General features: G+C 38.4%; 1 protein-coding gene across 3 annotated transcripts; it reads left to right on the top strand.

Annotated features, from left to right (window-relative positions):
• The first annotated feature begins 16,487 nt into the window (after nt 1-16,487).
• Nucleotides 16,488-110,191, top strand: UGT8 (UDP glycosyltransferase 8). 3 transcript variants are annotated; one of them, XM_060299006.1, is made up of 8 exons: nt 16,488-16,715; nt 32,491-32,653; nt 47,896-47,924; nt 49,120-49,943; nt 98,154-98,296; nt 99,976-100,052; nt 102,594-102,813; nt 107,555-110,191. In XM_060299006.1, the coding sequence occupies exons 4-8, from the start codon at nt 49,122-49,124 to the stop codon at nt 107,916-107,918; spliced, it is 1,626 nt and encodes a 541-aa protein (XP_060154989.1). In that variant the 5' UTR covers nt 16,488-16,715; nt 32,491-32,653; nt 47,896-47,924; nt 49,120-49,121; the 3' UTR covers nt 107,919-110,191. The 3 variants fall into 3 exon arrangements, with proteins under 3 accessions (XP_060154989.1, XP_030719845.1, XP_030719847.1); XM_030863985.2 differs by lacking the exon at nt 32,491-32,653; XM_030863987.2 differs by lacking the exons at nt 32,491-32,653; nt 47,896-47,924.
• Nucleotides 110,192-118,585: the final 8,394 nt, after the last annotated feature.

Raw genomic sequence — 118,585 nt, 5'->3', positions numbered from 1 at the left:
CGCTCGCCACAACTAGAGAAAGCCCGCACGCAGCAACGAAGACCCAACGCAGCCAAAAATAAATAAATAAATAAAATAAATTTATTAAAAAAAAAAAAGATTTCATCGACTCAAGCCACAGTGCTACCCTGATGTCTGAGTTGTAGGATATCGTTGAGGTATTTTAATAAGTAACCTTCTGCCCTCTTGGGTACAGTTTAAGACATACCCTCTGGTCTGCTGTACTCAGTGGGACATACATTGTGTTTCAGTTTAAGTTTTTGGAAGGTGGGTGGAATCTTTTCTTCTTGGGCGCAAGTTGTTCCACTTTGACGTCTAAAGGGCTTCGTGGAAATGAATGTTAAGTTTAAATCAGGAAAAGCAATTTTAACACCACACCCTAAAAAAAAAAATCATCTTTCAGGGAGGTAATGTTTCATCACGTTAGTCAAAAAGCAAATCTTATTAAGATAATAACTTGTCATCTGTGTGTTTAGTCCTTATTTCACAATATAAGGGTAAAAATGCTACAGTGTGTGTGTGTGTGTGTGTGTGTGTGTGTGTGCATTTAATGCAGTTGTCAGTGAAAACTAAAAGTAGGCATTTTGACCCAGGAAATGTCAGAATCATCAATCCCAAATTATTGTCATTCAAGATGCTCATCTGAAGTTCTACAAACCTGCCTGATGATTAGGGAACTTTGGGGAACTTTGTGAAGCAGATCATTCCTGGCTTTGTCTCCTAGGGCAGTCTTTCCCAACTTCTCATGCTCTGCAGAAGCACCTGGGGAACATTTAAAGCTCCAGATATCCAGGCCACGTGATAAAATCTCTAGGGCTTGGCCTGGGTGTGAGTATTTTTTTGTACTTATTTCTGAAATATAATTGACATATAACATTATATTAGTTTCAGGTGTACAATGTAATGGTTCGGTATTTGTATATACTGTGACTTGATAACCACAGTAGGTCTAGTTAACAACCATCACCATGCATGGTTAACAAATGATGTTTTTCTTGTGAGGAGAACTTGTAAGATCTACGCTCTCAGCAGCTTTCAAACATACAATAGAGTACTAGTAACCATAGACACCATGCTCTATGTTACATTCCCATGACTTATTTTATAACTGGAAGTTTGTACCTTTTGACCTGCTTCACCTATTTCGCCTCACCCCCTACCCTCGCCTCTGACCTCAGGCAACCACCAATCTGTTCTTTATAGCTATGAGCTCTTTTGTGTTTGTTTGTCGTTTAGATTCCACATATAAGTGAGATCATATGGCATTTGCCTTTTTCTGTCTGACTTATTTCAAGGGCATGAGTATTTTTTAAAGCTCCCCAGTGATTTCGATGTGCAGCCAAGGTTGGAGTGATTAGAGAATGATCCCAGAAATCAAGGGTCAAAGTCCTGACCAAGAATCAGTATTTTTAGCAATAGCTTACAGGTAATTCTTATGAACACAAAGTTTGGAAGTTATTAAATTTGATATACAAGGATATATTTCAAGTTATTTAAAGAAATAACTATCCACATTTGACTAACTTTAAAATATATAGTTCGTAATATATATAATATAAAGTTTCTCTTATTTGGGATAAGAGATGTTTTCAGAACCCATGTGGGGTTTAATTGACATTATGTTCCGGATCCTGACCCCATATCACACCTGTCTTCTGGTTCACTCTCACTCTGGTGCACCTAATTAATATTCTAAGCAATGATTCTGTTACATCAGAGCTTCCCAACTGGCAGTTGTTCTTGAAAATGCAGTGAGCCACACCCTAGACCTTTTGAGTGGGAATCTCTGAAGGTGGTGTTCAAAAATGTGCATTTCTAACCATTCAGAAATTTGTATTTCTAAGCCTCCTGGGTGGTACCTGGGTACAGCAAAAGTTACAGACTACGAGAGCCAGAGAAGACAATGAATGGTGCGAGCACAGGAGGCAGATGCTAATATCCTGCTCTCACTTCCTCCAGGCAGGGCACCTTTCATAGAGGCAAACTAAGCCACTCTGTGGTAACACTAAAGGAAGCTTTTGAAAGTGTTTGGCTTGTGGACCATGAGCACTGTACATATGAAAGGTAAATATGACTCACAAGTCAATGAAATCGCACCTTGTTACTCCACAAACATACTTAACTCTGTGTAGACATTTAAGTGGGAACATGGCCTAAAATTAGGGAAAGTAGGGTTATCAATACACACTCACTTTGTAGCTCCTTGTTCTTGCGAGGTTTCTGTGTAGCACAGACTTGAGATAATAAATTCATTTTCTAGAAAAAAAATCTTAAAATTTTGATTATCATCATCCGGTTGTATATTGTGGTATTTTCTTATGTTCACCAAAGATGCCCCCCCCAAAAAAAACCCCTCAGGAATAAGTGACCTAAAGTTAAATACTTTTTATAAAATACCCACTTGTTTAACATGTCTACCCCCCTAGAATGTGGGGCAGTGCAGGAACTGTATATTCTGTCTTGTGTGCCATTGTGTAACTAGCCCTTGGCGCTCTACCTAGCGTATACGTGATTAAAAGATTTGATTATTTGAAGAGCAAATGAAGGCTATATATATCACTTGTTGAAAATTCTCCAAATAAGACAAGTTTGTAAAAAATTTTCACTTAAACTTATAACTAGAATGGTGTGGAAAACAATAACAGCAGCAGCAGTGACAATCTAGTAACTTTAAACTTGGACATACAAAGTAAACTCACAGATTTCCTTATGGTATATATTCTGGATAGGAAGTACAGACATTCTAATTATCTATTTTAGATGGGAAAAGTGATGATTCTTAACTCCCTCAGCAAACATCTCAAAGCCCAAATTAGGAGTTGGACTAGTTGCTATTTTTATCTTTATATTAGCTATGTAAGTAATATTAGTTTTTTGTTTTTGTTTTTTGTGGTACGTGGGCCTCTCACTGTTGTGGCCTCTTCTGTTGCGGAGCACAGGCTCCAGACGCGCAGGCTCAGCGGCCATGGCTCATGGGCCCAGCCGCTTCGCAGCATGTGGGATCTTCCCGGACCGGGGCACAAACCCGTGTCCCCTGCAACTGATGCAAGAAGCATAGTGATAAGTGTTGCATGGTAGATAAGAGGAGACTGGTAGGTTGCCCTAATTTAGTTCCGGACCTCATCACTTAATAGCTATGTGATCTTTGGTTACTTATACTTGATAAAATTAATTTGCCCTAGATATAAAATAGGAAGAGTGTTAACATCTTGGAGTTGTTGTGAGAAGTGAATTCAATAATGAGGTAAACTGCTTATCATACAGGCACAGATGAGTGTGTGGCAAATGTGAGCTATTATAAATTTTATTTGCATTATATAGCAAGATAGTACCTTGATATATTTTGAGTAAAAACTGCTGACTTACATAACAGATCAGTGGTTTTCAACTTATGAGTCTTCAGGACCTGGGAAGGCTTGGATTTATAGTAACATTCCTGGAAATTAATATGTATATTTCAAGCAGTAAGATTCTGAAAGTATAACTACAGTCATTCATTAATTCGTAATCTTCCCATTATGTTCTGTGTCCCTGTCATTGTAGCATTTACAGTTTAGCAGAGGATAGAGACAACGGAACAATTACAATAAAGTAGTATAAAGGCCAGGATAGGGAAAGTATAGGGGTATAACAGAGATGGGCAACCAGCCTCGACAAGGGCTCATAGGACATTTTCCAAGGAAGAGAAGCTTGAGACCCGAGTAGCCTAGCCAGGCAAAGTTTGCAGAGAACACAGGCACTCCACATACTTTATAAAATTAAAAATAAAGAATTTATAAGCAAAAGGTTTTGCACCACTAGTGACAATGGAAAAGCTAGCATTCAAGGAACATATTAAGATCTTCAGATTGTACAGTGAGAATGTTTAATCCTATTTCTTGAAAGGTTTAAGACAATGTCATATAATATCTTCAATCCTTCTAGAGAATTCAGTGGAGTGCTGAGTAGATAAAGCTCAATAGATATTTGTTGGAAAGTACAGGTCTATAGTTTTGTACTGTTATGGCTCAGGGTCTGTCTGGTGAGATTGGTATCCATCATACACTGGGGTTATCAGCTGAGTGCCCTGACATTTTAGAACAGAGATTACAAAGTGGGGAAGGAAGTGAATTGTGTTCTATTAATCCATTTAATAATAATCCAGTTTATATACCATATATACATAATTTCAGAATTTTATATATATATATATGTATATATATATATATGAATAGCTCTGAACTCTTAACACACAACAGTAGTGGGGTGATGTTTCCAAGGCTGTTGCATCACATTTTTTTCCCTCTTTGTCCCTGGTTTTGATTGTACATCCATGTGTTATAGAGATCAAAGAATTATTGCTGCGAACATCTTGGTGGAGTTATTGTTTCAGTGTGAAATGACTCTAGATGTTCCTGACGTCTTTTTATCGTTGAAATAACAACTTGACTATACAAGATAATTTTTTGTATTCAGTTTTCATATATGACGTTATTTGTTGTACAATACCATTGGCCAGAAAACCTAGATGTCTCAATTCAGTTGCAGATCTGCCTTTAATGATCTCTTATTCTCTGAGCTAATAAGTCATACCTTGCGTTAGACCATTATTTCTTTGTAAAATACATGTGATATTTATCACCAGCCTACCTCCAAGAATTCTACAAATGATTAGTGAGACAATAATTTCAAAGCTGTCTGGTGTTCTCTGGGGAAAATACATTGCATGAAATTAGCATTAAATAGAAGAGTGCATCGATATACAAATGAGAAATAATGATAATCCTTTACCTTTTATGTACTCTTAAACCTTATTAAGAAGTCAACTGACTATTTTTATAATGTTGTTTATCAAGAGGGAAAAAATGGTGAAATAGAAATGTGTCTACATATGTGTGTATATATGTTTTGAGCAGAAACTAGCTTGGGGGAGAATAATTGGAAAACACAGAGATTCTTGACGCCTTAATTTCTGTAAAGACAGTACACACATGCAAAGTGGGACTAATCATAGGATACACAGAATAACCATAAATTGTTCGGTAATCAAATGAGGAAAAAGACTCAGAAAGGGAAAGTTATTTTTCCAAAGTCACACAAATAGAGAGATGGCCAAGAGAGGATACTTTGCTCCCCTTCCACATTAAATCAGTAAATAATAAGCACGTGCCAAGCATCCTTTTCGGGAAATTTAGGAGTGAGGTACAGTTCCTCAGGAATATACAGTTTAGTATGGTTTCCAGCTCTTCATACATTTATATTGCATTAAGAGAAGCAATTTGAAGAAAGGCATGAATGAACTGGGGGTCCTTGTGATAAAAATACATCATTTTGAGACATCCAGAGTGATGTGTTTTATATATTTATATACATATTATATATATTATGTATATAATATATAATATTCCTATATAAATTGGAAAGTTAACTCTTTTGGGAGAACAAAGTAGGGAAATGCAACAGGTTAAAGGTGAACAAAATCTGTTGTGAAGAATTTTTGCACTAAGAATAAATATTCATCAAATTAATACAAGCACAGTACACCAAGATACCATGTCAGTTACACTTTCAAAACACCTGACCATCTTTCACTATTCTATATTTGTCTGCTTTTACAATGTACTAAGTTAAAGATAGGAGTAGCTCTGCATCTAGAGGGCACACTCACCTATACTAATATATCCCTTTCTTTGTGGACTAAATTTCCCTTTTCACAGGTGTAGTTAAAATTAAGCCCAGTCATTTTGTTAGATAAACTAGTTACTGCTACTTCCGGGTAATTTCCATAAAGTACTGGTAAGACATAATTCGATACCTAAAGTTCTAAATGACTTAGTGGTCTAATTGCTTATCTTAGTGCTTAAGACATCTACAGGGGAGAGCAAAGCCTTTAAACCATTAGGGCTGTGTCAACTACTTTACTCACTTATTTTGTAATGTTTTAATGGTTGCGATCTCTATTACAGGCCAAATCCACGGTCAGATTTGCAATCCTGATCTATGTAATCTGTATTGCTTCTAAAACCCTAGGGACTTATTCTATATTACGAAGCTTCTCTCACAGGAATGTGTTTTTAAATATGAAAGTAGTAGGCAGAATGAAAAATATAGGTTCTATTATGATACAGTTAAGTAAGCTATTCTTCTATAAGCTCACTTTCTAAATACTCTGTGTCAATAGTAAGACTACGTTTACTACCAGATAATAATCACAAAATCATAATTTAAAAAACTACCATTTCCAAGCAAGTGTTCTTCAACCTATTATTTATTTAAATTGACTGAAACTCAAGTATCCAATAGCATTTATCAACTGCCTATTATGTTCTAAGCAGTAGGACAAATGTATTTAATAATTGCGAATCTCGCTTCAAAGATATATTTTCCAAAAAAATTATATTGACTCATAGGTTTGAGGCTAATATTATTAAAAATTGATTTGATTTGAAAGTGGCTATACATATACAAACTGATTTTAAAAATACTTTCAAATGTAACTACCTAAAAACACAGTTGTCCTTCAGCTATGCTTTGGGATGCCCTTCAACTCTGTTTCTATTTCTCAAAGTAGATTTGAAAGTTCCCATTTGGAACTGTTTTTAGAGCAGGTTAACAAGCCACAGTAAACATGTAAGTGTCAAACAGTAATCAGTATCGAGACTGCAAAGAACAAAAGAGCTTTATGTGGGGTCTTAAGTATTGCAACGTGAGAAACACAGATTTGGCTAAAATTGAAAGAGGGTTCAGGAGAAGAGAAAAAGTCAGGGTCTTATACAGACAAAAGCCACACGATTAAGGTTGTCTGGCAAGAATTGTGATCGACTCTGACCACGAGTCAGGAAATATTTCTCCTTAAGGCATCATGAGGAATTTTAGGATAAGGATCTGAAAGTATCTCGAGTTTCTGGCAGATGTTCTGGATGCCTTCATTAGGAAAATAAGTGGTCAAAAGTCAGATTCTGAGATGTGCGTAAGTCACCCTTTCTCAGTGGCCTCCCGACTCCATTTTAAGAGAACTCTCCTAGCAATACCAACTTCATTTTGATTTTCCCTTTACATAAGAAGTTTCTTAGTAGTCATGTTATTTTTTATTTTTTACCGAAATATGACTTTACCATCTTGACTTGACCCAGTTCACCAGGTTTGCTTGGCTCAGAATAGCATTTATTTCCAACAAGCAAATTCATTCACAAAAGACAAAGATTTCTCATCATTGAAAATGCTCCTGAGAATTGTGCCACAGGCCCTGATGGCAACTTTTCAAGATTAGTTCTAGCTTTCCTTGACTAATGGCTACTGTAGACAGTTTCCCAAGGTAAGGGCTTGGTAGGAAATGATTTATTTGGATGTCTAAGTTCTGGTATTTTTGTTTAAACAACCTGTTTCATTAATTTATGTTACTTGATTAGGCATTGTGAGCTAATGATTTTCTCTGCTATTTATGGTTATTTACAGATCTTATAAACTAACACAGCTCTTATTGCCACTTCACTCCAGCTTTGAAGGATCATTTGAAACTCAATAATGAAGCATTAAAGGATTTTCAGGTATTTTTATTAATTAATGAAAACCAAGGCTAACAAATATCTCGTACCTATGTCTTAATGATCTTGTGTGATATTACAGACACTAATGGTTTCCTTTGCAAGAGTTAGTTAATGGTCTTATGCCTTTATTAACAGAATCCCTCTCTTCTATGAAACGACCAGAAAGTGGGTGTGAAGAAAGGTGGAATACTTTAAGGAAATACTTAAGGGGAGGAGACTAAAAGAGAAAAGAGGACGCAAGAAAGAATTTCTTATTGTTTTAAGAATGCATGCTTCTCATTAACTTTATGTACACTGCATGAATGCTAGCATGGTGCAGGAAAAAATATTTCCGGAACAAACTTTAATACTATTAATGGGAGCTGATTCTGCAGTCCATTCCATTTTTCATTACCATTTTAATGGTTTTAAAAATAAGCACTTGTTTCATTTGAATAATTCTGAAGGCTCTGGGGCAAAGGACCTGTCCCTACTTGTTACCCTGGGGAGAGTAGGCCTGGTGCATAGTGACAAGGGAATGTGGGAGCCTGATAACAGAAGTGGGCATAATTTGTCCTTAATCAGCTGCTCAGGAATGAAAACTGACCAGACTCTAGCCAGGACCTCCAAACTGGGTCAAGGCTATGCTTTAAAAATTTTAAATATAATTTTAATTATATTACAGTAGTAGATGCTTAATACATATTTATTGAATGAGTTGTTTAAAGTTGAATATTATTTACGGTGCATTTTTGAAATTGAACATTTTTTCATGTTTTATATGTTCTAGGACATAAATACAGCTTTATACATATGATTAGATTGAACATCGGCACAACTCTGTACAATACACTTACAGGTTATTGGATATTCTCCTATGTCCACTCTTTCTGATGGACTTTAAAATAATTTTCTTGAGTGCCAACAGTCCTAAAAAAAAATAAGCATTTGTTGTAATTAGCTACAATTATTATATGGCTATTTTTCAGTTATAACTACAGAATCCAAATCCGGGTTAATTCTAAGATATTTCAAAGAAACCTGTAATCATAATTTACACCAATCATAATTTTAACACTTCTATTATCTCTAAAAATTATTAGAACTACACAAATGCTTACAATCAAATTGCCTCAGTTTTCTCACCTATAATATAAAAGAGTAAAACAATTGATTAATTCTGAAATCTGGCTGATCAAAATAAAATTGGGAGCTTTTATTTTTAATGATTTTTAAAATTTTTGAATAATTTTAGACTTACAAAAAACTTGCTAAAATAGTACATCGAGGTTTCGTACACCGCACATCCATTTTTCCATAGTATTAACATCTCATATTAATATGGTACATTTGTTACAAATAATGAACCAATACTAATACATGATTATTAACTAAAGTCCATGCTTTATTCAGATTTTCTTATTTTTTATCTAATGTCCTTTTTCTGTTTCAGGACCCCATCCAGCATACATTACATTTAGTCATTATGTCTCCATAGGCTCCTGTCTGCTGTAGTAGTTTCTTAGACTTTATTTTTCCAAGACCTTTACGCTTTTGAGAAATACCAAGTACTTTGTAGAAGGTCCCTCTATTGGAGGTTACCTGATGCTTTTTTCATGATTAGACTAGGGTTATAAGCTTTGAAGAAGAATACTGGAGATTTTTAAAAATATACATTTCTGTATTTCTAATTTTGTGGATCTAGGATGGGGCCTGAGAATTTAAAATTTTTCAAAGTCTCCTCAGGGTTCAATCATTACTTCTGGTGGGTGCTATTTGCTCTGTCTAGTAACAACCAGACAGTTAAGGATTAAGATCTGAGAATCTAATCTTTCTTCAGTTCTGAAAAATTCTCAGCTATCAAAATTTCTTTTGATATTTCATCCTTTTCTTCTGAAACTCCAGTTACATGTATAATTGAGGTAATGCATTCTCTAGGTCTCTTAATGTTGGTGCGCACGTATATGTGTATGTTTTCCTCTCCTCCATCCTGAATGAATTTCTCAGAACAATCTTCAGAGCTACTAATTTCTCTTCACAGATGTATAGAATTTATTCCTTACAATGAATTTTTAAGATTTCTATTTCCTTTTGCATGTCCAAACTTTTCTTGAGATGTTTTTGCCTTATAAATTCAGAATGAATTTTTAATTTTGGTTTTTAATAGATGCTATTTCTTTACTAAGTGTATTTTAAAGTCATTGTCAAATGATTCCATAAATTAATATAATTTACAAAGAATTCATTCTTGGAGCAAAGCAGTTTTTGTTTGCCTTTTTTTAACCTTAGAGTTCTTCGTTTGTCTTTGGATTTTAGTATAAATTTTATCCTGACTGGAGAGGGACAACTTTTTTCTCCTGGTCTGGCCTTTCTCATCTAATAGTTTTCAGGTGCCTGTGATTGCCTTCACCTGGCACTCCTGAGCCACCAATTCAGAACCAAGTTTTATAACGGCATTTTAAGTCTCCTGCTCTGGGGAGATATTGAAGACACCAAAGGTCCGTGCAACTAGAGTCGGCTAGCAACTTGATTTGATTCCTAGTTTTCGGTCCTCACCCCCCCTGTAACCACTGTTTTCTATGTAGCTAGGTTTCTAGCCTTTTTATTCAGACTCCATTCACATTTGTGGGAGTTCTGGTCCAGCCCTTAGTTCCTCTTCCTGTATGGAGTACTGAATTAGTTATCTATTGCTATATCACACATTACCACAAACCCAGCAGACTGAAACAAGACACATTTATCATCTCACAGTCATGGGTCAGGAATATGAGCATCGGTTACCTGGGTCTTATAACCAGGGATTCTCAAGGCTACATGCCAGGTGTTGGCCAGGTTGCCTTTTGACTGGGGAAGAATATACTTTGAAGCTCATTCAGTTGTTTGCAGAATTCATTCCCCTGCAGCTGTATGACTCAGGACCCCAACTTCTTGCTGGCTGTTGCTTGGAAGCCACTCTTAGGGCCTAGAAGCTGCTCTCAGTTCTTTGCCACGAGGACTTACCCCACATGGCCGCTTATTTCCTCAAGCCTGCAAGGAGAGTTTCTCTTCTCAAGAAGGACCCTCTTCTTTTAAGGGCTTTCACCTGATACCCTTAAAGTCCTACCCACACAGAATAATTTACCTTTTGATTAATCCTACATTACCTGATTTGGGGCCTTAACTACATAAAGGCCATATTCTAGTGGCCAGAAGCAAGTCAAGGTCCCCCACACACACAAAGGGAGGGAATTACAGAGAGCATGATGTCAGGAGGTGAGAATCATGGGGTTACCCTGGGGTCTGTCTGCTACAAGCACCTTTAGTCCCCAAACCACCATCGATGCATCAGTATCTAGTCCCAGAAGACACAACTCTTGGCCCCAGCTTGGCCTCCTGCTTTGCATTTCTGTTCTATTACTAGTTCAGGAAGATGTTTACCTTGTTTCTCACTTCCTCTATGTCTATCTAATTGGTGTGTTTTAGCCTTTTATATTTTATCAGGCATAAATTTGTGTTTGAAACAGAAAGGTTTTGTAAAAGCATGAACATATGAAGCCATCTTACTCCATCAAAAAATTTCTACCTTATCAGGATTAGGACAAGTTTCTGAAACCCTGGGTATGTTTTAATGGTAAAGAAGTATTTATCCAAATGGTTTGGGGAAGATGGATTGGTAGAGAGGATTATTTTTGGTGTGAAAGGATAGGGAATTGGTCAATATAACTGAGGCACTTAAAAATTAGCCACCACATTTTAAAAAACAATTGTAAAAGTAGTCTACATCTGCTTTACAGCAAGAACCTCAACTTCTAATTATACCCTGGAAAGACCCACTCAATCTTGATGTCCTCACACAACAGAAATAGTGCTGTCACTGACTAGGTTTTTTCCTACCTGGCTTGCCCTTTGTATGGGATATTCCATCAGACAGTTCTTTATGACACAAAAGTAAGGGAGCCAGTGAATGAAAAACAAGGCAAGAAAAGAGATACTCAAAACAGGATTCCAACCATAAAATCAAATACACACAGGTAACATAATGATGTGAACACTAGGGTCAAAGTCCTTAGTGTTTATTGTTTTTCACTGATACAGAAACCTACTTTCTTTGCACACCTTGGGAGGGTCAGGCTTAGGCCTGACACTTATGAACAGAAATATACTTAATAGTTTCATCTGGGAGTTAAAGCCTGACCTGAGAAAGTGACTATTTAAGCACCATGATTTTAAGATAACCATATGAAATGAGTCACAAAATATTGCTAATACCAATCTGCCAGGGCAAGTCCTTTATTTCTTTTCTGAAAATAATACAATTAGTTCTTTATGTTAAAAGGCAGAGTGTATAATTCTAAAAAAAAATGTGGATTCTGGGGGTCTTCTTTAACTTTCCGAATAAATGCAAGTTGACTAGGCAGATAAATTAACATTTACTTAGGGAAGCACACAGACCATGATACCAGGGGGATGTAATCTAGGTCATAAAGTTTTGATATTTTAGAATTATGTTCAGTGGATCTTAGAGCCACTGTACAAGGGCGATTAATTAAAAAAATGGATGAAGATTAGTATCTATGAAAGTATAAAGCAGATATGGTAAACATGACCTCATTCACCTAGTGCTGGAATATTAGAATTAGTTGGTATTGCCTTGAGTTTGCAGGGTATTAAGGGCAAATAAATTATGATGCTATAATTGTAATATATTATGAAGCTCTTTATTCCCAGGAAGCACCACAGGCTGAACACAGAAAGGCTGTACTATGTAACACCCACGAAATGGGTGGGAAAGGAAGCTGTTGCGGACCCAGGCTTAGCTATGTATGATGTCATGTAGTACCACTTGTTCTCTTTTAAAATCTTGGCTGTTATCACTGACAGAGACTCAACATAGGGCTACATAAGAATCCAGGATAGCAAACTTTCCAGTTCTAAAAGGCCAAAGGCCTTAAGACAGATATTCTATCTCCATAGTTTCCCACAACTAACTCTGAGCAGGGTTCATCATGAAGTTTTAGAAATTATTTTAAAAGATTTAACTTACTGGGTACTAGATTCGAGAGTAAAGTTTTATTGATGACATTTTCTAATCATGAAAAGAAATATTGCTTTAGAAGGACATATAGAATAAGCTAGTGATGTCTAAGCTAGTGATGTTTATAATCATGTAACCAAAATTATTAAAAGTACAAGTGTTTTTTTTTTTTTTGGCTTGCCCTTTATATCAGGTATTCCTTTAGACAATTCAAAAAATGTATCTTTTGATGAGAATCGAGTAGTTATCCATCACTTCCACAATTCTAGAAATCCCTCTTTGTTTCTCCAATCCTTCTGTTACAATTTGATCCATAGATCAACATTTTCTAAAGAAATCTATAATGCATAATAAAACAGAATTAAGATGAAAAATGAAAAAAACTGCATATATTAAAACTTATAAAAATGAAAATATTTGCACGTATTAAAAAAACGGGATATGGCACTAAGTAGAGTGTATAGTTGAAACTGAAAGCAAGAAGCTGATGTCTGCAAGAAAATAAGAGATGATGGAAAAGGAAAAAGAGCCAAAAGGAGAAGGTGAAGAGGAAGTGAAGGTGAAGGTGAAGATAATCTGCCTGTTTTTATCTTATGGACTTTGTGTATGATTTTCATTCTGTTTGCCCTCAGGTTTGGTGTTCTTACAGTAAGTCAGAGTCTATAGGAAACAGGAATTAAACAAAATAATTGCAACAATTTTAAACTGGATACACAGAAAATTAAGCCCCTCTCATCACTGTGACTTGCCTATTTAGCAGCTGTTCTGGGGGGTAAAAGAGGAGACACAGCAAGGCAGACTGGGTTTATGTGCTTTTTGAATTCCAAGGGTTCCCCAAATAGTCAGGGTGGATTTATGTACTTCAACATTTTCTCTGACCAAGACTTGAACTCCACTAGTCTGGGTGGACTAGTGGATCTAGTCTGAATAGACTAGTGGCTCAGGGTGTGATCTTTGACTCAGAATTCAATTCAGTTCCCAGTTTTGCCACTTTCCAGTTTGACTCCCCAAACTTCTGCTACTCTGTCTTCAACAGGAAAAAATAATAGTACCTACCTACCTCCAGGATGTTTAGGAAGATTAAATGAGATCACTCATTAACTTAGCATTGTGCCTGGAATTACACTTTGAAAACTCAAGTAGGAGCTGTAATAATCATTATTATTATTATGGAGAGCAGCATCAAATTAGGCCTAAAGACTTTTTGTGAGCATTTAGACTCTCTATGCTCCTCAGAGGTCCAAAGTAGATAATCACATTTCTTGGGAACTAAGCAGAGCTCAAAGGCCTAGTTTGTGAAGCCAGTGATGTTTCCAGTCATAAGGTACCGCACTGCAATATATTCAGATATTTGGGACTATTAGCAAAAGGGTATTGGAATGTACAGCCACCCATATTTCTCCCCATGATTAAACTTAAATTCATTCCGCTGTATTCTATACTATATGGTCTATATTACAAGGCAAATGATATAAAACTGTACCATTTATAACTGATTAAAGTCCCAGAGTCCATGGTTAATAATCACCAGGCTGAGCTAGTATTTCTCATAAGTCATTGTTATCTCCCGATAAAATCATATGGGCCCAAACTGACTAAAGAACCAAAAGCATTTTTTTTAATTAAACATTTTTAAATTAATTTTTTTAAATTAAAAATTTAAAAATTATCAGTATACTGATACACTTGGTCTACCGAAATAATGAGGGAATTTTAATATCACATTTCACATTGGCTAGGAACTTCCTTACTACAGATATGCTGTTCAATTCAACATTCTATAAACTAAAGCTGATAGGCAGAATTTTGTGTGAATCTGGATGGGAGCTTGGAAGATGGATTAAATATGAAAAATACACACTCTACCTTCAAGAGAAGGAGGAAATGCTTTCATTATTTACTTTATCCAGCCATTCAGTCAATAATATGAAGTGCTAAGTGCTGGTAGATTTTTTAAAAAAGAGAGAGACACTCACCAATTTTCTTTATACTTTCAAGCTCCCAAAATGCAATTCAACTATTTATACAATAACTGACTTAACTTGTTTTAAATTATGGGGTGTCCTCTGTGTGCAGAGCTGTGAGAACTCGATAATCATTATATAAAGAAAGTGGGAGACAACAGAGAAACCAAAGAAACAACAGACATGGACATATCCACACATAATAGAGCAATGCATTTTCTTCCCAAAAGTCTGCCAAAATCTTATACAATGGTCAGTTTACATGGCTTTATAAGCAAAGAAATGTGACACAGATTTTTAAAAATTTTTCACACAATAAAATTTTCACTTAATTTCTAGTAATCTTTTTTGACCATGAATTTACAAATGCATTATGCAACAAACAGCTTGCAATTGCTTGAACAAGTGCTTGAAGCTTGACACTTGAGAGAACAGAGCTTTCAAAGTAAATGCTTAAATTCTCTTATGTCAGATTGTTACCTATGTTCACATTTTAGGTTTTTCTAATGAAATTAAAAAATAGAGGACAGTAATCTCCTTGGATTAGGTACAAAGGCTGAAAAAATATCCCCTGTGCTTTTCACAATATTTCAAATTTCTGATCTGCAAAGACAGTAAGCACATTCTTTTCTGAAATCCACATCTGGAAGTCTATCGGTGAACATTCTTTAGTATATGGACTTCGGACCCTGCACTTATTAAACACAGAGTCATAAGTAAAATGAGAATAACAGTGTATGTTAGATTTTTCCCCCATTTAACATTAAGTAATACTATACACAATAAAACATAATTTCCGTTTCCTTTTCTAGGAGTACAAAGTCCCAATCTACTTTTGAAATTCGGTTTGGAGCAAGAAAAGGATGGTCTGACGGCATTTTTCCCAATTCCAATGATTAAACGTATAACGTTCACGTGCAGTGGCAGCATCTTAGCTTCTGGAGCTTACACCCGACATGATTTTTGCTTTTCTTAAAGTTATGTCGTATATATATTTATCGAATACATTACCAATCATGCTCAAAGGAAAAGCCAACAACACTATTCGATTTTCCTGGTTTCCAGGAAGCTCGCACCCTAGGGTCGGACTCTTCAAGGCGCTTGGGCTCTCGGGTCCGAGGCGCCACGGGAAGGGCCGCTCCAGCAGGCCTGGGTACGCAAAGGTGCTTCCTGGCTGGGACGCCAACTTGGCAAGGATCTGCTGTTGGCAAACACAGATTAGTCAGGATAAAGTCGCCACAGACTCAACCAAGCAAAGTATAAATGGCCCTTTCAGCACAAGCCTGCGAGGAGGGATGTTACCGAGCGCAGCAACCCAATTTCTTTTCTCCGGGATCCCCAAACTCGTGTTTTCGAACGCTTTCCGATTCACGAGGCAGGTGGCTTGATCACCTAAGTGCCCCTCACCCCCTTTCCTTCGCGTATTTCCTCCACCTCCTAGCCCAAGTTTGACTTTTTAATGGATTCGGGAGGACTGAGGCAGACTAGGAGGCTGGGAAGGGAGAGAAAGCGCACTACCACCACACCACGCGGATTCGCGCGGTGCTGGTGCGATGAAAAAAGGCGGGCACGGGAACCAGACGGGAGGTTTAAGAGAGGGCACAGGGCACGCCTCGCTGGGGGAACAGGGGGCGGGGTCACGTGCCAGTTCCAGGGTTCCGAGCTCGAGCACCGGAGGGCTCGCAAGCGTCCCAGCCTGTCCGCCGACCGCCGCTCCGCCCGCGAGCATCCCAGTCCCAGGACTCTTAAGCCCTCGCTCAGCCCGCGAGCGCGTGGCACGAAGGCGCGTCCGCATCCATGCCCCAGCCGAAGGAGCAGGAGGTGCTCGCAGCCCCAGGCGTCTGATGCGAGGCTGAGCACGTGGCTGCCCGCGTCGTGCCCCGCTGAGCCAGGCGCGACAGGAGAGGGGCGCGCTCCAGCTCTGCTAGCCGCGCGCTAGGCGAGGCGGGGCGGGGCGGGGCGGGGCCGGGGGGGCGCGGCCGCCCGCGGAGAGCCGCGGAAGAGCAGGCGCGCCGCGGCCGTGAGGGAGGACACGGTTCAAGCTTTGCAGTCAACTGTGAGTCCCGAGAGCCAGTCCTAAGCTAACACACTAACTCTGCAGCCTTCCTCACGACCCCAAGCCACTGAAGGCGGCGACACCTGATCCAGCACACAAACGGGTCCCTTCTGTCCCCGGATACAATTTCGCGGCGGAGACGCACTCAAACTCACGCGCAGCTGCCAAGAGCGGAGGTAAGCGGACGGACCACGCCGCTCCAGCGGGCGGAAGCGGGGCGGGGCGGCAAGAGGAGAGGGGCGTTGTTTGCTCCCTGAGGTGAGTGCCGGGCGGATGGCTGCGACCCAGGGGTGGGGGGTAGGGATCCGAAAGTGCAGATGGGGTTGGACTGAGGGGGTGGGTAGGGTGGGTAGGGTGTGGGGCGGAGGTGTGTAAAGGAGATCTTTCCTTGCTGCCTCGCTCGCGCCCGTGCTCCTTTCCCGGCCGTATGGCGCCCGTTTGAGGGTCCTCTCGCGTTTCGTGCGTGCAGGCTGAGAGAGGGGATCACCCGGCGTGGATCTGGCCAAGGACCTTGCACTTGACCCCGGAGCTATGGGCACCGCGGAGCCCCCGCCGCCAGCCAGGGATGGGGGCCCGGGAGGTGCTTGGGAAACTCTGCAACTCTCCTCTACTTCGTCCTCTCCCTGAGGGGGAACTAGACCTGGGTGCATTGGGGGTAGCGCGTGTCTTGGGGCTACACACACAGACGCACAGAAACAGGGACCTTTCAGTGCCCGCAAGCCTGTGCGACCCCCGGAAATGGACAGTGGTCGCAGGGTCTCCGCGCGGATGCGGGAGCCATATGGCGTGCCCTTGCTTTAGAGAAGCGTGTGCGGGTTAGGAGGCGAGAGAAGGACGCGCTGCAGGAAGTAGGGCGCCTTCCACGGGCTAGAGGAGCGGCGAGGGGGCCTGGGATGCGTGGTTTGGAGTTGTACGAGGCAAACCGCATCGGAGTGCGACAGGGCAAAAGGACAGTCACGCGTGGCGAGGGGGTTACTCAATCGGTATGTGTAAATTCGCTGGTTTAATGGAGGGTTTATGAAGTTGAGTACGGGGAACGTGCCGCTCTGCAGCACTTCCGTAGGGAAAGTACCACCTCTGTACCTGTACCTCTGGTTCCCATCGCCGAAAAGCAACCCCAAGGGGGTGGGGTGGGGGGTGGTGAGGAGGGGAGAAAGTGAAAGAACTTCTGAAAGTACTGGAACTCGGAATACTAGATTGTGTTAACTAGTCATTATCACGGGGGAGAGGGCGTATCGCAAGGGGGAGGAGTGGGTAGCATTCGAGTCACCTGCATTATGAACCAGTGTTAGCAATAGAGGCAGCCTTTTATTTCAAGTGGGTTCCACCCATAAACGATAGGAAAAACACTACTCTAAAAACCTTCGATTTCCCTTGGGCTGTCATCTCGTACAATGAGTTTTTTAAGATTAATGACATGAAGGTGTGGTTGTTTGGCTAGATGCCAAGTGTGCTGTTGTTTCTATTTATGATAATTTCATGTTCAAAGAAAAAATAAGTCTGCACTCAGAATTGGTGTAATTGGTGTGCTTTATTTCCACTTACTCCCAGAAAAAAATGCCACTTGAAGGAAGGCTAGGAAGTGCTTTTTAATTGGTATGTTAATAGTGTTAGGAGTAATCACATTTTATTCCCTGGAGAGTTTTAAATTAATGGAAGAGTCATGCACATCAATATTGTATAGTGAGGGAATCCGAACTTTGCATTAATTGAATTAGATCATAAACCAGACTATTTTTTCTGTCTCAGAGAGAAACAGTGGACTAGCTTTCTCTTATGGAAACTATCTCCAGGCAGTTTGAGATAATTGCTTTTGGACTGTTTCTGTTCGGCAACTATTCTAGATAATTCTAGAGGGAAACACTCAAGTGCTATTTGATTTGCCTGTCACCCACAAGGTAAGGTTGACATCTTGTGTGATTTAGAGCTATAGCAGTGTTTAAAAACTACAATGAAGCATACTTCCGTGACATTTAGTAATAGCTTGATAGTATATTAGTAGCTCGGGCATAACTGAGTAAAAACTGTACTTGTGACTTTCTCGTGATAATACTACTGTAGAGATTCAAACTCTTTTTAAGTCTAAAAGTTCCAGAGCTTTATGCTTGTTGTACTAATGCCTGGTGTGCATATTAGAATAAGTAAACCAATGGAGTAAAAAATATTTGTAAAAAAATTTATTTTTTGTAAAATCTTTTTGTGTGTAAAGAGTTTGAAAGTTCACATTTGATTTGAATTACTTAAAACATTTCATGGTACCTTATGAATAACTATCAGCTTAATTACCATGTAAATATTGATGGCAAAGGAAGAAAATAACCACACTCTCAATTGTCAGACTCCTTTTCGAAGTTATTTATGTGCTTGTTTATAAGATAATATTGACTTGATGCTGTTTAATTCACATTAGATTTCCAAAGTACACCAGGAGAGTAAGAACTTTTGATTGTTTTTGCAATATGTCGTAATATCTCATTTATTTGACATTATCTGGGCTATTACTTATTTACATAAGCACATTTTCAAAATAGCTGACCCCTCACACCGTTAATTACTGACACTTTAAAAAGTTAGCTATTCAAACAAGTAATTTCTAAATATTACACTCTTACTTGCTCCCCAGGATGTAAGTTATTTTTTTTTTGTTGGACTGTCTTTATGAACATGAATTCATAAAGAATTGAATAGTGCTATTCCTTGAGGTGTATAGAGCTGTTTTTGTTTATAGTAAATGGCCTCAGCCTGCCTGGTTGAAATACTAGATTGGGGACAGAAGTACTATTCTTTTTTTTTTATGGTTTTTCTGGGTCCTCTTTCTGTTATCAGCTATCACTTTCTGCTGCTGTCAGGCTGTGAGCGGGCCCTGCTGCTCTATTATCTGTTGTCTTTTTTTTTTTTCTTTTTTTTTCCTGAAATGATGTGGGCTATTGCTCGAGTATAAAGCCTGCGTAATTTGTGACAGGTACTTGCTGTTCTCATCCTTTGTTTCTGGGCTAGATAGTGAGCTCAATGGCTGAGGTTCCTAGAAGGGTAACTTCTATATAAATGGTTTTAACGTGTTTTTTTAATAGAAAATTTTGTATATGAGATCTTTAGAAGGGTGTCTTGATTTCAGACATTCAGTCTTCTGGAAGATCTTTGCTTTTCCAAGAAATTGAAGCAGGCTTTAAAAAAAGTTTCCTTTTCTATGGTAGGCCCAGATTGTCTTTGTTTAGGAATATGTGTCCGATGATACTTTACATCCTGCTTTCGGCCATTGAAATTGACTAGCTGTATGTAATGTTGGCACTATTTCTCTACTCTGGAAGCTAGGAATAAGAAGTGTGATTTGATAAGCCTGGTGCCCATACTTGAAGCTAGGTGAATCATTTCAGTATTACTTTGCATACCCACACATGGGGTTACATAATCAGATGAGTTTGAATAAAGTTGTTTAATTTAGTGTTGAAAGCGGTGATAATTATATCTTCCTAATCTAAAGCATTTCACAAACATCCTTCTTTTTTTCAACACATACTTATGAAAAGCATACTATGCATTGGGCACTATGGTCCTGTACACTGGGGATATGCAGACACATAAGACCATGGGAGAACTCTGGGTTTAAGAGGATTAGATAGATAGAAAACAAGTTGGCTTCAATAAGTACAAAATAATGTTATATGTTCTTGAGTGCTTTGATAGAGAAATGCAGAGTGCCCTGAACAGGCATTTGGAAGTGGCCAGTTCTACATGGGAACAGAGACTAAAGAGGCTTCATAGAGAAGGTGACAACAGAGGAGTCAGTGTAGACAAGGGCAAGATCATGGAGGACTGTTTGCCATCCTACGGTGTGTGGACCATTTTCTCTTCAAGGTTGTTTTAAACAAAGGAGTGGTGAAAACACAGCTCTCACAGCAGTCTAGAAGGATGGATCTGAGGTGTGAGACAGGAATAACAGGTTAGAAGGTATTGGGGTGATCTTGCTAAGAGAAGTTGAGGAACTTACATCAAAGTTGTGGCAGTGAGATGAAGAAGAGACTTTGGTCACGCAGATGTTAAGGTGGTAGAAGCTCTCAGATTAGGTGACTGGTTAGATGGTGGGTGGTATGGGAGGATGGGATAGGGACTTTAAAGGAGAAGCCGATCTGAGGACCAAGGATGATAGAGTTCAGCTTTGGACATGTAGAATATGAAGTGCTTATAGAAAATCCAGCTGGAGATGAGTGTCTGATGGATCATTGCACAGAACTTCTGAGCAGAGAGGTCTGGGCTAGATAGGTAGGTAGATAAGTGGATAGATTAACGGATGGGTGGATAGACTGACTGCTTTAACCATTTTCAACATATAGGTGGTTGCAAAAAAAAAAAAAACGGAAGTCAGTAGATCTTCTAGGGCAGGTTCAGAGAGTAAGATGAAAAAAGAGGCCTGGGGAGATTCTAAAATCAAATTGTTGGCTATAGATATAGGGAGCAGTAAAGAAGAAAAAGGTACAGAGTGAAAGTCGGGAGGAAAATTAGGGGAGAGTAACTTTTAGTAGCTGAAGGAGGAAAGAATTTCAAGAAATGAGGGTCTAAGTACTAAAATGAGGGGTATCAGACAGTCCTGGTTCTGCCCCTGACTAGCTATGTGACCTTAAACTCAGAATTTAGTTCCCTTTCCTCATTTACATAATGAAGATCAAAGTGTGACCTCCCAGGGCCACTGTGAGGATCAAATGAGATAACGTCTATCAAGCTCAGTGACTGGAAGTTATCTGGTTTGTGTTCAGTAAGTGCTAGCTGTTTTTATGGAAAACAGGACTTGGATTTGGTGATAGGGAGGTCTGTAGAGACTGCTGCTTTCAGCAGTACTCGCTCTCAGGGTTTAGGGAGGGTGATTAAAAGATATGTTTCAGATGGAAACTTGATCATATTTATAGCCTTTGAGGAGGAAGCCAGTACAATAGGGGCACTTGAAAATTTTGAAGGGAAAAGAGAGCCATTGGAACATGTTCCTTGACTGGGGGGCAGGGTTGGCTCAAGAGCTCTGGGAGATGTTAGCTTCCTCAGGACAAGCCATGCTTCCACCAGCCTGGAGGGTCCACAGCATCTTTGTTGCTTTTTAAAAGCATCTGGTAATCAAATCATAGACATTTTTAACGTCTTCTTTAAGGTTTCTTGGTATTTAAGTGAGTTTAAGTGAGTTCTAGTTTCTCAGATAATATAATAAGGACAAAGATTATTCATTTTAAAAGACTCTGAAAACAAAAACAAGATAGGTGATATTAAAACTGAACACAGTGTAATTTAATGTTTAATTCAGAAGGCATTTCCATGTCTAAGGCATGGAAGGCATTTCCATAGGGTCTTAAAAATCAACACCATGGAAATCAGGTATTAACCTGTGTAATAGGGGAAGGACTGATTTGTAAATTTCTTAAAAAATTGAGCTGACCATAGTAATATTTAAAAATATCTACTTTTGGGGCTTCCCTGGGGCGCAGTGATTAAGAATCCGCCTGCCAATGCAGGGGACACGGGTTCGAGCCCTGGTCCAGGAAGATCCCACATGCCACGGAGCAACTAAGCCCGTGCACCACAACTACTGAGCCTGCGCTCTAGAGCCCGCGAGCCACAGCTACTGAGCCCACGTGCTGCAACTACTGAAGCCCGTGCGCCTAGGGCCTGTGCTCCGCAACAAGAGAAGCCACCGCAATGAGAAGCCTGCGCACCACAATGAAGAGTAGCCCCCGCAACTAGAGAAAAGCCCACGCGCAGCAACGAAGACCCAAGGCACACAAAAATAAAAATAAAGTAAAATAAAATAAAATCTACTTTTTTCCTTAGGATTTTCTCTAGTTGGATGAAGTAATGCTTTATATTAGAGATAAACATCTAAAATTAGATTTCTATTTTAATATGTATATATTTTTTACCCTGTAATTAATGGGTATTTTGAAAAAAATTTACATATGTGAATTGGTTTGGGAACCACTCAACAATTGAACATGGTGCATGATGTTTACTAGTTGGTTTTTCGTGATTAACTGGTTATAAATATTCCATTTTAGTTCAAATTAGTAAGTCTGTTTCAATACATGCTTATTAATATTCACTACTTATCATTTGTTTTTATATATATATGTATATATATTATATATATATATATACACATACATATATATATATATAATTTTTTTTTTTTTTTGGCTGTGCAGTGTGGCATGCGGGATCTTCGTTCCCTGACCAGGGATCAAACCCGTGCCCCCTGCAGTGGAAGTGTGGAGTCTTAACCACTGGACTGCCAGGGAAGTCCCTCATTTGTTTATATAACGTGTAGCATAGTACATAGTTTTTAGGACATCCAATAAATGTTTTCTGAGTAAAATGAAATTAGATGTTCAGTATTTTTAAGGTGAACTGAAGTCCATTATGTGTGTGGTTTTTAACCTTTGATGACGTTCTTTCCCTGAAATTCTCTAGCTACATTTTTTGTTATCAGGACCTCTCTGTTTTGGAGTTGAGTTTCCGTCTGTTGTGCTAACTCCCTCACAGTGTATGGTCCCACTCTTGCAAAACGTAGTGGGCTGTGCCGGTGATTTTCAATTTAGGACTTCTGACAGTTCCATGTTACATATTCACCAACTCAGTTTTGGACTCTATACTGTCCTGCTCAGGACTCCCTTACAGAGATGACAAGTGCCACATTGAAATTAACTTAGACGTGAGGTCAGCATTTAGGAGTGCAGAGCCCCAACAAAGACAGAACCTTTGGGTTTGTGAATGGCACGGTATGTAGGACAGCCTAGGTCAGTTCCTACTCTGGTTGGAAATTTATGTAAGTATTAAAACATTTGGATTAGATAGAAAGAATGTGTAGTTAGGAACATTTCAGAGATACTGTGTATTTTGCTAATAGCTTTGTGCTATTTGTCTGAATTATTAATAATGGAAACAGTCACTATATTGGAGGTGTAATTTCCCTTGACTTGATTTAGAGAACAGAAATGAACCTTTTGGGATTCTAGTCCACTAAATAAATTTACATTGTAACTGATTTGGTAAATATTTGCTTGATTTGGGAATATTATGAATACAAACATGTGTACAATTATTTTGCACTTTTCAATTCTATTTCGAAGAAATTTGATACTTGACACATTTTCAAGAGTTATACTATTTTAGCTATTACATTGGCTATAACTTGCTTTAACAATAACCATGGGGCTGATTTTCCTTCAAGTGGGATGTTTTAGTGTAAACAAAATGTTCCCATGGATTTAAAAACTTTTTAAAAAGTAGAATCAAGTGTACGAATATGCTGTATATTTTTATAATATGTTCCTGAAAAGTAGTATAAAATTTGGTTTTTATAAATTGAATATTTATAGAATTTAAAATTTTCAAAACACTTGAAAGTAAGGCAAAATTTTAACTCTTAAAATATAGGTGACGGGTATACAGATGTTTTCTATATTAATCTTTATACTTTTCCATAGGTTTGAAATAGTCGACAGTCCAAAATATATGAACAGTGATTTTAAAGCATATCCTATTTTAAAGGTACCCAGAGACTTTGCTTATTTAAAGCAATCTCAAAGTACACCTCTCTATAAAAGGAATCCCATTTTGGTTAATCTGTTTTGCAAATTCAAACTTTCCTAATGGACTTACACAACAACAACAACAAAACTTAGGGACACCTCTGTACCACATTGTAAATATACTCACATACACCATCTTAAGCTTGTAACATACAGGCTTAATCTGATTCTAGACCTCATCCTCACCTTAATATCCCTTATTCAGAAGAGAAGGCATTGACAGGAAGAATTTTTTTTTTTTTTTTAACTAGCAATGGAATAAGCCATCCACTGGTGTTGCCTTCCTGCTTTGAGAGAGCTGCCCTGAGACTGGGCGGATGACACAGGCCCTGCAGTCCCTTGGCTGTGGCTTCTCCTTCTGAGGAAGGCCATGTGCTTTACATAGACTTTGCATGTGTGCTGCTGTACCTGTGGTTCATCTGTACTCGTCAGCCAATCAGGAGAGTGGGGCTTAGAGGAAAACTAGTCAAACAGGTTTGCCTGTCTACTTGGGGGGGGGGAGGGAGCAGTGAAATTTGTGGATAAGGTCAAGGGTGAAACTATTTTAAGGAATATTAATGCTAATCACTGACTCTGTTTTTTCCTGGTTTTGAAAATACTTCAGGGGCATTTGTGAGAATATATCTTAATGGAGCTAAAGCGAGAGTAAGGAAAACTGGAAGGAGAAATAAATAAGAAACAGGGAATTAGAGCAAGATGGAGAGTGGACAAGGAAAGACAGTAGTGGAGGGGAAGGAAAAAAAAAGAGGAAAAGGACAAGTGTCTCGGTGGCATATGTGGGCTTTGTGTGAACCTGGAGCATCATAGCAGGAAACCATAGTATTGATCTGAGCATGAGTTTAATTAAAACCAATAGCTGTGATCCTCAATATCCCAAAGAAGGAACAGCCTACTGGCTTAGGGCTGAGGTTTACTAGGAACGTTGGTGGGAAAATGTAGTTACCATCTCAGACACTACCTTTATGTGGGAAATTCTCAGTTCCTTTGAACAACAGTCAGATGTTACATTCATACAGCTTTTTTGCACTTTGCAAATTGCTGACTCATACATTCTGTCATTTTATCCTCATTCTGCCCCTGAGCGTCGTCCGGTAGGTAGTCACATCTTACAAACCATGACCTGGGGGTGCAGAGCTCTGAAATCACCAGGACAGTCTGCAGGGGATTTGATGTTGGAACCCAGGCTCCTGGCTACTCATTTTCCCATGGGAATCCTGGCTTTCAGGGCTCTCTCTCGTCCGGCTGCCTTCTGATCACCCTTGTTTACTTCCTCCTGTGCCCAGCACGTTCCATTTATTGGGTTCATTTCTCTCTTTAAGCATTTGCTTTAGGATACCCCACACCTGAACTGTTCTTTTTTTTCGTCTGTGCTTTCAAATTCTCATCCTTCGTGGTTTCTACACTCAGTCCCACCTCAGACTGTTGCTTCCCAGTTTCTTTTGCTTTTGACTTTCCTGTCTACATTTGTCCATGATATTTGAACACTTAGTTACATTCATTCTCCCTCTAAGAAGAGTATGCACAGTTAGAGTGTGGACTTTCACTCTTAGTTTCCCCATAAGACCTTGGACAAACATACTAATCAGAGGTAACATATTTAAACGTAATTGAATGATACCTTCAGTGACTCATAAAGCAGGCAAGGAGGTAAATTCTCTAAAATGCTGTATGTATATTGATGCTTTTTTCCTTTTGTTTATTTTCAAAACCACATATTCAAACTTGAAATGTTCCCTTCCTTTTTTTTTTCAAGTATGGAGTATTAACTCTTTTTTAAAAATTACTTCACTTTTATTTTGCATCTTTATTGGAGTATAATTGGTTTACAATGGTGTGTTAGTTTCTGCTTTATAACAAAGTAAATCAGTTATACATATACACATGTTCCCATATCTCTTCCCTCTTGCGTCTCCCTCCCTTCCACCCTCCCTATCCCACCCCTCTAGGTGGTCACAAAGCACCAAGCTGATCGAGCTGTGCTATGCAGCTGCTTCCCTCTAGCTATCTATTTTACGTTTGGTAGCGTATATATGTCCATGCCACTCTCTCACTTTGTCACAGCTTATACCCTTCCCCCTCCCCATATCCTCAAGTCCATTCTCTAGTAGGTCTGTGTCTTTATTCCTGTCTTACCCCTAGGTTCTTCATGATATTTTTTTTTTCTTAAATTCCATATATATGTGTTAGCATACGGTATTGTCTTTCTCTTTCTGACTTACTTCACTCTGTATGACAGACTCTAGGTCCATCCACCTCATTACAAATGGCTCAATTTCGTTTCGTTTTATGGCTGAGTAATATTCCATTGTATATATGTGCCACATCTTCTTTATCCATTCATCGGATGATGGACACTTAGGTTGTTTCCATCTCCTGGCTATTGTAAATAGAGCTGCGATGAACATTTTGGTACATGACTCTTTTTGAATTATGGTTTTCTCAGGGTATATGCCCAGGAGTGGGATTGCTGGGTCATATGGTAGTTCTATTTGTAGTTTTTTAAGGAACCTCCATACTGTTCTCCATAGTGGCTGTACCAATTCACATTCCCACGACCAGTGCAAGAGTGTTCCATTTTCTCCACACCCTCTCCAGCATTTATTGTTTCTAGATTTTTTTGATGATGGCCATTCTGACTGGTGTGAGATGATATCTCATTGTAGTTTTGATTTGCATTTCGCTAATGATTAATGATATTGAGCATTCTTTCATGTGTTTGTTGGCAATCTGTATATCTTCTTTGGAGAAATGTCTATTTATGTCTTCTGCCCATTTTTGGATTGGGTTGTTTATTTTTTTGTTATTGAGCTGCATGAGCTGCTTGTAAATTTTGGAGATTAATCCTTTGTCAGTTGCTTCACTTGCAAATATTTTCTCCCATTCTGAGGGTTGTCTTTTGGTTTTGATTATGGTTTCCTTTGCTGTGCAAAAGGTTTGAAGTTTCATTAGGTCCCATTTGTTTATTTTTGTTTTTATTTCCATTTCTCTAGGAGGTGGGTCAAAAAGAATCTTGCTGTGATTTGTGTCATAGAGTGTTCTGCCTATGTTTTCCTCTAAGAGTTTGATAGTTTCTGGCCTTACATTTAGGTCTTTAATCCATTTTGAGCTTATTTTTGTGTATGGTGTTAGGGAGTGATCTAATCTCATACTTTTACATGTACCTGTCCAGTTTTCCCAGCACCACTTATTTAAGAGGCTCTCCTTTCTTCACTGCACATTCCTGCCTCCTTTATCAAAGATAAAGTGATCATATATGTGTGGGTTTATCTCTGGAATTTCTGTCCTGTTCCATTGATCTATTTTTCTGTTTTTGTGCCAGTACCATAATGTCTTGATTACTGTAACCTTGTAGTATAGTCTGAAGTCAGGGAGCCTGATTCCTCCAGCTCCGTTTTTCGTTCTCAAGATTGCTTTGGCTCTTTGAGGTCTTTTGTGTTTCCATAGAAATTGTGAAAGGTTTTGTTCTAGTTCTGTGAAAAATGCCAGTGGTAGTTTGACAAGGATTGCATTGAATCTGTAGATTGTTTTGGGTAGTAGAGTCATTTTCACAATGTTGATTCTTCCAATCCAAGAACATGGTATATCTCTCCATCTATTTGTATCATCTTAATTTCTTTCATCAGTGTCTTATAATTTTCTGCACACAGGTCTTTTGTCTCCTTAGGTAGGTTTATTCCTAGATATTTTATTCTTTTTGTTGCAGTGGTAAATGGGAGTGTTTTCTTGATTTCACTTTCAGATTTTTCATCATTAGTGTGTAGGAATGCCAGAGATTTCTGTGCATTAATTTTCTATCCTGCTACTTTACCAAATTCATTGATTAGCTCTAGTAGTTTTCTGGTGGCATCTTTAGGACTCTCTATGTATAGTATCATGTCATCTGCAAACAGTGACAGCTTTACTTTTTCTTTTCCGATTTGGATTCCTTTTATTTCTTTTTCTTCTCTGATTGCTGTGGCTAAAACTTCCAAAACTATGTTGAATAAGAGTGGTGAGAGTGGGCAACCTTGTCTTGTTCCTGATCTTAGTGGAAATGCTTTCAGTTTTTCACCATTGAGGACGGTATTGGCTGTGGGTTTGTCATATATGGCCTTTATTATGTTGAGGAAAGTTCCCTCTATGCCTACGTTCTGCAGGGTTTTTACCATAAATGGGTGTTGAATTTTGTCGAAAGCTTTCTCTGCATCTATTGAGATGACCATATGGTTTTTCTCCTTCAATTTGTTAATATGGTGTATCTCATTGATTGATTTGTTTATATTGAAGAATCCTTGCATTCCTGGAATAAACCCCACTTGATCATGGTGTATGATCCTTTTAATGTGCTGTTGGATTCTGTTTGCTAGTATTTTGTTGAGGATTTTTGCATCTATTTTCATCAGTGATGTTGGCCTCTATTTTTCTTTCTTTGTGACATCCTTGTCTGGTTTTGGTATCAGGGTGATGGTGGCCTCGTAGAAGGAATTCGGGAGTGTTCCTCCCTCTGCTATATTTTGGAAGAGTTTGAGAAGGATAGGTGTTAGCTCTTCTCTAAATGTTTGATAGAATTTGCCTGTGAAGCCATCTGGTCCTGGGCTTTTGCTTGTTGGAAGATTTTTAATCACAGTTTCAATTTCAGTGCTTGTGACTGGTCTGTTCATATTTTCTATTTCTTCCTGATTCAGTCTTAGCAGGTTGTGCATTTCTAAGAATTTGTCCATTTCTTCCAGGTTGTCCATTTTATTGGCATAGACTTGCTTGTAGTAAGCTCTCATGATCTTTTGTATTTCTGCAGTGTCAGTTGTTACTTCTCCTTTTTCATTTCTAATTCTATTGATTTGAGTCTTCTCCCTTTTTTTCTTGATGAGTCTGGCTAATGGTTTATCAATTTTGTTTATCTTCTCAAAGAACCAACTTTTAGTTTTATTGATCTTTGCTATCGTTTCCTTCATTTCTTTTTCATTTATTTCTGATCTGATCTTTATGATTTCTTTCCTTCTGCTAACTTTAGGGTTTTTTTGTTCTTCTTTCTCTAATTGCTTTAGGTGCAAGGTTAGGTTGTTTATTCGAGATGTTTCCTGTTTCTTAAGGTAGGATTGTATTGCTATAAACTTCGCTCTTAGAAGTGCTTTTGCTGCATCCCATAGGATTTGGGTCGTCATGTCTCCATTGTCATTTGTTTCTAGGTATTTTTTGATTTCCTCTTTGATTTCTTCAGTGATCACTTCATTATTAAGCAGTGTATTGTTTCACCTCCATGTGTTTGTATTTTTTACAGATCTTTTCCTGTAATTGATATCTAGTCTCATAACGTTGTGGTCAGAAAAGATACTTGATACAATTTCAATTTTCTTAAATTTACCAGGGCTTGATTTGTGACCCAAGATATGATCTATCCTGGAGAATGTTCCATGAGCACTTGAGAAAAATTCATATTCTGTTGTTTTTGGATGGAATGTCCTATGAATATCAATTAAGTCCATCTTGTTTAATGTATAATGTAAAGCTTGTATTTTCTTATTTATTTTCATTTTGGATGATCTGTCCATTGGTGAAAGTGGGGTGTTAAAGTCCCCTACTATGAATGTGTTACTGTCGATTTCCCCTTTTATGGCTGTTAGTATTTGCCTTATGTATTGAGGTGCTCCTATGTTGGATGCATAAATATTTACAATTGTTATATCTTTTTCTTGGATCGATCCCTTGATCATTATGTAGTGTCCTTCTTTGTCTCTTGTAATAGTCTTTATTTGAAAGTCTATTTTGTCTGATATGAGAATTGCTACTCCAGCTTTCTTTTGATTTCCATTTGCATGGAATATCTTTTTCCATCCCCTCACTTTCAGTCTGTATGTGTCTCTAGGTCTGAAGTGGGTCTCTTGTAGACAGCATATATGTGGGTCTTGTGTTTGTATCCATTCAGCCAGTCTGTGTCTTTTGGTGGGAGCATTTAGTCCATTTACATTTAAGGTAATTATCGATATGTATGTTCCTGTTCCCATTTTCTTAATTGTTTTGGGGTTGTTGTTATAGGTCTTTTCCTTCTCTTGTGTTTCTTGCCTCGAGAAGATCCTCAAGCATTTGTTGTAAAGCTGGTTTGGTGGTGCTGAACTCTCTCAGCTTTTGCTTGTCTGTAAAGGTTTTAATTTCTCCATCAAATCTGAATGAGATCCTTGCTGGGTAGAGTAATCTTGGTTGTAGATTTTTCTCCTTCATCACTTTAAATATGTCCTGCCAGTCCCTTCTGGCTTGCAGACTTTCTGCTGAAAGATCAGCTGTTAACCTTATGAGGATTTCCTTGTGTGTTATTTGTTGTTTTTTCCCTTGCTGCTTTAAATATGTTTTCTTTGTATTTAATTTTTGACAGTTTGATTAATATTTGTCTTGGCATGTTTTTCCTTGGATATATCCTGTATGGGACTCTCTGTGCTTCCTGGACTTGGTTAACTATTTCCTTTCCCATATTAGGGAAGTTTTCAACTATAATCTCTTCAAATATTTTCTCAGTCCCTTTCTTTTTCTCTTCTTCTTCTGGAACCCCTATAATTTAAATGTTGGTGCGTTTAATGTTGTCCTAGAGGTCTCTGAGACTGTCCTCAGTTTTTTTTCATTCTTTTTTCTTTAGAAAAAGAATGCAGTTGTTATTTCCACTATTTTATCTCCCAGGTCACTTATCCATTCCTTTGCCTCAGTTATTCTGCTATTGATCCCTTTTAGAGTATTTTTAATTTCATTTATTGTGTTGTTCGTCATTGCTTGTTTCATCTTTAGTTCTTCTAGGTCCTTGCTAAATGTTTCCTGCATTTCCTCTATTCTATTTCCAAGATTTTGGATCATCTTTACTATCATTATTCTGAATTCTTTTTCAGGTAGACTGCCTATTTCCTCTTCATTTGTTAGGTCTGGTGGGTTTTTATCTTGCTCCTGCATCTGCTGTGTGTTTTTCTGTCTTCTCATTTTGCTTATCTTTCTGTGTTTGGGGTCTCCTTTTTGCAGGCTGCACGTTCGTAGTTCCCATTGTTTTTGGTGTCTGTCCCCAGTGGCTAAGGTTGGTTCAGTGGGTTGTGTATGCTTCCTGGTGGAGGGGACTGGTGCCTGTGTTCTTGTGGATGAGGCTGGATCTTGTCTTTCTGGTGGGCAGGTCCACGTCTGGTGGTGTGTTTTGGGGTGTCTGTGGACTTATTATGATTTTCAGGAGCCTCTCTTTTAATGGGTGGGGTTGTGTTCCTGTCTTGCTAGTTGTTTGGCATAGGGTGTCCAGCACTGTAGCTTGCTGGTCGTTGAGTGACGCTGGGTGTTGGTGTTGAGATGGAGATCTCTGCAAGATTTTCACCGTTTGATACTATGTGGAGCTGGGAGGTCTCTTGTGGACCAGTGTCCTAAAGTTGTGTCTCCCACCTCAGAGGCAGAGCAGTGAGTCCTGGCTGCAGCAACAAGAGCGTTTCATCCACACGGCTCAGAATAAAAGGGAGGAAAAAGTAGAAAGAAAGAGAGAGAGAGAGAGGGAGGGAGGAAAGAATGAGGAAGGAAGGAAAAGAAAGAAAGGAAGAAAGAGGATGAAATAAAATAAAGTATGGTAAAATAAAATAAAGTTATTAAAATAAAAAAAATTTATTAAGAAAAAAAAATTTTTTTAAGTTAAAAAAAAACACATCAGACGGATAGAACCCTAGTACAAATGGTGAAAGCAAAGCTATACAGACAAAATTTCACACAGAAGCATACACATACATACTCACAAAAAGAGGAAAAGGAAAAAATAATAAATCTTGCTTTGAACCTCCTCAGTTTGGGATGATTCGTTGTCTTTTCAGGTATTCCACAGATGCAGGGTACATCAAGTTGATTGTGGAGATTTAATCTGCTGCTCCTGAGGCTGCTGGGAGAGATTTCCCTTTCTCTTCTTTGTTCGCCCAGCTCCCGGGTTTCGGCTTTGGATTTGGCCCCGCCTCTGCGTGTAGGCCGCTGGGGGGCGTCTGTTCTTTGCTCGGACAGGACAGGGTTAAAGGAGCCGCTGATTCAGGGACTCTGGCTCACTCAGGCCAGGGGGAGGGAGGAGCACGGATGCGGGGCGAGACTTCGGCGGCAGAGGCCGGCGTGACGTTGCACCAGCCTGAGGCACACCGTGCATTCTCCCGGGGAAGTTGTCCCTGGATCCCGGAACCCTGGCAGTGGCGGGCTGCACAGGCTCCCCGGAAGGGAGGTGTGGATAGTGACCTGTGCTCGCACACAGGCTTCCTGGTGGTGGCAGCAGCAGCCTTAGCGTCTCATTCCCGTCGCTGCGGTCCGCGCTGTTAGCCGCGGCTCGCGCCTGTCTGTGGAGCTCCTTTAAGCAGCGCTCTGAATCCCCTCTCCTCGCGCACCTGGAAACAAAGAGGGAAGAAAAAGTCTCTTGTCTCTTCGGCAGGTCCAGACTTTTTCCCGGACTCCCTCCCGGCCAGCCGTGGCGCACTAAGCCCTGCAGGCTGTGTTCGCGCCGCCAGTCCTCTCCCTGCGCTCCACTGGAAGCCCGAGCCTCAGCTCCCAGCCCCGCCCGCCCCGGCGGGTGAGCGGACAAGCCTCTCGGACTGGTGAGTGCTGGTCGGCCCTGATCCTCTGTGCGGGAATCCCTCCGCTTTGCCCTCCGCACCCCTGTTGCTGCGCTCTCCTCCGTGGCTCCGAAGCTTCCGCCCTCCGCCACCCGCAGTCTCCGCCCGCGAAGGGGCTCCTAGTGTGTGGAAACTTTTCCTCCTTCACGGCTCCCTCCCACTGGTGCAGGTCCCGTCCCTATTCTTTTGTCTCTGTTTATTCTTTTTTCTTTTGCCCTACCCAGGTACGTGGGGAGTTTCTTGCCTTTTGGGAGGTCTGAGGTCTTCTGCCAGCGTTCAGTAGGTGTTCTGTAGGAGTGGTTCCACGTGTAGATGTATTTCTGGTGTATCTGTGGGGAGGAAGGTGATCTGCGCGTCTGACTCTTCCGCCATCTTACCCCTCTCACCCTTCCTTTGTTTTTAAATGAAATGTTCTGTATAAACTGCTGTATCATTTAGTTAAAACAGAAGAAAAAAGTTGGTCTGTAGAAAGGTTATATATAGTTCTTTGAACTCATCATTATAAAATTAATAATTGTTTAGTAGATTTTTCTTTTAAAATTTACCTGGGGCTTCTAATGGATGGAAGTGTATTCACAGCTAATTCTAAGAAAGGCTAATAAGAGGAAATAATGACAGAGATAATTGTTATTTAGTTTCGGGTTTTTTTTTTTTTTTTTTTTTTTTGTGGTACGTGGGCCTCTCACTGTTGTGGCCTTTCCTGTTGCGGAGCACAGGCTCCGGACGCACAGGCTCAGCGGCCATGGCTTACGGGCCTAGCCGCTCCACGGCATGTGGGATCCTCCCGGACCGGGGCACGAACCCATGTCCTCTGCATCGGCAGGCGGACTCTCAACCACTGCGCCACCAGGGAAGCCCTATTTAGTTTTTAATTTGGATTTATATTTGAATATAAATATGGCTGATGTCAAGGAATAGTAGTTGGAAAAGAGAATGATTACACATATTAGGAAGCTGTGACTTCAGAAGCATTTAAATGCTCCCTTCTCCCCCCACCCCCCAGTTAAGACGTTTTATAGCGATTAGCCAGAAGCACAGGCTGAGTTCTTTTCCCTCTTACCAAAGTTCTCTGGTTCAGAATGTCTCCTCTTCCATCTCTTCTGGGCAGGGCAGTAGGAGTAGGAATAGGAATAAGAATAGATTTCAAGAAATCTCTTCAAAGAAAGGAAATCAATGGGTTAGGAAAGAATATTATTAATAAGAAGTGATGCCTGACTCTTATTTGCCAGTTTTAAATAATTCTTGAGAGCACTGAGAGGTGATTGTTATTTTGACTAGCATATGCTTTAGAGTATACTTTTTGTTCACATTTCTAAACAATGCTAAATATGCAGAAACAAGGGCCTCTGGCTGTCCTGCTCCCTCTTTTTGCTCTCTTACTGTTTCATTTGTCTGCCTTTCTGGAGATAATGTCCTTGCCTTTGGTGGGGAGTTCAGAAGAGAAATCCCAGTGAATGGCTTGCAAATTGTCAGTAGGAATGTGGGTAGAGGTGTGTTTGGGGGGCTGGGGGAGGGTGGTAGAGTCTGCCCATCAGTAGAGTAGGATCTAGTCATTTTATTCAGATCGTCCTGTATAGTAGTTGTCCAGCCTCTATACGAGCCCAACTGCTTTATGCTTTCTCATCATTATTTTTACCAGTAAAAGTAATTTAGCTTATCATTTTGATACTACATAAATGCAGTACTACTCTTATTCCTACTCTGCTCACAAGGCATGGAAGGGGAGACACTTTGAACCAGACATGTTGAATTCCTGGAGGTTTGTCTAGTGAGCATCTGTAACATATAAGGATTAATCCAGGGACTTCCCTGGTGGCACAGCGGTTAAGAATCCGCCTGCCAATGCAGGGGACGTGGGTTGGATCCCTGATCCGGGAAGATCCCACATGCCACGGAGTATCTAAGCCCGTGCACTATAACTACTGAGCCTGCTCTCTAGAGCCCGTGAGCCACAACTACTGAGACTGTGCTCTAGAGCCCGCAGGCCACAACTACTGAGCCCATGTGCCACAACTACTGAAGCCCGCGAGCCTAGAGCACATGCTCCGCAATGAGAGAAGCCACTGCAATGAGAAGCCCGCACACCGCAACAAAGAGTAGCCCCCACTCGCCACAACTAGAGAAAGCCTGTGTGCAGCAACAAAGACCCAACACAGCCAAAAAAAAAAAAATGAAAGAATTAATCCAACCATTCGTTCACAGGCAGCCTATTATATGATAGAAGTCTTCTGCCATAGAGCCAAAATACACGGTGACTTTTCAAATTTAGTATAAAATTGAAAGGTTTTTATGTATAAAAGTGTAAGAAGGTCATTAGTAAGCCTTTTCAAAGACTGCTGATTTGCTTTGTGGATCCCAGAATTCAAGAAAAAGCCTGTTATCTGGCATGTGGCGGTGGCAACTTTGGAGAGTCTTTATGTGGTATAGATAAGAGATACTGGATTAGGACCCAGGAAACCTGAGTGCTAGTTCCGACTCTGCCAATGAGTAACTATGAACTAGCCAAATGATGCTTGGCAACCACCCGCTGGAGACCTTGTCCCTTTCTCTACAAATGAGAGGGCTTGGACTCAGTTATCTTTAGCTTTTAAATTGGGACTGATTTATTGCATAAAATATGAAAATACATATTTTAACATATAGTTGGCATCATTTCATGACAAGCATATTAATATTATGTTTGCAAGACTGTTAACAATGGCAGTGATATACAAAATACTTCCTTAGACTTGCCTCATTGTGTTGACTATCAAGTCTAATCCTAGATGCTTAGAAGCCACAAAACTACATTTTTACTTGTTTGTAAGGGAGTATCAGAGAAATGCATTCTCAGCCTACCAAAATCTTCCTCTTCTGGAGAACAATATAAGGTTGCTGTTTTATCTGATCCTCCATAACGACCTTCTCTTTGTGATTTGACTAGCATTTTATGAGACAGCAGTGGGGAAGTTTGCTATTTGTTCACTCTACAGGACTTGCAAGGAACTGAATAGGGAAATATCCAGAATTATTTTAAGTTTGTTTTTTGGTTATATTTGGCCAGACATTTTGGGTCCCAAAACATGTTTAAGTTATCACATGGGGATGTATTTTGTGACTCTTATAATGTTAATGTAGATAATGTTAAAAATTCGCTTAAACTAGTGATATTAAACAAAGGATATTATTAATAATAAGAGAAACAATCCCATGATCTTTTGTGATCCTAGTACATTTTCGAAGCCTTAAGATTCTCTAAGAAATGGTGTATTGAAAAGCTGTTTCCCACACATGTGATTTTGTCCCATTGTGGGAGAAGATAATTTGATCTGCATTTCCTCCACATTCATTGTGGTATTCTGCTAATTAAATCCCAATGAAAGAGTTATAAAAAGTCCTAATGAAACATTTTAAAACATTAATCAAACATCAGTTTTTTTTTAAGAAAGCATATACCTATGAGAACCTAAAGCCTCATACAATCTCAGTTGTACGATTTATGAAAATTTTCTCATTTGTTTAAGGATGAGATCAGAATCAAAACAAAGAATTTCCTTATTGTTTGCTGAATGTTGATCACATGATGCAGAAGCATGGAGATAACTGGTACCAAGCTGGTCTTAAGGAGGTGCAGAAAAAGAAATCCACACTGTATCTGTGGATATGGGTATCTATAAAATTGTGGTTTTTAAAATTGCAAACTTTTTTCTCTATCAGTGATTCTCAAAATGGTCCCTGGACCAGCAGCATCAACATCCCTTGGGAATTTGTTAGATGTGCAGATTCTTGGACCCCTCCCAGATCTACAGAATCAGAAACTGAGGACAGGCCTAAAAGTCTGTTATAACAAACTCTTCAGGTGATTCTGATGCATACTAAAGTTTGAGAACCACTGATCTATGATACTAAATATAACGAGTTCCAGTTTTCTCATGTGATGAAAAAATTTCTAATCATTTTAGGGACAAAAGAAAAATCTAGTATAAATTTCAAAATGTTTTCCTGGTTAACAGTTTTCCTGGTTAGTTTTTATAACCTAAATTCATGATACTGTATATTATTTACTAATTGGTTGTTTAGGGGTATTCAAGTATTCTTAGTTTTGCCAACACACACACACACACACACACAAGCTCCTCAATTTATTAAAAGACAACACAGTGGGTTGGATTAGTTTACTTTTGTGTATTTTGCTATGACTTTGTGAAAGTGTAGCTCACTGGTTCTCAATATCATAATCCCTTGGGGAGCATCAAAAAGAAAACAAAAATCTCTAAGACCTAGGTAGGCCTCACCTCCAGAAATTCTGATTTTTAATTGATCTAGGTTGGGAGCGGCAGGTTTTCAGGCGTCTCTAGTTTTCACGGGCTCCCCAGATGATTATAATGAGCAGTCAGAGTTGAGAGCCACTGGAGTGGAGCTGTTTGTTGGAAGATTGGCTCACCTACCAGATATCAGTTCCTTAAAAAAATTGCATATTAAGTCCATTAAGTCCTTTCGTTATTTTAAGCAAATTGTCTTTTGTTTATGTGTGATTGAAAAACAATTTGTTTTCCAGTAGGTTATTGGTATTGTTGACTGGTTGACCTCATTATTGATCATGTTTTATTACTCTTCGTTCTACCTCTCGGCTTGACTCTAAATCTTTGCTTACTCACAGTGCGGTGTGCACACCTACAGCGTCTCGTGTCACCAGAGAGCTCGTCAGAAAGAAATCATTTGGGGCCCCATACCAGACATACTGAATCAGAATTGCATTTTAAAAGCATCCCTATGAAATGTGTCTTCACAGTAAAGATTCTCTAGAACATAAAGTTTAAAATCAGGGTGAATTTCATTTTTCTTCATTTTTTTCCCTCAGCATCCATTGATCTGGTCTTAACTACTTTTGTGAGCCAAATCATATCAGTCTCATTAAACTTATTCTTAATCCCATTTTTCAGTAAGCTTTAGAATTGTAAGCGATGTTCCAGACCATCTAATTTAATATCTTCACCTGGCAGGTGAAGCGAATTAGGTGCAGAGAAATTAAATAACTTGGCCTAAATTACAAAGGCTGTGGATTTGGGCGTCCATAGATGCATGCCATATATATATTTATTTTTTTCCTTTAATTATAGGGACTTCATGATAGGGTCACTTAAAATGATTTTATTATCATAATATAAACAACTTGAGATGTGAGCTACCTGAAAAGACAGTCTTAGGTTACCTAAATATGACACAGATCCAAAACACCAAAATTTTAAATACACGTTGACATTGATTTAAATTATCCAAAGGGACATTGCTAATACTTTACTAATACACTAATATTTCAAATTCTCTTATAATTTGTATAATTTAGTGATAATGGTAAAGTAGAATATGTGATATTAAACTGAATGAAAATTGAAAGGTACCACATGTCTTTATAAATTACTAAAACTGTATTCACACGCTCCTGAGAGATTGCAGGCACTTTGTCACAGGACATTTAAAAATACTTGGGGAGTGTTTGTTTATTTTGGGTTCCTCGGGATCTGTGGTTGGGCATTGTCATTTTCTGAAGCCCCAGGACAGTTGAGCTTTATCAGGTCTTTAAATTTCAGATCCACACGTCCACTGCATCACTTGTATTTCTCTTATTGCACATAAGGATTAAGTATGAGATCCCTGTCTCTCAATCTGGTGGTTGAATTGCATCAAGATCTCCAGCTGCTTCTTACAATTGCAGGTTTGGGGATTTGTCCCCAGACTTCATAATAGCCTGTGTGTTGAAAAGACCCTGGAATCTGCATTTTTAGTTAGCACCGTGGGTGTTTCTTTTGGATGTGAACATTTCAGAATCGTTTCATTAGGCGATTAAATTTGTGTTTAATATAGTTAAATTTAATCGCCATCATTGAGCATTAATTGGATACATATAATTTACTGAGTACTGAGTGCAATGTCGGTTGGTATCCATATGATCCTATTTTTCTTTTCTCTCTTATTTTCTTGTTTTTTATCTTACCTTCCCACCTGATGATTTCAGAGAAGGATCCCAAGTGGGCCTGGGCCAGCTATCACTGTTAAGGGAATAGCATCGAGTTTCTCATTACAGCTTCACTGCCTGTACTATAGATGTCTGGGAAGAGGTAATTGCAGATACTGGCAGTGTAGACAAGTGGTAAGTACAGCTAACCTGGAGTGTTACAACAGCAACAGCAACAGTAAATGACAACAAAAACATTCCCTACAACTTCTCCTTCAAAAGGAGGCTTTTCCTGTACCCCTTGGCACTCATCAGAGGACCAAGTGCGGAAATGAATTTTTTGAACTTTATTGCTAATGGTTTATTTCCTTCAGTAGTTTGCATTTCTCTTAAGCTGTGCACTTCCAAACAAATAAACATCTTGAAATTTTCTGAATGAATCAAAACCATTAATTTAATAAAGTGGCAAATTTTGAAAATCTGTTTTCTCTTTTTATTAACTGCCAATAGCCAACCGAATGTAGGGTTTTTACCCAGATTGCCCTCTTGATTAATTAAAGGTGCCAGACCACAGCTTTTTTTTTTTGGTGGGAATCATTAGCCGACAGCAGGTGGCCTTAATTTCCTGAATTATCTCTCCTCATCACCCACCCCAAGTCAAGGTGTTCCCACTTCACAGTGTGATTTTAGGGGACTCCTTGCTTTCATAGTTTAATTGCAAATAGATGGTCATAATTAACTTCAGAACACAAGATATTGTTTACTTATGAAAGATGAATGTTTAAACCTGGGCCGTTTAACAACTCCGTAGCAATAAAGCTGAGTTTTCCCCCAGTTTGACCACAGTTACAATATGTTTTTTCAGCTTTGTTTTCTTCCTCTCTTTGCATGGTGGGATGAAAGTGGATTAAAAATGGATATGAAGCTCTGCAATATACTAGATAATTTCTTATCTCAGTCTTACTCTCAATCATATTCTCATCTATAAATGGGAACAACTATTTTTGTCTTTATCTCAGTATAAAATGAGATAATACTCATAAAGTCTGTGACGCAGGGAAGGTACATTGTACAGCTCTTTTTACAAGCTGCTGTTTATTGGTAGTTTTATGTTAGGATATAGATTTCAAGCTATGGGGTGACCAGCTCCTTCTGGTTTGCCCAAGACGTTCCCAGTTTTAGTGCTGAAACTCTGCATCCTGGAAATGCTGTCAGTTCTAGGATGGTTGATCACCCTAGTGCTGGAAACTGTCAAAATAACAATGACTCTAAGAAGGTAGTTGAGTTGTCTCGCAGATGATGGTTACAATGGGCAGAAGCAGGCAGAGCTGATACTCTGATTCCACAGTGTCAGGTGTCTTTGTTGTTACACCTTTCCTGGTTTGTACTTCTGTCTCGTGGTCCAGGATGTTAATCATTATTACGTCCTCATTCCAGCCAGCAGGAAGGTGAAAAGGGAAATCTCTAGGTGTATAAATTAGAATTGCACATATCACTATGCTTCCATCCCATGCCCATTTACTAGAACTTACTCATTGTGGCTAAAACTAGCCCCTAGAGAGGTTGGCAAATGTCCTTAGTCTTTTTGGCTATGAGCCAAGCTAAAGTAGAGGATTCCATTACTAGAAAAGAGAAGGAAAATATATGCCACAGCTGTCTCTTACATGCCCATACATGGCATCCAACGAATTCCAGTTTCCTTTCATATTCTATTGTTATTTAATAAGTGGTAATTTTCTTGGCCATTCACAACATTGCTGTGAATGTGTAGGAAGTTAACAAATAAGATGAAAAAAGACCCGTAGACTTAAGGAAAAGCTGTAATGAATCTGTGCTTTAACTTGATAACTTTCTCCAACTGCATTATCCATTACCCCAGAAATTTTCTCCATGATTGAGATGTGTAACTAACTCCAATGCCTCAAGCCAACCAAAGCTTTTGATTTAGAATTTTATTCAGAAGTAAAGCAATAGATATAATTATAAATTCATTCATTTAAAATTAAAGGACAAAAATGAGGCCATTAGTGGAGGTGCCTGGGGTCCAGCTACGTATCCTGGTTCAGAATCACAATCGCAGTCATTCATTCAGTAAATCTTTATTGAGCACTATGTGGTTAGGCAATGGGAATAAAACAGTCATCAACTTTTACTACAGTTTCTACCCTTTCGGAGCTTAAATTGTGCTGAGAAAAATAGATTTTTAAAATAAAATTTACATTTATTTAAAAATACTAGTAATGGTGCCCAATTAGTTTTTACTTTGCTGGATTTATTTTTATTTTACTAGATGGCATTTTCCAAGGCTTTACTTGTAGAAGGTGCTTTGAAGAGAGATGAAATTACTCAACAATATTTCATATAGTACCAAGGTCAACCTGTGGTGGCAGTTGTGACTGATACATTTTCTCTTATTGCAGTCCACATAATACTAAATGCCAAGGAAACTTAAAAGCACAAAGAAATTCCGTTGTTCAGCTTGCTAGACTACATAATCCGCTTTGAGGGCCAAGTCACTCACTTCATTTTTCTAAATAGCCCAATTCACCACGTACAGACATGATCTTAAATTTCCCATTAGCTCTTGTTTTTCCTTTAATGTGAAAACACTTTGATTACTTCTTGTTTAAAATGATAGACTGTGAATCGCTGAGCTGCTGGGATGGTAGGCTGTCAAAACCTAAGTTCTTTCCTTTGGTTTATGTGCTTGTCATTTTTTCTTCCTATATAGTTCATCCTCATGTATGCTCAATTCAGAGTTATTAACGATCCAACTTCAAATAGAAAAAAACAGAGAAATGATTCTTTCAAATGGTGGCCAAAGGTGATGCCCCCACTTTTTTTAAAAAAATAAGTAGATGGAAATAGTAAGGTTGCCAGAGGTCTAGTATGGTGTTAGGCTCTGGTGTTTGCGAAAATGGGAGCAATATGGATTCATGAAGTCTATTTCTCATCTTTAAAAATCTCAGTGGTATGTTGGGGTGTTCCTGTGTTAAATGTTAGCGTATGTGAACCATTGTTGCTTAGGAGCAGGAACAATATATAGCTAATCTGATTTGTTTCTGGTGCTCTTAAGGGTTTACAACAATTCTGGGGGGCCTTGGAGGGATAACTTTTGCAAATGAGTGTTTTGCACATGCAACGTTTAGGTACACCCCGATATCCGTGTTGTTTTGCCCCAATTAATTCACTCTTCAATGTTGAATGGCTTCCATATGATGAGGGGTGGGCACACTTACTAAACTTGGCATGGTTTCTTGTCTTGAATGCAGGCCTAGGAATAATTTTTATGTAAAGAAGAAAGGGCGGACTGATGTGCAAAATGAAATTTGTTTAGAGTCTTTGCATTGTGGATTTTCTTCAGTTTTCTGGCAGGGAGGTACCGTCAAGGAGCAGTAGCATCTCAGAAGCCAAGAGAGAATTTGGAGCAGGTAGAGGATCAGTAGTATTTAGGGTGGGAGAGAAGTCCAATCAGATAAGTGCCGGGAAAAAAAGGGCATTTGTGTGAAAGTTAGGAGATATTTAGTGCCCTCGGCAATGAGTGTGCAGGCCGAGTTGCGGAGCAGCCAATGGCAGGCTGTAATCATTTGGAGCGTAAGTAGGGCCCAGCAAGCAGAGACTGATGTTTTCCGACACTCGACTCCAAAGGGAGAGTGAGTGTAAGGCATGCTCAAGGGGCGTGTAAGTTGAAGGAATGTGTCATAAATATTATATATTTTTGGTAGAAAACTTCAGAGATCTGGAAATATATAAATAGGAAACTAAAACAATATCACTCAATCTGACAATCGAAATTTACTATTGATAACTGTTTGATATTTACTTTGTTGTCATTATAATCATTTTATGTATGCATATATCGAGTATATGTATGTAAAATTTTGTTTTCTTGCTTCCTTATTATGTTATAGGCATTTTCTCACAGTAAAACTGTTTTACAAATCATGGTTTTTGATGGTTCTATGGTTTTCCATTGTAAGATATACCATACTTTGATCAATCCTTTACTGCTGGATTCTTAGGAGTTTCTGCCTGTTTGCTGTCGGAAGTGAATGCAGGGAATGTCTTCGTACATACATGTTGGTAATTCTGATTCGGGATAGCTTCATAAATGTAAAATAATGTGCCAGTTGTTTTTCAGAACACTCGTGCCGATTTACATTTTCACCAACTGCGTAAGACTGCTATAGCCTTGGCAAGGACTGAGCCTTATCACTAAAAATCACATCCTTGCTGATTTCATGAAAGAAGAAATCTCGTTTGTTCATTTGTTCAGTCATTCAGCAAGTTTTAAGCTCCTTGGACTAACTGGGAGGTTGAGTTCGGACTGCGTGTGGAGGGGTGACGTGCCCAGTGCCACCTGTAGGGTGCACGGGTGAGGAGCCATCTGCCACCTCCCATACGCCAACATTAGGAGGGTTTTAGCCCGAGTTATCAGCTCTCACTGCTCGTTAGGCAGGTTATCCACTTTTTCTAGAGAACGGATCTTCATTTTTACTTCTGGGGGTAAATGCAGCAGCCCCTGCTTTGCCTCTTTGGGAGTGAAGGGGAGATATGATGGATGGGAAGCGCGTTCAGTCCCTCTTGAGAGAGCGCCTCCCCTTCATTTCTTGCTCTTCCCCCCCTGCGCTTGCTCTTCCAGTGTCCTCTCAAGCTCTCAGCCATTCTGGAAGCAGTTTTCATCCTTGCTGCAGGCTTTCCCTCTGTGTGTTCTGGGCCATGACTTCCTGCATTCTTTTCTCTCAACAAGCTATTTGTCAAATTTTTGACACAAACGGTGTCACAACTCCATTCCGCTGATGACTGTAGTTTTGCCCATACCTCACCTGCTCATGTCAATTCTCAGAGGTATTAGGTATTTATTCCCTTTTATATTCTTTACTTAACTCCAAAGGAGCTTTGGGAGGAAAGGAGTAGAAACACTTGGGTTCGGTCAGCCGTCCTGGACTGGAAACCTTTGCACTAGATGTTTTAAACATTCTAAAAATATTGAATGATTATGTAATAGAATCGAATAATAGTGATTTTTTTCCTTTGCTTTATGCTCAGAATTATCTTTCACTTTCCAGAGATCATTTAAAGCTCAACACTCTTAACGGCTTTATTAGAAAAAAAAAATTTGACATTATTCTGTCTGATTTACTTTGGGGAAACTCTAAGGTAAAAAATGTAGTGATTTTGTTTTGCAAATATAAAGCCAGTTTTTCACATTTCATATTGAGTGAGTTGTTCTTTCTTCGTTTACTTGTACTTCCTTCATCTCATATTATGTTCATATCAGGAAATTCTTACAGGCTGCCTACTGTGATCCATTGATTTGACTCAGGATTCTTGGGCTACTTCCGTAGTGTTTTTATTTTGTTTTTTTAATTGAAGTATAGTTGATATACAATGTGTTAATTTCTGCTGTACAGCAAAGTGATTTAGTTCTCTCTTTCTCTCTTTCTATATATATATATATGCACATCCTTTTTCATATTCTTTTCCATTATGATTTATCTCAGAATATTGAATATAGTTCTCTGTGCTATACAGTAGGACCTTCTTGTTTATGCATTCCATATATAATAGCTCGCATCTGCTAACTCCACCCTCCCACTCCATCCTTCCCCCACTCCCCCTCCTCCTTGGTAGCTGCAAGTCTGTTCTCTATGTCTGTGAATTTGTTTCTGTTTTGTAAATAGGTTCATTTGTGTCGTATTTTAGATTCCACATATAAGTGATATCATATGGTATTTGTCTTTCTCTTTTTGATTTACTTCACTTAGTGTCATGATCTCTAGTTGCATCTGTGTTTCTGCAAATGGCATTATTTCATTCTTTTTTATGGCTGACTAGTATTCCATTGTATATATGCGCCACACATATACATAGAGTGTTTTAATTACAAAATGTATTTTAATGTTTACCTTTCTGTCCCAAGTCATTACTGTTTCTTTTTCAAAAGTGTATTCTCTCTTCTTGCCTATTCTAACCAAGAAACATGGCTATAGTTTGGACAAATTCTTAACAAAACAAAGCCATCCAGTGGAATTTTGAGAGGAATTTATTCAGTCCATTTATAATATGGGAAGGATTAGCTTTTTTAGAATATCGTATTCCATTATAGTATTTCTATACACTTAGTATTATTTCCATGTATATCTTCAGGGAAGGACTTGCCATACTTAGTATAGCCAAAATACATATATCCTTTTAAATTAATTTTAAAGGTATTTTATATACTTTATTGTTACTGTGAATGAGATCTTTTTTCATCACATATTATTTAAAAAAATACTTATCATTATTTTTATTAAGAAAAGAGTAACACGTGTCCAACGTAGAAAAAGTTAAATTACAATCCCTTACAATTCATACTATCCAGAAAAAAACCACTGCCCTTTGGTGTTTAGCATTCCTATGTATATATACATATATATCTTTTACAGAGTGCTACATGCTATAAGCATGTTTAGTAACCTAATCTTGAATATCTTTCCATGCCATTAAATGTTCTTTCACAGGGTTGTTTCGGGGCTGCATTGTATGCATGAACGACAATTTATTTAACCAGTCTCCAGTTGTTGGGAATCTAACATATCTCGAAATGTTTGCAATTAGTAACAGTCTTCTCCTGCCCTAAATAATGGCTTCATGAAAATGCTTATAGAAGTTAAATGTCTATTATGTATATTGCAGGCTGTTTTTCTAGGATATCATGTTTCATTTAATTTTGTTTATAGTGCATTTAATACATCCACATCCTTTTTTTTATCATCTAGTTTATTTTCTTTTCATTATTTTATTTCAGGTTGCTTTAAAATTTTTTCTTAAACTAGTAAACTTTACTTTTTAGAGCAGTTCTAAGTTCACAGCAAAATTGAGCAGAAAATACATAGAGTTTCCATATCCTCCCTCCCCCTGCACATGCACACCTCCCTCCGCTATCAACATCTTGCACCACAGGTACATTTGTTTTGATCAGTGAATGTTGCCACATCGTTATCTCCCGAAGTCCATACTTTACAGGGTTCATTCTTGGTGTTGTGTAGTCTGTGGGTTTGGGTAAATGTATAATGACATGTATCCACCATTGTAACATCTCACAGAACAGTTTCACTACTCTAAAAATCCTCTGTGCCTCCACGTGTTCATCCCTCCCTTCCTTGCAGCCCTTGGCAACCACCAATCTCTTTAGAGATTGCCTAAATCTCCACAGAGATTTGCCTTTGCCAGAAGCTTATGTAATTGGAATCATACAGTATGTAGGCTTTTCAGATTGGCTTCTTTCATTTAATAAATATACATTTTAATTTCCTCCCTGCCTTTCCATGGCTTGGTAGCTTATTTCTTTTTAGTGTTGAGTAATATTCCATTATATAGGTGAACCACAGTTTATTTATTCACTTAACCTAAGGTGGTGTACTTGGTTACTCCCAAGTTCTGGCAATTGTAAATAAAGCTGTTATAAACGTTCCTGTGTAGGTTTTTGTGCAGACATCTGTTTTCATCTCCTTTGTGTAAATACCAAGGAGCACAATTGCTGGATCGTATGGTAAGAGTATGTTTAGTTTTGTAAGAAACCGCCAATTTGTCTTCCAAAGACTGTTTTGCATCCCCACCAGCAATGTATGAAAGTTCCTGTTGTTCCACATCCTCTCCAGTATTTGGTGTTGTCAGTGGATTTTGACCATTTTAATAGATGTGTAGTGGTTTCCCATTATGTTTTAATTTGCATTTTCCTAATGACATATGATATGGAACATCTTCTCTTACGTTTATTTGCCATATGTATTTTCTTTGGTGAGGTGTCTATTGAGGACTTTGGCCCCTTTTTAAGTCAGGTTGCTTGTTTTCTTATTGTTGAGTTTTAAGAGTTCCTTCCTTACGTATCTTGGATAACAGTCCTTTTATCAAATATGTCTTTTGCAAATATTTCTCCCAGTCTATTGCTTATCTTCTCATTCTCTTGACCTTATCTTTCTCAGAGGAGAAATTTTAATATTAATGAAGTCCAGCTTATCAATAGACACATTCTGATACTTCTGGACTAGCAAGTATCTCACCGTTTGTTGGTAGTTGCGTTAGTCATTCTGTTATCCATGAAAGAGATAGTTCTGAGGTTAAAGTGCTGTTGTAATCCTTCATAATGAACTTTGTATTTGAACAGCGAATAACACGCTTGTGCAAATGATGCTTTTTTGTTGGTGATGTCTTTTTTCATGAAGACATATGCAGGCGTAGTAGACATTATTTTTAGAAGATATTTTATCACATGAATATTGGTATTTCTGAATAGTTACTTTTAGAATTTTTATGTACAGAATCTATGTCCTTTTTCTAACCTTATTTTGGTACAGTAGCCACTAGTAGTAATTTAAAGTCAGTTCCTCAGTCACACTAATCATATTTTAGCTGCTCCCTAGAGGCTACCATATTGGACAGTAAGGAGATAGAACATTTTCATCATCACAGATCATTCTATTAGATAGTGCTGTTCTAGAATGTAAGCAATTGTGCATTAAATCGTCATTTTGTGCAATTTCTTTTTACTTTGCAGTAGGTACTAAAATAAAATAAAAAAGGGAAAAAAATAAGAAACATGGTAAAAGGATTTGTTTCCCTACTATTATTTTTTTGTTTTGTTTCTTAGTGATTTATGATAAAGTAATAGTTTTAACTGCAGCTGAAGGAACTGAGTCTGCTCAGCTAAATGCAAAACACAGTCAGCAGAGCAGTTGCCTACCATTGGTCCATCATCCTGTGTGTCTTCTTGGACATGCATGTAGTAACAGGCACTATTAATCACAGCAGTGGACAGTTCTGCTGTAATAGCTGTTTCTACATAAATCTCACTCCTAAAATTAATAACATGTCTACTTAAAATTCCTAATTTTTCCTCCTTGGCATGGGAAGGAGGCTACACCAGAGAGACACATTGGAGAGACAACACAGGAGAATAAAGACCTGGAAAGTTTTCTCCAAGATTGGTTGCTTAATTTTCTTCCTTCAGTGACCTTGTAATTATAGAATAAACTTACTTTATTGCTACATAAACAGTGTTTTCTCCAAATTTATTTTTTAAAGCCCTCACGTTAATTCAGGCAACATTTAGCATAGACTTTTATATGTTTATAAAGCATATTACTTCTGTTTACTCTTAATGATGTAGTATCATTTAGAAATGGTTTGAAAATTTCCTTGTAATGAGAGAGGGCAAAAGCACCTGGAAATATTTATAGTTTAATCTTGGTATTGGAAGAATCTATCATTGCCTGCTATTGATTTCTTCTTTTTTTTTTTTTAGGTTGCTTGCAGTGTTTGAATGTTGAGAAGGTATAGTTGTTTAAACTGCATTTATGTGGTGGGAATTTGTACAAGTAGGATGATTAATATATGATAATGAGTAAAAATAGATATTGATTTGGTGATTGCATATAAATGTATTTTGAGTTGTTCCTTGAAGTAAAAGTGTCCAATTCTCATGGGTGACTATTGTTCATATCTTTCCCTATTTGGAGGCTAATTTAGAGTCTAAGAAAAAAATATTTTGGATAGGTAGGGGGAGTTTGCATACTCTATGGCCCCCATAGGTATTATTTCTAAAAAATGATAGAGGATGAATCTAACTATTGTATATACTCCATTAACACAAAAGCATAGAAGAAGCATTAGCCATCAAGGATACAGCCATCATCTGACTTGCCTTTTGCACCTGAGTTACAGGTACAACACAGGAAGTGTAGTCAAGGACATAGTCACTCATCAGTCACTTCTTTCACAAACATTTACTGAGAAGCAGTTAACTTTCTTGAACTTTTCTATTAAAAGTTTCTCTTCTAGATAATGTCCTGAAATGAATCAGCAAATTGATATAAATTACATAAACAGAGTCTGCCAGAATGCTTAAGGGTATTTAGATAAAGGAGAAAGTCACATTCAAGGTCATTTTTTTCCTGTGGAAAAGTGTATTTTCTATAGAATTACTACTTGAAATAATTATTTTCTAAAACATAATCTTTTTTTGATATGCTTTAGTCATAACTAGGAAGGTTACTGCTGTGATAAAAAGCTTTAAAAAGAGACATACATGCTGATATACCTGGAAATAATAAGTCTTGGCTCTAATTCCTGGGATTAACATTGATGTTCAATTAAAAGATAAACAGATGTTTCATAGATACCTCATAGCTATTATTCAAAGAAGAGAGATCTTTTGTCATTCAATCTTATAGGTTTCGTTTCAAATTTAAAAAAAAATTAGTTCTCCATTATTGATGCAATTGTGTGTTCCAAAACTGATACATTTTAAATATATTTCAGTCTATGCCAGTTTTGCTGTCAATTCTATACTTTGAAAAATACCTTTCAAAAATAAAGAGGCAACTAGAACAAACATTGGGATAATTTTTAAAAGTGATCCTTAGGCAAAGTACTGGATCATCAAATACTTTGAAAAAGTGTCTTTGTGGTTGTTTTGAATGATAAGGGTTGCATTCTGGTTTCAGTAGTTTTCTGGTTGTCATTTCAGCTATGAAGTCTTACACTCCGTATTTCATGCTCCTGTGGAGTGCTGTTGGGATAGCGAAGGCCGCCAAAATCATCATCGTGCCGCCAATTATGTTCGAAAGCCATATGTACATTTTCAAGACACTAGCCTCTGCCTTGCACGAGAGTGGGCACCACACAGTGTTCCTCCTCTCTGAAGGTAGAGACATCACGCCATCTAATCATTACAGCCTCCAGCGCTACCCAGGGATCTTTAACAGTACCACCTCGGATGCTTTCCTGCAGTCCAAAATGAGGAATATTTTCTCTGGGAGATTGACAGCAATCGAACTGTTTGACATACTGGATCACTATACCAAGAACTGTGATATGATGGTTGGCAACCGTGCCCTGATTCAGGGTCTAAAAAAGGAAAAGTTTGACCTGCTGCTGGTGGACCCTAATGACATGTGTGGATTTGTGATAGCTCATCTTTTAGGGGTTAAATATGCTGTATTTTCAACTGGCCTTTGGTATCCTGCCGAAGTGGGCGCTCCTGCCCCATTAGCTTACGTCCCGGAGTTTAACTCACTCCTCACAGACCACATGAACCTGCTGCAAAGGATGAAAAACACCGGCGTTTACCTCATTTCCAGATTAGGGGTCAGCTTTCTGGTTCTTCCCAAATATGAGAGGATAATGCAGAAGTACAACCTGCTGCCGGAGAAGTCCATGTATGACTTGGTCCATGGGTCCAGCCTGTGGATGCTGTGTACAGATGTAGCACTGGAGTTTCCGAGACCCACTCTGCCTAATGTTGTTTATGTAGGAGGGATCCTCACCAAACCAGCCAGCCCACTACCAGAAGTAAGGTTTGCTGAGCTCCTTGGGAATCTTTTCTAAATATAAATGTCAGTTTGTCAGCTTTGAGTCTTGAAGAGATAGAGCTGGGCATTGTCGGGTAACAAATGCTATTCTAAAAAGTGGTTAAGACACAGAGCCTACCAAGGTCCCTTTATCTGTGGGTGCCTCACTCCCCTGGAACGCATTCCTACGTCAGAGGAGCATTTCGGTAATCCCGAGAGGCCACTCTGCCATATGGTCAGTAGACTGGAAAGTAGATTTTTGATTAAGTTATCACTGTAGTATAACAGAGAATGTAGTTAGATAGTTCGTTTTAATGAGTGTGAGTGATTTTGCTTTTAATTAAACACAGAGATCCTTCTATCTCCCCCAGAAAGCACAAACACAGTTGTCTGCATCTAGGTTAGGTCCCGTGAACTCAAATAAGTAGGATGACGTGAATAGTGGTTCTTCTTTCAGCAGTCCTGACCACTAGAAAGTTTATGTCCAACATTGAAAATGAGGTAGTAACTTCCATTCGCCTAGGAAGCTAACTAATTTTAAGTTAGTAAGCAAATGTAACTGTTTAAAGAAATCATGCCCCATTGTGATTTCATTTCAAAGATGGAATTAATTATGTCTTAACAAAACCCTTCTACTCTGAGTCAAACCTGAACTCTTTTTGCTGGCTGAGCTGTCAGCACATACCCTTGTGTTCTGTTCTCCATCCTAGTTTGTTTTTTTATTAGGTATCTCAAACTGGCAGGAGCCATATTGCATATCAGTTGTTGTAGGGGATTTTCTAACCTCAGGTTGACGCTGGATTTAATCGCAACATCTAATGGCATTTACCAGAAGTGTAGGGCCTGTTCTATGATTTTTGCTATTGCAACCATTTCTACTCTTAAAATTCTTAAAGTAGCCACTCACGACAACTGTTAAATTGTTCATCCCTAACTCTGGTCACTACATTTAAGAAAAAATCTGCCAGGGCCTTGATGAAGAGTAAATCTAGTTTTTCTCCTATAGTTATCAGGTAAGCACAATCACTAGGCAGAATTTTCTTGTGGGGACATAAGGTGATTGGAATATACAGCCTGTAGACTTCTTTAACACCTCCATTAGAAGCATATTTAATAAATAATACTTTGATATATTTCATGTAACATGGAGAAATAGAACTTGCCAGATCTTTGGCCCATAAGCCCTAGATGCCGCTGGTAGAGGCTGTGAGAGTGAGCTCAGGCCTTCTCTCTGACACCAGCTGTGAAGGATAGGGGTAGTCTCAGCATGTCTCAGCCATTTGTGAATTTACTTAAGCCCACTTCGAATCCCACATAGTCTCTGCCAGAGTCACTGTGTGATGTTTTATCCCTTTCCTAAAGGTAACTAAAATCAAACTTCAGAAGCAGCTTCCAAGAGACCTGGAAGCAAGTCTGTCTCTGCTTTAACTGAGTCGTTCGTAATGTCAGGCACATCAGCCGTACTCCCTCAAATCTTCATCTTTTCCCAAACAGGGTACTGCCCTTCTGCTTGCTCCTTTGGGTTTTTGTTCGAATGCTATCTCCCTTCTTCAGGTTGAAGAAGGAACCAATGATAAGGAATCTTCTGATTGCCTTTTTGTTTCTTCCATCCCTGTACCTTTTTCTTGAGTTGTAGCGGCTTGAACTATATAAGTACAGAGTACTATTGTATGCTTAGTCGAGTAGCATGGGTCCTTACGCCTGTCAGTTTCACTGTGGTAGTCCCCCCTTATCTGCAGCTTCAGTCATCCTCGGTCACCCACGGTCTGAAAATATTAAAATTCCATAAATAAGCAGTTCATAAGTTTTAAATTGCACATAATTTTGAGTAGCTTGATGAAATGTCACATAGCCTAGCTCTGTCCTGCCCAGAATACCCAGCCATCCACATGGTCTGCTCCTGACATCCAGCCGTTGCCATCGTAATGGCTCCATGATCCAGCATCGCTTGGAGCAGATGATCCTCCTTCTGATGTATCATCAGAAGGTCAACAGTAGCCTAACTCTGTGTCACGGTGCCTGCGTCATTCACCTCACTTCATCTGATCACGTAGGCATTTTATCATGCCTGCGTCATTCACCTCACTTCATCTGATCACATAGGCATTTTATCATCTCGTGTCATCACAAGAAGGGTGAGTAGAGCACAATAAGATATTGAGAGAGAGAGAAACCACATTCACATAATTTCTATTACAGTATATTATGATCTATTTTATATTAGTTATTGTTGTTAATCTCCTACTGTGCCTAATTTATAGGTTAAACTTCATCATAGGTATGGATGTATAGGAAAGAAAAGGTATGTATAGGGTTCAGTACTATTCAAGATTTCAAGCACTCACTGGAGGTTTGGAACATATACTCTGTGGATAAAGGGGGGGCTACTCTACCTTGTTTTACTTTAAAGGCATCTTTTATGTGGTTTTTGGAGCCTCATATAAGGTTATTACCCAAAATGTTTTCTGATTTGCCATGATTTCTAGTTTGACGCTGGCTTGACCTACTTTCTGTTCTTTTTTCCTCTTTGGGCTTTTTGTAATGATTCTTTTGAAAACGTGCTCTTTATTTACAATTATTGCTTTAGCTGTGACAGTTAGGTGTCACAGTCAGATACATACACATCTGGCATGTGCATGTGTTACGTATGTGGACCAGATAAGTATATTATTATCATGGAAAATCTGTTAGGTTGTAAGTGTGAAGGGCCTTTTTCACTTCAGTGTGCCATTTACAAAGTTCTTCAATAGGGAGGATTTTGAAGAATGATGTGTCTTATCCTTTCATATAGTCCTCACACTAGTGAGGCTTTATATGTGTAGGAACACGTGTGTTCCTATTGCGATTTCTCTAGTAGATTTGTCTGATACAGTAAACTGTACCTCAGGTTTCTGAAAGTTAATGAGTTTCTCAAATGCCGGTATTACTTACAGGTCATGGTTGTGACACTAAAATAATAGAGCCCAGCAAGTGGCCTCCTAGAACACATGATTCACTAATAACAGCTTAATTGTTAACTGCCTTGGTATCTTACACTGGCAATGGATTAAATTTTCCAGATGTCTGGAAATGATTTGACAGTGGGATTTCATTTCACAACCTGGGATGAAAAGATAGAGAAAATGTCTAAAAGACATTTTCCAGGAGCTTTCATAATGTTTGAGCCCAAAGAAACTCTAGAGAGCATCTAGTTCAGCTCTATTTTTCCTCCTCAAAATACAAAAATTCGTTTGTCACACAGGAGATGAAAAGAATTTGAGTGTCTCGTCCAGGCCAGAGTTTGTGGCACAGCCAAATGAATTGTTTTGCTATTAAACAAAGCCAAGTGGATTGTTTTGCTATTAGTTAGATATTTTGTCAAGCTGCCTGCATCTCTTGTCACTCATTTTACTCATTTACACATTTAGAGTGTATACAAAACTATGCAGAGACAATTTTGCTGATCTTTATTTGCTATCTCAGAGATTGTGAGGACTTAATATGAGAGTCACATTACACCATTTGGACTCTTCCTTGTGCTTTACAGATGTAATGATAGAAATCAGGCAGAACCCAAATGCTTTTGATTACAAAATGTTGCATTGGTGTAGAGTGAAGAAATTGTCTGCCTTGATAATAGAATCATTTCTAAACGCATGCGCCTAACTTATCATACTATTTACTACCGGGCTGCCTACAGTAGGAGGCCTTAAAATGTCCTTAAGGGGAAGAGGTTTAGGTTGGATTATATCCATATAGTGGCTTATCTCTATCTTTACAGGGTGGTAGAGAACATGGAAACAAATTAAAAAAATAAAAAGCTTTACTTAGGTCAGGAAGGAGGTCTGTAAATAGATCCCTATTTGATTAGGTCCTTCAAGTATTAAATGTAAATGAAATAATAACATCTTATAGAGGGTGACTGTAGCTTTTAGTGGTTTGATTAGGGGGTAATAACAATAATACTACCAAAGAATAGTACATTTACTTAGGGAGTCTTTTGATGATTAAAATTCACGTTTCAGGTGATAATTTTTAGATGATTTCCCATTGGTGGGAAGTGGTCTAGCCCTGTCAAGCAGTTGACCTCAGCCACTTTTCAGCTTCTATAGCCCTGAACCGTAATTGCACCTAATGGATTGTACCTTAATTATTGGTTTTTCACACGGCTTTCTCCCTAGCTAGGGTGTGGATGCCATAAAGGGTGGACACCAAGGTGGGTAACCTCTGTACCCTGAGTGCCTGGAAAATGGTAGCCACTCAATGAATGTTTAAATGAATTGCATCAAAGAGAAATAGTTGCCAAAAAATAGGTGATTGAACTAGTACAACAGTGTTGTTAATATTATAACCATTATTTGTTTATTCCAAGTTATGTGCAGATGCCATTGCAGCCATTAAGTAACCAAACTTTCCAGGTTAAGTTATTTTAATAAATTAGAATAGCCACTTAATGATACTGATATTGAGAAAAGGAGATCATCATACATTACCCAACTGGTGAGCTAAATGGTCTCTACTGTGTTCCAAACATACATGTGAACAGGGCTAGTAATGCAAGTCAGGCCAGCTGTTGCTGTGTCAAAGATGATTTGGGGTGGTATGGCACTCATTTGGTGGACCTCAGAGGTGCTTTATGGCCAGGCTAGGAGTATGAAAGGCATTTTCATTTCACCATTTGTAGAGACATTCTTAATTTAGGGAAACACAGTCCTGGGGAAAGATACAGATAAGAGATAAACAGATAAGAAAGAGCAAGAGGCCAAGGACAGTGTCATGAGATACTCACTGTTTGTCATTTTGTAGTTTGCCTGAACTCCCTCACAGAGAAAGGTTTGGGGGCAAAAAAGGGACATTGTGCAATGGATTCATTAGATTAACCCACTTGTGAGAAGATCAGGTCATGAGAAGAAGAATAAAACCAAGAAGCGAGACAGTGGCTTTTTTATTTAGTTTTCATTGAGTCACCTAGAAGCCATTACTTATTATTACATATGGAAATGGAAAGCTGGCTCCCCAAGAGTGAATGGATGTCTAAGCTGAGTTATGGGACCAGAGTCCTTGGGGCTAACAGTTTGATCCAGGGTTGCACGGCAGATGTGGAAAATTAAGGCCATTTTAATAGTATGTTGCATATAAGTTATCTCTTGAAATATAAAGCTAGAGATAAAATTATAACCATTGTATCATATTGATTAAAATGTCCCCTTTTAAATAAGTATCATTTAATCAAAATATATATCTTTTATAGTAAGTTCCTTATGTTGGATACCATCACTCACAAATAATTTTTTAGGATGTCTTCATCCATGCAGTACTACTGTGCTATATTGGTAGCTGTGCAGGAATCGGAAAATTGAGAACTCTAATATTTGGAAGAGATGAATGATTTAATTCCAATTACTGATTCTTTAGCTTAAATATTCACCACAACATGATAATTGGGCATAAATAATAGATTCCCTGTGGGAACTCAGTAATGTAAATGTTGTTGCAGATATTTCTTGCAAAGGTTTTGTAGGTTGATTGTATATTTTTGTCTTTATTGTAGTAAGAAACCAGATTACCTGGCTAAGTGAATCTATCCAAGAAGTAAATCAGGCACTGTTGCAAACATCAATAAGTTACTGTTTAGTTCACTGATAGTGGTAATTTTCTAAGAAGCACTGTAGTTTTAAATAGCTTATCAGTTGCTTCTGTAAGCATCATAGGCTTAAAAGGATTTCCTGATACATTAGGAGACCCGAATATAATTGAAATTGCAGAGTCTGACATGATTTTTAAACACCTTCCTCCCTCTGCTGTTAAGTGTTTAAGCTTTAAGATGCCCTGCAGAATTGTTTGTTTAGATATTAATTCAAACGCTGGCGATGTCAAAGGAAATATTTTTTAACTGATCATTTTCTACAAATGATAGTTCTCATAATTAAATTGCTTTGGCACCAGTTTTTAGAATGATATTCTTCACAAATAATCTCATTCCAAGCCAAACAGTTAAATTGCTACTGTCAATGAGTTTGTCAGATCTATTCCTGAGTGCAGATTTTGACAGAGAGGATGGAGTGAGCACGAGCTTCTGAAGAAGCAGTGGCACTGGAGACAAGCTACCTATTTCATAGTTTGTTTACGGAATTTTTTATACCAACTTTCCAGGGGCTGCGGCAAAGTAGCAAAGTGGAAAAACATGGGCCTTTTCAGCCAAATGGTCCTGGCTTTTAGTCCTGGCCTTCATAAGACTCTTTCGGACAAGGGAGGGAGTCAGCCTCGTTAAAATGAGGACAGCAGTGCTTACCTCCGAGGGTTTCCATAAATGAGCGCAATGGCAATAACTAGTGGTGGTAGTTGTTGCTCTTATTATTGTTGTGATAACTCGTTATTTAAGATGCGCTGTAGTTACTGAATCACTATCACTTGCTGTCGTCCACCTGGCAGATAGAAGAATGGTTTCAGAGGCGTAGGGAGTACGTGGAGGAAGTGTCTATGGTGTCACGTCTACTCATTTTAGGGGTTGGCACTTGGTACTTCTACTTCCATCTTGGGGATGTTTATTTCCCTTTCTTTCATTGTCTTTCTCACTGAAGTAGAATGAAAATGACAAGTGAGATAGGTGCCCCTTAGACCGTCTGAGTGTCTTAAGAAATGAGCAGAAGCTGACAGGTATGTGTTGTAAGGGCAGGAGAATTAAGGAAGTAGCCCTCTGGTACTTTCGAATGCTGGCTTCTTCAGGTTCAGTGATCCTATCTGTGGTTTTTCAGTCCTTTAAGTGGAGGAGCAGGGATTCTGCTCCTGTTCTGCCGCCTCCAGGCTTGTTCCTTCTCCTTCTGGGCTTCCCATTCCTGAGGGACCTTGGGGGAAGCTCCAGACAAATAAATACCTGCCTTCTAGACAGAGATTCTACCCAGATTCTCCTCCACACTCAGGCCCTGCTGAATTAGCTTATTAGATGAGGTAACCCATAACCCTCAAAAAAAAAAAAAAAAGTTTGAGATTTTCTTCTAAGATCTAGAGTGCAGACTGCAGTCAGCCTGGGTGTTTATCCTTACTTCTTCCTGTATCTCTATAGCCTGCCCAAGTTGTAGCTTTTGTATACTGTAATTCCTTCTCACTCCGCAGTATTGTTTAGATCAGAATCTCATCACGTTCGTTCTTGTTAAAACATGGATTGTAGGGCCAGTTAGGAGATCTGGGATGGGTGTACTAATCTGTAACGAGTTCCTAGGTGATGTTGATGCTGCTGGTTTAAGGACTAACCACATTTACATTCAGACAATAAGTGTGAACTGTACATTTTAATTACATTATGTAATATATTTTGTATGAGAATCATTTTTTTCCTGATCATTATAGATTTTTTCTCTTCTAGAAAATTATTTTCAGTATAAATTGTACCACCAGAAATGTATATACATATCTAGATTCCCCTTGCTTTAGGAAGCAGATCTACATAGAACATCCATGTGCAGCCATGTTAATAATAGGTAAGGTCTTCAGTACTAAAGTCCTTTAACTTTTCTCCCTATTTTCCTTTATCTCTATCACTGTTTTCTTTTTAACATCTTTATTGCAGTATAATTGCTTTACATTGTTGTCTGAGTTGCTGCTGTATAACAAAGTGAATCAGCTATACATATACATATATCCCCATATCCCCTCCCTCTTGTGTCTCCCTCCCACCCTCCCTATCCCACCCCTCCAGGTGGTCACAGAGCACCGAGCTGATCTCCCTGTGCTGTGAGGCTGCTTCCCACTAGCTATCTGTTTTACATTTGGTAGTGTATATGTGTCCATGGCACTCTCTCACTTCGTCCCAGTTTACCCTTCCCCCTCCCTGTGTCAAGTACATTCTCTACGTCTGCGTCTTTATTCCTGTCCTGCGCTAGGTTCTTCAGAACCTTTTTTTTTTTTTTACATTGCATATATATGTGTTAGCATATGGTATTTGTTTTCCTCATTCTGACTTACTTCACTCTGTATGACAGACTCTAGGTCCATCCACCTCCCTACAAATAACTCAATTTCATTCCTTTTTATGGCTGAGTAATATTCCATTGTATATATGTGCCACATCATCTTTATCCATTCATCTGTCGATGGACACTTAGGTTGCTTCCATATCCGGGCTATTGTAAATAGTGCTGCAGTGAACATTGTTGTACATGACTCTTTGAATTATGGTTTTCTCAGGGTATATTCCCAGTAGTGTGATTGCTGGGTCGTATGGTAGTTCTATTTGTAGGTCTTTTTTTTTTTTTCCGGTACGCGGACCTCTCACTGTTGTGGCCTCTCCCGTTGTGGAGCACAGGCTCTAGACGCGCAGGCTCAGTGGCCATGGCTCACGGGCCCAGCCGCTCCGTGGCATGTGGGATCTTCCTGGACCGGGGCATGAACCCATGTCCCCTGCATCGGCGGGCGGACTCTTAACCACTGCGCCACCAGGGAAGCCCTATTTTTAGTTTTTTGAGGAACCTCCATACTGTTCTCCATAGTGGCTGTATCAATTTACATTCCCACCAACAGTGCAAGAGGGTTCCCTTTTCTCCACACCCTCTCCAGCATTTATTGTTTGTAGATTTTTTGATGATGGCATTCTGACTGGTGAGAGGTGATACCTCATTGTAGTTTTGATTTGCATTTCTCTAATGATTAATGATGTTGAGCATTCTTTCATGTGTTTGTTGGCAATCTATATATCTTCTTTGGAGAAATGTCTATTTAGGTCTTCTGCCCATTTTTTGATTGGGTTGTTTGTTTTTTTGTTATTGAGCTGCATGAGCTCCTTGTAAATTTTGGAGATTAATCCTCTGTCAGTTGCGTCGTTTGCAAGTATGTTCTCCCATTCTGAGGGCTGTCTTTTCATCTTGTTTATGGTTTCCTTTGCTGTGCAACAGCTTTGAAGTTTCATTAGGTCCCATTTGTTTATTTTTTTTTATTTCTATTTCTCTAGAGGGTGGGTCAAAAAGCATCTTCCTGTGATTTATGTCATAGAGCATTCTGCCTATGTTTTCCTCTAAGAGTTTGATAGTGTCTGGCCTTACATTTAGGTCTTTAATCCATTTTGAGTTTATTTTTGTGTATGGTGTTAGGGAGTGTTCTAATTTCATTCTTTTCCATGTAGCTGTCCGGTTTTCCCAGCACCACTTATTGAAGAGGCTGTCTTTTCTCCATTGTATATTCTTTCCTCCTTAATCAAAGAGAAGTTGACAAATGTGTGTGGGTTTATCTCTGGGCTTTCTATCCTGTTCCATTGATCATGATTTCTTATTTTGTGCCAGTACCATACTGTCTTGATTACTGTAGCTTTGTAGTATAGTCTGAAGTCAGGGAGCCTGATTCCTCCAGCTCCGTTTTTCTTTCTCAAGGTTGCTTTGGCTATTTGGGGTCTTTTGTGTTTCCATACAAATTGTGAAATTTTTTGTTCTAGTTTTGTGAAAAATGCCAGTGGTAGTTTGATAGGGATTGCATTGAATGTGTCGATTGTTTTGGGTAGTAGAGTCATTTTCACAATAATGATTCTTCCATTCCAAGGACATGGTATATCTCTCCATCTGTTTGTATCATCTTTAATTTCTTCATCAGTGTCTTATACTTTTCTGCATACAGGTCTTTTGCCTCCTTAGGTAGGTTTATTCCTATGTATTTTATTCTTTTTGTTGTAATGGTAAATAGGAGTGTTTCCTTAATTTCTCTTTCAGATTTTTCATCATTAGTGTATAGGAATGCAAGAGGTTTCTGTGCATTAATTTTGTATCCTACTACTTTACCAAATTCATTGATTAGCTCTAGTAGTTTTCTGGTAGCATCTTCAGGATTCTCTATGTATAGTATCGTGTCATCTGCAAACAGTGACAGCTTTACTTCTTCTTTTCTGATTTGGATTCCTTTTATTTCTTTTTCTTCTCTGATGTGGCTAAAACTTCCAAAACTATGTTGAATAATAGTCATGAGAGTGGATAACCTTGTCTTGTTCTTGATCTTAGAGGAAATGGTTTTAGTTTTTCACCATTGAGAATAATGTTGGCTGTGGGTTTGTCATATATGGCCTTTATTATGTTGAGGTAAGTTCCCTCTATGCCTGATTTCTGGAGAGTATTTATCATAAATGGGTGTTGAATTTTGTCAAAAGCTTTTTCTGCATGTATTGAGATGATCATATGGTTTTTCTCCTCAATTTGTTAATATGGTTTATCACATTGATTGATTTGCATATTCAAGAATCTTTGTATTCCTGGGATAAACCCCACTTGATCATGGTGTATTATCCTTTTAATGTGCTGTTGGATTCTGTTTGCTAGTATTTTGTTGAGGATTTTCGCATGTATGTTCATCAGTGATAATGGCCTGTAGTTTTCTTTCTTTTGGCATCTTTGTCTGGATTTGGAATCAGGATGATGGTGGCCTCATAGAATGAGTTTGGGAGTGTTCCACCCTCTAGTCTATTTTGGAAGAGTTTGAGAAGGATAGGTGTTAACTCTTCTCTTAATGTTTGATAGAATTCGTCTGTGAAGCCATCTGGTCCAGGGCTTTTGTTTGCTGGAAGATTGTTAATCACAGTCTCAATTTCAGTGCTTGTGATTGGTCTGTTTATACTTTCTGTTTCTTCTTGGTTCAGTCTTGGAAGGTTGTGCTTTTTCTAAGAATTTGTCCATTTCTTCGTGGTTGTCCATTTAATTAGCATATAGTTGCTTTTAGTATTCTCTCATGATTTCTGCAGTGTCAGTTGTTACTTCTCCTTTTTCATTTCTAATTCTATTGATTTGAGTCTTCTCCCTTTTTTTCGTGATGAGTCGGGCTAATGGTTTATCAATTTTGTTTATCTTCTCAAAGAACCAGCTTTTAATTTTATAGATCTTTGCTATCATTTCCTTCATTTCTTTTTCATTTATTTCTAATCTGATCTTTATGATTTCTTTCCTTCTGCTAACTTTTGGGGGTTTTTGTTCTTTCTCTAATTGCTTTAGGTGTGAGGTTAGGCTGTTTATTTGAGATGTTTCTTGTTTCTTGAGGTAGGATGGTATTGCTATATAAACTTCCCTCTTAGAACTGCTTTTGCTGCATCCCATACGTTTTGGATCATCGTATTTTCGTTGTCATATGTCTCTAGGTATTTTTTGATTTCCTCTTTGATTTCTTCAGTGATCTCTTGGTTATTTAGTAGTGTATGGTTTAGCCTCCATGTGTTTGTGTTTTTTACATTTTTTCCCCTGTAGTTTATTTCTAATCTCATAGCTTTGTGGTTGCAAAAGATGCTTATTGCAATTTCAGTTTTATTAAATTTACCAAGGCTTGATTCGTGACCCAAAATATGATCTATCCTGGACAGTGTTCCATGAGCACTTGAGAAGAAAGTGTATTCTGTACTTTTTGGATGGCATGTCCTATAAATATCAATTAAGTCCATCTTATTTAATGTATCATTTAAAGCTTGTGTTTCCTTATTTATTTTCATTTTGGATGATCTGTCCATTGGTGAAAGTGGGGTGTTAAAGTCCCCTACTATGATTGTGTTACTGTCGATTTCCTCTTTTATGGCTATTAGCATTTGCCTTATGTATTGAGGTGCTCCTATGTTGGGTGCATAAATATTTACAATTGTTATATCTTCTTCTTGGATTGATCCCTTGATCATTATGTAGTGTCCTTCTTTGTGTCTTGTAACAGTCTGTATTTTAAAGTTTATTTTGTCTGATATGAGAACTGCTACTCCAGCTTTCTCTTGATTTCCATTTGCATGGACTGTCTTTTTCTATCCCCTCACTTTCAGTCTGTATGTGTCCTTAGGTCTGAAGTTGGTCTCTTGTAGACAGCATATATACAGGTCTTATTTTTGTATCCATTCAGCCAGTCTGTGTCTTTTGGTTGGAGCATTTAACCCATTTACATTTAAGGTAATTATCAATATGTATGTTTCCTTTACCATTTGCTTAATTGTTCTGGGTTTGTTTTTGTAGGTCTTTTCCTTCTCTTATGTTTCCTGCCTAGAGAAGTTCCTTTAGCATTTGTTGTGAAGCTGGTTTGCTGGTGCTGAATTTTCTTAGCTTTTGCTTGTCTGTAAAGGTTTTAATTTCTCTGTTGAATCTGAATGAGATCCTTGCTGGGTAAAGTAACCTTGGTTGTAGGTTTTTCCCTTTAATCACTTAAAATATGTCTTGCCACTCCCTTCTGGCTTGCAGAGTTCCTGCTGAAAAATCAGCTGTTAACCTTATGGGGATTCCCTTGTGTGTTATTTGTTGCTTTCCCCTTGCTGCTTTTAATATTTTTTTCTTTGTATTTAATTTTTGATTGGTTAATCCATGTCTTGGCATGTTTCTCCTTGGATTTATCCTATATGGGACTCACTGCGGTTCCTGGACTTGATTGACTATTTCCTTTCCCGTATTAGGGAAGTTTTCAACTATAATCTCTTCAAATATTTTCTCAGTCCCTGTCTTTTTCTCTTATCTGGGCCCTATAATTCGAATGTTGGTGCATTTAATTTTGTCCCAATGTCCTCTGAGACTGTCCTCAATTCTTTTCTTTCTTTTTTCTTTATTCTGCTCTGTGGTAATTATTTCCACTATTTTATCTTCCAGGTCACTTATCTGTTCTTTTGCCTCAGTTATTCTGCTATTGATTCCTTCTGTAGGACTGTGTCCGGTGGTATGTTTTTGGGTGTCTCTGAACTTATTAGCCAGCCTCTCTGCTAATGGGTGAGGTTGTGTTCCTAACTTCCTAGTTGTTTGGCACAGGTTGTCCAGCACTGGAGCTTGCTGGTCGCTGAGGGGAGCTGGGTCTTAGTGTTGAGATGGAGATCTCTGGGAGAGCTCTCGCCGATTGATAATACATGGAGTGGGGAGGTCTCTCATGGTCCAGTGTCCTCACCTTGGCTCTCCCACCTCAGAGGCTCATGCCTGACACCCGGCTGGAGCACCAAGACCCTGTCAGCCACATGACCAGGTACGTGGGGAGTTTCTTTCCTTTTAGGAAGTCTGAGGTCCTCTGTCAGCGTTCAGTAGGTGTTCTGTAGGAGTTGTTCCACGTGTAGATGTATTTCTGATGTATTTGTGGAGAGGAAGGTGATCGCCACATCTTACTCCTCCACCGTCTTGAAAGTCGATCCTCTAGAGACTGTAACATTTGTTATTATGGTTTTTATTTTTTAATCTTCCAATCTTTTTGCTCATGAAGGGAAGACCCACACAGGACCTTAAGTATGCTGAAGAAATGGCAAGATTTAGGTATTGCCAAATTTGGGGGACTATCCTTCTGGAGAAGATGAAACTATCACTTTTTTTTTTTACAACGTTCTAAAAATATTTTATCTCAGGTTAATATACAGCACTGGATCAAAACAGGCTATGATTTTAAAGTAATATTACAGAAATGCCTGTTTCTAAAATCCTAAGAAGTTATATGCTGAAATTGTTTTTGTTCTTATGTACAATCTTATATCCAAAATCTAGTAGCAAGCAGAATGTCATTTACTTTATGTAGCATTTTGTAAATGCTCACTACCCATTAACATTTCTTTGTATTTATAATATATCAATATTATAAATATAACAAAATGAGAAAGGGTTTGTTTTTTAGTGTCCAATCTTTACATTAGCTTGCTTACTCAGAAAATACAGTTGACCCTTGAACAAGACAGGGGTTAGGGACGTTGACCCTCCTTCCTCTCAAAAATCCACGTGTAGGGCCTCCCTGGTGGCGCAGTGGTTAAGAGTCCGCCTGCCGATGCAGGGGACACGGGTTCGTGCCCCAGTCCGGGAGGATCCCACATGCCGTGGAGTGGCTAGGCCTGTGAGCCATGGCCGCTGAGCCTGCACGTCCGGAGCCTGTGCTCCGCAACAGGAGAGGCCACAACAGTGAGAGGCCCGTGTACCGCAAAAACAGAAAACAAAGAAAAAATCCACGTGTAATTTACAGTTGGCTCTGTATACACAGTTCCTCTTTATTTGTAGTTCCTCATTCACGGATTCAAGCAACCACGGATCATGTAGTACTGTAGTATGTACTATTGAAAAAAATCCATGTGTTTGTGGATCCATGTAGTTCAGACCCATGTTGTTCAAGGGTCACGTGTATTTTTACACTGCGACAACCACTTTTATGTTTTTAGTTTGAAGGCATCTCTCTTGCAAGTTAACAAACCCTGAGCATGCACATAAGGCCCTGCCTGATAAACCCAGTATTGTCCTGGAGCTGTGAGTTGCTTTGTAAAGGGTATTTTTGTAGCAAGAAAACAGGACAGATAGCCAGAGGGAAATAGGCATTGAAGTAGTGGGATGGAATTTTTCAGGTACTTCTTAATCCAGAATGTATTCTAATTCCATCTGAAATCATGGAGTATAGAAAATTCCTCCTCACACAGTGTAGAGGGTGGCAGGACACTCACAATGCCTGTACTCAGTAATAGGAATTGGCACCAAAATGAAAATGATAAAAGTATGCAGACCAGAACCCTGAGTATTTGTGGTGGAAGGCCTGTTCCTTAAACCCTGATCACAAAGCAACTGTGGGATACACATACCTCCACCATTTTCTTTTGGCTTTATATCAAGGTATATTTTTGTAAAGCAACATTTATTGCTGTTTTAGGAATCACTTTTAGTAGGAGATTTAAGAATTCTGATTCTATCAGTATAAATGTAGTCAGTTAATTAGTCTCTTAACAGAGCATTCATTCTAGAAAGTACTGTGAGAGGGAGGCATGTCTTCTTTTTTCCTAAAAAAGTTTGTCTACTTCTGAGAAGAGTGCCTGTTAAAGTTAATACTTAGATTATTTCACATGGGTGGCTTTTTGTCAGGGTGGCCTTTGGGAAAATTGGTGCTCAGATGCAAGAAGGGAAAACTTAATGCCATGTTCAGGATATTATTTATTTTCCCTCGATTTGCTTCTCTTCTTTTCCCCTAGATATATGATAATAGTAAAAATAAACCTGTCAAAGTAAGCTGACCTCATTTTATACATCTTTGAATATAGCAACTACTTAATAATTGTCTGTTGCTTTGAATTGTTTTATGCTCAGTTAGATCTAGAGAAAAGTCCTTTTGATAGGAACTGAAAAGATTTCATCTGCATAGATCTTTAAGAAAGTCACTAGGCTCTGAAAAACTGAAGACCTTTCAGAAAGAGTAATGGAAGAAACTCTTTGACAGCAGTGCTATCGGCTCAGTCATCTTTTATATCCCACCCACTTTCATACCTAGTACTGCAGCACTTTGCGAAGTATAGGCCCTCGTACATACATTTTGAATTAATATAATTTCGAGTTGTAAAAGCTGATGCGTTTGCCCAATTTATTTTGCAAAAGTGGGATAAAATTGTTTTTATATTGTAAATTGCCAGAGTTTTTGTTGGTGAAAAGCAGCTCAAATGTCTTGATAAATATTATTAAAACCTTGAGGCTAATAACTAAGTTCCCTGCCTACCCTTGTCAGTCCAGTGTGAGGAACAGCTAAACCAGCTTGATGTTTTCTTTTTCACTGCAAAGTCCTTTGAGAACTTTTCCGTGTGTGTGGCAAGGAAAAGGTTTTGCAAAACACAAAGGGATGGCCACTCATAAAAAGGATAGATAGCTATTTAGTTATATATTCAGTGCATGTTTATTGAGTTCCTAGTATGTGCCTGGCACCGGGCTAGTAATGTTAAGTGCAAGTTAGTTTCTTTGTGCTGCTTATAGTCTAATGGGAGAAATGACTAGTAGAGATGTAGACAGATTAATAAGATGTGTAATTTCGATGCTGAAGTGCTGGGAAGGAAACCAACAGGGTGCAATGATAGAGAACAAGGAGACAGGGTAGGGCCTTAGGAGAAGGTGGAGCCAAGGGGAGGAAAGCTTTCCAGACAAAGGACATACCCATCCTCAGGGTGGAAGGCACTTGCACTTTGAAGACCCCAGAAAAATCAGTGAGGGTGAAGGCGTGAGGCTAGGGCAGGTGGCTCAGCTGGGTTTGGAGAGGTGAGCAAAGATCCTGCCACTAAAAGGGGTTTGGATTTCACTAGATGAGTTTAAATGTGATTGGATTTGTGTTTAGAAAGACTCCCTCTGGTTGCTTTGTGGAGAAAGTATTATAAGAGGGGAAGAGAGAAGACAGGAGGACCAAATGAGTGCATGTTGCTTTTTTTAGCTCAGGAAAGAGGTGGGTTGATGGATGCGGAGGTGGTGAGCAGAGGGATGATTCCAAGTATACTGGGAGGTAGAATTAACTGGGATCAAATTTGGGGAGTGGGGATACTTCAAAAACAGGCAGGTTTCCTGCTTAAATAACCAGTAGGTGTCATTTCCTGGATGGGAAAGAGTGGGGGATGAACAGATTTTTGAGGGAAAATGGATTGTTCAGGTCGGGACATACTGAATTTGAGAAACCTGTGGATGTCTGAGTGCAGATGTTCAGTTGACCTTTGAACATGTGAGCATGTAGTTGATAGGAAAGGCCAGGGCTGTGTATTCAAAGGTGGGGGTGATCTTCCAGAAGACAGTACTAAAGTGGTGGGAATAAATGAAATCACTTACAGAGAAGTGTAGAGAAAGAGGAGGACTTAGGTTTGAGCCCCTGATACTCTATCATGTAGCAGCTGGGTAAACACAGAGGAGCTTCCAAGAACTCTGAGAAGTCAAGTGGTGTTTTAGAATCCAAGGAGTGGGTGTTTCAGGAAGGGACAGTCCATCAGTTATCATTGCCACCAAATCAGATGTTTCCATGTGTTAGTTGGGGACATATACATGTGGTTGTATGTCACCAGACAACTTTAATTGTTGCTAAGTAGATAATAGCAACAAAGGACTTTAAAGTCATGCTCACCTTTAAGAATCAGCCTTGCATCTGCTGCATCAGTCCGTTGGTAAAGTTGAAAGAGCACCCACTGGGAACCGGACAAATATATACAGTTGACCCTTGAACAACAGGGGTTTGAACTGCGTGGGTCCACTTATGAGCCGATACAGAGGAACCATAGATACAGAGGGCCGACTGTAAATTACACTGGGCTTATTGACTGCGGGGAGGGTTGGCACCCCTATCCCCCAAGTTGTTCAGGGGTCAGCTGCGTATTCAGAGTCTCTGGCTAGGTCCTGGAGAGATGGATTTCTCTTTGTGGGCTCCTGTTTCTTTATCACTAAGCCGTGGGTGGGTGAGTGGATGGGGATTAAACTGGTTTTTAAAGGTTTTTCCACTTCAGTGATGGTGTGAAATCGAACATATTGAGCACCATACATACATTAAAATCCAGACTTATATTCTTAAATTAAAACATTTTTACTTTTGGTGCAATTAATGTTGACAGAATCAAAGTCCAGCAGACCTCTCTGTAGGTGTGTTTTAAGTCCTAGTTCATAGAAGTGGAGGCTTGCAGAGAGTGGACAAGGGATAGGTATGAAAGAGGATTGATTTTGCAATTTACATATGGTGAAGCTTTTGTTGTCTGGTAAATCATAAAGAATAATTAGAAATAGTATTAAGAGAAATAATTTTTGCTTTTTAAAAAGCTGATTAACATTCAGTTCATCGTTTGGTTTTATTTTGCACAATACACAAAATGCATCTTTTTCAGGGAATATAATTGAATTACCACTTTTATTGAAGGATATTTTCCTGAAGTGTAATCTTAAAGAGAATTTTAAAACACATCAAGTCATACACATAACGTGGTTTCTTCTCACCTGAAAGATTATATCTTTTAGTTTTTAATGAAAATTTGTGAATGGATTTTGTAAAATATTCTTCTCAAAGGCAAAAATTGAAATGATAGGAAAATGCTTAAAGCCTTTGCAAATTTGATTTCATTTTGGTAAAGTTCATACTTAGTTGAACATTATGTAGAGCAGTAAAAAAAGGAAGGAATTTGCCCACTACGTTGCCAAAGCTTAGATGCGTGAAAACTTGTGTTAGTTATACGTAGAAAATATACATAGAAATACGTATAAGATTGAGAACTATCATACATCTGAGGCACGAAACAGAAACCTGTTTTCTGTTAACAAAGCCTTACCAGATAAGGTATTTTTTTTCTCTTTACAACTTATTTCAATTGAGTTTTAAGTAACTTGCTTCATAAATAAAACTTCAAACGAGGTTTATTTACTGGATCTTTACAGATTTAAAGGGTAGAAATTTATGCTGACACGTAATTTGGATCACTTTTCTATTACGAAGATAGAAAAGTCGCCATTGTTTTAAACTATTTAGAAGTGTTAGGTGTTATAAGGACTAAAGTTAGGTAAAGATAAAAAGTGGAGTTATTTATCTACTAGTTTATTGTGTACAACTTATTTTCAGTTGAATGTAGAAAAATTCATTTTATTCAAAAAAGTATATAGGTTTCCTATAATAATGTTTGAATATAGGTTATCCCTCTAGACTTGCTTAGTAATTGTCTTTTTAAAACTATGATGATTTAATGGCAATCATATGTAATATGTTATTTATGTGAGTTAAACGAAACCAGCTACTTAGATTAGGCTAATTTTGTTCCTAGTCCAAATAATTTTTCAACAGAGATGAAAAATACGACATAGCTGTTAGCTTTATGCACACATTGTACATAATCTGTGCTTATATTGATAACTTTACTTCTTTCAGCTGAATAGGGCCTCTAAAGTTTTATATCCAGTATTTGAGTACTTTTGTTTTTCTCTTTAAAAAGTCAGTATTAGGCACTACTGGTTACTACCAGCTGAAGCCTCACACAGCTGTGTATTTAGCATTTAATCATGCTAAGAATTGCTAATTAGAACATCAAACTGGACAAAGCATACCCAGTGGAGTCGAGACAATGCCATTTTTGTTTGAGAAACATAAATAAATAATCTTTACGCAGTAGTGGTTTCATTAATAAGCTTTTGTGCCGAGTATGGAAAGTAGGCAATCTTTAGCAAAATGTTTTAACCCGCTGGGAATACTTTATCAATATCATCCTTTCACAGAAATCTATAATCCCTCTAAAATGTGGCCAGCCTTAGTCAGAACTGTCAAGTTTACATGTGGCTTATCGACTTCTCTTTCTATTCTTCACTTTCCTTATTCTGTTCCCTTTCAGTAACACCCCCCAACCTGACAGCCACCCACCACTAAACACACACAGACTTTCTACTGCTCTCCTCTCCTCTGCTGTGTTTTACCTCTGATTTGAACCCCGCTGTAGCCCCTTCAGTCAGCCTTACTGTGGCTCAGGCTGCCCAGTGCTCCCAAATCAATCCCCTTCTCCTTTTCTTTTTGTTAAAAAAAACACCTTGTTTCCAAACCTGAGATGCAGTTAGCTAGCTGTAGTGTAGATGAGAACTAAGAAGTTTATTCAGTGCTGTGTTAATGGCTGATAGCAATGTTAACGTATTACCTTTCTAGGAGTAGTGAATATTTTATACTGAAATCGGAGGTCTCGTGTCAGTAAGACATCAAGTCAGATGAATCAATACCAGCAGCATAACTAGTCTGGTTAGGAAAAGGGAAAGATAATGGCTCCAGAGAATGAGGGGCACTTGCTGGGTGTCCCTAATATCAGTTCTTTTTACCCACTCACGTTATACGCTTAAAAGTTCTAACTTACTCTGGGAACGCAGCCATTTTAGCTCTTTACAGCACCGGATCTCACAGTTCTCGTGAGTTTAAGTGGTAATAGGAGGGTTACGGGGCCTGATGTGGTGCTAATACAATGGGTGCTTAACACTCTTGTAGATTTCACAGATTAAATAAGCCAGACAAATACTATGTTGAGAAGCAAAGATGTGCAGAAAATATTTAAATGCATTGAAAATGTTTAAATGGCACGGATTTTGTTGAAAATATTTCCTGTTAGAAGGATGCATTCGGGGAAGTACTGGAGTTATGATTGTCTGAAATTCAACAAATACATACTTCTTAGTTTTTTCTGTTGTTGTTTGTTTTTAGCCTTTGTAGACTAGCTCTGCTCCACTAATTCGTATTATTAAACCTATGTCCTTGTAAGTGGCAGAAGAGTTCTGGAATTCGAGAGACTGAAGTGTCCCATGACTGCCACTTGCTAGCTTTGTCACCTGAGCTTTCCACGTCCAGTTATTTGTAAAAGGAGGGGGATAATAACATTTTTGTCTATGTCAGAAATGTTCATTGAAGAATGAAATGGTATTTGTATCTATAAATTGCAGAGCATTATATAAAAGTAGAGGATTATTGAGCCATTTCATGGGAACTATACATTATGGATTTTAAAAGATATATATTAAGATGAGCTGCATTTTTAGGAGAACATTTAGTGGAGAACCAAAGGTCTGAGTTTTAGTGCCATGTCCCCCACTAACTTCAATAACAAACAGGCTTTTTCTGGCAGTTTTGCTTATCTGGATGAAAACGAAGAGCTAAAATCTAAATCGAAAAGACATTTGGGAAGCCAAAATGTCCGGGAACTAAAATTCATACACTCGACTCACAGTAGATACCCTTAGACCTTCTTCCCCCAGAGTTAATTCACTCTAATTACATACCTGTAAAACAGCTGGGTTATTTTATTTCTAAGACTATGGAAGATTAAAAAAGCAAATAAATTTTTCATGTTGGCATGCTGAAAATAGTGAAAAATAACAATTGAATAATCTGGCAGAAAAAGGAGACCCCTTCCGAAACAACTAGAAGAAGAATAGAAGTAACTGAAAGAACATAGCCCTCTTGGGCCATTTAGTGTTACAGACGCTAAGGACATCGCTCTGTTACAGTGACACAAAAACAAAATTAAGTTCATATGTTATATATTCCCTGCATAATCAAAGAATGAAGTGTGCATAGCACCATTATTAGTCCATCCATCAATAATAGGCGCTAGCTATCATGTAAACTAAAGTACCCAGAAAGATGCAAATTCACAACAGGCTTCAGATAGATTGTATTTGTACTTAGGTTAAGGGATCCAGAACTACTTCATCAAGATAGGCCCAATTTATTCATTTGCAAAACGAAGAGCTTGGGCTAAACTAACCTTTAGAATTACAAGCTAAATATGTAACCTCATCTATCTCTTCTACCAGAATAATATTGTATACTTTAAAACTCAGCCACATTTCTTGAAATCAATTCTTACATAAACTATATATATATATATATATATATGATAAAGACGGAATAGCATGCAGTACTTGCTTTTCACTTAAAAACACAAAAAAAGCCTTTCATCTTTAAGATCAGACTATAAAATAACACTTAGAAATTTTTAAGTTATTTATTCATTTATTTAACAACTATACATGAAGCACTTTCTTAAATCCATAGACTGTGTTAGCTCCTGGGAATAAAAGAAAACTTAAGTGTGGTGGAAGAGACAGATATTAAACTTCTAATCACATTAAGTGATATTTGGAAATGCTATGAAGGAAAACATAGGTACCTAAAGAATGTGGCATTAGAACCTAGGAATAACAAATAGTGTCCATTAGGAGCTTTTAGCTGGGAGTCCCAAGTCCACTGCAGTTTTTCTATCCCTGGGTTCTGGATCTGTGCTATGAAATGCTTACAGGATAAGACCACCGCCTTATAATAAGACCCTCTGGGGAATGCAGAACTAAAGCTCCTTCAAAGGAGTAATAAGGAAAACGTCAGGCTGGGCAGATTTGGGGGCATTCATTTCTCCTTCCCTCCCTCCCTCCTTCCTTCTGTCCCTCTTTTCCTTCTCTGCCATTCTTTCCATAATAATTTATTGAAGGTCACCATGTGTGAGGCACATTTTAAAACTCATCTCCTTTGACAGGAGCAAGGTCCTCCTTCTGCCACCACCGTGGCTGACATTTTAGGTCGCTCTGACGTTTGATTCATGCTGAATGTTCTCTATTTATTGGAAAGTTACTCCTTCCCACTAGCTGCTTGTTTGTCATTTTTCAATTTCATTAAGTTTAACAGGTTGACGGTCACCAGCCATGCTTAGGTCCAGCATCATTTTTAGACATCTCTTACTGCAGAAGGTCTTCCTGAGCTTCCATCCCAAGCTCACTGAGGATCTCTAAGGCTCATAGACTTTCCTACTCTGATGGGGATCTCACCTGAGGACATTATTAATCCTTATAAAAGAAAATGCCCAGTCCTTCATACCTATATCCTTGTTTATTCACTCACTCACTTATTGAGCAGTATTTGTTGAGCCCCTTCCTTGTGCAGGATACTCCATTAGATGCTGAGGATTCAGAGTAAAACATCATAGTCTCTACGCCTCCAGAGGGTCTTACATGTATGTAGTCTGTTAGTTTTATAGCCCATTGGGATTTCCATGCTGGTTCCACTTGTGAAAGAAAACCCCGAGTGGAAGTGAAGGACAGCAATCTCTAGCTCTCTGTCACCTTCTTTATAGACTCCATTCACTTATATCATTCGTTCATCAGTTCTGTTAGCAAATATTTATTGAGGGTTAGACGTTATTCTGAATGCCATGGCCAAGTAGTATATGAACCATGCCCTCCATTAAAGGAACTGGAAGAGGCTGCCATCCCCAGACCTGACCTTATAGACATTCTGATGTCCCAGCTCTCTTGCTGAACAAGGATTTTCATATCCCCATTATGCCTAGGCACACAGTTAAGGCAAAGAGTAGGATTGGGTTTATGCACTCAGAAAGTGATGCCAGGAAAGGCAGCCTCCTGTTAATATGGAATGAAGAATCTCTGCCCTGTAATCTTTACCATCTGTTTGCTTTGCCTTTTTTTCTTTTATTGTCCCTTGACTTTTCCCATGAGATCCAAGTACCATTCCATTTGGAAACCATCTTTGTTGGAACTGATGTAAGGAGGCCTCCTGCTACTAGAATGGACTCAGGCTTTCAGGCCAGGCACTATGTTTTAATCATGGTTTCCCTGTTATTAGTTTTAGGTTATTGGACAAGTTATTTAATTTCTCTGAACCTCAACTTTTTTAATCCATGAAATAAGAAAAATAATTCCATTGTAAAGATAAACATGATAAGTTGTAAGTGCCTGGCACATGTAGACTTATTTTTCCTTGGCTGCCTAGCGTTGTCTCCCAGAAATAGAGCTGATAAGAGGAAAAGGGGATCACAGGTAAGCACTGAACTGGAACGGAGATGACAGATGCTTTATTGGATTCATTGTTGACTTTACTTTCGTGTGGCACTTACTCCACTTTGGTTTTCACTGTTTTGATCTCATAGATTGATCATTTTCATGTATAGAGATATTAGAAAAGTTTTTAAGAATTTTCCTTAGAAGAGAAACATTCCTCAGGTTCCTACATCTATAATATTCTTCAGGATGAATACATTTATAGCTGTTGACTCCAGTAGCTGCTCACTGCCATCTAAAATAAATAAGAAAGTGTTTAAAAAAATAGTGTTAAAGTAAATATATATATATATATATATAATGTTCTAGAACCATATATTGCTGGATTATATTTAATTTGAAGATGTAGCCTAGAAAATACCACCAAAAAGACGGGATAGTCTCACCTTAAAAGTGAAGCCCTAATTTTTCTGGCACTTTAATCATTACTGTTAATCTTAGAGTAATTTCTGTCGAGAAATTCTGGTAAACTTTTGATTGTCACTGTGTTCAAACATGACAGGCAAAATCTAAATTTAAAAGCTAAATTAATAGCCTTTAGGAGGGCTAAGGATGAAGTTTGAACTAAAAATTTGCAGTGAATCTTTGTCAACTAATAATCAGTTGCTAAAAAAGGGATCACAAAAGCCCTACTGTTGGTGGCATTGTTACCTTCATAAGTAATAATGTTACTTTAAAATACAGCATCATTTTTAGTTTATTCCTTCCTTTTCTTCCAGCCGTGTAAGAAATCTGTCCCTCTTTGCTCAACCTCATTTTGTTTCCATTACTAGAAACAAAGCAGTACTTGACTTTGGATTATATTAAATTTTGGTCTGGTGACAGTTCTCAATGAGCCAGTCATAGATTCCAATTCATATGAGTGATGAGAAAGCTATGTCTTACGTAAAATATTTGGTCTAGAAATTTTTCATAATGTTAGTTAAAAAGAAGAAAAGAATATTTGATGTCTCTAAACCTCAGTGGATGTTAGCTACAGCTTTATTCATATACATTTATATGACTGGTGTTACGAGATTAAGACCCCGAGTGTTTTGACAATATTTACTGATTCATAAAATGAGAGATTAACCATTGAAGTAAATTGATAGCAAAATGAGAGAGGAGGGTGGAGAAAAAAATTATTAAATTTTTCAGACTTAATTTTTAAGAGCAGTTTTAGGTTCACAGCAAAATTGAGATTTCCCATATACCCTTGCTTCCCCATTTTCAACACCCGCCTCCAGAGTAGTACGTTTATAACAATTGATGAACCTTGTGTCGCATCATTACATCATAACCCCACAAAGTTCATAGTCTACATTAGGGTTTACTCTTGGTGTTGCACATTCTGTGGGTTTTGACAGACGTATAACGACATGCATTCATCATTATAGTGTCACACAGAATAGTTTCACTGCCCTAAAGTGCTATGAACTCCACCTATTCATCCCCCCCGCCACCAACTCCTAGCCACCACTGATTTTTTTTTTACTGTCTCTATAATTTTGCCTTTTCCAGAATGGCATATAGTTGGAATCATGTAGTATGTAGCCTTTTCAGATTGGCTTCTTTCACTTGAGAATATGCATTTAAGGTTCCTTTATGTCTTTTCATGGCTTGACAGCTCGTTTCTTTTTAGTACTGAGTAATGTTCCATTGTCTGGATGGACCACAGTTTGTTTATCCACTTACCTACTGAAGGACAACTTGGCTGCTTCCAAGTTTGGGAATTATGATTAAGCTATAAGTACTTATATGCAGGTTTTTGTATGGTTATAAGTTTTCGACTCTTTTGGGTAAATACCAAGAGTAATTGCTGGATCAGATAGTAAGAATATTTTTAGTTTTGTAAGAAACTGCCGGACTGTCTTCCCAAGTGGCTGTATTATATTTGCATTCTCACCAGCGATGAATGAGAGTTCCTGTTGTTCCACATCCTCGTCAGTACTTGGTATTGTCAAGTATCTGGATTTTGGCCATTCTGATAGGTGTGTGGTGGTATCTCATTGTTTTAATTTGTGTTTCCTTGACAATATAGAATGTGGAGCATCTTTTCATATGCTTCTTTGCCATCTATATATCTCCTTTAGTGAGGTGTCTGTTCAGGTCTTTGTCCCATTTTAAAATCAGGTTCATTTTATTATTGAGTTTTAAGAGTTCTTTGTATATTTTGGATAACAGTCCTTTATCAGATGTGTCTTTTGCATTTTCTCTTAGTTTGCAGCTTATCTTCTCATTCTCTTGAAATTATTTTTTATAGAGCAGTAAGATATTAATTTTAATCAAGTCCAGCTTATCAGTTCTTTCTTTCATGGATCATACCTTTGTCATTTTATCTAAGCAGTCATTGATATACCCAAGGTCATCTAGGTTTTCTCCTATGTAATCTTCTAGGGGTTTTATATTTTGTCTTTTACATTTACATTTGTGATCCATTTTGAATTAATTTTTGTGAATGGTGTGAGGTCTGTGTCTAGATTCGTTTTTTTTGTATGTGGATATCCAGCTGCTCCAGCACCATTTGTTGAAGAGACTGTCTTTGCTGCATTGTATGCCTTTGCTCCTTTGTCAAAGAGCAGTTTGTGTGTCTATTTCTGGGTTGTCTGTTCTGTCACATTGACCTATTGGTCTATTCTTTTGATAATGCCATAGTGTCTTGATTACTATAGCTGTAAAGTAAGTCTTGAAGTTGGGAAGCATCAGGTTTCCAATTTTGTTTCTCTTCTTAATATTATGTTGGCTATTCTGGGTCTTTTACCTCTTTATATAAACTTTAGAATCAGTTGATATCCACAAGATAACTTGCTGGAATTTTGATGGAATTGCATTGAATCTATAGATTAAGTTGGGAAGAGCTAACATCTTGGCAATATTGAGTCTTCCTGTCTGTGAACATGCAATATCTCCTATTTATTTAGTTCTTTGATTTCATTCATCAGAGTTGTATACTTTTTCTCACATAGACTTCATACATATTTTGTTAAATTTATACCAAAACATTTCATTTTTGGAGATGCTAATTTAAATAATATTGTTTAATTTCAAATTCCGTTTGTTCATTGCTGGTATGTATATGGGAAAGTGATTGACTTTTGTATATTAACCTTGTATCCTGAAACCTTGATATAGTCACTTATTAGTTCCAGGAGATTCTTTTGGCCTTTCTCATCATGTCATCTGTGAACAAAGACAGTTTTATTTCTTCCTTCCCAATCGATATAATTTTTATTTCCTTTTCTTATCTTAATGTATTGCATCCCCATACAGTGTCAAAAAGGAGTGGTGAGAGGGAACATCCTTCCTTTGTTCCTGATCTTAGTTGGAACGCTTCTAGTTTATTTCATTTAAGTATGGTGTTAGCTCTACAGTTTTTTGTAGATGTTCTTTATCCAGTTGAGAAGGTACTTCTCTATTTCTAATTTACTAGCAGTTCTTATCATGAATGGGTGTTAGATTTTGTCAAATGCTTTTACTGTATATATTGTTATGATCATGTGATTTTTTGCTGTTTTAGCCTGTTGATGTGATAGATTAATTTATTTTTGAATGTTAAACCAGCCTGGCATGGCTGGGATTTTATTAGATTTTTAGAACCTAAACTAGATGCAATTAAACTTGAAGAAATTACAGGGTCTAGATTTCTCCATTGCCTGAATTAGTCTTCTCATCTTCATTTGCAATTTGACAGAAAAAGGAAAAATTGACAGTCATTATTTTTCCATCCATCTGTGCATATTACAATATGATGGATAGTTTAAAAAGTTAATTTGAAATGTTACAAGATGAAATTTAATAGTTTTTAAGCATGTGGAAATTTCTTTTAAAGGGAAAGAGATAAACATCAATAAGAGGAGGAAATGGGCTCATTATGTTTTATAAGGGAGTATACATGGGAGTTAGTGCTACCATCAAGCTGAGTAACAGCCTCCTCTTGTTAAAATTGGTAACTTGACCCCCAGGTATTTAACAGAATTGTGAGGTCAGATGCACTAATGGCTGGCAGAAAGCTCACGAGCTTTTCCAACTTACATTAACCTTGGTGGAACTTTTTTTTTTTTGCAGTACGCGGGCCTCTCACTGTCGTGGCCTCTCCCGTTGCGGAGCACAGGCTCCAGATGTGCAGGCTCAGCGGCCATGGCTCACGGGCCCAGCCGCTCCAAGGCATGTGGGATCTTCCCGGACCGGGGCACGAACCCGTGTCCCCTGCATCGGCAGGAGGACTCTCAACCACTGGGCCACCAGGGAAGCCCTTGGTGGAACTTTTTTAAGCCATTTATATCTTTGAGATACTGGCACTTGGAGCCTGCAGGTTTTTCATCTGTATTAAGGGGAAACTAGCTACCTTATAGTGGTATTTTGCAGTTTAAATAGGATAGTAGAGTAAGTAAAGCACATTGTTTCATGCCATGCCCAGCATATACTAGGCATGCAGTAATCAATAGCAATTAGCTTAAAGCAAGAAAAACATACTGTTATAATATTTTAGTTCAAATTTTATTGATGTATACTTTTCAGTATGAGATTCTTTAGCTAAACCTGTTCTTTTTACCAACTTATTGGGCTATGAATATTTTGCTTCCTGAATTCACTTCTCCATTTTCACTTGAATGAGCAGCTGTAATGAATCACCCAGTATGGACAGCTGAATAAACTAGCACTCAACAATTCAGTAAATAAAACATCATTTTATTTTTTTTCTCTTTTCTCTCTCATCTGCTTTAGTTTGTAAGCAACAGGATTTAAGTTTGCTGTTTGACTTTCTGTTGGTATAAGAGAAAAATGTATTTATTTAAAAAATGTTGTTTTAAAGTCCCGTAAAAAGATAACTTATAGAAAACTTAATAGGGTGGAATTGTCTAAAGACACTATTTTCCTCTTGCATTTAGAGAAATTCCTTTTCTTTAAAATTTTTTTTTAATTAATTATTTTTGGCTGCGTTGGGTTGTTGTTGCTGCGCACGGGCTTTCTCTAGTTGCGGCAAGCGGGGGCTATTCTTCGTTGTGGTGCATGGGTTTCTCATTGTGGTGGCTTCTCTTGTTGCGGAGCACAGGCTCTAAGCGCGTGGGCTTCAGTAGTTGTGGCGCATGGGCTTCAGTGGTTGTGGCACGGCGGGCTTTAGAGCGCAGGCTCCGTAGTTGTGGTGCACGGGCTTAGTTGCTTCATGGCATGTGGGATCTTCCCGGACCAGGGATCAAACCCGTGTCCCCTGCATTGGCAGGCGGATTCTTAACCTCTGCGCCACCAGGGAAGTCCAAGAAATTCTTTTTAATGCAGAATATGGTGTTGTCTTTTGTGTATATTACCGGTGGCCCTCTGAGATAAGATGTGATCTCTGATATGTATCACACTTTAATCAGAACAAAATTAGAAAGAGCTGACCCTTTAAAAGGTTGTTTTTCTCCAAAATGGGAAATCATTTTTGGGGGGGCCTAAAAGAAAAACAAAGAAGCTTGCTTTTTGTTCTTGTTATTTTAATGGTGTTTTAGTTTGTAAAATTGTGGCTTAAGGTCCAAGGTAAAAGCTGTGAAATGGCGGGGCCCAGTACTTAAGATGCACAGTCACATTCTCTCTGACTTTTTTGTTTAAACATTAAGTTATAAAACCAATTCTGGATGCAAGATGATGGCAGTGGCATTGAAAGCAGCTTCTAGGCCATTAGGCACTTACGTTCAGAAGGATGGAAAGAAATACTATAACCGTTAAGTTTAAATTTTAATAGTTACACAGTATTGGTGAATGATAAAGCACCTAAATAAGGTGGATGACACCTAACTACAGTTGAGACAATTAGTTGGGAAAATCCTTGGGGGCAAAAAAAGTCCTGAACCATAAAATAACAGGTAGAAGTAGTTATGTATTTTGTGGTATTCCATTTGGTACTGATAAAAAGGCCCTTGTGGGGCTTAGAATAAACGTTATCACGTATTCCCGAGTGAGGTTAGTATTACTTGACTTTTAAATAGCTTCTTCCTGCCATTACTGTAGAGTAAGGTACTATTTCACAGATAAATCATTCAAATTTATTTCCTTCTGACAGTGCTGAGCTCGGTATTTGGCATATACATAGTAGGTCCTCAGTGGATCTCTGTTGGATGCATGAACGCACTTGTAACTTTTATGTTAGTTGCTTAGGTGGAAACAAAGACTTTAAGTATAGTACATATGGAGTTATAGAAAGGGAATCACTTTGGCTAACTTAGGCATTCTTTTTCTTTGTTTTTTTTTTCTTTTTTTTGGTTTTCAACCAGATGTTGTATTAGAAATATACACCAAACTAAATCTTGCACAATAGCCAACCAACCACATGCATTCCTTTTTAATATTCTATTGAAAGCCATGACACATCAAAAGTGAAATAACATATTTCTTAAACTACTTCAATGCATCTTTCTTCCTGATTTCAGCAAATACTGGTGGTTCTTCCTTGGATATGTTTTCTGTCCCTTTCTGTTCCATTTTATTTTTCCATTCCCATTTTCTGCAAATTGTAATGACCTCATGTGTGACAATTACAAAGGCTGCTCACCTTTTTCCCAGACTCACCCTTCAGTCACAGTGTCCTTCTTCCCTGAACCTAATCTACCCTAAAAACAATGACTAATTAATCTTCAAACAGTACAGCACTGGTATTTCTCTCTTGATAAATTCTGTGTGGTTCCCATACATAAATGATTAAGTTCAAAAACCTGATACTTGCAGTCAGGACTACCTGCTTACCTTTCTAATTTTATTTCTCACAATTCACTCACAACTGATCTGGTCCCCATTTTTAACATCACTTCATTTGAAAGACTTCCTGAACCCTTAGATACTTTTATCAGAATTCCATAGTCTATGTTAGCACATCATATTGAATTTGCAAGGATTTATTTACTCATCTTTCCCTCACTGGACTACGAGTGTCCTGAGGTAGACGTCTTGTTTCATCATTTTGGTGTCCTTGGAGTTGGAATATTATAGGCCTTTCATAAACATGCACCAAAAGAACGAGTTAATGCAACTTATAATTTGTGGTCTATGCATTTTTAAATCTTTCCCTGCCTAAGATGTCCTGTCCTTGCTTTATGCCTATTAAAATCCCCTATCTCCTTCTTTCCTTTGTTCAGTTAAAGCTTACTGAGTGTTAAGTATCTGCAAGATACTCTACTGGGTACTGAGTATGCAGTGGTGAACATGCCTCTCTGCCTGGTCCCTCTATAGCTGAAAGCAGTGTGCTTGCCTCTTCCATTAACAATTTGATGTGCCCCTTTACTGGGGCTCATCACATCGCTAGTTATTTATTTGGGTCTTAATATTGCTAACGTGCTCTTAGCTCATTAAAGTCACGTCAGCTTCTACTATAATTAACTATTCATAAAACACCTACTACATACAAGGCTCAGAGATACAGACTTCCTAACCATCATCAGGAACTGAAAGTAAATAAGGATGCTTTGTGGAAGGAATTCAGACTGTATTTATAGAAGAAAAAATTTAATGAGCAATTAACAAGTCTAAGAATTGGTCAGAATTGTTAGGAAAGCCGTTGTAGAATTCCTTGAATGGGAATAAGCATCAAGAATTTCACTACCAAGGGTCGTTGAAAATAATACTGGTGGATGTCCTTTGGTGTGGGCTCACCATGAAGAGGCATGACGTTGAGTGATTTACAGGCACCGTTTCATTTCATCCTCCTGCTTATTACAGGACAAATCTGTGGAAGACCGGTGAACACAAGCAGATATCCCAGCTCATGTATAGCATAGTATTCTTGCTTATTATTATAGTTATGTCAATTCAGTGTCATTTGTTTGCCAACTGGGGAAGTTTTCTACCATAAAGAATCTAAACTGTAATGAATATAGCTTTTCTTCCAAAGTCCTTTGCCTATTCAGTACCTGGGCATATAGAACAGAACACTTCTTGGTTTGATTCCCTTTATTTATCTTCATTATGTAAGATGGAATGTCACTCCAGCATATTGAGCTCACTCTCAGCAGATCAGTACGTGGTGACGCTTATGTGCTTTACTAACATTCGGAAGCATATGAAGAGTATGCACTTCTTACCTGTGGTGCGGAAGGAGGATTGTGTCATGAACATGTATGCTCAGTAGCATCACTTATATGTGTCTTCAGACACACAGATGACCTATTTTGTATTCTTTATATTTTTTCAGTCAAATCAAATCCAGGGTACTATTTAGGCTGTATGTCACGGTTTTGGAGAAAGACCTTTTAAAAAAATCCTTCCATTATGACACAAGAATGAGATTTGACATAGGTGGACTTTTAGTCCAATTTTGTCATGTATCATAATTAAATAAAAATACATTTATGAAGAAGAAGCAGTTGGCACATTTTTAAAAACTCCATTGGCTGTGCTTCAGGTGGATTAATACATATGCACTAAAGCAAAAAAAAAAAAGAGAAAATAAGAAACACAGTGTTTACCAGTAACAAAATAAGTTAAGTTTTTTTTCCCATGAATATCACTGTTTTTCACTGCCTTCCAGTGCACTGCAAAGGGGAAGGTAAAATGTAGGCTTGGAGGATATAATGCAACATAGTATCTTTTCATTGATGAAGTAAAAAAAATTCTTTGTGGATTACTTGGATTAATATCTTCAATTTACATAACATTATTCTTCTGAGGAATTTAAAATAGTCTGAACTGTCTCATAGACTATATGGCCATACCACCATTTCATAACAGAGGGCACTAGAACTTAGGACTGGAACTCAGTTCTAGCTCCACTTCTGATTTCCTGGTTTCAGTTTATGTCTTTCTTCAGTTTCTTCAATTGTAAAATAAATTAGTAGGACTGTCATGAGTTTTAGCTCTTCAGACTTTGTGATGCTGGCGTGAGGTTGGATTTTCAGGTGCAACTCCTAGTCACCAGGGTATTAGAGATTGATGATATAGTATGGGTAGAGTATTCTAGCTTTAAATCAACCCAAATGATCCAGAAATTAGCATTCTTATTAATAATTTGCAATGCGGTACTTCTTAAACCTACACCACAGAGTAATGAATTTGTTCACCTGGGTGATACCGGGAAAACCATATGCAGTCAGCCATAAACATGGACATTTATTTGAAGTCTCCTATTTTGCATTCTTCTTCATAATTGCATTACTTAGGAATTATGTTTAACACAAAAAACAGAAAACAAATAAATAGTCGTGCACAATGGAAGTGTATTTTTGTGTGACAAAAAGGAATTTCTGGGCTTCCCTGGTGGCGCAGTGGTTGAGAGTCCGCCTGCCGATGCAGGGGACACGGGTTCGTGCCCCGGTCCGGGAAGATCCCACATGCCTTGGAGCGGCTGGGCCCGTGAGCCATGGCTGCTGAGCCTGCACGTCCGGAGCCTGTGCTCCGCAACGGGAGAGGCCACAACAGTGAGAGGCCCGCGTACCGCAAAAAAAAAAAAAAAAAAAAAAGGAATTTCTAAGGTTGGCAGTCCAGGGTGGTATGGCAACTTTGAGACGTCAGCAGGGAACCAGCTCTCTGTTCTGCCATCCTGGAGTGCAGCTCTGGTCCTCATAGCCAAGATGGCTGCTGTGTTCCAGCCATTGTCAGGCCCAATTTCTTCCTCTTAACATCTCATTGTCCAGAACATTGGCTGCTCACCTTTTCATGCTCAGCTTCAGCTAAGGCTGGAAAATGTCCTCTTTGCCTGGGCTGCAATGAGCCTAGCTAAAAGCTGGGAGTTGTTACTAAGGAAGTAGAGAAAATAGATATTGCTAGGCAACTAGCACTCTCTCCTACAATCTTATACCTTCGTTTTAATTATTTTAAAAAAAGGACTTTAACATTATTTGTAGATTAAAATTAACATTCCAGGATGTATTTATTTTATGGCTGTGTGGTGTGGGCATTCCCTCCTACACCTGGGTGTTTCCTCACTTTGAGAAGTACAGATTTATATGTGATTGTTTAAATTCAGTAAACACTGACTAAAATGGTATGTGAACTGTTAATTAAAAGCAGCAGTGTTTTGGACCAGTGGATTTTGAGTTTTGTGTTGTTGTTGTTGTTTTTACCACACTGGATTGGTATGCAGAGATTTTTCCCAAGCTGAGCTGGAGATTCTGCATTTGCCCTGAGGACCTGTTGTGCGTAGGGATCACTGGTTCCTCTTTTCCCAGGTGCTAAATTCTTTACTGTGATTCCAGCTGTGTGGTCACATTCGTTGCCTTTTGAGTTGCATTATTTCAAAATGACTGGCAATTGACCAGCCTTGGAACCCTTTTTCATATCACTTTATTTGCATGTTCTCCTCTTGGAGCAGATTACAGTATTACAAATAGCACTTGTAGGGTAATTTTCCCACATTCACATTTCTCTTATGTATGAGCTATTTTTTTAAGGATTGTATGCTTAGAAGCCATCTGTGTACAGCTACTACTTACAAATATATTAAAGCTAATTTGTCCGTTTTTACTTTAAATTAATATATGTACATTCTTACTTTTTTTGCAATACTTAGTCTAATATTGTGACTATGATTTCTAATTCCATGAAAATAATTTCTTTCTTGGTGTTGTTTTTGACTTTTGGTTGTTGGTTTTTCATCTACTTTGAGGATTATTCAGTTTGTCAGAATCAACTGTCAGGTAACAGGAATCCAAGATGAACTCACAAAATTGGGGTGGGGGGGCGGTTTGTTTGTTTTTTTAACCTTTGAGCCCTCTGGCACATGTTCTTTAACTGACCATGTTCATTTCTTGCTTTTCCATAGAAAGGCTTTTTCTCCTGTAGATGTGCAAACTCACCTCTCTTCAAAAACTCTTTACTTGATCGATCCTTGAAACATCTGATCTCTGTTCTTCACAGTATTTCTTCTGTACTTTTGTTCTCAGTTTGCCTAGTCTCAGGCATATTTTTAGAACTAGGTGAGATAGTTGAGATTTTTGCCCGCAAACTTCCTTGTAGCTGTTAATTTAGAGGGAAAATTGGTTTCCCCATTTTTCCAATTTTCATTCTAGTGGATGATCATCATAGAAATTTTCCTTTGGAGCCACATAGTGAAATAAATCACGTATATCAGGAAAATATGTGAACAATTGGACTTAAGATTTGGCAAGTCTTTGTTCTTTCCATTTTTCCTCAATTGAGAATACTTGAAGACTCCTCTTCTAAGAGGAGTATTACTTAAGCCCTTTTCTTTAGCCATGTTTCTCTTTTATAAGATAAAATTCTCACATCTTTTAATTTTATGTGAAATTTAAGACAATTTCAAGACTAAAAACAAATACTGGCTGGTTTTCCATACATACATCACTTCTGCTCTCTTGCTGTAATGCTCTGTTAGGGGCTTCCTTCATGTCTCCTCTTTCACAAACATATTTCAGATTCATAAACTCTTTAAGTTGCTTACATTTAAAGATATGCAGAGAGATGCTTTATTTTTAACAGATGCAGCAAGTCCATCCGTCACTAATGCCCAGGAATAGGAGTAGAGAAGGTGAATTTGTTGTCCCAAAGTTCCCATTGGTACAATGTTATCCATCACAGCTAGGTTCTTACGGCATCTCCTACATGACCTTTAAGTTAATTATTTATCCATAATATCTTTGAAGTATTGAAGTCAACATCAGTTATCCTGAGTTACCACGTATAACAATAACATTTTGTGAAAATGCACATAGATTTCAGAAAAAGATTTACAAATGAACCTTAAGAATAAACCTGTTTATAGGTTGATGGATGTTTGCATGGGTTGGATTTAGTAAAACAGTAATGAAAACTTAATGTAACCCATCGGATAGATATATATCCAATGAATATTTATTGAGTGTAGATGAGCCATGGGCCATACACTCCTTTAGGTGCTTTGGTATTCAAGGAAGTTATAGTCTGCTAAAGGAGATGATATATGTATGCAAATAATTTTATAACAAGTTCAGATGTGGACAGTACCTAATGGAGATGTAAAGTACTATCAAGAGAAATATAGAATAAATTCTTAAACGTGGCAAGAGCAAAGACTGATGTAGAAGGTGGTGTTTGTTCTGACCTTGAGGGGCCTGTTGAATTTGGGTAGCTAGGAGTACCATGATGCAGGGGAAGCAGAGAACCCAGTTACCAGTGAGAGCAGGATGGGATAGGCTAAGAGAATGTGGAATGATCTGGTGTGGTTCAGGGTCAGAAGTGAGAAACAGACTGACCTTGCATTGTCAATGACAATTTTAAGATTTTTCTCATGGATAAAGTTAAGAGAAATTGAGCACTCAAGCACCGAGTGGAGAGTACTTGAATAAGACTTTTAAAATACACTGGTTCAGGTTGGGCAGTAAACTTTTGAGAGGGCCCAGGCATTAGGACAAAAAGCAGATAGGTGAGAAAGGAAATTTGGGGTTTCTTGTTCAAAGATAGACTTCTACTGCAAGCTTCTCTAGGAGCACAGTGGTTAATTGTGTTGATGGAAGGAAGTCATGATAATGGTGAAATAGAAGAACAGATCAATCCAAGTTGTAGTTCCACAGAATTGACCTGAGAGTATGAAGATGCTGAGGGAGTGCTCCTGGCAGAGCATGCCTGGAGAGAGACCGGGAGGCATAACAACCCACACAGTCTTCTGATGATTATCCTCCATTGGTATAGCCTTTGCTGGGCCCAGCTAGGATTTTCATCTGATTCTGAGCTTCCCTTTCTCTATCCAAGCAGAGAGTGAGATTTGTTTCGTAATACGTAGGGTAGTGCATGGAAGGTTACACAGTCTAGCTGGCACTGTTACCCTGGCTCTGCATGTTTCTGCCCCAGGGAGAGATGCTTTCCCTGAGATGACTCACCTACTCATCCCAGGATCAATGAGCCATTGCCCAGACTTTTCTGGGTCATTGGCTTTTTTTTTTCTTTTTTTTTTTTGCCGTACGTGGGCCTCTCACTGTTGTGGCCTCTCCCGTTGCGGAGCACAGGCTCCGGACGTGCAGGCTCAGTGGCCATGGCTCACGGGCCCAGCCGCCCCGCGGCATGTGGGATCTTCCCAGACCGGGGCACGAATCCGTGTCCCCTGCATCATTAGACGGACTCTCAACCACTGCGCCACCAGGGAAGCCCTGGGTCATTGGCTTTGTTGCATAGGAGGAGTCGTACTTCCTGAAGAGTTGTAGAAATAGATTATCTAAAGGCGGAGTGAGATGGAGGGGAAGAGGTGGGTCAGTTCCTAGTTTTCTAGTCTGTATAGCCTCTTACCCCAAGCTGACAGCCAGAGGAAACCAAAGACTTCTGCCTTCTTCACAGCCATGTGCACCACTCATGTTCAACATGGAAAGACACAAGACTTAATAGAAATATCCATTAGGTCCTAGGATTCAGTCTCATTGCATATTTTGGTATTTGTCTAGCTTTTTATGTATGTATTTAGGCATTTGGGAGAAGCTGACTCAGGTGCATTCTGATGCTGTCATTGACCTGCAAGGATCTAATTGAATGATTTACCCCGGAAGTGATACGAACTAGACTAGTTTTTGCCAGTTTTTGCATTTACTATTTTTTTAATAGGTTTAGAATCTAGAAAGAGCAATATCTGTATTATAATATCAGAAAAAGGGAGATTTTCTTTGATTTATGAAGGGATTCTTTAGTTGCCAAGGAAATTTTTTTTGACATTTTATTTAATTGAACTATCAATGTGTTTCCAATTGGTTTTGGAACTGTTAGCATACAAATTTGCATTGCTTGTTGCCACACTCTTCCATTGGAAATTCAACTCTGAAATCAAGAATGAATTTACAGGGCTTCCCTGGTGGCGCAGTGGTTGAGAGTCCACCTGCCGATGCAGGGGACATGGGTTCGTGCCCCGGTCCGGGAAGATCCCACATGCCTTGGAGCAGCTGGGCCCGTGAGCCATGGCTGCTGAGCCTGCGCCTCCGGAGCCTGTGCTCCACAACGGGAGAGGCCACAATGGTGAGAGGCCCGCATACTGCAGAAACAAAACAAACAAACAAAGAATGAATTTACAGAAATTTAATGTAAATGCGTATTTTGAAATTATTTATTCCTAGAGTCTCCCATTTCCCCAGCATAGAGGGAAGAAATGGGGCAAAGGCAGTATTTATGCGATGCTGATAGTGACACTTGTGCATCTGACCTGGACTGTGACATTCTGGGCAGGGAACCATGTCTTGCTCTTTTGTATTCCTGGCCCCTGTTACCTGGAGCAAAGAAAGTGACCAGTACAGTTTAACTGTTGCTGAATTATTGATGACATGAATATGACTGCAGATTAATTAAGGGCACTGTACTCAGTCCCTGTTGCTAATATCAGTACACATCAAAAAGGGAATGTGGCTATAAGAATTATTTTGGAAAAATACCAGGTAAATATTACATTTTTCTCTATTGAAGTATTGACGAGGGCCACAGGTCCATGGCTCAGAATTAGGTTATTTTGTATTATTGGGCCTCACCTTTATTCATCATCTTATTTTCTTAGAAGAAATAATTTAGATAGGTTGAAAGTCACAGACTAGGTATTCAGTGACTGTCAGTTACCTCCTATTCTCCCAGTCTTTTCTGAGAAAAAAAATGCTATGCTAGGGACTTCATGTGGATCTCTTAGCCCTGTTTTTAGAGTCCAGCTGTGACTCTTGAGAAACTAACCAAATGAAGATCTATTGAGATATTCCAGTTACTAGAGCTGTAAGGACAACTTCAGTGGCATTTAAACAACCATTTCTCTGGCCCACAGAGTCTGTAGCTGAGGAATTCAGGGAGGACTCAGTGGGAAGGGCTTTCTCGTGTTCCCCATTTATCTGCAGCCTTAGCTGGACAACTTGAGAACTAGAAGCTGGAATCATCTGTAGGTTCATTCAGTCACATGTTTGGCTGTTGATATTGGCTGGTGGCTGAGACTTTGGTTTTGGCTGTTAGTTAGAACACCTACTTGTGGCCTCTCCATGTGTGGTTTGGATTTGCACATAGTATGGTGATTGGGCATCAACAGTGCATGTTCCAAGAGAGAGAAGCAGTTGGCATCTGTAGCCTTTTTTATGACCTCGCCTTGAATGTCACGTAACGTTACTTCTACTATATCAATTGATCAGGAAAGTCACAGGCCTTCCCAGGTTCAAGGGGTGTGGACACAGCCCCATTGTGGGAGGGAGCAGCAAGGTTCTGAAAGCATGTGCAAGACTGGAACTAATGCTTGAATTATTGCTGGGAAAATACAGTCTGCCACACAATATACTTCCCACGTTTTTGCTGTAATTTTCACATATGATTAATAATTTGCATCTTTCGAGGTTGTTTTTACCTAATAGCCTACTTACCGATTCCCTGTATCTAGTTGTTTGTTTGTTTTTTTAATAACTTGCTGTTAAATGTGTTGATCACATGCTGAAATTGATGGATGGAAGTTTAAATCAAAAAATAAAAATTAATAGATTATCTAGAATTTTTGATTTGTATTTCCCAGTGAGGCAGTTATAGGTTTGTTAATACTTTGGAGAGCAAATAGTTAGGATTTATAATCAAATTAGATTGTAAAAGGAATAAAATGACTTCATCCTTCTTTTGCACAAGTAAATAATGAATACTCACCTTCTAGGTAATTTTTTCCAGTTTCTTCTTGCTGTGTGCTCTTTCGCTCTTCTCTTGCCTTTAATTTTAATCAAAGGCATCTTAATTCAGACATATAGCAAAGACGTACTTATCAGTGAACTACCATGTCCATTTTTTATGTTACTAAGCTATATTTTGTGATAGGACAGGGAGTTATACAGATATCTTATACAGGAATTTCTCAGTGGAAAATAGTTCTAAGAAAAATAAAAATTGGTATGGACTCCCTTTCTCAAACTTGCTTATTGTGTTTTATATCACCTTCTTTTAGGCCAGGTGCTAGTTTTGCTAGTCAGGAAGTCATTGTCTTTTCTGCCTGAATAGCACTGAATTCAGCGAGTTAGACTCCAGAGAAAAGCTCAGCTTCTCTCAGCTTGAAGGGTGTCTGGAGAGCCCAGCAGGGGACTCCACGGAATTAAAGCCATCAGATTAAGTAGGACTCTTTCTGGAATCAGAGTAACTGATGGTCATTTCGTGGTTTTGATTTGCTTTGGGGTCCTCCCTGAAGGAACTGGATTGAGTATGGAGCCCACTCAACCCTTTGTGGGGTTCCCTGGGCTACAGCTGCAGGCGGGTGCCATGGGTCCTCTGCACTCCTACTTACTGAACTAGGGGACCATGTTCTAACTAGTGCTCTGAGCAGAAATGTAACTAATTTATTCTGTTAGGTATTCTAGACCCAGAATCTCTTTTTCTCACTTCTCCTTAAAGAGTCCACTGTGTCGCCGGTTGTCCATAACACTCATGTGTTTCCTCTTGATGTATTTGAGAGCTCTAAAAAACTGTATCTGCAGCCCAATTTTCCCTCCCAAGTTTTCTGGTTCCCACTGCTTTCTAAGTAGTTCCACTTGGATATTACACAGAAATCTCAATTCATTACGTTCAAATATAAACTCTTCTTCTTCCCCCCTCCTCAGACCTGCTTCTCCTTATAGGGTTCTTCTCTTGGTTAATTACAGAATTATTCCAAGCCAGAAACCTGAAAATCATGGTAGCCCCATCCTCTCCCAACCCCTCACTGTCTTTGGTTCTAACAAACACCCACCTGCACCCACTCCTTCCTCTTCTCAGCCTTAGAGCCTCACCTTATCTCCCCTGGTCTCCTCCTGCACCCGTCTCACTCTACTACAGCCATTTCCCTTGTCCGCCTTCACACTAGACATGAATTTTGCCTCCTTCATCGTGTCTTTCTGGCATAATATTGTGATTATCACAAAGAAACTTTCATTTTGCTTTTCCTGGAAGGAAAGAAGGCAGACAGGTGGACTGGCTGGCAAACCTACCTTTATTTTCTCCAGGCAGGCCATGTAGTTAAACTCTAATTTTAAAATGCCCAACGTTCTCTTCGTTAGTTCAAATTCTAGGGAAGAGACGGTGTTACTTATCTAAGAAACTGGATGAAAAAATAAAACAATGCATTTATTGTTTATTTTTTAAGGATGTAGATTACTACTGCCTTTCTTGATTTATGAAAAGAAATAAGTAGTGAGCACCTACGATTTCTCACAACCCAGGAAGAGAGAAAATCCTGTGCCTAAACTCACACACCACAAGGTATGTGATGTGTGTCCTCTGAGAGAGCACATCTCACAGAGAGTTAGTATCCTTTGTGAGAACTTTGATAAATAACTATGAGGTGAAGAGGATATGCCAGGCACCGAGGGGCAGGCTATATTTGAAGAAGGAAGACTAGATGAGGGGTGGAAACCTGATGGGAGGTAGGGGTAGAAAGTTAGGTTGTGGATACATTGTTAAGAATGTAAACTCTCTGGGGACAGGAATTTTTGGTGATAAATTTCTTCTTTGGTATGTCTCAAGTGCTTAGAAGAATGCCAGGTATGGTACACGGCAGGTAGTCAATAGTATTTGCTGAATTAATGAATGGACTCCTCACTTGCCGAGGCACTATTTGATAAAGAAGTATTTGTTAGCCATGGTCTTTTTTTTTTTTTTTGCGGTACGCGGGCCTCTCACTGTTGTGGCCTCTCCCGTTGCGGGGCACAGGCTCCGGACGCGCAGGCTCAGCGGCCACAGCTCACGGGCCCAGCCGCTCTGCGGCATGTGGGATCTTCCCAGACCGGGGCACAAACCCGTGTCCCCTGCATCGGCAGGCGGACTCTCAACCACTGCGCCACCAGGGAAGCCCCATGGTCTTTTTTTTTCCTGCAGGAATGTGAACTTTTAGAGTTGACAGCAGATTGTTTTGGAATGTTCCAGGATCACAGATCTGTATACTACACTCACATGTGCCAAGACAACATACGCCTACTGTTTCTGCATCTTTATCCCTCCCTTTCATACCCCTGTCCTCCTTGTCTGTTACAAATCCTCATGCTCAGATCTCTCTCATCCTCCCCAAACCTCTGGATTCTTAATTTCCTTTTGTAACATAAGAAAGATTTAGCTGTCACTTTTTGCATTGATTTTTTTTTCCTGGTGAGATTTTCATCTTTTTACACCCAGTGGTTACTTTCCATAGTGCCTGGGTACCTTGCCATGATCATATCCTTGGGACATCCTGACTGTGTGCAGTTTCTTGAAGGTCTTAAGAACCTTGAAAATTTAACTGTCTTCAAAGTCAAATCAGGGTTTCAAATTTTGCTTACTTCTTTTAATTGTAACTGTAATGGCAACAATTAAAAGCCTTATGAGAAAGAAAAAAGATACTGCAGAATCTCAGTGGAAATGAATACACCCTTCTAGGTACTTATTACATCTTCCTGAAAATGTTCACTGTGTTAATGAAGGCATCTTCTGAGATTTTTTTTTTTAATAGAACCATCACCTTGTCATTGATCACTCTCTTGCTTCTTCAGGTTAGTTGTGGCTTAACTCCTTTGGATAATCTTAGAAATTACTTGACTGTTCTGAAAAACTGACAACTATATTTGATACTGCATATAAAACATTTTTTGTACTTTTTCTCATTTATGTATTTGTTTTAACTGGCTTTATTCTGAAGGATCAAAAACATGGCGAAGAGAGTATGTATAATTCAGAGAAAATGTCTTGGTGCAGAATAACTTTATTTTTTTCCTTTTCTCAGTGTGGCTATCATTTTAGTCCATCATCTGTGTGTTGCTTCTCAGACTTCCTGCCCTGGGAAAATAACACCATAATTTTTATGTTTCAAAGCACTTTTATATATTTGATCCCATTTAATCTTCACAGTGCCCCTGTGAAGTATTATCAGCATCTTTTAAGAAGAGAAAGCTGGGCCTCAGAGAGAATAGGCACTTGATGGAGATAGCACAGCAATCTGTGGAATTGGGGTTTAAACCACATTCTTTGCCAATTAACTCAGTAAAAACAATTAGTTGGTCCGTTTTCGTTCTGAATGGTAACTTTTATATTTTCAATGGTATTTTTAATTATTGTTTGTTTACTAAGTCTTGGTTAACTATCTTAGCAGTAAAGATCACGTTTGATGTCCCGCGGTGTTTTTAAAACATTTTATATCAAAAATGTTCATTATTATCTTATCTACTAGATTTTGCAGAATGAATATTTCAGTTCTGTGCAGCCCACCTGACCAAATTGGAGCATTCTTTGTATCAGGCCCTTTAAAATGGGAAAAGAGGCCTATTGATATTGGTGTTGGGAACAAGAACAGAGGTCCCAACACCCACCCCCCTTCTCCCATCACCATCTCTGTGTAGGATTCTCTCACAGTCCAGGCATTCTTTGCCTCAGAATGGATGGGGCTGACAAAGGATGCAGTGTTATTGGTGTCTCCACTGCACTGGCCCCCTCTCAAGGCTCTATTTTGTGGGGAGAAAGGAGTAGGTTTGGGTCACAGGCTGCCGTCAGGACAGATCTGGTGCTAACCTCCGCAGCGCAGTCTGTCCCCAGGCTCTGAGCTGTTAAAGATTTCCTTAGGGGTCTGTCCACATCCTGATGTCCTCAGAATTAAGCCTAGACAGGATAGAGGGGGGCCTGTACCATCCACCTTTTCATTAGATATTCTTTCATTGATTCTGAAGTGATGATCTTTTAAAAGTCTACGTTTACATTTCTGGAATTGGGATGTGTTTTACATTTGTACAATTAAGAGGAAGTTTTGGTTTTGGATAGGAGGCTTAAGTGTATACAAAAGGAGAAAGGAGTCGCCCAATGATTGTCTTCTCTGAAAGTCTCAGAATCTGCTCTCTCCTCCTTAGAATATTTTTTCACTATCCTCCATGTCTCGACATTCACCATGTCAAAATATTACCTGAAGTTATTGGAAGTTTTAAACTCTGGGGGCGTTTGCTGCCCCAGTCTAGCTCTGGTACATCTCTTGGGTCCTGTTCCACCCCCATCTGCTGTCTCACAGGGCCAGGTTACATTACCCACTCATCCTGAACCGCGCTCCAGGGAGGGAAGTGGGGAGGGGGAAGATGGTATACTTTTCATTGCCTTATTCTTCCAACAACCAAGTCAAGGCATTTGGTGTATAATTACTGTAGGGAAAGGAATCTGGCCATACCAGGAAACGCATCATGTGGACCAGGTCACAATTGTTAAAAAAAAAAAAAAAAAAAATATGTTAATATATAGTATTTGCTTATGATAAATATGTTATCCATATTTCCTTATTATGCTACTTTTTTCCACAAAGGGCATAAGACGCCTTCCCTATTTAACTCTACAAGAAGATAAAATGATTATTCTTATTGCAAGGTTGTCTTTTCAAAAGCTATGTATATAAAATTATAGCAAAGTGTAGGTAAGTATCTAAATTGGTTACTTTAATTGCATAGAAATGGAAGTAGTCATGGTAATAAAGTGAGAGAAGCACCTATGACTGTTGCTGCTTTCCTGCTCAGTACTTGTTCTATTCCTGTGACGATTTTGCTTTTACTTACATTGTGGAAATGACAGAGTTTTTCCCCTGGAGAATGAGCAGGAAAAACCGTAGAGACAGGCTCTGGGTTTGGGCCTGTGATGATGGCTGAGAGCCTGGGAAACTCAGCAGAGCCCGGACATCCATGCTCTGTTCCTGCCCTGCCATCTAGTGGAGCAGCGAGCATGCAGTGCTGGCCAATTAAGTATAAAGGACTGAATGCAATTACTAAACTCGTGCGGTACATGATGTGAGGTGTGTGTTCTGTACATATATGCACAAATATCCATAACATACATAAGAAAAAGTGGTACTGCTAACAAATGGCAGTTGATGTGTTTTAAAAAACAAAGTCCTTAAATGAAAAGTATTGAGAAATCTATCACTGCAAATATTAAAATCTATTATAAAAGAGCAGTAAGTAAAACTTTGACACGGACACAGGAATGGATGGATAGATCAGTGGAAGAGAATAGAATTTAGAAATTGACTGAGAGGGTGGCATTTCAAATAAATGAGGACAAGATGAAATAATACTCTGTAGTGTTGAGAAGGCTGGCTGTTTGGTTAAAATTAAAGATGGATCCCAGTTTCATTCTTTACTCCAAAAAAAGTGGTGAGGAAAGGTTAAAACTTAAAGAAATGAAACTATGTAAAATTACTAAAAAAAAAAGGTAGAGCTATTTAAAAGATAATCTTAAAGTGGGAAAAGTTTGCTAAATAATTGGAAAATAAACCCAGAGTCCACTTAGGAAAAGGCGTTTTATCCTTCTAGCAAAACAAAATAGTTGACAGAAAATTATAAAACAGTAATACTTAAAGGGAAATACTACAGTCAATTCTTAAGTTAAAATCAATTAAGTAATAGTATATTGACAGCATCTAGTAGAGTACTATACAGGCTACCGAGAGAACAAGAGATGAAAACAATTTGAATTTACGTTTCTCTGATTATCCATCTGAGGCTAAGCATCTTTCCATGTTTTATGCCGAATGCTCTCCTTCTGTGAAAGAGGTGTTTTCTCATGTTGTTTGCGGGGTTTTTTTCCCCTCATTATTTTGTTTTAGATATTAATTCTTTGTTTTGTGTGTTACAAATACTTCTGCATCTATTTATTATTCTTTTGCTTTGTAAAATGTCTTCCATACCCTAGAAGATTTTTGTTGTTCTACAGTCAGATCTGTCAGTCTTTTCCTTATGACTTCTGGAGTCTGTGACTGGCCCAGGAAGACCTTGCCCACCCAAATACACGAACATTATCTTTGGGGGTTTTCTTCAAGTACTTCATATATTTTAATTCAATTTAACTTTTTAATCCTTCTGTAATTTGTGTTAGTGGAGGGATCTAACTCACTATTTTTTCTGAATCAGTAGCTGGAGGCCTCCTTTCCCCGCTGATGAAAATGCTGACTTCCTATCTTCCTTCTCCTAATAATGAAGACATGCATTGTGATGGTTCTAGATTCTAGAGTACATTTTAATATCTTGAAGGGTAAACTCTGTTCTTTTTCAAAAATTTCTTGGCCTCTCTTGTACATTTTCTTTTCTAAATGAATTTTAGGCTCAGCTTTTCAAGTTCCATAACAATCCTTTTGGAATGTAGGCTGAGGATGCATTGAACTTAATTTTATAAAAAATCAGCATCTTCATAACTTTGATGTTTCCTTCCCAGCCCACGTTACATCTCTCCATTTGAATAGATTTTCTTTTTTGTCCTTCGGTAAAATTGTCTTGTTTTCTTTATGTGCATCCTTAGGTTTACTCTAGTCTTAAATATGTATTATTTTTGTTGATATTGTGAGGGTTTTTTTTTTTCAGTCCAATTTTTTAAGTTGGTATTTGCCCCAGGACAGGGGGTTTCTAAAGTACCTATATTTTTAACAGTGGTAAATTTCTGGAATTGGGATTTTTTTTTTTAACATTAATTACATTTATTATGAAGGGGGCGGTTTAGTGAAGAGTTGTTATTAAATCAGTTTATATTTTATAACTGATGGGGTCTTAAATTCCAGAAAATACAGTACATATATATAGAGTTGAGATGCCACCTGGCCTTCCAGCCCTTTGGAGACCTAAGCACACTTTTTGTGAAGTTCTGGTTCCAAAGTCTTCACTATAAGTTGAGCAAATTCTAGATCCCTTCGGCCTCTGGCTCTATGCTACCAGAAGGTCACTGTATCAGCCAAACCCCAAACCCAGCCCCTTCTACGTTCTCATAAAACATGAGTCACACCAGACATTTTCTGAGTTGAGGCTGCAGATTGGCGATCACAGATCACGGGGAGGGGTTACATCCCCAAGCGGCCCAGTGGCCTCTGCCCCTCACTCTCTCTACTCCGACCTCTCACTCCCCTGTTCCATCTCCAGCTAAGGACATGGCAGTGGGGATATCACCTTGGGGCCTCACTCTCCCCTCTAAGCCAAGGGCAGTGTTACCTTCTAAAAATGCTGAGTACTTTCCCTGGAGGGAACCATGATGAATAAAATTTTCTCTATTCCCTTCCATACAAATAAAGATTATATACTTGAATGTATTCTTGTTACGGCTAATGACTATGGTAGGAAAAAAGCTGGAAAAATAGGTTTATGGATTTCATTTTATATCATGCAAAACAAAGAACAAACATGTATACAAAGAGTCAGTTGAAACTCAAAGACCTTTTAAGTCCTCGGGAAACAAAATTTAAATGTTATTCCCGTAACGCTTAGTATTTCTGAATGTAAACATTTTGCAAATGGCATCGACCCTGAAATTTTTCTCTTTAGAGAATTGGATAGTAGGTGATAAATTATTTGAAGACAAACCATAGGGAGAAAACACCATATGAATTCAGATTATTCTACTGTGCAGCATTTATATTTGTTCTAAGTATATCTGGCTTAAGACTATATATAAATTGAAAATTCTAAATTGTTTTGTTTTGTTTCTTACTTTGAATCTACAAGTTACGCTGTTAAATTTTCAGCACGTGATAGTCTTGGTAAATGTGGTAGAATATAAGTTAAAAGCTTTAATCCACAGTTGATATATTCTCGATTTCTTTTATATGTTCATAAACAAATAGAGTTTCCTGGAAAATGAGGTGTTTTGATAAGGTTTTCTTCCCTCCCAAATAATTATAGCCTATTTTACTCACTCAGTAGCTGGAAGGATGTACCTCCTTTCCATCATCACTCTTGGTCATATAATGACACTATTCACTAATTCATTTGAGGCATAAAATGTGGTCCCCTCTTTCCTGCTAAGAATATAAGTGTGATAGAGCCAGTTAACACAGATGTCATTAAGTGAGAAAAGGAAAAGAAAAGGGAAAGAAAGCAAAGAAAATAAAGACATAAAGAGGGCTAACATCCCATATAAATACTTAGTATTGAGCTATGTGGTGATGCTATTGCGATGATACTACTTACTGTACTGCTTTTTTTTTTTTTTTTTGCGGTACGTGGGCCTCTCACTGCTGTGGCCTCTCCCATTGCGGAGCACAGGCTCCGGATGCGCAGGCTCAGTGGCCATGGCTCACGGGCCCAGCCGCTCCGCAACATGTGGGATCTTCCCGGACCGGGGCATGAACCCGTGTCCCCTGCATTGGCAGGCGGACTCTCAACTATTGCACCACCAGGGAAGCCCCTTACTGTACTTCTTACCTCCCAGCTGCAAATCAGATTATGCCAGGAAGTGGTGTGAAATGCAAAGAGCACGGGCGACACAGTCATCTTGGTAACTTCATCCTGAACAAGAGACCTACCGGGTCTGCGAGATATAACAGTGACAGCTCACTCTGCACATTATGAATACACAGTGCGTTTGTCCCGTTTCCATGACTATATTATGGCATAGGTGTTGCCAGTAGACAGCATGTTTGTTTTCCTTACAACAGAATTATGTATTCTTCAAAGTGCTGTGGCTTTATTCATTTTTATATGGGAAACTGAAGCTCAGTGTCTTTGACAAAGACTTATTCAAAGGGATAACTTACCATAAAAAAAGCTGGTGCCTACAGAATAAAATAAAGCAAGGGTGGCATCCCTTAAAACGAACTTCTTTCACCTTCAGTTAAATCAATAATACTGGTAGAAATGTGTTAATGTGTCTTCCTCTGAAATGAGTATTCCTGAAATTTGACAGTTGTCCCTATTTAACATCAGATATGCCATGGCCCCTTATCTATTAGCTGTAGATGGACATGTTTGAGAATTTAGCATTTTCCCAAAAAATGAGAGAAAGCTTCTGCTCAGAGATTTCCAGAACCCCTGGATGCCTCACTATACAGTATGCATGATTTCTATTCTGTGTGAGTTGAAGAGATAATTAGAGAAATAGTAAAACTTGTTAGGCCTATGGATGTTTGGAATTATTAGCTAATTCCTTCTCTTTCTCAGTCATTAATACAGTATGCTCTTCAGAAATGAAAATTATCAAACTTAGACCAAGATAAAATCAGCCCACTCCTAAAATAAAAGTCTCCCTGGGTGGGTGTGGGGGGGTGGTAGTTAATGTCTTTGTCATGTGTCTAATCTTTCACTTACGTCCTCATACAAATTTATCTCTGACCGTATTTTAAACATGAGTTTCAATTTTTTGTTTTTTACTTCTGTCTGAGCTCTTAGGTCATTAATTACTGATTTTTTGTTGTTGTTTTTTGATCTTAACCAAATTAACTACCTGCCCTCCTTATTTTAGTTAGCATTATTCAGTGAAATATTTTTTTAAAAAAGTAGTTATCTAAAGGAAAATATTATATTATCTTCACTATTTAATTGTTTAAGAAAATTATCTGAAGGCTTTTTAAAAACTGAGCTGTGATGACACTGATTCTGAGCTGTGTTACTCCTTCATAAAATTAACTGCCACATTTTGATTTGCAGGATCTCCAAAGGTGGGTCAATGGTGCTAATCAACATGGCTTTGTCCTGGTATCTTTCGGAGCTGGTGTCAAGTATCTGTCAGAAGACATTGCTAACAAACTGGCAGGAGCTCTGGGGAGACTGCCCCAAAAAGTGATTTGGAGGTAAGGTAATAATATAGGTTGTTTCTTCACTCTTGATTTCCATATCCTCTTACTTAGCCCGCAGGTCTGAGTAAAGCACAGCCCATTGATTCCCTGGCAATATTAGCAGGATGCCTTTGACTTTTCATTTTGTTTCTTAGTGTATCGAAATCTAGGGATTAACTTATATAATACTCTGTGATGGTTAAAAAGACATCTAGCCCATAGCATAAAAAGAAGATCTGATGCACAATGATGTATTCTTGTGATGGGTGCATTTTTATGTTACCCTCATTTACCCTTCTGTTATTTATTATCACTTAAAAATGTGTAATTGCATGCATTTCTGTATACTCCTTCAAGTCAGTGTTGGAATGAGGAAAAAATGATGGATGAATGATTAAATTGGTAAAATATTTCATGGAACCTTTTGGGCTCCCACTTTGTCTATAAATACTTCCGATTTCCTTTATCCAAGAGACCAGGCCTTTAAAAATACAGTAACTTGGGCTTCCCTGGTGGCGCAGTGATTGAGAGTCCACCTGCTGATGCAGGGGACACGGGTTCGTGCCCCGGTCTGGGAAGATCCCACATGCTGCGGAGCAGCCGGGCCCGTGAGCCATGGCCGCTGAACCTGTGCGTCCGGAGCCTGTGCTCCGCAACGGAAGAGGCCACAGAATTGAGAGCCCTGCGTACCGCAAAAAAATAAATAAATAAATAAATAAATACAGTAACTTGCCAGTTAATGCTAGTCAAAACAGACCCCACTTCTTCTTGGAGGCACTGCCAACATGTGTCTGTCTCTGGAGTTTCTAACGCAGTGTCTAAACTTGGATCTGGACACTTATTGTGTATTTACTTAGTACCTGTCCCCACCATTGGGCTCTAGGGATACAGCAGTGATCAAGGTCAGCCCCAGTGTCAAGCCATTACAAGTAGGCTCTGAGTAATAGGGGTTTTTCCTTTGTAACAACTGTGGGAGGATTAGCTCCTCCTTATCCTGGCTAAGCTATGAAATGGATACATATTTTATTCCAATGGTTTAAGTCTTCTCCCTTTGGATTCCAGTCCTATTGGATTTCTTCTATTAGGCTTAACCCAGAAAGTGCCCCTTCTACTTTATTTGGAACAGTTTTGTATCTGCTTATTTCAAACTCTTGCCATTCTCTCAGTTGATAAGCACTGTATGGTTTATCTTTCAAAGATCAAGGCAGGAAACAGCCTAATTGTGTCCTTTTGCCCCACAGAACTGTCTCTGGGGCCCAGCTAGAGAAGAGTACTTCCTGCTTTCTTCCAATTCTCAAGCCTTCCCTCAGTTTCGGGGTGTCCAGATGGGAGCTATTGACTGCCCAGTGGTGGCCCTTGCTGGTCGTTCCTGTTTCACCTTCTAGCTGGTAGAAAATGACTTTCTAGCATAGGGTCATTTGGTTGCTATGTCCCCCATCTCTGTGGATAGGGGAGGAGAGCTGAAGGAAAATAGATCTCAGTATAATCAGAGTGTTTCTTATTTATCCCTCAGTCAATGAAAATGTGAAAAAGAAACTGAAATTTTTGTTGTTACTAAAACATTTCTTCCCTCTTAAGAATGTCAACGAAAGATCATGTAACATTTATTTTAAATCCAAAAATTTAACCAGAGAGTTCACACAAGGAGTAAAGTGTGATTTTTTGGAAGATTCATAGTCTGGTGTAAATTTCAGGTTTTCTGGAACCAAACCAAAGAATCTGGGAAACAACACCAAGCTCATAGAATGGTTACCACAAAATGACCTGCTTGGTAAGTCACTGACATGTGGGTGCTTACTTGGCTTTTAGATTTTAATTGTATAAATGTGAGTTTTACACTCGAGTGGCTTATACAATACATGTATGGTGTATGATAGAATCATTATGTTATCTAGTGCGTTAAGTCCTGGATTTCAGACCAACAAGTCAAACCTTTAGTTATTGGCAAATAATTTTAAAGTATAATCATTTAGGCCTATAAATTAAAATTTTTAGACCAGTCACAAATTTTAATTTTCTGAAAAATATACTTAATACTGTATAAGCTAGTGGTGAGTAAAGTTATACCTAGTTATGTCGATCAGCTAAAAGTAGTAAAATTAAAACAGTGAAAACTTAGATTTATGTTATAGTTTTACTACAGATGTATCCAAGAACCCAGAGAAATTTGAAATTATTCATTTGTTTGAAACCACAGAGAAGCAGAAAGCCAAAATAACAGTCAACTTACTTTAACTTTACTTGGATTATCTGCCTAGATTTTACCCTAAATCACTGGGCACTTTTGAACACATTATTTCTTTTGATTTATTTATTTCTTGGGGTTCTGATCCTCAACTCAAAATTAAAATACCAATTATATGCATATCTTTTAAGATATCTGAATCTGAATCTAATTCTGTTTAATAAGCACAGATAGTAAAATGTAAATTGTTTTATTCATTAAATCTCTAGGAAAATATAAGGCCATATTATTCTTTAAGATATTACTTATTAAGGAAATTATAAAAATGTTACTGATTTTGGCAATATCGACCATCATTTGTTCAATAATACTAATCTAACAGATTATGTAAAAGTAGCTTTAAGTTATATTCTTAAAAATAGACTTTTAAAGAATATCTTTTAGAAGCTAAATTGACCCCCTAAAAACCTGCAAATTGAATTTTGTAACTAAAAAACAGTAAGTATATAGATAAATAATTCCTTTTGTTTAGTTTATTATGTTATTCTATAAATGGTAAAACTGAGAAAAAAATAACAAGACAGTTTACCTTTTTTGATGTTTGTATTTTTTTTCTTTTTTATGTCTTTACTATTATGACTTCAGATTCCATAGAAGGTAGGAAGGAAGCAGTAAATTTAAATAAGATATCTTGACCATCAGCCATCTCATTTCAGCAGGGGCACAGCTGTCTGGGAGCATCTAAATTGGTCTTATGGGTTTTTTTCTGCGAGGCTCTACAGCGAGGTGTAGCTACACCCAGAGGCCCTCCTCAAGTTCACATCTCTTCTGGGTTCCTCAGAATCTCAGCTCTCTGCGTTTTCTGACATTAGCATCCTTTTTAACTCTAGCCATGACCTTTGTGGGTCCTCTGTTGGTTTCTAACTATGCTCAGAAGATTCCTCCAGGATGAAAAGCAGGAACCAAGTCAGTGTCTCTCCCCTCCCCTCCTCTCATGACACTCCCCCCTGCTCTCCATACACCAGCTCTGCATTATTTTTCACTGCTGGGCTTGGTGATAATAAAGTTTTGTTTAAAGAAAAAGGGTTGGTTCTACTACTGAAAAGAAAGTTTGAAATCCACTGCGAGGGTAGATCCCTTAGTTGGGCTGAGTTGAGAAGCCGCTTGTGGGTCAGAGCAAGAGACACTGAGTGACCAGCCTGCTAGATGTTGAGGTGGGAGAGTCCTGGAGCCCCATTGAGACCCAGGTTCACACACAGAGTTCGTTTTTTTACTTGATGTATGTTTATCTTAAATGTTTGTGTTTTTGCAAGCTATAATTCCTTTCTGGCCATAGAGCACCTATCCTGAGTGCAGTGTTTCTTTGTCTTACACTTTTTATGCAAAACTTTCTGCTCAGAAGGAGATCTGGATTTTTAAATACCTCATTAATTTTGATGAATTATCTCTTTTATCTCCATGACAGCTAGATGTTACGTGATGTCCCATCTCTTACAACTAACTTTTGTAACTGTCTGTCCCTACATGTTTTTATACCTAAAATATAAAATCAGACCCTAAGATTGTGTAGCACAGGTGCTGATATGACTTGAATGTTGTAAATGCTAAGTACCATACAATGTTCCTCTTTGGGTAAGCACAGAAACTCTTCATGGACATCTGGAATCCAGCCCCACATTTTTACATATGTTTTTTTGCAAAGTGTGTTAGACTTTAATATAGATAAATGCTTGAGTAGCCAGAAAGTGAGTGTCTGTGTTTAGTAGAATGTGATTGCCCCCTGGTACTTTTTGTCATTTCTTGCTTTCATTGATATCCTGTTAATTATTGGCCATTTGAATGCAGTTGATATTTGTGTTTTGGGAGAAGATATTATGATATAATTCTTAAAGGTATAAATATTAGCTTAAAAATGGCTTTTAACTGATATATGTAAATCAGATAATTATGTATATAACAAGCGTTGTAATTGGTATAGAGCAGTAATCTGTGAAACTGTGCCTTTAAAAATCCTATATCTGAAATGCATGTTTATTATAATATCAGCTTTTAAGAAATTTCTGGAAAATCTCTTCCTAGAACAATACACAATATTCTAAGTTGTTTTCTTTTTTAATCCTTCTTTAGGGCATTCAAATATTAAAGCCTTCCTGAGCCATGGTGGTTTGAATAGTATTTTTGAAACTATGTATCATGGTGTTCCTGTAGTGGGAATCCCACTCTTTGGAGACCATTATGATACTATGACCCGGGTACAGGCAAAAGGTATGGGGATACTGCTAGAATGGAAGACAGTTACTGAAGGAGAGCTGTATGAAGCACTAGTGAAAGTTATCAATAATCCCAGGTAAGGTTTCAATTAATATTAAAGCAGATGAAATATATATACCACAGCACATTGTCAATAGCTGATTATTGCCAGTAGGTTGTCAATAAACCAATTATAGAAATATCCTTTAGATTCCTGTGTATAATGCCTTGTGCATGTTTCTGTCATTTGGAAAATAGAAATAGCAATCATTTGGCCAGCCTTGTATGACCTTGAATAATATTCTACCAAGGTTTGACAAACTAAGGAAAAACTACCATGGGAACCATTGGGTCCCTACTGTGTGTCCATTTTTGTGTCCTTTGTCTCATTTTGATGCTCATAAAACTATATATCACCGTTCTCCTTATTCATATTATAGAGATGAGGCACTTGAAACTCAGAGAGCTTATGTAATTTGCCCATAGTTACAAAGCTATTAGAGTAGGAATTTGAACCAGACTGTCTGATTCCAAAGCTGGTGCTCTTGATACTGCCTGGTGCTGGGTTTCCCTAGTGCGGGGCGTCAATGAAATGCCAAGATTTTTTTACTCAGGTGAATGACTAGTCAGAATCTTTATTTTATTTTTTTTCTTAAATTCTTGATGTGTCTTGAGTTAACCCAGTTCACAACTGAGCCTGAAAGAGTAGAGAGTTGGCCTGTGTAGTTTTAAAACAAAGCAACAATATTTCCCATTTTTACGTGACATTTAATTGATCTTGCCTTTCAAATGGCATTAATGTCTGAAGAGTGTGAGCTTCTTCTGTTTATACCCAGGGTAGATGGCATAACAGTAGACTGAGAAACACTGCCATATTCTAAGAAACAACCAACAATAAGAACAATTCTTTCATATAAAGCGATGTAGCTTTTAGGTAAAAGGCTGGGTTCAAGTGCACTGCAGTTCATTATGCTGTCTTATGTGGGCTTGGAGGTGGCCTTTGTGTGCTGACCCCTTAGAGGATCCAGTGTCTTGGTCACAGCTCTTGGCACTTGGATCAGTATGTTTGCTGATCTGAGGTACCTGACTGTGAGATCCCTTCATCTGTGTTCTGTAGCCTTTCTTTTAAAAGTCTAGTGTTTTTCAAAATGTGATGTTCTTATGGAAGATGGTATGTATCATACAGGCTTTTTTTTTTTTTTTTTTTTTTTTTTTTTTTTGCGGTACACGGGCCTGTCACTATTGTGGCCTCTCCCGTTGCCGAGCACAGGCTCCGGACGCGCAGGCTCACTGGCCATCGCTCACGGGCCCAGCCACTCGGCGGCATGTGGGATCTTCCCGGACCAGGGCACGAACCCATGTCCCCTGCACTGGCAGGCGGACTCTCAACCACTGCGCCACCAGGGAAGCCCCATTTTTTTTTTTTTTTCATACAGGCTTTTAAAGGAAGATTTGTACAATGCAGCCCTCAAGTAGAGTTTGTAGAGAGATAGTGGCAGAGCTGCCGAGATTGGGTCGGTTATGCAGAAAAAGCAAAAGTCTGGATCATCCACACAAAATCAGTCTGGCTGTGTTCTGTGAGGTGTAAAAGGGGCCAAATCAGAGACCAGGCTATAGTCTTAGGTCACACTGCGATTAAATCCCAGCTATGCCATCTTCAAGTATACATATGTGCTTGATTTCAAACTAGGTTTTATTTTGTTTAGTGAATAAATTTATATTCTTCCACAAAGTATCCATATAAGATAAATAATTAGTTATTTGCATATAACCCTTGAAAAGTTTAAATATTTAACTAAAGCCTTTTGCACATTCAGGGTAGGAAGATGTCTTTATTCATTGTAAAAATGACAATGATTCAGGTAGTATGTTCTTTGCTAAAAGTAATTATATGTAAACTTAAGGCATTTATCTTTTTTGTTTCAAATACATGATAATGTTCCATATTTAACATGCCATAATTATTGAAAAGGCTGATTTGATTCACTAATATTGTGTCCAAGATATTCTAGTTTAAACCAATAGTGCTAAAGAAGTATCACTTATTTCTTTTTTACTCAACTTGAACCATGTCTTCCTTCTTCCCATACTAGTTTGGGTTTATTTACTGAAAGCTATTGCTTTTGTTCTTTGGAAGGAATTCTTTTGAATCTGGAGATTTTATTAAAGCAAGTTGTAGAGAAAGATGGGTAGTTAATCCTTATGAACTTAACACACATCCAGCCCTTGGTTATTACTTTTTTTTTTTTTTTTTTTTGCGGTACACGGGCCTCTCACTGCTGTGGCCTCTCCCGTTGCGGAGCACAGGCTCCGGACGCGCAGGCTCAGCAGCCATGGCTCACGGGCCCAGCCGCTCCGTGGCATGTGGGATCTTCCCGGACCAGGGCACGAACCCGCGTCCCCTGCATCGGCAGGTGGACTCTCAACCACTGCGCCACCAGGGAAGCCCAGTTATTACTTTTGATAGGAGACACTTCCCCTTTTGTAAAATAAAATGTGCAAGTCACATGAGCCCCTTACAAGGTAATTTGTTTTATTAAAAGTAATTTTATCCAAGACATTCATAAGGAGAGTTTAGAAGTGGCCTTAAGTGACCATTTTAATCACACTGTTCTTTTTTTTTTCCCCGCAAACTTTATATTCCTACTGGTAGAAATTTTGGGTTGTCAAGCAAACTATGCTGAAAGGACAATGCCACTTGCTACCTCTGAAAGGGGGAATCTTGGAAAATTGGGCCGGGCAGTGACTTAATGAGTCTGCTCTTGGGGAGAAGTAAAGGTCTGAGCGATGAGGCCCTACTCCATACTCACGTAAGCTGAGGCAGGTAAGGACTGGTTCTGGACCAGTGAGCCTATTGGAATTTCATAGGTGGCAATGAAGCCAGAGTCCCTGCAGAAGGATCTTTGTCACATGCAGTCTGTTTAATCATCTCTAGAGAATGGGCCATAGTCTCATGACATTAAGGTACCTGAGGACCAAGATTGTTTTTAATCCTCCTTCTTCTATGTTAAAATAGAAGGTTGAATTTCATTTTCTAAGATACCATGTTTCACTTCCGTATTTTAAAGATGCCCTTTTATCCTGTAAGAATTTTCTCACAAAACAGAGTAATCAAAAGTTTCTAATTTACCTTTTGCCATTGATTAGAAATAATGATAGATTACAAAGCAAGGCCTCTTAATAGTACAAGGAATATTACAGGGATGGCCTCTTAATATTTGGGTGAGGTTTTACACTTTTAAACCAACTGGGTTTATTATATAACAGTAATTTTGTTGTAAGGCTAGGATGACACAGAAAATGGGCTTTTTCTTTTAAAAAATTTACTTATATAAGTATTCAAAATACAAGAAAACAATTAACAACAGTTTACAGTGTTCTATAGTTTTTTCACAAACTTTTCAACACATGGTAGACAGTATGGCTTAGGAGAAAGATCATGGACCCTGGGAGGCAGGAAATTATGGCCATGAGGGCAGTCTTTTGCTTTTGTATTTGTTTTTTTGTGGTACGCGGGCCTCTCACTGTTGTGGCCTCTCCCGTTGCGGAGCACAGGCTCCGGACTCGCAGGCTCAGCGGCCATGGCTCATGGGCCCAGCCGCTCCGCGGCATGTGGGATCTTCCCGGACCGGAGCACGAACTCACGTCCCCTGCATCGGCAGGCGGACTCTCAACCACTGCGCCACCAGGGAAGCCCAAGGGCAGTCTTTTGGATGATCTTCCCACCATCAGTCTCTTCCTTTCTTTAATCCTATCCCTGAAGCTCTGGTTTAAAGCCAGTCTCTCTGATTTAATGGTCTTTGATTCTAAGAACAGGGCTGCATATCTGTCATTCTGAACACACGTGAAGGAGACTCACGTTCCAGTCTAATTTCCAGCCAAACACCCCTGTGCTACATACTCTTTCCAAATAAGTTTGTTCTGGGCATACTCTTGCCCTCCCACCTTTATTACTTAGTTCACACTCTTCTCTTGGCCTAGCAAGTTTTCACATGTCCAAACTTTTGTTCCTGTATAAGGCACAGCTCGAGGGCCACACCCTCCATGATGTGTTTTGTAATCCTTCCATGTGGAAACTATTTCTTACGTTTGAACAATGCAATCTCTAATCAGAGATCCATGCTCAAAGGGGCTTTGTGCCAAAGATTGGCATAGAAATGTACAGTTAAATATTTTTGATCCTCTTATCAATCATTTAAGAGTGTTCTCTTTATATGTATGTATATACATATACATATATGTATCTCTACTGCATATAACGTCACTCACATATGGCTTCATAGTGTTTGTCAATTCCTTTTCATCTGTTTACTAAATATAATAATCTCACTCTGTCAGCTAGTACTGTTTTAAATCAGAACAGAATTAAATGTCACTACTAAAAGGAAAAGGTGTTGGGACAAAATTCTGCATTTTTTTCCACCGTCCCTCTGTTTTAGAATCTAATAAATTCACTCCTCTTCCTGGTTGAGACTCATTGATTAATAGTATTTAAAAGCATATGAAGAGAAGGATTATGTGTATATAAGAGGCATGGTCTAGTGTAGAAGGAGCATGGGATTTGGAGTCAGAAAAACTTGAATTTGAATCTCAAATTTGTAATCATGGTCAGGTCACTTGGTCTCTCTGATTTTCATTTTCCTTATCTGTGTAAAATTTATTTTACTGTGTTAGTATAAGGTAATGTGTTGAAAGCACTTACCACAGTGCCTGGCACATACTGGGTACTTAATACAGGATAGCTATTTTTATTATTTTCCCCATTTTTAACTTTAGGGAGTTATGATCCTGAGCCTTGTAGCTACATGATCATTCTGTGTCTTACCTCCACCTCATAGCTACCGTCAGAGGGCTCAGAAGCTTTCAGAAATCCACAAGGATCAACCTGGGCACCCTGTCAATCGGACTGTCTATTGGATCGATTACATTCTGCGTCACAATGGAGCCCATCACCTACGTGCCGCTGTCCATCAAATCTCTTTCTGTCAGTATTTTTTACTGGATGTTGCCTTTGTGCTTTTGCTTGGTGCTGCCTTGTTTTACTTCCTCTTGTCCTGGGTCACAAAATTTATCTACAGTAAAATCAAAAGTTTGTGGTCTAGAAATAAGCATAGCACAGTTAATGGACATTACCATAATGGAATCCCCAATGGCAAGTATAAAAGAAATGGCCACATTAAACATGAAAAGAAGGTGAAATGAGCCAACAGCCCCACCTGATAGTAACAAATCTGTTCAGTCATTGAATTTTTATTGCTATAATTTAGTCTAACAACTACTAAAAGGAAAACATCAGTAAACAATTCTAACACTCCCTTATCTGATCTTACTAATGAAATTCTGTGGAATTAAGATGGCTGTAAAAAGCACAGACCTAAAATGCAAAAATGTATTTTATGCGAATACTGATGCAGAGAGTTTTGGCACTGAACCTTTTAGAAGCCTTAATTATTTAAATCAATTAAGTGACCGTGTCAGACTTTAGTTTTAAGTCTTGATATATGTGTGTCCCAGATAAGGAATGGTTTCTTTTCTCTTAAAAAAGATTTGTTTGTATATGTATGTGTGTGTGTATGTTTCCTAATTAAGATTATTTCAGCCAGCTGCTTGTTACATTTGTTGACGGTACAACACATTCAAGAATGAAATAGAAAGAGGGTTAGGATCCAGACGTTTCTCTTCTAGAATTTCATATATGGGGGCTCAGAACACTACCATGAAAGAACACTTTTCCCTCAAAACTGAATGCAGAGGAAGAAAATGAAAAGATAGATGACACCGGTTTTTGTACTTTTAGGGTTTTTTTGTTTATTCATTTTAGGTTTTTTGTTTTTAGTTTTACTTTTCTTACAGACTGTGGATACTTCTGGGGGAAAAAACATACAAGTAAGTAAATGTATAAATTGGTTGTCACGTTTTACTTCTATTTTCTCCCTACCAATAATTTGCCTCTGGGAGAATTTTATAGTTTTCTTCTATTTCATTTTAATGAATAACAGTATGTTAAATGTATAATTAAAACAAAGCAACAAAGCTCTGACTTTTGTTCAGAGTACTGAAGATTACTGCTTCTATGGCATCTTTAAACAGGGTTGTTATTTGAATGTTTTGTAACTGTTTGATGGCTTTTCTGTAATGTAATTTTTGAATGTTCAGGTGTGGTATTTCCAAAGTTTTAACTTTAACAAAACAACTCCTTCATCCTATTTTGTTGTCTGGGCCACACAGTCTGTTACATAGGTGCCAACATTTAATTCTTTTCATTGGAACATTTGCTTTTCTCCATATTGGTACCTGCTTTGTCTGAGAGGTTTGAGATCTGGTTACCAAGTCAAACTTTACATGTTATACAGAAGTGACAGAGAAATTGTACTACTTGTTTGTGAAAATGAGTTCCCACTCCCCTCCTCACTGCCTTCACCCTCACTTCAATCCATTGTGGCTGACATGGGACAGGAATAGTATTCATTTGAGGATAGGGGTGCAAGTCACAGACATCACAAAATCAGGGCCTCCCAACTGAACCATTCACTTGCTGGCAACTACGAGTCTATTCCCTGTCATTCTGTTTACTTAGCATTTGCACTACACATGTTGAGTGTATGCTTTATTTATTTGTAGTTTGACATCTTATGTCTGACAGCTGACAGTAGAAAAATACAGCATCTACCTAATGACGTTCGCTAACATGGGAAGAGTTGTGAAAATTCTAGAATGCTTAAATCCTTATCATACACTATGACATACAACTTCATCACACTCCCACCAGGAGCCACTCTCCTGTACTTAGAAATAATGTCACAAGTAGTTTTCTAATGTACAATGCAGGCAAATATATTGCTGTCTGAATACTTGAAGAAATGGTATTACACATATAAGCCTATTAGTTATACCTTTTCACAATCTTATAATATTGCCGTTAAAAGGGAAAAAAGACACAGGCAATGAATGGTGGGATGGCAACAGGACTTAGAGTGTATGAATGAGTTGATTTTGCTTTTTTGGAATTGGATAAAGGTGACAGTAGGCATTCACTGGATGATTAAGCATAAATTAATCTCCACTGTGATAAAAACTTAAACAATAAACATTATTTAAAAATAGAGAAATGTTGTTGGAATAAAATTTTTATTCAGATTTTATTTCACAATATTATGTAAATCCATTATAAACATGTTTCTGAGACAGGTCTCCCAACCTTTATATGTGTATATGAGTGTGAAAACAGTGTTACATGTGAGAATTTTTTTAAATTATTATTAAACAGAGGTATTTACCTTACAAGTACATCAACATGGATCTTAAAATTGTCCCATAATTAAGAATGTTAAGTGTAGGTATTTACTGATCATTGTTGTTTTTTTTTTGTTTTTTTTTAGTAAGCTTATTGTTAGACAGTTTTGGTAAATAGAGTGATTTTAAATTTTCCACGCTTGGGCTAGATTCTCTAATAAAGTAAAGTTTTCAAGAAGGTATTTATTCATTTATTTTTTAAAAAGAACCTCTGCAAGTATTTCTGTCGCTGGTCATCATATCAAATGCAAATGAGAATTAAGACATCAATCGTTTTTCCTCTAGAGCCATAAATTTTAATATCCCTCCACATAGACGTAGAGGCAGAATTTGAATGTCCGGGATTGAAGGGGAGTGGTGTTTAGGTTAAAGTTGGAGAAAGCTAGAGATTCTCTCTTGAGGATGTAGACACTTTGTATTACAATCTGGGGACATTCTCAGACTCCCAAATACAACATTGATATCTTCTGGCAAAGTCTCTGGTGGTGTTTATCAACTTAGGTTTGGGAGTACTGTCCTTAATGAATCGCCTCTGAACCTTACCTATCCAACAACTTATTGACCACATCTCCCGCTAGATTGTGATACACAACACCCCTCTCCAACTGCTGAAATCCACCACGCTAGATCCACAGAGGACTCCAATTCAGAAAAACCTATTCAGGTGATCTGCTATCTGCCCCTGTCCTCCTTCCCTTCTAGGAACCAGTAGTGGTGAGGCACTGCTGAGACAAGACGTAGCATCCTGTTTTTTTCCCACCCATTTCCTGTTTCCACCAAAACTACAAGAATATTTATGCTCAGATGACCTGTCTCAATGTCATGCTCCCAGCTTTGCCTTGTAATTAGGCAGATTAGACATTATAATTGGACACTGTGGGGCATAAAACTTGTGATGAAATTAACATGAAAGAAGTTCAGTTTGTTGTTGTGAAACATTTTGTGGACCATTGTTATTTATAAACGGTAAGAACCTTCTTTGAAATACACAACTGTAGTGAATTGAAGAGAGAATATTTATTTATAAGCAAGAACTCAGGAACTGCCATGGAGGGGTGGGGAGTTGAAGTGACTTGACGTTCAGTGGATGCCTGTCCCATTGCAGACAGTATGCTGGATACCAGGGGAGTTTACAGATGATAAGGACAGTCTCTCCTTCAAGGAGCTTGTGATCTAGTGGGAGACATGGACCCAGAAGTAACTATAATGTAAAGTGCTGGGGCCCATGGCAGATGTATGTGCAGGGTACTGTGGGAACACCTGGGAGGCAAGAATACATGTCAAAGAAGCCTCTCTGTGTGCACCAGAGAATCCACACTCACTACTGGCTTGTCTTGTAACACAATGTCCATGCCGTTAATTGCTTCATCAGGAACATCCTCATGAATTTATTTTTTGAATCAGGTATTGAATTCAAGCTCTGATTGTCTGAGGGTCCTGACTTTGAAGGCTTACCCCAACATTTACTAATCCTTAACTTTTGAATTTCTTGTTTGTATGATGATGGTTACCTCATGGGCTTTTCTTGAATACATATACACACACCACACACACATACACACACACACGCACACATACACTGTGCTGGCCATTATACTGAATGTTTAATACAGTGTGTGTGTGCGTGCATGTGTTTAAAGCATTTAGCATAATGGCCCGCACAGGATGAGCCCTCAAATCTGTGGTATTAGTCATGGATATACTGAATAGACTAACTTCTTTCACATCATCGTGCTTTCAGTTTTTGAAAGTTGTTTAGGAAAATGTGTTTTATTCATTTCATTCATTTATTCAACTATTTATTAAGGCTTCTGTTCACCTGGTGGTATTTTAGGTGTCAGTGGTGCACTTGGCTCTCACAGTTATATCTTGTCCTCTCTCTTCATAGCTCAGCTATTCACCAGATCCCAAAATGCTGCCAAAATGGAATGACTCCACTTTGAAAAGGTTTAAAAATGAGAGAACCAGTATAAGGTGACAAAAACGACTTCAAGGGATAATACAGTGATCTGTTTTATTATTGGAAGTATAATTATTTTCATTCTTGTTTCTAAGTAATTCAGCTGGTTTATAAATATAAAATCACATTAGAGAATGCTTATTTGCAATTGGTATTATCAAAAACAATTTGAAATAGAAAACTTTTAAATCTTATATGACAAAGTTTAAGAATTATGTGAATGCTATTAAAGAGCTTCTTATCCTTACTTCTGAGACAGTATAATTTTTAGCCAGCTTTTAAAGGCATGTTTCATGCAAAAATGCTAGTGAAAGTTTTTTCAGAGAGCAAAAACATTTTTCTAACAAATTTTAGCTAGTGGTGTCTTAGAAATCTATACAATTAAGACATATGTCAAAATGACATATTGTCATTTTTCTACAAATTCTGCAAGATGTTACAAGTTCCTAATCACTTGGGTATTTAGGCTTCTGACTTGGGGCCAGGGTGGGGAATGGCATGAATGGTCTTATTTTTCAAGATATGGAAACCAAAAGGCACACTATAATTATGTAATTTGCACTCTTTACTTTTGGGTAAACAAGACATAATTTAAGAAAGAATTAATTCGTATAACCCACAAGATTACTGATAATATGCCTAGTTAGTGTGATAAAACCAGCAGATTTTTTCCAGCAAGCAAAATATTGATATAATCCAAGGTCACGTTGAAAAATCAAAACTACATGTAAAATTATACTATGTTATTCAAATAAAACAATTATAGTGTAAATCTACTCAAAGAAGTCTAACACCAACATTAAATGTCTCAGGTATTACAAAGCATTTTCATTTATTAAATAATAAAACCTGAAGTCCTCACTGAATTTTTTTTTTTTTTTTTTTTTACGGTACATGGGCCTCTCACTGCTGTGGCCTCTCTTATTGCGGAGCACAGGCTCCGGATGCGCAGGCTCAGTGGCCATGGCTCACGGGCCCAGCCGCTCCGCAACATGTGGGATCTTCCCGGACCGGGGCACGAACCCGTGTCCCCTGCATCATTAGGCGGACTCTCAACCACTGCACCACCAGGGAAGCCCCCTCACTGAATTTTATACAACTAAAAATATTTCATTGCTGTGTTAGTTTCTATCTACAGTTAGTTTTGACTCTTTCAGTAATGTATTTTATGCAGTAAGCAATTGTTTCTTATTACAAAGGCAGAGCTAGCTTGAATTTAATATAAGATCTACACTTTTAAAAGGTAATTTCTACTAAGCCGTTAAGTCCTTAGTCCTAATATTAAGGTCAATTTTCCATCCAGGTCAGAAATAAGTAAAAGACAATGTAACAAAAAATAGTTTCTTATTGAGAGCCTAGTTACAAACAAATAATTTTGCTGTTGAAGGATCTATTACTCTTAGCACAGCACTGCATTAGAATGTCAAAAACTAATATGTTAGGAAGCCTTTTATATATTTATGCTAATTCTGCTTTAGCTACCCTCATGAAACTGTAGCTGAAGTCCATGAGTATTCCTTACTTTCAGCAGAAAATGGTAACTTCGAGTATAAACATATTAGGTAAATAGCATGTAACATTAAATTTCAAGTTAACGATGATGTGTGGTGTTATATTTCTGAGTGATGTCTAGGCATTTTGTTCTCAAATCGAAAGAACTGATAGAGATCAGGCATTTAGAAAAGCCCAAGGCTAACATATAAAAATCATCAATTCTGCTTCCAATCCTGATTCTGCCCTCTGTATATAACAAGTTCACCTTATGAATAAGAAGGTGCTTCTAGGTGCTTAAATATGCCACTGTGAACAACTGGTTAAAGCCTTGGCCAATAGAAAAAAAAACAAGTACAAATGTATATATATATGCATTATATAAATATATAATGTTAATACTAAGTATGCGTATGTGTAGTTAACATTTAAATTATACTAAACAATTCTTTAGAATTAGATTATAAAAATTAACTCAAACCAAAATTTCTTCACCTATTTTTTAAATAATGGTGGTATTATAAACTTAAAGTTTGTTTCAAAAGAAAAACTTCTTTGAAACTGAATGATATTCAAAAGAACTAGCCAGTTTTAGCATCTAACTCAGATGTACCTCTGTAACACTTCTTGCTAAAATATTGTGGAAAACAGGATGAAATTGTTATAAAATAAAATCAAGCTACTGCTCTGAATATATAGTCTTCTTTCTGGAACTTCCATCTTATTTATTCTAGAGTAAAAAATATTTTGAGATTTAAACGTTTAAACTAGATCCTAGTTATGAATAATATTTTCTCTTACAATGAATTCAACTGACACACAATTTTTCATTTAGGGTCTCAAGGAGATTAGAAAAGGAAGAAATTCACTTATGTACCTCTGAATCTATTTCACAGATCCAAGAGAATGGATAAGCCAGCGTTGCCGTTTGTGAAAGCGCAATTAACTCCCCCCACCCCCCACCCCGCCCTACGCCGTGGCCCCTCCCGTTGCGGAGCACAGGCTCCAGATGCGCAGGCTCAGTGGCCATGGCTCACGGGCCCAGCCGCAATTAACTTTTGAGTTGAGTGTGTTGGCTTCCGGTTCCAGATTTCATACTACTTATTGCAAAAGCTGCCTTCTTCCCTTCCTTGCTTACCATCTTCTTGCTTCCAAGCTTTCAGTTTCCTCTCTTGGGTTGTCTACTGTTCGATGTTTTCTAAGTTGCCCTAGCATTTCCAGGTTTATGGTGCATAGATTGTGCTTATGTATATGATGATGCCTTTGTTTTTTAACAGAGTATGGAAACCCAATTGGAAGTTCAAGCATTCCAAATTACCAAAGGCCAAACTGAGAACATGTTCAACTGTGTTAAAAAATATTTTGTCTGTCACAGATATAGAGAACAAACGTATGGGCACCAAGCGGGGAAAGTGGCGGGGGGTAGTGATGGTGGGATGAACTGGGAGATTGGGATTGACATATATACACTAATATGTATAAAATAGATAACTAATAATAACCTGCTGTATAAAAAAATAAAATTCAAAAAAAAATATTTTGAACTAGCTGAATGTCATTTAGGATGGAAGTTCCATTAAAAACAATGAATACACAGATGGTGCTTCTTCACAGGTTTGGGAAAAATGCTGCACTGACTAGGGCACTGTGTAGACCTCTGGCTGGGGGACCCTGTAAACTGGTTTGGGGTGTAGCTTAGGGATCTTTAAACTGTCAAGCCATGTATACCCCTTCTTACCTCCCACTTGGTCAATCAAAGTTTTTATATAACTGATTTGTACAAATAGAGACCTGAACTTTCCCCCATGGGAGCCTGCCTCATAATCTTTACTGGAGCTTCTAAAAGGATCTTCTGCACCAGGATGCGTTTTATCTCTGATTCTCTAACTCTCATTTATTTAGCATCGCTCATTGTCCCTGATACTAAAAGAAGATGCTGGAATGCAGCCAGTTGTCAGGTAGAGCCAGAGATAGGCCCAGGCCTGATAGGTGGCAGCCATTCAAGAGCTTAGCCTAGGATGGCAGCATGTTCATGTTCCCTGTAGCAGTAAACAGGTGTGGGGAACAAAGCAAGGATGTCCTGGGAAGGAGGCAGAAGTTTCAGATCCATGACTACCTCAGAAAGGATGCTTTGGATGAATGGTTCCTCCAGCCATGCAATTTGTATTTTGGAATGCTAGCCCATCTTTTTTTTTTCTTCTTCTTCTTCTTCACCAAAATGAAGGTGGGACGGGACAAAATCAAGCACAGACCTTTAAAGTCTTGAATACAGGACCCAGAGAAGTCAATGGGATTTGGCAAATGCAAGACCTTGGCGGTATCCAGGCATCTACAGCCATGTGGGTCCTCCTATGTCATAGATGTTTTCACCATGCAGCAGATGTGATCCCTGAGAATGTAGCTACAGCACTGGAGGGGCAGGTAGAGTCAGCTCATGTGTTTCCATGCCAAGATGGGACGGTTCAAAACAACTCTCTGCTGACTATTGTATATTTTCTCAAATGAGAGGGATAATTTATTATTCTCCAGTTTTAAAAGTAAATAGATTGAATTTAGCATTTGATTACATGGAATTTTGTTTTATGGCCAAGTGTGTTCTATTAATCTCCCAGCTTCGGATGTCAGCTCTAATGTCTTCAAAAAATTTAGACCTAAAAACGTCTCCTTTTTTTTCACATCAGAATTTTCTCATTTAATTGACTGAACACTTCCTTTCCATAGCCACCATATTTCCTTCTGCTGTTCTTCACATCACTGGTTAAGAAACTACGCCTAGATATTTAATGTAAGTGTTTTCAAATTCCTTACACCATGGAGTCTATGAAAACTAATAGAAAAGAAGCAGATGAGGGAAATAGTATAATTTTAAAAGGTGCTTTAGATTCTGTATGATTTCATTTCACATATTGCTTTAACTTTTTATTCTATCAATGAATAGTAAGTAGCCGTCTAGTTTTGTTTTTACCTCATTGCTTTCTACTAGTCAAGCTTTAAAGTTTCAGTCTTAAGAGTGTCATCCTAAAATCCTTTAAGCAAGTACAGAGGAACACTAATTACTATGTCTTTCCTTAACCTCCAGAAGACATAAACCCTCTACTCATGCAGTTAAACTAATTTGTTACTCTATTTATCATTGCATTTGGCATGGGATGCCATGTTTATTTGTTACTTTCGAGGTTTTCTTATAACCTTTGCTTTTGGATTTAATTTTAAACTAAAAATTATAATTTGTGGGTTACTTAGTTTGGGGCTGTAATACAGAATGCTGTTCAAGGCTACCTGTCCCCTGGCCTTCACCCATGTCCCAGCCCCTGAAGCCCCTTACCAGTCAGTCCAAATGCTCTTATTAGTTCAACATAGGAGAACGTCTTATTGTTATCAGCATCAAATAGCTCCAATAACTCTTGTTCTGGTGTCTCTTCTCCTAGTAGACTCTCTATTTCATTGTAAGTCAAACATCCATTGGCATCGTTGTCAGCACAGTAGAAAAAGATTTGAAGATCTATGGAAATGAAAGACTTGATCTTTGGTGTCAACTCAAGCATCTACCACCCATCAGAACAGTGCTTTGTCCTCATTGGATTGGGGCTTCTGTTCCTAAGATATACCTAGGTCATTTTTACTCCCCACCTGGGCTTTTGCTCTACATTTCTTTAATAAGACAATTGTTCCTTACCTTCCTTTTAACACCAGCTTATCACTTCTCTTTATTCTACTCTGAATTATCTGATCATTTACTTTAATACTTATCCTTCTGTTATCTGTGTTCTCAAGGTGTTTTTATAGTTAAACCATAAACTCAGTGGTTTTATTGGTTTCTATTTGCTTCATTCATTAATATAAGCATTTTAATGAAATGATTCTTTTTCATGTATACTACAGTTTTTTATGTATCTATTGGATCTTTATTCTCTACTAAAACTGTTACCAAACTGTTACCAAAAATATCCATCTGACTACATTGTAATCTTTTTATCCCAAGCCCTTGAATCATTTGCTTATATTCACTTTCTCCCTCCTATTTCTCTAACGCTTCTTAATGTTACATCAAAAGTAGCCTACTCTTTTTGCTACCAATTCTGAACATACCGACATCTCCTATGCTAAGTTGGATGTGATCTATAACATTTAATTTACACATAATCAAAGGTTGTTTCTTCATTTATAGCACCACTAAATAACATTCCTTTGTCAGTATTCTTTTTATCCTCTCCATCTCACTGATCTCAGTACTGCCTTTATTAAAACACAATCCAACATTGTTTTCTGTGTTTCTAAAGTGCCAGGCACTCACTGTACGTGCCACTGGGAATACAAGGATGAAGAAGCCACAGTCCCTGACTTGAAGGAGACAAGACCCGCAAGTAAGCAGCTTCAGTCAACAGGGGAATTTATATTGTAATTAGGTATAGACAATATGCTGTTGAGGCATAGAGAAGAATGAGGGAACGTTCCACCTGGGGCTTGTTTTAGTTGAATTATAAAGAATGAATAGAAGTTCAGCAGGCAGAGAAGTGAGTAGAGGTAATTTTGGGAAGGCATGATCCTACGGTGGATCGCGAGTTATGCAGCAGTGCGGCACAGTCAGAAACGACAAGTAGTTTGTTCTGACAAGACGGTACGTGTTGAAGACGGGAAAAACATTTTCTGAAAACTGTCTTCCCTTTGGATCTTCAGTTAATCATCCTCAAATGTAACCTGCATTGCATTAGCTAGGCAGTAACTCCCCCCCACCCACCCCAGGCCTGTGTCTGTGCCTGAGTGCCAAACACCTGGTCTTATGGCCTAGCTTTCACCACTGTTGGTGTCAAGCTTCTTGTGTTACACATTATTTGACATAATGTAAAGGCCCTTCTATCCTGCTAAATTGTAGAAAAAGACCAGATTCTAACACTCTTAAGTTTACTTGCGCTTGACTTAGGAAATCTGCAAAATAGTTGTAATAAGTCCAACTTCTTAGCTAGTTTGAAGGAAAATGAGTTCTTTTCTGGTAATGAAAGGATTCAGCAAAATCCTGAAATTACAGTTACAAATAAATTTATAAATTATGTTTATAATTTATGTTTTGCTTAACATGGTAAAGAAAACTAAATGTCTAGGAATATTGACTGACAGAGTGCTCGAG

This window comes from Globicephala melas, chromosome 5 (assembly GCF_963455315.2).
Source record: "Globicephala melas chromosome 5, mGloMel1.2, whole genome shotgun sequence".
NCBI lineage: Eukaryota > Metazoa > Chordata > Mammalia > Artiodactyla > Delphinidae > Globicephala > Globicephala melas.
This window is presented reverse-complemented; position numbering and strand designations above follow the sequence as displayed.

Coding starts and splice junctions, on each gene's coding strand:
- UGT8 (XM_030863987.2), top strand. CDS start 49,122: ATGAAGTCTTACACTCCGTATTTCATGCTCCTGTGGAGTGCTGTTGGG. Junction 49,944..98,153: donor CAGCCAGCCCACTACCAGAA/GTAAGGTTTGCT, acceptor TTTGATTTGCAG/GATCTCCAAAGGTGGGTCAA. Junction 98,297..99,975: donor CCCCAAAAAGTGATTTGGAG/GTAAGGTAATAA, acceptor TGTAAATTTCAG/GTTTTCTGGAACCAAACCAA.